The sequence below is a fragment of the Amblyraja radiata genome, chromosome 19 (assembly GCF_010909765.2).
Source record: "Amblyraja radiata isolate CabotCenter1 chromosome 19, sAmbRad1.1.pri, whole genome shotgun sequence".
In the NCBI taxonomy this organism is placed as follows: domain Eukaryota; kingdom Metazoa; phylum Chordata; class Chondrichthyes; order Rajiformes; family Rajidae; genus Amblyraja; species Amblyraja radiata.
In genome coordinates this window covers 31,304,185-31,448,363 of record NC_045974.1, presented here as the reverse complement: position 1 = coordinate 31,448,363, position 144,179 = coordinate 31,304,185, and the positions used below count along the sequence as shown (strand labels likewise).

Here is a 144,179-nt window from a genome sequence, read left to right as displayed (position 1 = left end):
ACTGGATGGTGGAGGTTTCAGAAAGACTATTTTTTGGTGTGTGGACTGTCAATGTTTAAATGAGACAGGAATATGGATTTGAAGTCAAGATCAGATCAACCCAACGTTTATATTATGGCAGGGAAATCCTGCGGAGCTAGTTGGTCTGTGCTTGCTTCTAATCCTGATGTATAACTTCCACTGCAGTTTAGGGTTTGGAATGATTGTATTGTGGCAATTAAAGTCCTGTTGTCACTTTGAACATACATCTGGAGTCTGGGACTCTAAAGAGACCCTTCACATACAACTGAGATAGACAAGACCCTGGTGTTGGCCTTAAAAGATACTCACCATTTAGCAGGCCCACAGATGGACCTGTTATGGCAGGGTGACTGGAGAGGGCTGATAGAATGACATATTCTCCATTCTTTTAATGTTCATCTAATCTGAAAGAGACTAGAGAAGCAGGTATTTATTTATTGCATTCTGGGCATCAGAGCAAGGCACTCATTTATTATATATCCCTAATGCCCCATGAGAACATGGCAGTGAGCCACCACTTTGCCAACTTGTGGTCCTGCTATCTCATGCCACTTGGTCAAATGCTGCCTTGAAGTTAAGAGTAGTCACCCTCACCCCAGTTCTAGAAATTAAGCAGTTTGGTCCAAAGTTACGATGAGGTGGGCAGCAACATTATCCTAGTGTATACTGAACATCCGTGAGCAGATTATTGATGAGTAAGTTCAGCATGATGGTACTTGATGACACATTCTATGTGTTTGCCAATGGCAGAGCATTGCCTGGGACGTATTGAGCCAGTCCAACTTGAAAGCAAATCACCGCATGGTATGCTTATCATTACTTCATTGTTTTGTACATAGTGTTCCAACTTGTCTAAGGAGAATATAGCATTATTCTGGCTTTTGCATTAAATTAAGTTGTTAAATGGACACCTTTACTTCCATCTATGCGTTCTTGTGTATTTTCCTAGAGGATGCAGTCTTTATTCATTTGAATGATGTGTTATTTTAAAGGCATCATTAATTCACCTTCTTCTAAAACAAAGATGTCACAATGTGTTTCCTTCAAAGATTAATTTGCCCCAAGAGTAAATGAAACCTTCACTGCCCACTTGGCCCTTGAAGTGCAACTATTAAATGATTGATTTTTGGAAACCAACAAAGGTGGCTACATTTCTTGTTCTCGGTAAATTGCTTGGAGTTTCGGACTTCCAATCAATTATACTCCCACAGATCAACTCTCAAAGCTATCGATTCTCACATTTCTCCAAAAACAATTACTCTAATCAGGATAAAGATTTTTCTTCTAAAGTTTTACCTTTGCACATAGTTGAATAAGCGATGATCTAAGTGAGGTCTTTAAATTGGTTAAATGGAATAAGGTAAATAGTGAAAACAGAACTGGTAGTGGATGGTGGAGTTGTAATATTGGGAACAAATCTGTTTTTAAGAGTTATCGTTGCTTGCCCCATGGGACCCTGAAAGTGCTCATTCTAGATGCACTTGTCCAATATTCATAATAGAATCATAGAACAGTATAGCACAGGCACATCAGCCTACAATGTCCGTGGCAAACATGATGCCAAGTTAAGTTAATCTCCTCCATTGCCACGTGATCCATATTCCTCCAATCCATGCATATCCATGTGCCTATCTAAAAGCCTCTTAAATGCTACTATCATATCTACCTCCAGCACCACCCCTGGCAGCACGTTCCAGGCACCCACCACTCATTACATTAATAAAATTACCCCGCACATCTCCTTTACATTTTTCCCCTCTCGTCCTAAAGCTGTGCCCTCTAATCCTTGACATTTACACCTTGGGAAAACAAACCTTCTGACTGATACCCTATCTATTCCTCTCATAAGTTTTATATATTTCTATCAGGTCTCCCCTGAGCCATTGACATTCCAGCGAAATGCTTCCACCTCCGACATTCCAAAGGTCCATCCTTGAAACTTATCCACTGTCACTGCATCATTCATTTTGTTTTGTTTCATTCATTGTCACATGTACCGAGGTACAGTGAAAAGCTTTTGTTGCATGCTAACTAGTCAGCAGAAAGACAGGGCATGATTACAATCAGTATACAGATATATGGTAAAGTGAATAATGTTTAGTGCAAGATAAAGTCCAGTAAAGTCCGATTAAAGATAGTCCGAGGGTCTCCAATGAGCTATTGTAGATAGTAGTTCAGGACTACTCTCTAGTTGTTGGTAGGATGGTTCAGTTGCCTGATAACAGCTGGGAAGGAACATATTCTTATTTTTATTATAGTGTGAAGAATTAGTGAGCTCACTGCAGCCTTAACTTTGTTGAAGTAACATGGCACTTATCTGCTTTCAATTTTGTCCTCACAGAAATGGACTCTGGTGCCTTGTTTGCCTTTCCTTTGTGTGTCTTATTAACCTGCATTATTATCTATAGTGAATTTATGTCTCAATGCTGCCAATGTTTCTGAAGCAGGAATCAGAATTTATATAATTATCAATTGTTAATTATGAAAATGTGTTGATACTTCAAGAATCTTTCTTTAAAAAGTTGTGTGTCTGCATCTGGAGTATTGTGTCCAATTCCAGGCTCCTGGAAGGGTATGAAGGCTTTTGAAGGGGTGCAGCTGAGATTTACTACATTTATTTCAGGGTAAGGAACTTTAGCAATGTGTACAGAAGATAGGGCGACCAACGTGGAAGTGTTGGACCGGTCTGGCTTCACAAGCATAGAAGCAATGATCATAAAAGCCATGTGATCTGGATGGATGAATCCCACACTCCTTGTGAACCTTTGTATGGAGTTCTGTCACAGGGAAAAAAGGAACCCAGGGAAACGCCCAAAGAAACGGTTCAAAGACTGTATCAAAGGCTCCAGCATGCAGGCCTAGCCCCAAAAGAAGCCCCTGGAAATCCGTGCCAGTGACAGGACTGGCTGGCGTACAACCACTAGGAGGGCGGTCAGCAGCTTCGAAGATAATCGCCGAAGCTGACTCGTTAGTGTCAGAGACAGGAGAAAGGCTGCACCTCTAAATCCCCCCCATAGCGGCCTTCATGTTTCCCCACTCCCCCCGCATGTGTGGCTCGCGCATCGGACTCCTGATCCACCCTCGATCCCACAAGACTTGAGGCTACACAACCATGCTATCATCGTCCACCACCACAGAAGACACTTGACCTGAAACATTCACCTTTTCTCTCTCCCCATGGATGCTGTTTGTCCTGCTGAGCACATCCAGCATTTTCCATTTTGTTTATCAGAGGGGATCCGATAACATAACTGGTGGTTTGTTTCTGCACAGCAGAATCCTACGAATAAATGCATAGTCAGTTCCAAACAGATAAAGGAGCCATACTTTAGCATTTGATCAACATAAAGCAGATAATACAAGCAGAAAAATACAGGTTCTGAAATTCTGAAGTAAAGAACAAAATCACTGCAAATACTTGGGAGGCCAGTCTGTGTAGACAAATAATCAGGAAAAAAAATGTTAATTTATTCCATTGCTCTTTATGAGACCTTGCTGTGTGGAAATTAGTATGTACATTTATCTCATTACAACAGTCATAAGGTCATAAGGAATAGGTGTAGAATTAGGCCATTCAGCCCATCAAGTCTACTCCGCCTTTCAATCATGGCTGATCTATCTCTCCTTCCTAACCCCATTCTCCTGCCTTCTCCACATAACCTCTGACACCTGTATTAATCAAAAATCTATCTATGTCTGCCTTAAAAAATATCCACTGACTTGGCCTCTACAGCCTTATGTGGCAAAGAATTCCACAGATTCACCACTTTCAGACTAAATAAATTTCTCCTCATCTCCTTCCTAAAAGAACATCCTTTAATTCTGAGGCTATGACTTCGAGTCATAGCCTCTCCCACTAGTGGAAACATCCTCCCCACAACCACTTTCTCCAGGTTTTTCACCATCCTGTATGATTCAATGAGATCCCCCCTCATTCTTCTAAACTCCAGCGAGTACAGGCCCAGTGCCGACAAACACTCATCATAGGTTAACCTACTAATTCCTGGGATCATTCTTGTAAACCTCCTCTGGACCCTCTTCAGTGACCATACTTTTACATTATTTCACTGACTGTAAAGAACGGGACAGTTGCCATGGTTGCAGGTTGTGGTGTTGGTGTAGGCGGCCGCTGGAGGCCCTACAACAGCCAGGTGAGTGAGTGTGTAATCTGTGGCAGCTACACAGAGAGGTAGTGGAAGGAGCTGATGGCATCGTACTGGGGCTAACCCATATCTCACCAGGTTACCGGGCCTTAAAGAGAGAATACAAGAGTGGCACGGTGGCGCCGCAGTAGAGTTGCTGCCTTGCAGCACCAGAGACCCAGGTTCCATCCTGACTATGGGTGCTGTCTGTCCAGAGTTTGTATAGTCTCCCTGAAACTGCTTGGTTTTCCCCGGATGCTCCGGTTTCCCCACAAAGAGTTTGCAGGTTAATTTGACCGGTAAAAATTGAAAATTGTCCCTAGTATGTAGGGTAGTGCTAGTGTATGGGAATCACTGGTTGGCACAGACTCGGTGAGCCAAAGGGCCTGTTTCCATGCTGTATCTCAAAACTAAACTAAAGTAAACTAAAGAGATTGCACATTTCCTTTGGCCAAGATTAGACTTTTCAAAGATTTGTAAGTTGCAAGATGGCGGCAGAACATGGCAACTCTCTACATGCTGTTCCAGAACAGGATCTATTATACTAATGTATAGTGTGATTTGACTGGATAGCATGCAGATCTCCCTCTCCCGCTCAGTCTGAAGAAGGGTCTCTACCCGAAACGCCACCCGTTCCTTCTAACCACTCACTGAGTTACTCCAGCATTTTGTGTTAAACCTTTCTATGTATATCTGTACACATGACAACAATAAACTAAACCAAACTAATCAGTTAGAGTATTTCAAAGCCAAGGAATAAATAAGTTACTTTTTCTTCCACATCCAGCATAAGTAAAACCAATTTTTCTTTCCCAGTGGCTGGAAGAAGATGCATATTTTTACATAGTGGGCATTTGGGAAAAACAGGTGATTGAAGAACTTAAATTCCAAAAACTTAAACCCAAATTAAATGTTTCTAAATTGTAGATATGTTTTTTATATATATATCTTTTAACTATAGTTGAAACGTAAATACTTTTTGAACCAAGAAAAAAAATGTTTAATTTGAATTTCATGGGTAATTATAATTTTGGTTGCAATTAAAGAATTAGTAATGCTCTAAAATGTTATTTTCTTTACAGATTTGAAGAAGCCATAAGAAGAAATACATGAAAATCCTGCTTAAATTTTCTTTAAGCATTGCACTCAGATTATGTCAATCCATAACAGATTTGAACTGATTTCAATATCCATCTACGTTCTCCATGTGAGGATTAACTGAATGGCCTTTGGGTTTTAGAGCTCAGAAAAACTGGTACAAATGGCAGAACATATCAACTTTGCATAACAGATAAATTGCACACAATATATTCCAGAACAAATGTTGCTCTCCAGAAATATTTTTAAATGAGAAACTTACAAATCAATCTGAGAGTTATTTTGAGAACAAGCATCTGCACTACTGCTGCAATTAAAGCAAAACAATGTGTTTTCTCTTTATGCTTGTAGATGTTTGAAGCTTTTTGAAGTTCTTTGCTCCACAGTGTGAGGCAGTGTTAACAGAAATGAATTCCAAATGGCTGACAAGCTAGGTCAAAATACGACAATGTGTAAGAAGGAACTGCAGTTGCTGGTTTAAACCAAAGATAAACACAAAAATCTGGAGTAACAGGCAGTATCTCTGGAGAGAAGGAATGGGTGATGTTTCGGTCAAGACCATTCTTCAGACGTCAATTCTTTATCTTCATAAAGTCTACATTCTGAATTCTCTTAAAGAATTTATACTCATAGTCATAGAGTAATACAGCGTGGAAACAGGCCATTTGGCACAATTTGCCCACACCGACCAACATGCCCCATCTACACTAGTCCTACTGCCTACATTTGGCCCATATCCCTTAAACCTATCTTAACCATGTACCTGTCTAAATGCTGCTTAAACCTGCCTCAACCTGCCTGGCAGCTCATTCAATACTCATCACCCTTTGTGTAAAAAGGTTACCACTCCGGTTCCTATTAAATCTTTCCCCCCTCACCTTAAACCTATGTCTTCTGGTTCTCAATTCCCCTACTCCAGGCAAAAGATTCTGTGTGTTTACCCGGTCTACTAAGTAATAAAAAGTACAAACGTCAGCTATGATTTTCATATCTTCAATCGTAGCAATTTAGCTTTGTAGCCTTAAAGATGCATAGATCTACAATCGCTACAGAATAATAGAATTGTCTTCATATAAAGCAGCATAAGCAGAGTGTTAGAAAGTCTAATATTCAGCACAATGTACCTAAACACCAAAAATAGATATGCAACCAAAAAAATCAATAGCTGAAAACAATGGTGTATTTTTGATACAGTCATCGGGGAGTGAACATTACTGGCCAAGCCAACATTTACTGTCAAACCTAACCCAGTTAAACATGGGAGATTTCCTTCCCAGAAGCCTATTAGCAACTCAGCTGGATTTGTGCAACTTTCAGTCCCATGGATGCTGTCACTGATGTTAACATCATTTTTATTTAATTACTTCAATTCAAACTCTCGTCTCCAGATCAAGGCTACGGAATTCAGGCTGCTAGGCCAGCAGCTTAATCGTTAAACTATTTTACCCATAAAAAGTGCTATGATAAAGTTAGACTTAGTCCTCTTTGCACAGAGTACTTTCATCGACTGAGGAAGATGGACACACAGTCAGAATTCAAAGGTACACAAAATTGCCGGAGAAACTCAGCGGGTGCAGCAGCATCCATGGAGCGAAGGAAATAGGCGAATGGTATGGTCTTCAAAAACAGGAGCAGATAAGTACCAAGGTGAAGGCCTATTTTAACAAAGAGGTTCATCCACACCTATGCCAGTGAAGCAACTACTAGAATATGCACTGATATCCCAATTCCTTATAGTTCAAGTCTCAATTTCCTTGTGTGGTGGAAGCTCTGTATACAAGCTTTGTTATCAACTCTGATGGCGTAATCCCATTAGACAGAGATGCTCGACGCTAAACCCCAGCACTCACAATAACGGTATCTCCCCAAATGATGACCCCACTTTGACGTGATCTTCCTGTTGAGGAGTGACATTTTAAGAGCTCCCACTGTCAATGAACAGAACAGCACAGGAATGGCCCCATCAGCCCACAACGTTTGTTCCGAACATGATGCCTAACTGAGCTGACCTCATCTGCCTGATCCATATCCCTGAGTTACTCCAGCACTTTGTGTCTTTTTATAAGCCAGCATCTGCAGTTCATCATGTCTACCTCTATGCTATTTGATCCTGTCTGTCCATTTGACCAAGATCTAGGGCCAGACATCATCTGTTCATTTACCTCAGTCTACAGTTGTCATCTGCTTCAGCCTGAATGCAGAAAGCAAGGTGCGGAGTTCAAAGCAGTTTTTGAGAAATGCTTTTCTTTCTGCAGTCTGTAATACATCGACCAAGAGCGAAAATATAAAAAACAGTAAACAGGATGGAACCAAGTTCAAGTTAAAGTAAGTGACTGTTGTGCCAAGAAAGGAAGAATAAGTCATTAAAAGAGGATTTTGGTTTACAATTGCTGCCTTGTGAAAGCAGATTTAGTGTTCCTGGCTTGTGTGAAAGAAGCCTGCAGTAGGTCTGCATGTGCTTGAAGTAAGAAATGAATGGTGTCACAATGTGCTCTTGTCTAGTGGAGATGGGGGAAAGGCTCGGGGAACTGGGAGAGGGGAAAGGAGCATGTCAGGCTGTGATGGAAAAATGCTGAGCTGTTTTCAGCCTTGCTGCTCGCTCAGGTCGCTGGCCCTTCACCTACAAGGTCTTGATCCTGGAGATAATGTTCCTGAAACATAGAAACATAGAAAATAGGTGCAGGAGTAGGACATTTGGCCCTTCGAGCCAGCACCGCTGACCATCCAAAATCAGTACCCCGTTCCTGCTCTCTCCCCATATCCCTTGATTCCATTAGCCCGAAGAGCTTTATCTAACTCTCACTTGAAAACATCCAGTAAATTGGCCTCCATTGCCTTCTGTGGCAAAGAATTCCACAGATTCACAACTCTCTGGGCAAAAAAAAAATCCTCATCTCTAAATGGCCTACCCCTTATTCTTAAACTGTGAGCCCTGGTTCTAGACTTCCCCAACTGTTTTGGAAGCAGGACATCTCTCCCTGCTGCGTCTAATGTACGTTGCTATTAGGGAGCATTTTTCCCTCACATGAGAGAATATGTTCCTCAGACTCTCATCTCTCGCATTACACCAGGAGCAGAATTTGGGCATTCAGTCCATCGAGTCTATTCAGCCATTCAATCATGGTTGATCGATGTTCCCCATTCACCTCTCAATTCATGTCATAGGATCCATTGTAGGAATAATTTACATGTGAGGTTAACTTCTTTGTTCGTAATACCTAGTCAGACAAGGAGAGCAGTCAAGGAAGAGACTGTTCTTCAGACTGAAAGCATGCAGTATTTTTATATAATTTTTGATAACATAAATGTAAGATCAGTCATGTACATTTTGTTTACAGGGTCAGCTATTGTGATCCAGTATTCTGTAATTTTCCCCTCAAAAGCAAGATATGCAGGTGTTCAAGTTGTTGACTTTGTGGGACACTGAAACCAGGCATGTTTAGCCGAGAGCAGAAGGGCAACTTCACTGGAGTAAAGTTTGATTCCCACAGAATGAAGTGCTGCCCATGTTTAAGGCAACATGGATGAACACCTCAGTTCTTTCCCCAATTACCACACCATCTTAAGACTGGAATCAGAAATAAAATGCCACCGCTTCTCCCTTCCTTGCATGCTGAAACAATTGTATCTGAAACAATTCTGCCTGAAATTGTGCAATTAATAACATGCATTAAAACTTGCATTCACCCCTTCAAAAATAAACCCTGCAAGTGAGTGACCTCCCCTTTCCAGGTGCAAATCACATGCAAATGTTGCCCCGGGTGTCATTAGCAATTGGGCTTCACGCTGACTGCACCAGGTAGGTTCAACAATTGCCAACATTTTCTTCTACTCCTGATTAAAAAGCTCCTGCAGAAACAGGTCTGTATTTCTGCTTCGCGGGCAGAAAAAACAATCAGAAACCCAACTGGAGTTTTCAATTCCCTGAATCCTTCAATGGGTATATCTTAACATATCCACTGAGAGAAAGCAATACCTTCCTGTGATCCTGTCTGGTTTATATAAAAGGCTGTAACATTATATTTAACTAATTAAGCTAGAAGCTATTTTTCAAAAAAAAAGTTTAAAAATCAATGTCTTGTCATAAGGCTTAAATGTTTAAAATTTAAGCAGCTTTAGGCAAAGTGTAGAGTTGAATAATAGTATTTTGTGTATGATATATATTATAAAAAATGGTTTTCATGTACAAATAATACACCAAATGCCTGAGGAAAACAATAAAATGAATTCCATTTTATATTTTCCATTAATAAAGGCTATTTCATTTCAGACATTATTAAATGAAGGGACCTTGACCACAAAAACAAAATTATTTTTTTGCCCTGTTTCAATGTTTGGACATTTCATTCAATATTTGCTCTCAGCAGTTCATCTAAAATTAGGTCCCAAGTAAATCAGACAAGCATATCCTGCATGCATACAGTACATCTGCAGAAATCATTAAATCATCCTGACATCTATATAAGCCTGCCAGAGTCAAATTATATTTAGTATTCTGTTCAAGCTGGTTCAAGCAAGAAACATGAGACAATTATTTGTATATGCAAAAATGAGGAAATAAAAACATGTTATGAAGATTTTTAATTTAATTTTTTTCTAGAGATTTTTCTGAAAAAAATGGAGAAGTCATGGCAGTGGTCAGGAGTGACATTACGAATGGTTTGTCTAGTGAGGCTATATGGGTGGAGCTAAGGAACAAGAAAGGGATGATGGGGGTGTACTACATGCCCCCAAATAGTCCATGGGAATTAGAAGAGTAAATGTGCCAGGAGATTGCAAGCTTCCTCTGTTAGCTCGTTCATCAATTCTCCTCACGTTTTTATACACATTTACACGATCATCCCTCAGCTTCCTGCACTCCAAGGAACAGAGTCCTAGCCTGCTCAATCTATCCCTGTAGCTTAGGCCCTCGAGTCCTGGCAACATTCTCATAATTCTTGTCTGCACTCATCCCAGCTTAATGGCATCTTTCCTATAGCAGGGTGACAAAACTGAACTCACTACTCCAAGTACAGACTGACCGAGGTCTTATATAACTGTAACATAACGTTGCAATTCTGTATTCAATTCCCTGACTGATCAAGACAGGCACGCCCAAAGCCTCCTTCATCACCCTACCTACCTACCTGTAATGTCACTTTCAGGGAACTATGTAGCTGTACTCCTTGATCTGCTGCTCTACAACACTCCCACCCCAAGGCCCTGCTATTCACCGTGAAGTCCTGCCCTGGTTTGACGTTCCAAAACACAACACCTCACATTTATCTGATTTAAACACCATTAGCAATTCCTCAGCCCTTATGCCAAGATGATCAAGTCTCCACTGTAATAGCTGATAGCCATCTTCAGTTTCTTCACAGTATATGATACCACCTATTTTGAGGTCATCTGTAAACTTACTCATCATGCATTGTACATGCTCACCTAAATCATTGATACAGATGAGCCCAGAGTCAATGGGCCCAGAATCACTAGTCACTGGCCTTCAGTCCAAAAGAGAGACTGGCTTAATGTTTCAGATCAAGAAATCTTAGACCCGAAATAATAATTTTGATTCTTTATTAACAGATGCTGCCTGGCCCACTAAATGCTTCCAGCAGTTTCTCTTATTATTATTGACTACAAATAGCTTCAATACTCAAACACATGCTATCTTCGGAATTGATAAAGTGACATGATGTATTCAAGAGAGAGTTAGATATAACTCTTAGGGCTAATGGAATCAAGGGATATGGGGAGAAAGCAGAAACGGGATACTGATTTTAGATGATCAGCCATGATCATATTGAATGGCGGTGCTGGCTCAAAGGGTCGAATGGCCTACTCCCGCACCTATTTTCTGTGTCTATGTCTATGTCTATGACCTGCTATTTCAATAGGGACGTCTGGATTGAATTTCTAAATAACACTATCTTATCAAATGAGAGTAGGGTAATCAATTAAACAACTGAAATAATTAGATACAAACTACAGCTTGCAGTGTTTATTTTAAATTTTCTAAAGCTTTTCCATTTTGCTCATCTCAAGATTTTGACCGAGCCATTCTACTTTTCTGTTTACATGTCTAATAGTATTAGACATAAAATCACTCAACATTTACAAGTCTAAAGAGCAAACACAGCCATCTGTTTTATGGGCAGAATAAGCTGCAGGTGTCTGTTTTTAACCATAAATCTGGTCTCTAGTTCTTAATTCCTCTACCCTTCTCTGTCCATTCACTCATTCTATTCTCCTCATGATTTAATACACTGTAAAATAGTAAGATTAAACGAGAACTTACCAGTTTGAAGTTTGATCGTTATTTTATGAGGAGTAACGTTGAGGGATTACGTGAAGAACCCCGCCAGGACGCATGCGTGTCATTCTTCAAAGCAGCGGTGTGAAATCACAGATAACTGTAATGACTAAACATAGTAAGATTAGAGAAGAGATACCAGTTGAGTATATGATCAAGGGTGGGAGCGGAGGGCACGTATTCCCTCAACGTTACTCCTCATAAAATAACGATCAAACTTCAAACTGGTAAGTTCTCGTTTAATCTTACTATTTTACTTCGGAGTCACGTGAGTGACTACGTGAAGATTTTAAAGCTCTGTGATTTCATGCCGTGGAAAACGAGTCCATGCATCACATCTGCCTTGATTATGGGGAGAATAGTGTTAACATCATTAGACATCAATACGATATTGAAAACAACGATAAATTTATTAACACCAAATCATAGCCCCTATTTGTGGGGTAAAATCATATTACAGAACTTAAAATTGTTTCTGCAAATGTTCCAGGTTCAATGACTGGTTTATTATAAAATCGTTGGAAAGTTCTCTCCGTTGACCATCCTGCTGTCTTGAGGATTTGGTCCATTGGAACATCCAACTTCATAGCTGCCGATGTAGCTGCAGCCCTGGTGGAGTGAGATTTAAAAATGTTAGTGTCTACTCCAGCCTTTATTAGGACCTGTCTTAGCCATCTCGAGATGGTCTGGACTGTCACTTTTTTGTGTGGCTGTTTGTAGCTGATTAAAAGTGCCATTTCTTTGCCTCTGATGATCTTTGTATACTCCATATATAATAGTAAGTGAGTTACAATACAGAGACGATCATCTGTCGGGTAGGCCCTGAATTCTATTTTTAGCCCTGCTGACCCCTGTCTGTTCTGCCTGACTAATTCATAGATGTGAAAAGTCAAATTCCCATATGAAATAGTCATGTTGTCCAGCCTTAGTTTCTGTAGCGACTGGACCCTTTGTGCCGTGACCAAGGCCATCAGCATGACTGTTTTCATTGTCAGTTTCTGTAGGGACAGAGCTGTAGGTGGAGACCAGTTTCTTAACATGGTCAGTACAATGCTCACATCCCATATTTCGGTGTACCTGGTTCTTGGGGGATTAGCATTAAAAATGCCCCTCATGAGTTTGGTTACCAGGGGGTGTGTCCCAACAGAATGCCGCTCTGTTCCTTGCCACAGGTATGTTGACAGAGCACTTCTGGCGCAGTTGATGGCACTATAACTGAGCCCCTCATCGTAATGGAGGCTTGCCAGGAATTCCAGAACAGACGGGATGTTGATTGATCTGTGGATGAGATTATTGTTGTGACAGTACTTTTCCCATTTCTTGATGTACACCAAGTACTGTTTTTTGGTGGACTGTCTGTGGGCCGCTGAACTAATATCCACTGTTCGGTCCGTCAGTCCCAGGTGTAGTAGAGGTGCTTTCAAACTCTACAAATTAATAGGTTTGTATAATTATGACATGGGTGACTTTCCCTTGTTATGGGATGAACCAGTAAATTAGGTCTATGATGGATGGTGATGCGTGGTTCTAATACCATGTCGAGTATCACCGGGACCCATGGTTGAGTAGGCCAATCGGGTACTATCAAAATACCAGACGCAGAGTCTTGCTGTATTTTCCTTAATACCCGACTGATGAGGCAGAAAGGAGGGAATGCATAAATAAACAATTTCCCCCAATGCAGCGAAAATGCATCTGTTGCCGCTGCCCCAGGGTCTGGTTCCCATGAAAAATAATTTGATAACTGGTGATTGAGCCTGGATGCGAAAAGATCGATATCTGGTGTTCCATACCATGCTGTAATTTCAGCAAATACATTTTTATCCAACATCCATTCAGTGTTTTCATTGAATTTGCGTGACCTGGTGTCTGCCACTAAATTTAGTTTACCTGGTAAGTAGGTAGCTGATATCCAAATATCTCTCTGGATACACCATTGCCAAATTGTGTTGGCCAGATTGTCACATGATGTCTATTTGTTTCCACCCATATGGTTGATATATGCTACCATGGTAGTGTTGTCAATTTGTAGTCTAACATGCTGGTGATATAACCCAGAACAATATGACTTAAGGCCATGGAATGCACTTAACATCTCCAGGTAGTTTATGCCCAGTGTTTGTAATAATGATGCCTCCTGTGCATTCCATCTCCCTACACAGCTGGAGATGGAATTGGTAGCACCCCAACCAAGTGCACTGGCATCAGTTTGTAGTACCATAGATGGGTTGCTGATAATGATTGGATTGGAACAATGCCTAATGTTATGTTCCCACCATTTTAGTTCCATTATGGCTTCTGTTGGTAGCTTCATTGGTCTGTCAAAATGACCACCATTAATTTTGAGTGCTCTTATTTTCGCTCTCTGTAAATTTCGATAATGTAAAGGTCCGAATTGTGTGGCTGGAAACGCAGCCACTATCTTCCCAATTATTCTTGCTACCAGTCAGATGGATGGTTTAGTGATGTCAATGATTTTGCTGCAAGCCTCTATTAAGGCTGTAACCTTTTCTATCGGCAAAGTCACTGACATGTGAACTGAGTTAATGGTGAACCCCAGATAATCCATTTTGGTTGAAGGCATTAATTTAGACTTAACTTGATGGATGATAAACCCCAGTTTTTCAAATAATTGTTTTGTGGCTGTTACCGCTTGTTTAGCCAATTCCAAAGTTTTGCCCACAATAAGTATGTCATCTAGATATGCCATTACCATGTGTTTTTGTTTCCGCAGAAACGCTAGGGCTGGTTTCAAAATTTCTGTGAACAGCCTGGGGGCTGATGTTAGGCCATTAGGGAGTGCCCTGTATTGCCAATACTGACCCATCCAGTTGAATTTTAAATAACATCTGTGGTCACCTCTTATGGGTACTGTATAGTAAGCATCTTTTAAATCGATGCTTGCCATGTAGTAACCTTTGGAAATTAATTGCTTAGCAGTAACAAAGGTTTCCATCTTGAAATGAATATATTGTACGAAAGTATTCAAAGTAGTCAAATCGATGATGATGCGGCAACCACCATCTTTCTTGTTTTTGATAAAGATGTTGGACACGAATTCCTGTGATTCGTGTTGGGTTTTCTCAATTACTCCTTTTTTATAAAGCCGCTGTAGTTCAGCATGTGCTTTTGATTTTTCTATGCCTGTAAGCACGAATATTCGGTTCGGTACATGCTGAACTGGAGGGTTATGTTTTTGTATAAATTCTATGGTATAACCCAGGATACTGCTTAAAATATAAGTGTCGGTAGTTAACTTATTCCATGCATCCAGATAGTATCGTAATCTCCCACCAACCTCCATGCTCCCTTCAATTCGTAAGGAACCAGGCCTGCCTACCTCCATGGTTACCAGTGGTAGGTTTGTTACCTTTTCGGCATCCTCCGTGGACGTTGAGGCGTCGGTGTCTGGGTCTGTAGTTGGGTTGATGTTCAGGGTTTGTGCATTTTCCAGGAAGGCCGGTCTGGGCCATGGCCTAAAAAAGACCGATGTTGGGTGTTCCTGGCCTTTGCGCTTTCTCCAGTTTGTCTTGGCCGACTGGTGGGTGCGTAGGTGTGCTGTTTCTGGCCGAAGTAGTTTTTGGACGCTGCTTTTATGAGCCCCAGGGTTTTAGCCTCTTCGTCAAGTTCTTTGACCTGTTTGGATAAGTCCCCTCCAAATAGTAGTATTGGTGGTTTGGAGGTTCCAGGTTTGCAGAGGCCTGCAAATTTGGGGTCTAAAGCCGGTTAGATAGCACTCTTCCTAATACTGTTTAACTCGTATTGGGAGTTGCAAAATAAAGCCAGTGCATCTTGGTGATCTTGGGTCATGTCTTGTTCGTTCAATGTGCGAGCGAAAGCCGTAATTCCTGCTGTTAGGACTTTCAGAACTTTTTGTATTTTCAAGTCCCTGGCTCTGATCGATGCCCCGACATGTTTCCAGATGCACTGGTTGACACTGGGAACATTTCGTGATTTGCAGTTCCCTGGTGGTAAGTGTCTTGCTGTGGTGTCCAATAATGCCTGTCCCTGTAGCTGGTTGAATGACATGTAGTCAATACTTGCCGCTATTTTGGGCTCCAGGTTTTGGCCAGTTTGGTCGGGTTGAATAAACTGGGACACCATATCCAACGGGTTTTCTTTCACGCCATGCACACTAGGGGTATGTTCTGCACACCCCTCTTCAGGGTCAGACCAGAATTGACCCCCCGTACTCCCCTCTGATGACGGAGAAACACTGTGCAGCCCCACAAGAGGTACTGCTGTAGGACTTACTAGCTGCCCACTGTGGCTAGTCTCCATCTCCCGGAACCTGCCACTTTGGAGTATTTCCTCCAACAGCCGCTCCAACTGGCTCTTATGCTCTCGGGCACAGGCCACTCGCGGCTGCTCCTGATCCCCCAGCCGCTCCAACTGGCTCTTATGCTCACGGGCACTGGCCGCTCGCGGCTGCTCCTGTTCCCCCAGCCGCTCCAACCGGCCCCAATGCTCACGGGCACTGGCCGTTCGCGGCTGTTCAAAGTCGGACTCATTGGAATCAACGACTCTGTCTGTTTTTTGCTTCGCTTTACCGCCCGACCGTGGTGTAGATTTGGCCGGTGCGGGAGCGAAGTCGGGTACAGCTGTTCCCATTACGGGAGATTGGCGTGCCGTCGGCTGCTGCTGCTGGCTGCCCGCAACTCCGCGGTTCTCCCCCGCCAGCTTTTTCGCAGCCTTCTTTCTCGTGGATCTGTCCATGCCTCCACCTGTAAAGTAAGTGGGAAGAACGCAGAGTCTCCTTACCTGCTGTTCCCGGCTTTTAATTTCTGCCGCTAAGGGGAACGTCGTTACCCCTGCTGTGACTCGTTGCAATGCGTGTAGCGATATGACACGCATGCTTCCTGGCGGGGTTCTTCACGTAGTCACTCACGTGACTCCGAAGTAAAATCATACTTCAGCCTCCTGCATTCCAAGGAATAAAGTCCCAGCCAGCCTAATCTCTCCCTGTAGCCCAGGCCCTCGAATCCAGGCAACATCCTCGTAAATCTTCTCTACACCTTTCCAGCTTAGTAGCATCTTTGCTTTAACAGGCTGACCAAAACTGGAGCAGCTTATCCAATGTCTTCTACAATTGTAACATAACATCCCAAATTCTGCACTCAATTCCCTAACGGATGAAGGCCAGCAAGCCAAAAGTCTTCTTCACCACCCTATTTATCTGCAATGCCATTTTCAGGTAACGCTCTGCTCATACTCCTAGATCCCACTGTTCTACCACATTTCCCAGGGCCCTGCTATTCCCTGTGAAGTCCTGCCCTGGTTTGACTTCACAAAATGTAACACCTCACACTTAACTGAATTAAACACCATTAGCCATTCCTTGGTCCAACTGATCAAGTACACACTGTAAGAGTTGATAGCCATCTTCACAGCCTAAGATACCACCTATCTTCGGGGCATCCGTAAATTTTCTAGCTTTATACATTCTCGTCTAAATCGTTGATATAGCCAAATAAACAGTGATAAGCCCACCACAGTTACTTGAAGCACACCACTCTTTATAGGCCTTCAGTTCAAAGAGAGACAGCATCAATATCTCAGATCAATGACCATTTGTGACAAAGCACCTGAGATCGGAAAGAATAACTCTTTCTCATTTCACAGATGCTATCTGACCTGCTAAGTGGTTCCAGCAACTTCTGGTGTTATTACTGATGACAACTAGTTTTAATACTCAAAAACAATCAATCTAGGAATTGATAAAAATGAAGTGTTATAACAGAAGTCTAATCAACCAAATAGCTGAAATAATTAAAAATTACTACTTGCAGAGCTTTATTATACATTTTCTAATGCTTTTGTAATTTGCATCGCTCAAGATTTGATCTATTCATTCACCTTTCTGATTACATGTATAATAACATTTGTCAGACAACATGACATATAGTAAAATCTCTCAACATTTACAAGTCCAAAGAGTAAACACTTTCTGTCTTATGGATATCAGAAGCTGCAGATATCTGTTCCTTCGCATAAACCTCAGATTATTATGGTCTCACTTGGCTTTGATAATAATATCCTATTTAAAAAGTGCAAGTTGTTAATGCACGTAGGTTCCTTCTGAATACACTGTCAGACTGTGTGTCCAGTTTATTTGTTACTCAAAGGAATAGACGGTGCAGTGTATAAATATCTGAGCCAGAAGCTCATTCACACAGTTAATACCTACACAGAGAGAGTGCACAAATAAATAGATTGCAACATTTTATTTTCCGCACCAGTAGCTTACTACACAATGGTATAAACATTAACTTTTCCAATTTCAGATAACTCACATCTCTAATGTTCACCTCTCAAACACAATCACCTATCCACTTATTTTACTTCTCCCTTTGTTCACCACTCCCATGTCCGCTTCCCCATTAGGTTCCATCTACATATCATCCTCTCCCAATATCTTGATGAGGCTGCACGTGCAGTTTTGGTCACGTTGATGTAGGGAAGATGCCATTAAGCTGAGAAGATTTACGAGGATTTTGCCAGGACTTGAGGGATTACGTTACCAGGAGAGGTTGTGCAGGTTGGAATGTTATCCCTTTGACTGCAGAAGACTGAGGCTAACCTTATGGAGATCATGAGAGGCATAGAGAGGATGAATGCACAGGGTCTACCAGAGGATGCGGTTGCGGCAGGTACCATAACAACATTTTAAATTCATTTGGGCAGGTACATAGCTGGGAAAGATTTAATGGGATATGGGTCAAATGCAGGCAAAATGGACTGCCTTGGAAGGTTGGCATGGACGATAGTAAGATTAAATGAGAACTTACCAGTTTGAAGTTTGATCTTGATTTTATGAGGAGTTACGATGAGCGATTACGTGAAGAAGGGCCGTCCGTCTGCGTGCGCGTCAATCTTCAAAGCAGCGGTGTTAAATCACAGATAAAAAGAAGACCTGAAAATAGTAAGATTGTGAAGAAACTAGAACTTCCAGATGACCTTTATAGTATGAGGGTGGGAGCGGTGGGCACGTAATCGCTCATCGTAACTCCTCATAAAATCAAGATCAAACTTCAAACTGGTAAGTTCTCGTTTAATCTTACTATTTTACTTCAGAGTCACGTGAGTGACTACGTGAAGATTTCAAAGCTCTGTGATTTTACGCCGGTTACGAATCCAGGCGTCACACACTGAATGGATTGACCATGGATGAGTGTAATCATTAAAGCATTCAGACATTACGTAGTTAAGTAAAGACACTGATGCTTTATGCGAAAGAAAAAGTTTTAAAAAAATAGTTACCCCTCCCAAGCTTGGGGGGAAACTAGGGAACAGAACTTAAAATGGTACGTGCAAAAACCCCCGGTCCGGTTATGGGTTTGTTATAAAACCGGTGGACCGTTCGTTCATTCGTCCATCCTGCAGCCGTTAGGATGTCGTCAAGGGGCACGTCCATAGCTCTTGCTGCCGACATAGATGCAGCCCTGGTGGAGTGAGATTTAACGATATGAATGTTCACTCCTGCTACCGCCATTACCTCCTTTGACCATCTGGAGATGGTTTGAGTTGACACCTTCTGATGTGGTTTTTTATGGCTGATGAGGACCGATTGTTCTGAGCCTCTGAGGTTCTCCGCGAACTCTCAGATAGTGGTGTTAGTATGTTACCACACACACAACCGTTGGTCCTCTGGATATGCCAAGAACTGGATCTTCATCCCTGGCATTCCTGGCCTGCTCTGTTTTATCAGGTTCCTGATTACGAATGTTATGTTGTTCATATTGGTGGTCATGTAGTCCAATCGTAGCTTTTGCAGTGTCTGGACTCTTTGTGCTGTTAGTAGTGCCATCAGCATACCACCTTCAGGGTTAGTTTTTTATAATAATGAGGCCATAGGCGGTCCCCACTGTCGAAGTAGGGTTAGTACCACGCTCACATCCCATGTGTCCGTGTACCTTGGCCTTGGAGGTATTAAATTGTAAATTTGCTTCATAGATTTTGTTGTAAAGGGGTGCGTTCCTATCGACCCGTGCCCTGCTTCCAGCATCAGATAGGAGGAGAGTGCGCCTCTGGCACTATTGATTGCACTATAACTTTGTTTATAGTTATTGTACAGAGTTGATAGGAACTCCAAGACATCCGTTATCCGAACTGTGTTGTATTTGTTCGGACTGTCCTATGCCTTGAAATGGCCTCCTCAGAATCTGCAGACCAACAAGTTAATACGTTCATGTAGTGGATGATTACTCCCTGTAACTGGGTTCACTAGGAGGTCCCTGCTCTTGGGTACAGCCATAACTGGCTGGACTATAATTCCCAAAATTTTTAGGGACCAGGCTAGAGTAGGCCAATCTGGCACTACCAATATTAGGTATGTTGCAAAACGTACCTGAAGCGTCGCTGAAAATCTGTCCCAGCCCGTGTGCGCGATTATGGCGCCGTTTAGAGGGGGGCGGGTTTAAAACGCGATTTTCCCTAGGCTGTTCAAATCGAGGTTTTTCAGCCTAGTTAATTATTAACGAAAAATCGCTGGAAGATTCCGTCGCTTGAGCTATTATTAGTTTTAAGGGCTTTATTTACTTGTTATAGTAGGTTAAAAATTAACCTCTAAACCCGCGACCGCCGACAACGGGCCGGATCTCATACAGGGGAAAACGGAAGGTAGGCTGTTTATTTTTACGTTAAAAAGGGCTTCTTAAGATCCCTTTATACAAAGTTTAATGTTGCGAGAAGTTAATTTGGGGCCCATTATATCCCGCAGTATTTTTCTGGGCATTTGGGGGCACAAATCTACCGCAATGTGAACGTTCTAAACCAGCGCGTTCACAGGAACCCACTCGAAAGCTGATTTAAATGCCATTAATTTACGGCAATTGAACACTAAATTCCTTCCATTTGGCCTATAAATTAATGTAAATGAGATTTAAAAATCATGTTTTATTGTGAATTATTTGTGAATATTATTTGGACACAGGCTATTTAAAAATGTTAATTATTTATTAAGAAATGGATAGATGTTTAGATCTAGTAATTGAAGTTTGGAATTAGCTACAATTGGGTAACTAACTAATTATATGCTTTAATTTCAGGTCATCCAAGTAAGATTATTTGTTTCAGAATGCTTAAATCTATGATAACTGAAAATTTCATTCAGCTCTTAATTTTTAAGAAAGTTATGGGCTTTTGACTGTCCACGATCACAGCTTTTTTGTTATGTCCATAGAAAATCAATAGGGAACAAGATGCTAATTTCCGAGTATGAAAATGGCCATAACTTTTTAAATACTTGAGATATGAAAGTGAATTAGGTGTCAAATTAAACTTCTTTTTATGCTTTATTTGATGGGATAAATTGCAGACTTGATTTTTAAAATCTCAAAATTTTGTAACATTGCTACCAATATGCCTGTGGCTTAGTCTTGCTTGATTTTGGTCAAGCATCGGTTTGTGAGACAAATTGGCGGAAAGCATACATAAACATACCTCCCAATTGAGGGACAAAGCATCCACTGCCTTTGCTCCTGGATCCAGCTCGCAGGACGCATATCTAGGTAACTGATGGTTTAGTCTAGATGCAAACAGATCAATATCTGGTATGCCAAATCGTGTAGTCATTTCAGTAAATACTGCCCGATTCAACATCCATTCTGTGTTATCATTGAACATTCGTGATCTAGCATCTGTCACCGTGTTATATCTACCTGGTAGATAGACCGCCGTAACCCAAATATCCCTCTCGATACACCAGTGCCAAATGAGGTTTGACAATCTGTCGCAAGATACAGATTTTACACCACCCTTGTGATTGATATATGCCACCGCTGTGGTGTTATCAATCTGAATTTGAACAAGCACAGGTTGCATGTTGCTACAGAAAACCTTGAGCCCATATTGTGCCCCCAACAATTCTAGGTAATTGATTCCAAATTGATACCGAATAGTATGCATCTTTGAGGTGGTTGCATGCCATGTGACCATTTTTGGAAACTGAGTTGCTGTTCCAATATTGTCCATTTTGAAATGTTTATATTGCACATATGTTTTTTGAGTTCCGTAAGATCCAAATGATGTAGACCCTCCATCTTTTCTCTCTTTTGAGAAATATATTGGATATAAATTGGTGAGGTTCTGTATGTGACTTCTCAATTACATTTTTGTCAGATAAAGTTCCAATTTCCTCCTGTATATCCATAGTTTCTTGTTGAGAGAACACCTATGTGCGAAATTTTGTGGGTGGTGATGAATTCAAAATAAACTCAATTTTGAACCCTTCTATACTGTGCAGTACAAACGGATCCGTTGTGACCCAACACCATTCTTTCAAAATATATTTTAACCTTCTTCCCACCAGTATGTGAGGCTTGTCTGGGGTGTTCCCTAAGGAACTGGTTTGACTTCCCTCTGGCGTTACTGGCGGTATGGCGCTGGTATTCGTTCGTGAGGTTTTGGAGGTTGAACTGGTGGTTGTTCTCTCCTCATCCTCGCTGTGGGCCGGCTGGGCCCTGCCCCTAAAAAGATCTTGACTCCGGTGAGGGTCTTCCTCCAATTCGCCGAGAGCTGTAAGGATGCATCCTTGGCGATGAACCCTTTTGGGTAACCTGACCTCTGGTTATTAGGTAGATCGTTCTTGCCTCGTCGTCCAGATCCCGTACCTGTCTCGGCAGATCTTCCCCGAACAGTTTGCGGGCTGGACATTGCTGGCTTTACACAGGACAGCGAACTTCAAGTTAATCGATGGTTTGATTGCATTCTTCCGAATACAATTTCTCTCAAAGTGGGCATAACACAATAGTGCCATTGTGTCCTGTTCTCTGTCAGTGAGGAGTCCATCTTACACTTCTCCTGCAAATGATGTGATTCCAGACCCCAGTAGGTTTAATACCTTCTGGAATTTTACTTCTTTCTTTCGGATGATAGGTCCAATCTGTCCCCAGATGACATAGTTCACTGCTTGGACCTTCAGGGAGGCACAGTAGCTGGTGGGGGGTACCTGTTCATGGTTCCTTCCATGGCCAGGTTTTAAAGTTGATGGGATGCTAGGTAATTGATATTATTAGCTAGATCTTCATCCAGGGAAGCACCCAGTGGTGTTGTGATAGCAAACCTGGATGATTGCAGAGGTACTTCTTCTGCTTGTCCCTGGGAAGTCCCCCCCCCCCCCCCCCCCCGCCCCCCCCCCCCCCCACCCCTGTGCTTTTGTACTCTGATTCAGAGTGGTTTCTTCCATATGTACTTCCCCTCCAATGGGGAAGACATTGGGCTGCCCCATGTGTGAGGCTCCTGGTACGGTCTGCTGTGGAGACCCGTGCTGATACTGCTCCCTCCTTCGGAGCAGATCATTGTGGAACAACTTCTCCATAAGTTGCTCCATGTGGGAGAGTCGTCCTCGGACGCTCTCCGTTGAGGGAGGGTATCCCTTTTCCCCGGACTCATCCGTCAACGGGTCTGTCAGACTTGCGGGTGGTTTTACGTCCCGCCGGGACCACCACGGAGCTCCCCTCCTGCACCAAGTCTGCTGCTGCCGGTTCTGCTGCCGGTGGTAATGTGGGGGACAAGACTGTCGCCCGCTACTGGGAATGCTGCGGTCTTTGGCAGCCGACTTCCCCGCGGACCGTCTCCTCGACATCTGGGCTCTGACATTACAAACAGCTTCAAGCCCGAAAAGAACGCAGGTAAGTAATTCAACTTTCCTTACCTGCCGCTTGTTTTTAGAAAATCCCGACGGCTGGGAGGACTCAGTGCCTCTGCCAGTCCGTCGTGCGCATTGCATTCAGACGTAATGACGCGCACGCAGACGGACGGCCCTTCTTCACGTAGTCACTCACATGACTCCGAAGTAAAATTGACCCAAGAGCCTGATTCCACGCCGTCTGTCTCTCTGGTTGATTGGTTCTATCACCTTCCAGGCTCTGGTCACCCACCCCCTCCTCCCATACCTGGCTCCCACCACCCATCCTCCCCTCCCCACCTCATACCAGCCTCCATCCCACCACACCGCCCCTTCCACTGCTCTATGCTTCCTATATCTATATTCTATATTTCCTCCTCTATCAGTCCAGATGCAGGGTCTCAATGCAAAATTTGAACTTACACTTTTTGCCGTCATGGATGCTACTTGACCTGCTGAGTTGCTCCAGCATGCTGATTTTTTCTTTCCAGACTCCCACATCTGTAATCGCTTATGTCGTCAAGAGACAGTTAACATCAGATTAGGTTTTCTTGCCTGTGTATTACATTGCTAATGTTATACATGAAATGAAATAAGTTCATAAGTTATAGGAGCAGAATTAGGCCATTTCGCCCATCAAGTCTACTTTGTCATTCGATCATGGCTGATCTATCTTTCCCTCTCAACCCCATTCTCCTGCCTTCTCCCCATAACCCTTGACACACATACTAATCAAGAATCTGTCAATCTTCACCTTAGAAATATCCATTGACGGCCTCCACAGTCGTCTGTGGCAAAGAATTCCACAGATTCATCACCCACTGACTAAAGAAATTCCTCCTCATGTGTCTAAAGGTACGTCCTTTTATTCTGATGCTATGGTCTCTAGTCCTAGACACTCCCACTGGTGGAAACATCCTCTCCACATTCACTCCATCCAGGCCTTTCACTATTCGGTAAGTTTCAATGAGGTGTCCCCTCATCCTTCTAAACTCCAATGAGTGCATGCCCAGTGCCACCAAACACTCATTATATGTTAACCCAATCATTCCTGGGATTATTCTCGTAATGTTGTACAATCTGACTGAGACGATGTGCTCCTCTTGATCTATTCATTCATAATTACCAAAAGGACATTGACTACCTTCATTTTCCACTCCTTTCTCACAGTCTAAACTAATAACTACCCCGGCCACTGAACTTGCAGTTCTCCACCCACTAAGAACCAACTCTGGCACCATTTTCAGCAGGAACAGATTTTCTCTTTGATAAACACCACATAAACTCACCAGAAGGCACTGAAATAAGCAATTGAATTAAGCTTTGAATAATGTTAAATTGTGACCCACTGGCCTGCTTGTAAAAGCAATGGCACTGGTGCAGCTTGTAAAGTCACTACCTCATAACACCAGTGATCTGAGTCCAATCCTGACCTCAGGCGCTATCAGTGTGAAGATTGCTTATCCTCCCTGCAGACCAATGCATTCTTACAGGTGCACGAGTTGTCCTCCACCCCCACCCCCCCCCCCCCCAGGGGAAAGGGAATCAAGATTATAGATTGTGATATAGAGAGATATAGAACAAATGAATGAAAGATTTGCAAAAAGCAACAATGATTAAGGAAAGGTGGAGCCCACAATGGTCCATTGTTGGCTGTGGGTAAAGTGATAACAAGTTATACAGACAGTGAAATGAGTAGGATGACTAGGGTGGGGGAGGGATGGAGAGAGAGGAGATGCAAGGGTTACTTGAAGTTAAAGAAAACAGAATTCATACCATTGGGTTGTCAGCTGCCCAAGCAAAATATGAGATGCTGTTGAAATGTCTGCTGTAAATAACCCCAGTGTATAGGTGAAGGGTAGAGTCAGGGGGAGTTGGTGACAATATGGAGAGAATTAAGTAGAATTTTTCAGCCTAAAATATCAAATAAATGTAATCCAATGTAGACAACAGATAATTTGATTCACTTAATGTTTTGTTCCTTGGTTTATGAAACTTTTAATTTGCACTGTGAATGCCCACGTGCAGTTTAATAGTAGGAAAGCCAAGAAGTAATAATTATCTTGTATTTTTATAATGATAACATTGCTGTTTTTTCATTTCAAAGGTGATTATATGATTTATTTTGATATGCTTCAAGGAAATCAAGCTGAGATTTCAAAAACATTGCTGAACTGGAATAAAAGATTAAAACGGATTAATTATCCAAATTGTGGGCAAATTATTCATTCTTGATGAGAAGGCTTATTCTAACATTTTTATATTTACTAGCAACATGCTTCTTAAAGCCAAACCCATCACAGCAACATTTCTTAAATATCACATTTAATGAGAGAATTTGCTAAAAGAAATTAAAACATATTTAAGTCCTCGTCTCATTCCCTATTATCAGCATCCCCCATTGCCAGCCTGATAAATTAAGTAAATATCATCTTGTAGTCTACAAACCAATGGCATGATTATTGAATTCTCCAATTTCTAATAACCCGCTACCCCTCTGCCCCATTCTTTCTCCTTCTGGTCTACCAACATCAGGGTGGCACATTAGCGATAGAGTTGCTGCCTCACAGCGCCAGAGACAACGGGTGCTGTCTGTGTGGAGTTTGCACGTTCGTCCTGTAACCGCGCTAGTTTCCTCCTGGTGCTTCGGTTTCCTCCCACATTCTGAAGATATGCAGGTTGGTTAATTGGCTCCTGTAAATTGTGCCTCGGTGGGCCAAAAGGCCTGTTACCACGCTGTATCTCTAAACTAGACTAAACTAAATCCTCTCTCACACCCACTTCCTTCCAAACACCACCCGCCACCAGCCCCAATCACACCATTTCTTAACCCTCCTCCACCTACCCAATCTTCCCACACCTACATTCTCGTATCATCTGGTCCCCTGTCCTCTTCCCATTACTGTTCCTATCTGCCCACCATCCCTTCATTATTTGGCTGCACTCTTTCTTTCTTAACTGATTCCATATCTGCCCCCCCGTTGTTATCTCCATTTATCACCCATTCTCTATCAAAATCTCCACCCTTCTCTCCCCCACCTCACTCCATCTTCCAATCAACACGCTCACCTGGATCCACCCATTGCTTACCCATTCTTGCCCAACCTCTCTCCCACACCTCTTTATACTGGCTATCCCACCTTCAGTCCAGCCAACATGTCTTGACTGTCCATTCCCCTCCACAGATACTGCCTGACCCATCAAGTTCCTCCAGCAGTTTATGTTTGGCTGAAATATCTCTCTTTGGCAAGACTCGCCCTACAACCAGTACATTTGAATGTACTGTGTCAACAATTCATAATTAATTTAATTCTGATTATTACTTCAAAAGAGATGGTTACCAAATTGGAATTAAAATGTGATAGATTATTCAGCAGGCAAGATTGGCACTGAAAGAGATTGAAGTCATTATAGATTGCACAACATATGCAATAGCCTCAATAGATCAGTGATGTTATAATATTTGGGATAGATAATCTAAAATCTGTAAGTTGGTATAAAGCGGAAACTACATTGGTTATCCATAAACCATTTAGTCATTTTAATTTAAGATACCCAAATATATAAGATAGAGCAAAGTGCCCAAAACTATACATATTGCCCGAACTGTAGTCTAACTATTGTTTTTCAGATTGTTTCTCTGAAGAAGGGTCTCGACCTGAAACGTCACCCATTCTTTCTATCCGGAGATGCTGCCTGACCCGCTGATAAATCCAGCATTTTGTGTCTATCTTCAGTTTAAGCCAGCATCTGCGGTTCCTTCCTACACGCTAACTATTGTTTTGTTTGTGTTCTTGTACTTGATGTTCCTTCTTGTGTAGGAACAAGTACATCAGTTTTCATGGTGTTATCTGAAAACGCATGCAGAGAATTTTATTGTTGAAACACAACGCCTCTCTTCCCATCCTGAGAATTTTGCGTCTTTGAATGTACATGTCCTTTTCAAATGAATGAAATCCTATTTTCAAGATGCTTATTCATTCATTAAAAGTAAGCAAGTTAACACCTCTGTTAAAATAGTGAAGATATCATGGTGCATTTACTTGAAGCCTTATTCCCAACTATAATGACACACATGGTGCCTACTTACTGTTAGACAATCTTCCATCATAACCCACTGTAATAAGTAAAACAAGAATAAAATGATGTACAGATATAAGAAATATGTAGCAATGTTACAAAATGTTGAGATTTTAAAAATCAAGTTTGCAATTTGTCCCATCAGATAAAGCATAAAAATAAGTTTAATTTGACACTTAATTCACTTTCATATCTTCAGTATTAAAAAAGTTATGGCCATTTTCATACTCTGAAATTAGCATCTTGTACTTGATGTTCCTTCTTGTGTAGGAACAATGTAGAGAATTCCAGAGTATAAAGTCTTGCCAGATAACGATGTAGCCAGCAAGAATGGAGCAGTTAAACTGAATCAGTGTTTTAATGATTGCAGTGAGCAATGACATGAACTTTACTGACAGTCAAATTGGTGCCCTGCACTTAGAAGATTATGTTTAATTTACTAAAGATTGCTTTTCCATTGACTTAACTCAAAAGCTGTGATCAAGGACAGTCAAAAGCCCATAACTTTCTTAAAAATTAAGAGAACTGAATGAATTTTTCAGTTATTATAGATTGAAGCATTCTGAAACAAATATGAAACAATCTTGTTCAAAAGGGAACTGCAGATGCTGGAATATCGAAGGTACACAAAATTACTGGGGAAACTCAGCGGGTGCAGCAGCATCTATGGAGCGAAGGAGGGTTTCGGCCCGAAACGTCGCCTATTTCCTTCGCTCCATAGATGCTGCTGCACCCGCTGAGTTTCTCCAGCAATTTTGTGTACCTATGAAACAATCTTACTTGGATGACCTGAAATTAAAGCATATAATTAGTTAGTTACCCAATTGTAGCTAATTACAAAATCCAATTACTAGATCTAAACATCTATCCATTTCTTAAGAAAAGGTTAACATTTTTAAATAGCCTAAGTGTTCAAATAATATTCACACAATAATTCACAATATAACATGATTTTTAAATCTCATTGTCATTAAATTATAGGCCAAATGGAAGGAATTTAATGTCTAATTCCGGTAAATTAATGGCCATTTAAATCATCTTGCGAGTGGGTTTTTGTGGAACGCACTGGTGTGGAACGTTGCATTTGCGGTGAATTTAAACCTCATATCGGCAGGAAAAATACTGTTGGTTCGTATGTTTACATAATGACATTTTCGCAACATGAAATTTTGATTAAAGACATCCTTAGAAGCAAGTTTATATATAAAATAGATGGCTTTCCTTTACCTGTCCCGTACATGAAATCCATCCCCTTTGTCGGCGTTGACGGCTTTAGAAGATTATGTTTAATTTACTCCTGTTAGTAAAATATCCAGTGCAGTTTAAAAGAAACTTAATAAAACAGCAGTCAAAGCGATTATTCTTTAGCAGCTAAACAGCCTGACAGACATCGATTTGAATGCCCTGGAGAAACAAAGCATTTTAAACCGCCCCCCCCTCAAAGGCGCCAAAGTCGGGCACACGGGCAGCGACAGATCTGCAGTGCCGCTGAAGGTAAGTTTTGTAACATACCTAAAATATGTGTTCTCAGAAAAATCCTTCTAGTTTGGAAATAGTGATCCATAATATTTGTACAAATTATTACAATATATCTCCTCACATTTTTCTCTAGATAACTCTTGCTCTAATTAATATACTGTTGGTCAAGAGTTAAGAGTGTTTTATTATCATGTCACAGACAGAACAATGCAATACTTACTTGTAGCAGCACAACAGAATATGTACACAACAGCATAGTGTAGGTTACCTACAATGAGTTCATGCTTCTTCCTTTAAGTTGGGTATTAATATATGCCTTGAGAGAGGAAAGAGTACAGAGTCAGAATGGTTTTGAAAGAAAATTCCAGAGTGTAAAGTCTTGCCAGATAACGATGTAGCCAGCAAGAATGGAGCAGTTAAACTGAATCAGTGTTTTAATGATTGCAGTGAGCAATGACATGAACTTTACTGACAGTCAAATTGGTGCCCTGCACTGCGTTCCATGAGAGGAGGCCATGAAGGAATTTGGAAAGAGATCGTTTTTTAAAAACAAGGTTCCACTTAAATCAATATTGGATTTGATCAGCAAGGAGATGTATGATACGTTATCTATACTTAGTGCACATTAGGACGGCCAGTAAAGGTAACAAACAACAGGAGAGAGACACCAACCAGCAGTGCATTGGGATATTCAAGAAACAATGAACAAGCACAGAAATCACATCCGTTAAAGAAGACTGAATCACTCTGAATTTCCAAAGTGATGTGAATTTATTCAGAAATTATCATTATTCTTTATCACTCCAGATAAAATGAATTTTCATATGATTGTTAAAAATAAAGCAGGGGTAGGCCAGTCAATAAGATCCATCTCAGCATCACATTCTGCACTCCTCCCATGCCCTTCGATTCCCTTAATGCCTGAACATCAACCAATTTCCACCTTGAATAGAGTTAGTAACTGAGTCTCTGCAACCTCTTGGGTAGAAAATTCCAAAGATTCATCACCTTGTCAATGTAGAAATGTCTCCTCATCTCAACCATAAATGGTCAACCCCGTCTTTTGAGATGGAGACTTTTGGTTCTAGAAACTCTAGCCATGGACATCATACCGACATCAACCCTGCCAAGCCTAAAGAGAACTTTCAATGTTTTAATGAGATAACCATTCTTCACTTTAAACTCAAGGAAGCATCATGTAGTCTTGATCTGACCTCATAGGAGGTTTCTCCCCTTAACAGGAATCAGCTTAGATAGCTTAGTTTAGTTTTAGTTTAGTTTAGTTTAGTTTAGTTTAGAGAAAAAAGTGTGGCAACGGGCCCTTTGGCCCACTGAGTCCACGCCGATCAATGATCACCCATACAGTGGTTCTATCCTACACACTAGGGACAATTTACAGAATCCAATTAACCTACAAATCTGTACACCTTTGGAATGTGGTTGGTAACCGGAGCACCCGGAGAAAACCCACGGGGAGAGCGTACAAACTCCATACAAACAGCACCCGTAGTCAGGGTCGAACCTGGATCTCTGGTGCTGTAAAGCAGTAACTCTACTGCTGCATCACTGTGCCACCACAGTGCGGTGAACTTTCATTTCTCTCCCATACCAGGATTCAGTCTGGCAAACTTTCATCGTATATCCTTCATTAGAAACGGAGAACGGTCTCACCGGGGCAGATATAATTCCAGCACCACATCATCATTCTTATTCTCAAATCTTTCTGCAGTAAAGGGCAACATTTATCTGCCTAATTGCCTGTTGTAACTCGATGACAGTGATTTATGTTCAAGTCTACCCAGGTCCCTCTAAACAGCGATGCTGTTCAATCTCAAAAAATGTTCTCCGTTCTTTTACTGCCAAAATGGAGTATTGATGTGGAAGAATTTGAAGTCATCCATCTGCCATGTCATCTGCCATGTCCTTGCCCATTCAATTAGTCTGAGAGTATGTCTGAAACTTCTCCTCATTCTCCACAGAAAGCACAGCTTCCACCCAGTAGCATCACCAGCTTGGATATATTACAAATGGTCCACACATCAAAATGATTGATATAGAAACTGAACAAGCGGGGCAAGAGTGCCTATACCTGTGGCACTTTGCAAGATGCAACCTCCTAATTCAAAAATAACTATCTCTTTATACAGTCAATTAACAAATCCTCGTGCCAGAGTATAATGTACAAACACAATTTTATTTAATTACTTCACGTGTGGGACATTATCAAAAGCTTTTTGAAAGTCCGAGTACGCCATGTCAAATGGGCAGCACAATAGCTCAGCGGTAGATTTTCTGCCTTAGAGACCCTGGTTCGATCCTGACTATGGGTGCTGTCTGTACGGAGTTTGCATGTTCTCCCTGTGACCATGTGGGTTTTCTCCGGGTCTTCTGGTTTCCTCCCACACTCCAAAGGCGTGTGGGTTTGTAGGTTAATTGACTTCTGTAAATTGCCTCTGCTCTGTCGGATAGAACTAGTGTACAGGTGATGACTGGTTGGCGCAGACTCGGTGGGCTGAGGGGCTTGTTTCCATATTGTACCCCTAAACTAAACTAAACTAAAATGTTTTACATGGAATAACTATGAAATACATGGACCTATGGTTTTCGAGGGGAGAAAAGACTACAGATGCTGGAATCTGGAGCATAAAATATAGTACTGGACGATTTCAGTGGGTCAAGCAGCATCCGAGGCAAAAGAATAGGCAACATTTTGGGCCAAATTGCTGCAACAGGACACTGAATTCTTTCATCTGTTTATTTTCTGCTCCATTTTTGTTTTGATTCCATATAAATTTTCAACTCCATAACACAATTGAGAAAAAAATGTTATTCGATAAAATAGCTCGGCCCTTATATTTTTAAAGTTATGTTTCTGCTGTTTGGTTACTGATTTTCACTTGATTAGAACACAGAAGTACCAGTTGTCACAAACCATCAGCTCAAACCACAGCTTGTCTCCATCACACCCCAGCAAACTAACAGTGCTGGGAAGTGGCATCTGATTGATCTTGACAGATATCTTTCCCGCATCCAATCAAACTGATGATGATCCCAGTGGTAAAATTAGACCCTTCTTACTAAATACCATCAATTTGGCATCTGCTAAAATGTTGTTTGCTTAAAATAGTCGACGACTACGCACAGCCTGTCTCCTTCAAATTCCTCAGGGATTTCCCCAGTTTCTACCAATCGGTAAAAACAGATTTTTTTTGATGATCTTCCACCAACCTTGAGTCAATTCCTAAGTTAGGTATCCCTCTTGCCTTAGGTGCTAACCCCCAAAACTCTTAAATCTGTCTCTAAAGATAGACACAAAATGGAGTAACTCAACGGGTCAGGCAGCATCTCTGGAGAAAAGGAAGAGATGATGTTTCAGACACTTCTTCAGGCTGGTCTCAGGTCTGAAGAAGGGTCTTGACCCAAAATGTCACCTATTCCTTTTCTCCAGAGATGCTGCCTGACCTGCTGAGTTACTCCAGCATTTTGTGTCTATCTTCAGTGTAATCCAGGTGAAATCTCAGGAGGAAGGTTAGTTGTACGATCTGCCTAGGCTTTTGTATCAGTTCTGGCATGGGACTAATGAATAATGGGTCATTGTCATTAAACTTTAACGGGTACAGAGGAGATTTACAAGGACAGGTCTTTATTCCCTGGAGTGGAAGATTTTGAGGAGGTGAGGGATTGAGACCTTATAGCAGCTTGTAAAATCATGAGGATCATTGATAAGGTGAATAACTACACTCTTTTATCTAGTGCAAGGGAGTCTAAACTAAAGGGCATAAGTTTAAGGGGAAAGGAGAAAGATTTAAAAGGGACCCGAGGGGGAACTCTTTCCACACAAGATGTGGTGTATAAAAGAAATGAGCTGAATAGAGGAAGTGGTAGAGGCAGATTACAACATTCATACAATAATTAAGACAATGAACACATGGACTGCTATATGGAATGGGAAGGTTTGGAGGGACATTGACAAGGGACTGGCATGTGGAATGATGCAAATTGGTCGGCATGGGCAACTTGGACCAAAGTCCAGCACACGGGTCTCTTTGCGGCTTCAGGGTGAGTTTCAGCAGTGACAGAGAGCAGGTTAGTATGGATAATCTATAAATATTCATTACCTGGAGACTGTCATTGTATCACTCACCATTAGTTATAAGAAAAACCTGAAGCACAAGTTCTTGGCTCTTGGTTTCCTGGTCCTTCAAAATATTCCAAATGGAATTTAAACTGGAGGTGGAGTTACTTGTCATTTCCTTACCTTCAGTCCCTTCAGTTCACTTGATCACAGCTCAATCTGTTTCTTAGGATTTCTGCAATAACTATGGGCATGTAGCTATGACCAATGATTTTCCAACCAAGGTCAACAAAATCTTTATAGGCTTATTCAGAAACAATTGAAGATCTCATGTGATCAGCTCTCTCATGGCCAGGTGTCATGTGGTCAGATCACCTACCACAGACAATAGAACATAGAACATTACAGTCTGAAGAAGGGTCTCAACCCAAAACGTCACCCATTCCTTCTCTCCAGAGATGCTGCCTGTCCCGCTGAGTTACTCCAGTTTTTTGTGTCTATCTTCTGGAACATTACAGCTTAGGAACAGGCCATTCGGTCCACTATGCCTGTGCTAATCATGATACCAAGTTAAACTAATCTTATGTGCCTACACATGATCCCTATCCCTCCATTCACTGCCTATCTGAGACCCAATGGTTTCTTATTTCATTTGATTTTTTTTTCTGTTGAATTGTTTCTTTTTTTTCTTCTATTTTACGTTCCTGTGCAAACCGATTGCAATTCGTCTGCTTTGCCAGGACACTGGTTAAAAATATAAAACAAAATCTGTCTCTGCAAATTTGTTCCAGCATGAAACAGATGGAGTTCACTAATTGAATTGTACCATCTCAGATGGTGTGCCAGAATGTTCTGTTCTATTTGGAACTATCCCAATGGTATTAAGCGGACTCTGCATAGCAACTAATTGTGTGGATGCAAAGTTGCAGCTTTGCTATGAAAAATAAAGCCACATTCTACCACAAACCTGTATGTCACGTTTCAATTATGGATTTGTATCTTGCGATGTGATTCTTTATTTCTGGGTAATTGGATTTGATTTCTGCCCAGATACGAAAGGCTTTTGTGCTTGTTGGCTATCAGGAAACCCAATAAGTTTGATTCTGTCTCAATATTATTTCCTACTTGGTCCACAGCACAGAATTACCACTAATCCTATCCTGATAGGCATTCTCAGTCAAAGATGGCATCAGCAAATGGAAAACACTACACCAGGGTGGGAGGGTTAGTCATCTTGTGATTGTATTCGGGTCTGGCATTGGACATAGTGAGGCATAATGGGCCTTATCTCCACCATTCACTGACATACCTGCAATTTCATCAATATCGGTGTTAAATAGTTACCGCTGCTGCCACTACATGCTTACAAACAGGAATACTACATTATTTATATTATATCAATTACATTTTTGCACATATTTTACACTCAGGGATTCAAATGATTAAGCCCAAGGCAATTGCCCTTTTGTGTGCTCTAAGAGAATACAATCAGACTGACAAAGGCATGAAGATTCTGCTTTTCAGTACTCTGTTAGGCTGTATTTATTGTGAAGGGTTTATCTCTTCGTAAATACAGTGAGCAAAATAGTATGTTGTAAGTCACTAAATTGGAAATGTTTCTAAAACTATGTTTGGCTATTGCACTTGCAATACTTGCTGCAACAAACTGCGTTCAATAGCTGCAACATTTTGAATAGCAAGCCTCTCTTTATTAAAAAAAAAAACCTTTTCGACTTTTAGGTTTTAGAGATACAGCGTGGAAACAGGCCCTTTGGCCCATCGAGTCCGCACTGACCAGCGATCACCCCGTACACTAACATTACACTACATACTACACGCTAGGGACAACTTACAATTTTTACAGAAGCCAATTAACCTATCAACCTGTACATCTTTGGAGTGCAGGAGAAAACTGGAACACCCGGAGTAAGCCCACGTGGTCACAGGGTGAACGTACAAACTCTGTACAGACAGCACCCACAGTTAGGATTGAACCTGGGTATCTGGCACAGTAAAGCAGTAACTCTACCGCTGCGCCAATGTGCCACCCTTTTGTATTCCTTTTTGTTCTGCAATATATGGAAGAAGTAAATGTATAATAGCACAACAAGAACTGTGTGATTTAAAACAAACTGTTCATGGACAATTCATTTGACTGAAATCTGATAGTCACATTCATCTATCAAAGTGCAATTAGATTTACCTTAATTAACGAAACCACATCACGTTCCTTGGGCTGTCGTTAATGTAGGGTATCGTGTATATATATGTGCATTTACAAACTCTCCAGGCCTGTCATATAAAAAAGAGGATGTGCTAGTTGAAACCTGTCCTGATCAAATTCCCTGATATCTGTTCCCATAGGTGGTACCTTCCCAAAGGTTCCCTCTCATTAGGAGCAAGGACTGAAATTGCCACCATGACAATAGAAGAAATTTTGTTTTCAATTGTTCGGCAAAAAAGATCTTTTATATTCTAACCACACACCGGCGGCATATTGGTGCAGCGGTAGAGTTGCTGCCTTGCAGCACTTGCAGTGCCAGAGACCCGGTTTCAATCCCAACTATGGGTGCTGTCTGTACGGAGTTTGTACATTCTCCCCATGACTGCGTGGGTTTTCTCCGAGATCGGTTTCCTCCCACAGTCCAAAGACATATAGGTTTGAAGGTTAATTGGCTTGGCATAAGTGTAAATTGTCCTTAGTGTGTGTAGGATAGTGTTAATGTGCGGGGATTGCTGGTCGGTGCGGACTCGGTGGGCCGAAGGCCCTGATTCCGCACTGTATCTCTAAACTAAACTAAACTAAAAAGATGTCAGGCACAGTCTGAAGAAGGGTCTTGACCCAAAACGTCACCCATTACTTCGCTCCAGAAATGCTGCCTGTCCCGCTGAGTTACTCCAGCTTTTTGTGTCTATCTACTGTGTAGACAATACAAGCCCACATCAGGTGTCTTCAGCATTATGGTTTACATTCATAATCCAATCATGATAACTTGTTAGAAATAACATTTTCAAACAGTCCACCAATGCAACAAATTTGTTTAAATCCTTTGTTTAAGAAGGAACAGCAGATGCTGGAAAATCGAAGGTAGACAAAAGTGCTGGAGAAACTCAGTGGGTGCAACACCATCTATGGAGCGAAGGAAATAGGCAACGTTTCGGACCGAAACATTTCTTCAGACTCCTTGGCTGAAGAAGGGTTTCAGTCTGAAGAAGGGTTTCGGCCCGAAACGTTGCCTATTTACTTCGCTCCATAGATGCTGCTGCACCCGTTGAGTTTCTCCAGCACTTTTGTCTACCTTGTTTAAATCCTTAGTTTGAGTTTGAGTCAGAAGTTTGTGGATTCAAGAACGACTCCAGCACAACAATCTGGATTGACATTTCCATCGTTCTTCTGAGAGAGTGCTGCACTATCAGAGGGCCGTCTTTCAAATGAATCGTTAAATAGAGGGCCCAGATATGCTGAAGGGTGGACACAACTGGTGTTATTTTGCAAAAAGCAAGAAAGGGAGCTATTGCCAACGTCCTGGACAATGTTTACCCCCCTCATTGTGAGTATAACAGATAATTTCTGCTGAAATAATGTTCTATCTCTGACTCTTCCTCTCTTTCTTTTAGACCAGGCTCATCCATGAATGATATACTTCGTACATTACAACAGTGAGTTCACTACAAAACTCCTACAATGGATGTAAATGCTTTGACCATTCTGAGGTTATGGCACTGATATATTTCATTTTATTACGATGTGAACAGAAGTAATTCAGTCCATGGCGTCTATGTTTGGTCTCAGAGGAGCCCCATCAATCCCATTCTCCCGTTTATTCTTGACGTTCTTCCCATCAGCTTCAACCTGATTCACCTACTGCTGATTCACCTACACTAAGAGCAAGTTATAGCAACCAGTTAACAATCAACTAGCACGTCGTTGGGATTGAGGAGGAAACCAAAGCATTTAGGGAAAGCCACATGATCACAGGGAGAATTTACAAAGTCCACACGGGCAGCACCAGCGATCAGGATTGAAAGTAGCTCATAGCGACTGTGATGCATCTGCTCTACCTGCTGCACGCTGTCACACTGTATTTGCACCACGAGTGGGTATCTTTTTGATAAGAAAAGTAATCAGAAGATTTGCATAACTAAATTACGGAGATGTTTCGGAACAAAATAAATTTGCATCTTGCTTGCAGTTAATGGATTTTCCAATAGAAATAAACACAACAAAAAAAGGCAGCCAAGGAGAATGGAATAAATTGGGAGCTTGACTTCAGGAAAATTTACAAGCTTAATATTAATACAGCTGTCAAATAAATTCCTGCCTCTACCTTGAATATATAGTCAAGCATTTTAGGGTCTAGCAAAAGTAGCAAGCATTTGGTCTAAAGGAAAACTTAAAACGTCAGATATCATTCACACTTTAAGCCAGTTCTAATTTTAAATATTTTGCATGAGCCGAATATTTTAAAAATAACAACCAAAGTAAGTTAATTCAATAATATTTATCATAATGAAAAGCATATTGCAAGCATAGAAAGAGTCATTTTATTCTGTCTTCTCTGATATTTTAACCAAAATTATTAAAAACTGCAATTGCTGCAGCTTACTTGAAAGCATCCCTTGAGAAGGTAATGGTGAACTGCTTCCTTGAACTGAAGCAATGCTTTTGGCTTTCGAACCCAGATGTTAGAATGGGGGCTGAATTAAATAAGAGATGGTGACCCAATTATCCCTCTTCCCTTTAGTTTAGCTTCATTTAACAGCTCAGTGTATCTCAGTTTCAGCTTCCCCTGAATCCCAATATCATACTGAGTAATCCCATAGGAACTGCATACGCCTTCTTGGGAATTCATATTTGTGAGAAGGTAAGTCAATTAAACTGAATATTATTGCACATATTTCCTCATCTTAAACAAAAGGATGCAAATTGCTGGAGTAACTCAGCAGGTCAGGCAGTATCTGGAGGACATGGATAGGTGACGTTTCAGGTCGAGACCCTTCTTCAGATAGGAAGTCTCACAGAACTCAAGTTGGAAAGAGGAGGAGAACTTCTTCAAAGTAGGCATACCTTGAGGAAACTTCGCAGTGGAGCAGTCGAAATGTAGAAACAAAGAACTGCAGGTGTGCTGGTTAATATGCAAAAGGACACAACATGCTGGAGTAACTCAGCAGGTCAGGCAGCATCTCTGCAGAAGTCTGAAGAAGGGTCTCGACCTGAAATGTCACCTATTCAAGTTCTCCAGAGATGCTGCCTAACTTGCTGAGTTACTCCAGCACTTTGTGTCCTTTTGTGTATCAATCAGCATCTGCAGTTCATTGTTTTTTTCCTCATCTTAACTTGATGTAGTGACAGACACATAGGTGGTGGCCCGTCGATAACAGGTCACCGTAAATTTGCAATGAGGTCAAGTGGTCAAATCTGTCGTGACCCGCTGCCCTTGTCAAACTGTAGATCGGTTTGTCTCAGTGGTAACTGATTCCAAGCTAAAATCCACCTTTTTGATGTAAGCTTCCATGAACTACTTTATGAAACTTTGGTGAATAATAAACTAAAATCCTTCTCTTAAGAATTCACCCTGGTTCAGTAGTATTAAACACCGCATATAACAATGGTTGCACATTGGGCTCTGTCTGCAAAATTTGTTGTGAATTGTAGTAACAAGTTACAATGTAATGCTGTTACTTATCACATAATTACCACTACTGACTGAGAATGAATTTCTGGTTGCTGCAAGTGTTCCCGTAACAACTTATTTCCATTGTAAGCTGTCATGTAGACATTTATAATGGATACCAACTGCAAATCCCTCCGATAGTAATGTTTTCAAAATCCTGGGCCTTCTTCTCCTTCACTGTTCAAAAAGTTATGAATTTGTCACAACAGTTCATAAGTTGTAGGAGCAAGATTCAAGATTCAAGAAGTTTATTGCCATGTCAACAAGTTGATAGGAATGTGTCTTGGTTCGCTCTCAGACAGATACAATACAGTACAATACAACCACCACATACACCACGATAAATAATACAGACAATACCGTACGAAGGACAATATATACAGGAAGGACAGTACCCAGCAGCTTCATGTTAAGCGTAAGTGCAAGTGCAAAAGAAAGTGCAAAGTGATTAGTGCAAATTCAAATATCTGATGGCTTGGAGGTAGGTGCTGTCTCTGAAGCGAGATGTTTTACTTTTAATGCTTCTATATCTCCTTCCTGATGGGAGGAGATTAAAGAGGTAATGTGCCGGGTGAAAGTGGTCTGCTATGATTTTTTTGGCCTTTCTGGTGAGTCTTGTTGCGTAAAGTGATGTCACTGAGGGAAGTCTGCTGCAACCGATGATCTTAGAAGCTCGGCGCACTATTCTCTCCAGCCGAATCTTATCCTGCGAGGTTGTGTGACCATACCAGACAAGCATGGAGAATGTGAGTATGCTTTCTATGGTAGACCTATAGAAGTGGGTCATGGCTGGTCGACTGACCCTGAATTTTTTGAGCTGCCGCAGGAAGTAGAGTCGCTGGTGGCACTTACTGATTATGAGACTGGTGTTGAGCTCCCATGATAGGGATTGATGTATGGTGGTCCCAAGGAACTTAAAGGAGGTGACCCTCTCAACCACCTCTCCATTGATGAAGAGAGGGAGGAGAGGGGTGGCCTTCTTTCTGAAATCAACAACCAGCTCCTTAGTTTTTGAGATGTTAAGTATGAGGTTGTTGTTCTCACACCACCTTACTAGCTCCTCTACTTCACTACGGTAAACGGTTTCGATGTTATTGGTAATAAGACCTGCCACAGATGTGTCATCTGCAAACTTAAATAACAAGACAGAGTCAGAGTGTGAACAGCAAAAATGTGTGTATACAGAGTACAGAAGAGGTGATAAAACGAAACCCTGGGGGGCGCCGATGTTCAGGAACCTAGCCAGTGAGACATGGTTACCAATTTTTACCACCTGTTTTCTGTCACATAGAAAGCTATAGATCCATTTACATAGAGATGAGCAGAATTAGGCCATTCGGCCCATCAAGTCTACTCTGCCATTCAATCATGGCTGATCTATCTTTCCCTCTCAATCCCATCTCCTGCCTTCTCCGCATAACCCCTGACACGCATATTAATCAAGAAAATATAAATCTCACCTTAAAAATATCAATTGACGGCCTCCACAGTCTTCTGTGGCAATGAATTCCACAGATTCACCACCCTCTAAACCACTAAAGAAATTCCTCCTCATCTCCTTTCTAATGGTGTGTCCTTTTATTCTGAGGCCATTGGCTCTGGTCCTGGACTCTTCCACTAGTGGAAACATCCTCTCCATATCCACTCTATCCAGGCCTTTCACTATTCGGTAAGTTTCAATGAGGTCCCCCCCCTCGTCCTTCTAAACTAAACAGAGCGGTGACAATATGAATGAGCCCATTCCATCGCTGTGAAAAGCCAATGCATGTTGTCCCACTCCTTCGCTCGATCCTCTCAGCCCTACAACTTTTCTTCTTAAATCCTGTCCAGTTTCCTATTGAAATCGGATTGAATCAGCTTCCTCTCTGCTTTCAGGCTGTGAATTCTACATTGTCGCTACTCAATAGGTAAAAAGGATTTTCCATACGTCCTAAGAGAGACACAAAATGCTGGAGTAAGTCAGCGGCACAGGCAGCATCTCTTCAGGTCGGAAGAAGGGTTTCGACCCGAAACGTTACATATTCCTTCTCTCCAGAGATGCTGCCTGCCCCGCTGAGTTAGTCCAGCATTTTGTGTTTATCTTTGGTGTAAACCAGCATCTGCAGTTCCTTCCTTCACATTTCCATAGGTCCTCCTTGATTGTGTTGCAAACTTCCGTACATCTGCTTCCTCTCATTCTCAAACATATCAACTAAGGAAGTCTTATTCACTGTCGAAAATTGAGAAATTCCAAAGAATCAGCCCGCTTTACTTTCCAAGCTTTATTCTACTGCAACAAACTTGTTTCATGTCATTCAAGTCATTTCTAGATAGGACAATATATTAAAATAAAGCTCAGTGCGTGACACACAAATGAAGGCCAATTCAACCCTGGCGTGACTGTCAGCCTTTAACCTTCTTTCAAACGATGGCATATTTTCTCTCAGTTCCATCCACCCCCTTCGTCCAAACCCCAAGTTACACTGAGTAACTCTCCCACTCACAAACAATTATACAGTATGTACTTGTTTCAAGTAGCACAGATCTGCTGCCTCACAGCTCCAGGTTTTTGGGGAATATGGGCCAAACACAGGCAGGAGGGACTAGTGTAGATGGTGCATGTTGGTCGGCATGGGCAAGTTGTGCTGAAGGGCCTGTTTCCATGCTCCATGACTCTATGTGTGAGAAAGAACTGCAGATGCTGGATAAAATCGAAGGTAGACACAAAATGCTGGAGTAACTCAGCGGGTGTGGCAGCATCTATGGAGAGAAGGAATGGGTGACGTTTCGGGTGAGGAAGGGTGTCACCCATTCCTCTCTATAGGTGCTGCCTCGCCCGCTGAGTTACTCCAGCATTTTGTGTCTACCTTCTATAACTGCCGAACGGCAGAAGAGTTTTGTGAAGAAAGCTGCTCAAGTTAACTTTAGTCTGAGGTTCATGGTATCTAATTTGCAGAAATACTGAACAGGGTCGAACAGCATCTATGGAGTGAGAAACGGACAAGGAATTTTAATTTCGTTTCTTTATCTACAAATATTAGGCATTTTCAGCATTTTATTTACATTTTCCAGTATCTGCGCTTCTTTGAATTACAATAGTTAATTTATTTATTGTGTACATCAGTAAATCAAACACAGAAAAAGATTGTTCAGTATAGTGAAAAATTGAAATATATTACTTCGGCTCAAGAAAGAGTTACTTTAAGCAAAGAAGCAAACTAAACTGACATGACTCCCACTCCATGCTAAATCATCAGGTGTTTAATTATTTTATCTTCTCACATTCAAATCAGCGAATAGAGCTGGAATAATGTCAATAGCTATAAATAAAATGCAGCTTATTTTCTCCAGCTCCCCGCTGCCAGAAGACACATCTAATTAAACAATATTGCTTTGCTGCTAAGTATGCTAGCTAATTCAGTCAAAGTGTTTTACTGGTCCAATATTTATTCAGTGTGCTTCATACACCTTTGTGGTCCTAACCTCAACTGTTAAGGATATAAGTTGGTCTGTCTCTTCTATAGGTCTAGAGTCAGCATTAAATAGATAATTAAAAGTCTTGGTTCTTGGTTTCTTGATCCTCCAAAATATTCCAAATGGAATTTAAACTGGAGTCCCACAGCTGCTGAGGCTACGTTGAATAATCTTAAACCTTTATCCTCATCCTGATCTAAGTCCTGGTGCATCCACTCCGGCAGTGCAGAGCATCTGGCCATTTTCTTCACCAGCAACGGTGGGGAGAGAGAGACCTGGCATGTTACCTGTTCCAGCTGCAACAGGTAACGTGCAGAAGTGGGCAACTTTATGGTTGTAGTGAGTGGATGGGATGCAAGCAGAAGCTTCCACGTGGGGCATCCCGGGCAATGCTGATGACAGAAACTGTACCACAGTGACTGACTGAAGTAGCCAATTCTGCAACCACCGACCGTCAACCGTCACTGACTGACCGGAAAGACGTGATATAGAAGGTGGCCGGACACGAGGAAGAAGAAGTGAGTGGATAAGGTAACACAGTGGGTTCGTTCGTAGACTGATGGCCAGAGATTTGGGCCATTGATCATAAGGAATAGGAGTAGAATTAAGCCACTCGGCCCATCAAGTGTACTCCGCTATTCAATCATGGCTGATCTACCTCTCCTTCCTAACCCCATTCGCCTGCCTTCTCCCCATAATCTCTGACACCTGTACTAATCAAGAATCTATCTATCTCTGCCTTAAAAATATCCACTGACGGCCTCCACAGCCTTCAGTGGCAAAGTATTCCACAGGTTCACCACCCTCTGACTAAATACATTTCTCCTCATCTCCTTCCTAAAAGAGCGTCCTTTAATTCTGAGACTATGACCTCTTGTCCTAGACTCTCCCACTAGTGGAAACATCCTCTCCACATCCATGCTATCCAAGCCTTTCACTAATCTGTATGTTTCAATGAGGTCCCCCCTCATTCTTCTAAACTCCAGCGAGCACAGGCTCACTGCTGACAATGATCGAGAAACCAAAACTCAAATCCCAGGATGGCATCGAGAGAATTTAAATTAAATAAGCTTTAAGAACAATATGCTCATTGGGAAGCATGAAAGTATTGGAATTGTTATAGAAATCCACTTGCTTTATCAGGAAAGTAAATCCTCCAAAATTTACCTGGCCTGGCCTAGAGTTTGTGACTCCATACCCAACCAATATGGTTGCCTCTGACTAAACAAGGCCAATTCATAATGGACAACTATAGCATTGCCAGAAACATCCACACCCGGAGACCGAATATGTAGTAAAATACTTTTAAGAGAACTCTTAGCTTCTTGAGTGAAGTTGGTTGCCTAAATATCAATATAATCAATTCAATGATAAACACATGCACAGGACCTAGGAATAGATATAAGGAATTGCAGGTGCTGGTTTACAAAAAAAGACACAAAGTGCTGGAGAAACTCAACGGGTCAGGCAGCATTCCTGGAGAGCATGGATCAGCGACATTTCAGGTTAGGATCCTTCTTCAGACTGTTTGAGGAGGGGGAAAAGCTGCAGAGAGGAGAGGCAGGACAAAGCCTGGCAGATAATAGGTTGATACAGGTGAGGGGGTATTTGATAGTCAGATGGTGGACAAAGGCCAGAAATTACAAGACAGAAGGAATGAGACAACAGGATTGAAGAGTTGCAAACTGTGAAGCTAGAGGAAGGAATGTCGGTGGAAGTTGGAGGACCTGAGTGAGCCGACCCTGCAAATACATGTGTTAGCAATGCTTACATTTCACAGCCATCGTTTGGGATTAACTGATTTCAACCAGGGTGCAACCTGCTACAAATAGAGTCAGGGAGGTGACCCAGGGTTGTGATGTTCTCCCTTCATTGATGTTTACTGATATTTCATTCCAGATCGCCAGCATCTTTAGGTCTTTGCTTCCTTCTTGTCCCTTGCCACCATCACATAGAAACATAGAAATTAGGTGCAGGAGTAGGCCATTCGGCCCTTCGAGCCTGCACCGCCATTCAATATGATCATGGCTGATCATCCAACTCAGTATCCCGTACCTGCCTTCTCTCCATACCCTCTGATCCCTTTAGCCACAAGGGCCACATCTAACTCCCTCTTAAATATAGCCAATGAACTGGCCTCGACTACCCTCTGTGGCAGGGAGTTCCAGAGATTCACCACTCTCTGTGTGAAAAAAGTTCTTCTCATCTCGGTTTTAAAGGATTTCCCCCTTAAGCTGTGACCCCTTGTCCTGGACTTCCCCAACATCGGGAGCAATCTTCCTGCATCTAGCCTGTCCAACCCCTTAAGAATTTTGTAAGTTTCTATAAGATCCCCTCTCAATCTCCTAAATTCTAGAGAGTATAAACCAAGTCTATCCAGTCTTTCTTCATAAGACAGTCCTGACATCCCAGGAATCAGTCTGGTGAACCTTCTCTGCACTCCCTCTATGGCAATAATGTCCTTCACATAATCACATAATTGTAGCGGACAGTTTGTAACTCTACACAAGGACAAGAGCATAACTAAGCTGGGTTAGAATTTGCTCTGCAATATCCCACACGGGTAATTATGAACTTGGAGATATTCTTAAGTTAGTCATGTACTACAAGGAAAACTAAAACATCACATTGAATTGTGGTTTAAAAAGATTGAGACAGCAATGAAAGGTAGGTTACTGTACAAAATTTTATTACAGATAAAAGTCCATAGTTTTCTGTTTAAAATACATATACTATAGGTTTTCATTTAGAAAATCCTAAATATTAATAATGTGAAATTAGCTAAATTAAAGTTTTATTTTTAATTTTGCCTGTATTCAGTAAAATGCTTCTCAAATTCTACCACAGTTTAAAAACTGTGTGTGACTCGACTTCCAATTATAAGGTGTTAAGTATTTCTATAGGGTGCATTAATTGATCACGTCATCAAGTTTCCCAAATGCCAATTGTCTTTAAAAGTAATTGTGCTTTAAAATATTTGCATAATGTCACTGTTTCAGTACAAGAACATTGCAAGAACACAAAATGGAAAATGTTGAAACTTAGCATGCTGAATACAGAGGGAATAAAACAACCATGCACGCATTACAGCTCCATTCATACTGTAGCTTTCTCAACTAACCGATAATAACATGCACTAACCGTAAAAACATTCTCTGTCCCATGAAGCTGTGACTAATTTTTAATGCAGCCTTGCTTAATCTTCTCTCACCGTAAGGAAAGTTCTAATCCGCAGATAAAATTAATCAGTGGAAAATCTGTAACAGTCTTCCCTCCCCCAACCCCTCCCCATCCCCCCCCCCCCCCCCCCCCCCCCCCCTCCCACCTTTCTCACAAAAGTCGAAGAATTTTAGATAGTACAAATGCATCAAAGTACTTCATGCTATAAATATTTAGACGTGTTACAAATTAGCTGTTCAGCGAGTTCCTGAGCCACTGGAACAGCTCATCTTCTAACTGGTCATGCCATCGAACATTTGTGTCCACTATTTCAATGGCTTGTGTGAAGGAGGCATCTTCCCCCTTTCTGAGGTTCTTTACGAAGCTCTTCAGCTGCAAATTGGGAAGCAAGTTAATTGGAATCGGAAAAACCTTGCCCAGCTTGACACACTACAAACCTGTCCTCTCTTTTACAGGCTATACACCCGATATAGTAAAGTATGGACATTCTGAAGTTTAATTCCATACACATGAGAAGCAAAGTTTGTTGTACAGACAGTACAGTACAGAACAAATATTGACTTTCATGTCTTTCAACATATCAGATAAACAAGACCCTGTCAATCTATCTTTCATTTTGTTTTTATCATATGGAGTGTTTGCATATCTTTGCATATCTTTCATACATTTGTTCAATATCTATCAATATAGTTTGAACTATACCCAGCTGTAATATGATGCTATATAAAATATTCAGGTGTGGAATGGGGTGTGTTGAGCACCGGGCAAGTTGGTGGGAGTAACAAACTGATACCCGATGCTTGTGCCAGGAATCTCAAGGTGGGTTCAGGTGACATTTGAATGTAGTGGTAATCTGTGGGCATGTGCTTGTTGGTTATGGACTTAGCCACCTTGATTCAGGTCAGGATGGGACAACCATTCTCCTGGAGGGTGGAATATATTCCAACGATAGAGTACTGTATTTCTTGTAGAACCAAGAGGAGCACAAAATATATTTCCCAGGAACAGTTATTTTCTATTGACTGGTGAAAGGAGAGTGGTTAAAAAGGTGTGTTGGAAGGAACTGCAGATGCTGGTTTAAACCGAAGATAGACTGGCAGTCCGCCTGAGATGGTACAGTTCACTTAGTGAACTCCATCTGTTTCATGTTGGAACAAGCTTGCAGAGACAGATTTTGTTTTATATTTTTAACCAGTGTCTTGGCAAAATGGAAGAATTGAAATCAGTTTGCTCAGGAACGTAAAATGGAAGAAAACAGAGACAATTCAATAGAAAAAAAATCAATTGTAATAAGAAACCATTGGGTCTTAGATAGGCAGTGAATGGAGGGATAGGGATCATGTGCAGGCATATAAGATTAGTTTAACTTGGTATCTTGATTGGCACAGACATTGTGGGCTTGTTCCTGAGCTGTAATGTTCTAGAGGATAGACACAAAAAAATGGAATAACTCAGCGGGACAGGCAGCATCTCTGGACAAAGGTAGTAGGTGATGTTTCGGGTCGAGACCCTTCTTCAGACTGAAAGTCAGGCGAAAGGGAAACAAAAGATATAGATGGTGATGTAGAGGGATATTTAAAGATATTCAAAAAAAGTTACAATGATAAAGGTCATTGTTAAGTGTTTGCTGGGTGAGAACAAGTACATACAATGAGACTCAACAAGACGACTCTGAAACTGGTACATCTTGGGTGGGGGAGAGATGGAGAGAGAGGGAATGCAGAGGATACTTGAAGTTAGAGAAATCAATATTTATTAAACAGGTCACCACCTGACCATCATCCCGACGAGACGGCTGTAAATCAGGCTGTCCGTAGCGGCGACTACGGAGGGTTCATGGCCCCAACCACGGGTGAACAAGGAGGAGGCCTTACTGAACTTTGTGCCTTCCACCACAGTGAAAAATGCTGTGGTGGATGTTTGTGCTAAATTTTATTGTGTATTGTGTGTTCTTTTTTAATTGTACCGCTGCTGGCAAATTCATTTCACTGCACCTTCGGGTGTATGTGACAAATAAAATTGACTTTGAAATTTTACAAGCTATAAGTGGGTTTATTGGTGACTTCCTGCTTTTGATAGTAGAAATGGATGCAGTCAAACCCCCGAATACAGAGGCATTGGGGTGAACGTACTCCAGGAGGAACCATGGCAATGACCTGGTAGTGGAGAGAAGATAGTGGAGGGTCTGAGCAACAGGTTAATGGAAATGGGCAGAAGCGAATAGGGAAGGTGCTTCCCTTGCTCAACTAAGGATCCCCCAGTGAGTGCTTTACTTCATTTAAAAATTCTAATATTACCATAGTGGACCAAAAAACATTCTTCCATCTATATCATACCCCAATTCCAGCTCCCATTACTACTCCACTTCCCTTGCTTGAGATTTACCTTGAGACCATTCCCAAAGACACCAGCATCTTGATCTCTCACTGAGTTACATCAATATTTATTTTCATAATGTAAAGAATGATATACATTCTTTAAATGGGCCAAAATGAATTTGAACCTCACATTCTTAGTTCAGAGATATCTCCTCCAGAATTTTTTGTTGCATTAGTTACCCTAAGATGCTCAGCATGCACTTAATTTATTATCAATAATAGCGGGGGGGGGGGGGGGGGGGGGGGGGGGGGATATGAACTGATATGACTTAACCTGGTAAAAATGTAATAAACAATGTGCCTGGAGATTAATTCTAAGATGGTAGAACCAGATGTGCTACATAATGGTGCTACAATTGTATGCTGCTTCCAGCCAAGTTGAAGGAGCAGAGTTTGATCTTGTGTACAAAATAATGAGAAGAATAGATCGGGCAGTTGCACAGAACCCCTGGCCCAGAATAGGGGAATCGAGAACCAGAGGACATAGAATAAGGTGAACGGGAAAGGATTTAATAGGAATCTTAGCTGCTGGAGGAGGTGGTTGAGGTACTATTGCAACATTTAAGAAACATTTAAACGGGTACATGGATAGGACTGGTTTGGAAGGATATGGGTCAAACGCAGGCAGGTGAGACGTGTAAATGGGATATGTTGATACGTGTAGGCAAATTGGGCCGAATGGCCTGTTTACACACTGTATGACTATGACTATGAGTAGATCATACAGCTGCAATTATGTGGCACTGTTTGCATTCTCCACTGGGAATCAGGTTTTCTCACTAGTATCAGCTTAAAGCGTATATAAAAGGGAAATCATAATGTGCGCTTAAAACATTTACCTCATTAAATTCAACTTCTGTACTCAGAAACTCTGTCACACCTTTGATGAGCCTGGAGATAATAAACAAAGCTTCTCCAAACCTGTGAAAATTATAAAATGTAATGCATAACATATTTTGTGTCTAATCCATGCATTTTAATGTGGACCACATTTTAAAAAGAAAATAATTTTATTTTATGCTAATGAATGATTCCATTGAATAGTTCAAAATTGTTTACCTTGAATTAAATGTGGCCCATTTTTCCTGGAAGAATTTCCAGGCCAAATCTCGACCATTTGGATACTTAGCCACGTGAATTATAACATCTATGACATTCTGATCAGGTACCAATTGGGAACTTAGTGATAAGTTAAGAAGCCTTCAAGATAAAATATATATATATATTAGTCCACTAAATAATATCATTTGCAAACTAAATAATGGACTTTACACTGATGCACTTTAATAGCTAATTAACCTGCTCAACAAAAGTGGGTTTTTGCTGCACGCCAGGGACTCCAGTAGGATCTTCCTCTCCAGAACAACAGTTGAGGATTGGTATTTGCTCCATATGAATTCCCACACATTGTCATCCATGAGTGAAATCCCAGTGCAGTAAACAATGTCTCTAACATTTGGTGGTATTCTGAAACATATCAATGTACAGTGTTAGTATGCAATGCATCACATCCAAAGTGTTCCTGGCATTAAGATCTAGTCCATTAATAATCCAAACCTGATTTTAGAACTGGGTTAAAAACTGCGGTCGGTAATCCCTTTTATCTGTGACTATAATTTGGTCGGTGCTTGATAGAGACAGCATTATGCACAGGCAGAGTGTAAGTAGCTGTGTAACTCTTCTGTCAATTACATTATTGACCACACTGCCATAAGTGACTGAGATTAACTTGATCAATATAATTTGGTTGCAATTATCCTCCACTCAATGCACTTTTTTGTTGAGAGAGTTCCCTGCTTTTATTGGGATAAAATGGCGTCACTTTTTAATAAATTCTGTTTACCGAGTAGCCTGATTTTGCTGTTATTGATGATTTGCTAAGTGCAGATAGATATATTCCCTACTTTGCCCCCAACTCTTGGTATTGCCATTTAATTTTCAAAGATTTTGAGATGAGGATGATTGATGAGGTAGGCCAGTGGATGTTGTATGCATGGACTTTCAACAAGGTCTCTCATGGTAGACTGATCCAGAAGGTCAAATCACATGGGATGCATGGTGAATTGGTAAATTGGATACAAATTGCTTAGCTCTAGAAGCTAGAGTATAAAGGTAGAGCGTGTGTTATGCTGACTAGTGGTGTCTGACCAGCTGTGAGACCTATGTTGCTTGTGATATATATGAATATTTTGGATGAAAATGTAGGTGGGTAGCTAAGCGAGTTTTGTAGATGGCACAAAAATTAATGAAGCAATGGGTATTCAGAAAAATTGTCAAATAATATAGCTGTATATAGATCAGATGGAAATACGGGTGGAGAAATGACAGGTGGAGTTTAGTCAAGGTGTTGCGCTTTGGCAGGTCAAAGAGGAACAATTACAGTCAATGACATTGACATACATAAGAATCTTGGAGTGTAAGTCAATAGTTCACTGAAAGTGACAGCACAAGTAGATAGGGTGATAAAGAAGGCATATGGCACATTTGTCTTCATCACTGGGCTTTAAGTATAAGAGACAGGAAGTCATGTTGCATCTTTATAAAACTTTGTTTCGGCTAGGTTTGGAGTATTGTGTCCAGTACTGCTCGCTGCTTTGCACGAAAGGTGTGGAAGCAGCAGAGGCTGCAGAAGAGGTACAACGGGATGTTTCCTGGATTAGAGAGTATTAACTATAAGGAAAGGTTGGATACATTTGGCTTGTTTTCTCTGTAGCTTCAGAGGCTTAGGGACAACTATACAAAAGTATACAAAATTGTGAGAGTTCAAGTGTTCAAGTTCAAGTGATCAAGTGTTCAAGTGAGTTTATTGTCATGTGTCCCTGATAGGACAATGAAATTCTTGCTTGGCATGGATAATGTCGAGACACGAGCCTTTTTCGTTGGATGGAAATGTTAAATATTAGAGGGCACAGCTTTAATGTGAGAGTGGGTAAATTTAAAGAATATTTCCAAGGAAGGTTTTTTTTTGCACATAGGTCGCTGCCTAGAATGCACACTGAGGGGAGGTGGTAGAAGCAGATATGATAGCAACATTCAAGAGGCATACAGGCAGGTATGAAGAATATGCAGGGAGCTGAGGGGTAAAGATCATGTGCGGGCCGATGGGATTTGTTTGATTTGGAATCATAAGGTCATAAGTTATAGGAGTAGAATTAAGCCATTCGGCCCATCAGGTCTACTCCGCCATTCATTCATGGCTGATCTATCTCTCCCTCCTAACCCCATTCTCCTGCCTTCTCCCCATAACCCTTGACACCCAAACTAATCAAATTGTCGATCAATTTGACAACTGAATTTGACAACAATTTGACAATTTGACAATTCAACAACTCTGCATCATTGTCGACAAAGACATCATGCTTAGAAGGGCCTGACCCTGTGAAGAACTGTTCTATGTTCTCTATTCAATGCAGTACATTAAATGTGTGCCAATAAATGAATTGTAAAAATATGACAGCCAAACCATGCACAGCAAACTCCCACACACATCAGTGCTAAATAATCTGTGCTTAGCAATGGTGATGAGATATGTATCAGCCAAAGATAGACACAAAATGCTAGAGTATTCAACAGCGGGACAGGCAGCATCTCTGGATAAAAGGAATGGGTGACGTTTCGGGTCGAGACCCTTCTTCAGACTGAACCAAAATGCCTTCACTTCTCTTCTGTGTGGTCACTCATGTCCACCTGATGCAGGCCAGTAAACTTGGTTTAGCATCTTACTGAAAAAGTACTATTGTCAGCATAACCCTCTGTCAGTAGTACAATCACCACAGATATTTGTACTCGAGTCCCTAGAGTGGGCCCTGAACTTGAGGTATATAGCATGTATCATGATAGCAAATGAGCCACTAGTTACAGAGGTAAACAATTACAAGTACAATGATAAACTGCTTTCTGGGTGCTTGATTTAAAAAAAAATCTATTTCTATTTTAAACAACGCCAAGTTCCACCTGAAAACATCCTACCGCACCATTATATCTGAATGCTTTTATGTGTCCAAATCTGTTGGGGAGAATAGAGACTTACTGAGAAATAAATAGCTCCCAAAAGAAACAGATTTCAACATAACTAACATAAATTCAACTGAAAAAAAAAGGCATGAACAGCTAGTACATTTTACAGTGCAGCTCTTTCAGATTTAACAGGTCAGTGAATGACAAAGTTGATTTCTAAATATGCAACAGAGTTATATTATTGCCCATCCACTGTGTCAGTAGAGAAACTTCCACCTGAATAGAAGTAGAGGAGCACAGGGCTCACATGGTCATTTCTTTCAGTGGTGGTAACTTTGCCTGCAGTGTTCATCTGAATTTCTAATTATCACGGCTAGAAAGCAAATCTCGCTCGTGGTGCATTATGTTATTCATGTACACCATAACAGAGAAGGTTGCTGTACTGGTGTTAAATCATTTTTGGAAATACTTCTCTGTGCAAAAAAAGGAGTCTTCGTCAAAAATGTCAGCACTGTTGACACAGTGTGCAGGGAGTTTGTACAGTATTCATCAATTCATCAAGAAAATCCCCTCCCTTCACACTGCACACCATATTTAACAAATTGATCATTGCTAGGAAAAAATATTTGCAACGAATGTTAATGCTTTTGTAAATTGTACTAACCTAATACTGTATTTATTAATTTACTCCGCATGGCAATCATATCTTTAATAGTAACACAACTTTTGCAGTGGTTCAATTAATTTTACCAAATGCATTTTTCTATTTGGAGACACAAGGAACTGCAGTTGCTGGAATCTTGAGCAAAACACAAAGTGCTGGAGGAACTCCAGGGATCATGCATTCCAGGTGGGAATGGATAGGCAATGTGTTGGGTTGGGATAAAAAAGTGTTGGAGTAACTCAGCGGGTCAGGCAGCTTCACTGGAGAATATGAATAGACAGCATTTCAGGTTGAGGCCCTTCATCAGACCAATTGTAGAAGGGGGGGAAGAAAGCTGGATGAGTAGTGGGAATGGAACAAACTGAGAGGTTCAATCAGTCTGAAGAAGGGGCCCGACCCCAAATGTCACCTATCCATGTTCTCCAGAGATGCTGCCTGACCCGATGAGTTACTCCAGCACTTTGTATGTTTTGTAAACCAGCATCTGCATTTCCTTGTATCTATATTTCGGGTCGGGACCTGACCTGAGTGGTGAGGGAGGGACAAGCTGATGGGTACATTCAGTCTGAAGACCTGAAACATCACCTGTCCATTCCCTCCACAGAAGCTGCCTGACCCGCTCAGTTACTCCAGCACTTTGCAATTTTCTATTTTATTTGTTCATCAGACTCTACCTACTAAAAATGCAGGCTTTGAAGCTGATGTGCAATGCTATTTGCACACTTTTGAACTATTTGAGTAACTATTTGTCAGGTGTGAGTTTTAAATGGAGTGAGCAGTGCATGATCAACATTTACCAAGCTTTCAACGTTGAATATTTTCTTCCCTTGTGGCATTTTTAGTTAACGATCAGATCAAGGCACCAAGTTTGGTCTGGTACAGTTGACATCTTTCAACATTAAACACAGAGTTTGTGACGAAGAAATATGTTTATTCCCCCATCCATCAGATACTGCATTTTGATATAATTACTTCTCAATAACATTACGTACATTAGATAACAAACACACATTAGAAGCAAAGACTGTCACATACAGAGTGCACTAAAAGAACAACTCATCTCTGCCTGCATAACAGCAGGGGAATTAAAAAAGTAAAATACTGGCCCTTGGTGCACAATAAGATGCCGTACTAAACATGGGCAGTAAGCAATTCAACAGAGCTTGAAAAGATGCATTCAAGCAAAGCTGCACGGGGGCAATGCTAATTTATGCAAGGGACCCTGAAAGTAAAATGTAATTGTTCACAAGATTTAAAAATCAGGACACGTACTGTAAATACAATGACACCACTGGATGCACGGATACTCAGATACTGCTAATTTTTTTATTTTATTTTTTATTTATTTATTTATTCCGAACAAGTAAAGACATTAAAGACATTAATAGTAACAAAATCGAAATTATCAAACAATTGGACATTACAATCAATATTTACAAAGCAATGAAAAGAACAAAAGCAAAGTTCCAATGTGTCTGTACAAGCTCGAAAAGGAGTGAGAAGAAGAATAACTTATTAAATCTCACCCCTCACAATCTAATCCCACTGAAGAGGTGGTATAGGGAATCAGGTATGTTGTGGATCAGTGGAGTTGGGGGAGGGTGGTAGATAGAAAATCAAAGAGGGGGCGGAGAGCTCTGACCCTGGCGACATCAGGTCAGAACCATTGTAGTTGAGAGAATCAAAGGTCAGGAATGGAGGTTGTGTTGAATATACTTGTCCAGGGAAGGTTGTTGGAAGGGCAGTGGTGTCATCCATAAGGGAGAATGGGTGATAAAGCGGAGCTAGATGGCGGTTTGTTAAACCAACCATCAGGGCCATGTTAATCACTATGAATACAACTATACTGCTGGCTGATTGATCTTTAGACTCCAGTGCAGCAGATTCCATTAATGTCTACTTCAATGTGAATGCCATTCACCAACCTCAAGTGAACACAAGAATCTTTTCATGTGGCATGAAGAAGGCATGCTTGCATGTCATTCATAGTCACTGTGTTTTCTCGGTAGTTTCCAAGCATATATCATCATATACGTGGATAGCATGCACACCAAAGACAGTTACAAAGTGCATGAGTAACTCAGCGGGTTAGGCAGCAACTCTGGAGAAAAGGAATAGGTGACATTTCAGATCGAGACCCTTCTTCAGACCAAAATGTCTCGACCCAAAATGTCACCTATTCAGATTCAGATTCAGATTCAGAAAACTTTATTGTCTGTCGTAACAGAAAATCTTCTTTGACGTGGCTCAACATACAACCAGGACAATGTACTGATAAGCAGTCATACAACACATATTTCTGCGAGCACACACAGTGTGTATAGATCTTAAAAGCAAGTATAAAGATTAGAAACTGTAAAAATAGACAAGATAAAAGTTGTGGATACGTGTAAAGTGACAGTACGTCAGGGTTAATTTGTCCCTTGTTCATTTTTTATTTAAGCTGTTTATGGCAATGGGTATGAATGAGTTTTTGTGGATGTTTTTCTTGGATAGGGGGACTTTATATCGGCGGCCTGATGGCAGAAGTTGGAAGGACTTGTGCAGGGGGTGGGTGGGATCCTGTGTAATGAGGTTGGCTTTCCTTTTAACTGCCTGGGTGTGGAGTACTGATAATTGATTTTGAGTTTTGCCAGTTATTTTACTTGCTTGATTGATGATCCGGGAAAGCTTTGATTTGTCTTTGACAGAGGTGAGGGTGAACCAGGATGTGATGTTAAAGGTGAGTACAGATTCTATAAATGATTTATAGACAGCTGTTAAAATGTCCTGTCTGACATCAAAGCTCCTGAGTTTCCTCAGCATGAACAGGCGTTGCTGTGCCTTCTTGTACACAGAGTCTGTGTGCTGGGAGAAGGACAGGCGGGTGTCAATCTCTGTGCCCAGGTATCTAAAGGCCTCTACCTGCTCAACATTCCTTTTCTCCAGAGCTGCTGCCTGACCCATTGAGTAACTCCAGATTTTTGTGTCTGTCTTCGGTATCAACCAGCATCTGCAGTTCCTCCCTACACAATAGCGTGCACACCCTTGGACTTTAGATAACATTCACAGATGTAGCATTCTTCAATTGCATGTTAGAATGTTTAGCCCAGGAGGTTATTTTTCTGATTAAACCTACAAGAGAACATCTGTTGCTTGACATTCACAGAGCCATCACTTATAGTTTCCAGACATAACATATAGGACTCCTGAGGAGTGGAAATCCTTCCTGCACAATTCTAATCTTATCTTTGAAACATATATACCTGTTTTGACCAGTTTCCATCCATTTTGAAAGAAGTAGTGTCGCCTTGTTATGACAGTGAACAATTCCAAATTTACAAGACAAGAGAAGAACTTTTCGACGCAGTTCCCTGTTTGAAAAGAAAACAGTGAGTGAAAATGATTTCTATCCGTTGCAAAGTACTGATTATTTGAAAGGTGATGCCTAATGACACCTGAACCTCACGTTACAAACTGATCTTGAAGTTTCATATATGGGAGATGGCAACTTCTGCTGAAAACCACATTCAAACAATGTTATTATTGCAAGTGCTGGCTGTCAGCACCTTAGCAAATCAGTAGGATGCTTAAAACTATATGAATGTATCATCCATCTTATTTACTCCCTTTCCCAAAGTTGCACACTGATGCAGAAAGGCATATTTCCCCATAATGAATTGCTTTGTATTACACATTCAAGATGTGCAAAAGCAAAACCTAACGCCACTTCTGCAGAATTGTTATTCCCCTACAGTGCGGAAGATGTTGCAAGTTAATAATGTAAGCAGTCCTCGGGTTTAATTCAATCAGGTAGCACATAAAGACTCCCAAATCTTTAGTGGTGGAAATTTGCCTTTGGTTAACACTCTAAATCAGCGTTTGGATATCAACTACTCTTTGCACAGTACATGTAGGGCTGCATGGAGGCGCAGCGGTATAGAGTCGCTGTCTTAGAAAGCCAGGGACCCGGGTTGACACTGACTACGGGTGCTGTCTGTATGGAGTTTTGTACATTCTCCCTGTAACCTGCGTGAGTTTTCTCCGGGATCTCCGGTTTCCTTCCACACTCCAAAGACGTACTGTGCTGTTACTCACCCATGTTCTATGTTCTGTGATCACCAACAAACATACAACACATCAAATATAAATCATGTAATTTAACTCCACTTGTCAAACTCAACCACTAATAATCCAAAGTCCTCAGATATTGAACAATGATGATTCAACGGTGACCCTGATAAATAATTTGCCATCAACAGCACTGAAGAATGATTGACTGCTGTATCAGTATTGAATTGGCACAAAAGCTCACATCCATTGCAAAAATATTAAAAAGCTAGGGCTAGAAACTCATCATCTGTTAAATATATTAATTGGTGAAGTTTTCAGGAGAGATTTAGCTCTTAGGATTAAAGGAATCAAGGCCTATGGGGAAAAAGCCGTAACGGGGTACTGATTTTAGATGATCAGCCATGATCATATTGAATGGCAGTGCTGGCTCAAAGGGCCGAATGGACTACTCCAGTACCTATTTTTCTATGTTTCTATACAAAATGTGGTGACATAAGCAACTTGATCTCCAGTTCAGAAATTCAATGGAATGCTACTCGTTTGTACAACAGAGGATGAATTTGTACCCATGAATCTATTTATAAACATTTTATAACATGTGACAAAGGTAAATGATTTTTAACTCAGTCTGATATGATGCTTGAACAACAGAACTGTTTGCTGCATCTTCTGGCCATCCCAGGGCGAGGTACATTGATGCAACCTGCTGCACGACATATTGCTATAAGGAGAGAAAAAGAGTTAGAAGGTGGGTAACTTTTATCAATCCTATTTCATCACATGGTGTTAGTAATGTATTAAGCTACCAATATGCTGTTCTTTCGTATTTATTTATCACATTTGTTAACTGTTATTTTCAGACTATATACAGACAAAGCTATCAATCTAGAATTCAATGGTGGCGCAGCGGTAGAGCTGCTGCCTTACAGCGCCAGAAACCCAGGTTCGATCCTGACTACGGGTGCTGTCTGCATGGAGTTTGTGACTGCATGGGTTTTCCCCGGGTGCTCTGGTTTCCTTCCACATTCCAAAAATGTCCAGGTTTGTAGGCTAATTGGCTTTGGTAAAAATTGCAAAATGTCCCTAGTGTGTAGGATAGTGTTAGTGAACGGGATAATTGCTGGTCGGCGCGGACTCGGTGGGCCTAACAGCAGATAGAGATACAGGCCGTGCTGTAACTCTAAAGTCTCTAAAGTCTAAAGGGTGCAATTGGAAACTTTTCATAGTAGAACTACCTGCTCAAATCTCATTTCCCCCCAACGTCTGACCTTTACTTAAGTACTTAAGATTCTCTAATTATATCATGATAAATAGCTTTAATTGCCAACTGTGGTTATGTTTTCCATATCTCAATAAAACCCTGATAAAAATTGTCATATGTATGGTTTCAAGTTAATTTTCATCAGTTGTGCAGTTCATTGTACAGTCCAAATTGTAATCAGCAGATGCCACTTTGTAGCTTCATATTTTAGTACATGTGCTAACGAGACTGTGAGAGGTAAAATTTCATCCCTGATCACTAAGGAAATGCTAGAAGACTGCTGGTCTATAGAACTGATGTGCTACAATGCTGAGAACTATAATCTTCACACTGTATCTTCCCCTTTGCTCTATCTATTGTACTTGAGTTTGACTTAAATGCATTTGATGCATAATACATCTAATCTGTTTGTGTCGCATGCAAAAAGCTTTTCACTCTACCTCGGTACTTGTGACATAACAAACCTAAACTTAAACCCCAGTGGCACAGCGGTTGAGCTGCTGCTTTACAGCATCAGAGACCCGGGTTCGATCCTGACTAAGGGTACTGTCCGTATGGAGTTTGTAGGTTCTCCCTGTGCATAGTTTTTCTCCGGGATCTCCGGTTTCCTCTCACACTCCAAAGATATACAAGTTTGTAGACTAATTGGCTTGGTAAAATTGCAAATTGTCCCTAGTGTGTGTAGAATAGTGTAAGTGTGCTGGGATCGCTGGTCGGTGCAGACTCGGTGGGCCGTAGGGCCTGTTCCACACTGTATCTCTAAAGGGCCTGTCCCACTTGGCGATTTAGCCGGCATCATATCAGTGTTGCCAAAAGATTTCGAACATTCCAAAATCCAGCGACGACAAAAAAGTGGTTGCGTGACTTGAAAAAATACCGCGCGTCACACGTCACCATGCCGTGTCACCGTCGCGTCATACGTCATCACGCCACATATTTTTTGGTGACATGATACGTGAGTCAATGATGCCGGCAGTCGAAGAAAAAATCGCCAAGTGGGACAGGCCCTTAAGCTAAACTTAACAAACTGACTGATCTGATCCCCCTGACTTCAATGGAATCAATTGTCAGCAGGGAGTCAAATGAAGAGCTTTTATTCCAGCACTAGTGACCCACGACATTATTACCAACTACATTGTGATTGTTTTCAATCTTAATGAATCTTAAAATTTAAACACTTACTTTAAAAATGTTGTACTCCTTGTTCCGGTCCACCAGCCTATCCAGATAAAGCAGCACGTTACTTGCAGCGTGCCAAGGAAGAAACTCCTTCTCCTTGTGAAGGTACTTTATAATCTCCAGAGGAATGCTCTGTGGTAAATAGCCAGCTCTAAGGCAAAGAAGGAAGGAAAACTGAACATAATTATGCATGCACTAACAAAATCTAGTTGTGTCAAATAACTTTTTTAAACTGTTCTAATGCAGGAAAGGTATGGAAACATCAGTGTAAAAACATGATTGCAGTTTGAAATGGAGCCCAACAAACCCAATGTTATCACATACTATCTGTTTTTCTGTCCGATACTGATATGAAGAATTTTTTGAGCCAAGGCCAGTCATGATCTGAAACTCGCTGCAGACAGAATCAATTATTGAAAATCATTGTTGCGGGTGGTCACGGTGGTGCAGCGGTAGAGTTGCTGCCTTACAGCGAATGCAGCGCCGGAGACGCGGGTTCGATCCCGACTACGGGTGCTGTCTGTACGGAGCTTGTACATTCTCCCCGTGACCTGCGTGGGTTTTCTCTGAGATCTTCGGTCTCCTCCCACACTCCAAAGACGTACAGGTTTGTAGGTTAATTGGCTTGGTAAATATAAAAATTTGCCCTAGTAGGTGTAGGATAGTGTTAATGTGCGGGGATCGCTGGTCGTCGCAGGCCCGGTGGGCCGAAGGGCATGTTTCCGTGCTGTATCTCCAAACTAAAAAGAGTGGGTGAATGGGACTGACAAGATTAATCTACTAAAAGCTAGCAAAGAGTTGATGGGCTGAATGGTCCCCTCCCATGGTATAATATTGCAATTTTTTGACTATCTTTATGGCCTGAACAATGTGCATCAATGATTAGAAGGCTGAGAGGAAATGATAGCAATGAGTTTCTCAACTAAATACCTGCAGGGAAAAGTTTATTAAGAGCATTATTTCCCACCTGAATCCATTTTCAAAGACTTGAAAGAGACGGTTTGGAAACATGCCCAAAACAGCCAAGAGGGTCTTTAAATATGCATTGGGGGAACCTAGGGTCTTGGCTGCAGTTAGCTTATCGAACCAACAGAGCATGCAAACTATGCCCAATGCTTCATGCTTTGAAAGGCCCAATTGTTAAAGTTCTGAAAGCGGGTGGAGACGATGCCACCAAATTACCGAATCACAGAGCATGGAAACAGGCCCTTCAGCCCACATGTCCATGCCAACCACAAAACCACCATCTACACTAATCCATTTGTCCTCACACATCTCTGTGAACTCCCCTTCTCATGCACACTTGATTCGTTAATCATCCTCGCCCTCCCCACCATTGAAAGCATCATTATGAGCTGTTGCCTCAAGAAGGCAGCATCTACCATCAAGGATCTCCATCTTCCAAGCCATGCCTCCTCTCACTGCTGCCATCGGGCAAGAGATACAGAACCCTGAAGTCTCATGCCGCCAGGATCAGGAGCAGCTGCTTTCCCCACAACCATCAGTTTCTTAAACTGACCTGTACAGCCCTAATCCAACCCCAGAAATTGAATACTATGGATCTCGCATGGACTTGCTTTCTAATTATGTTTTACACTAAAGTCTTGAAGGATTTATGTGTAATATATGTAAAAATTGTTGTCTGATTCTCTATGATTGTGATGCTTCAGCAAGCAAGATTTTCATTGTACCTAAACCTTACTGTACTTATGCATATGGCAATTAATACAATTTGACTTAGAATCATAGTCATAGTGCTCGGAAAGAGACCCTTTAACCCACCATGTCCAAGTTGGCCGACTGGGCTAGTCCTATTTGTCTGCGTTTAGCCCATAATCTATAAACCGTTCCTATCCAACACTTGACAGTACATTATTTCTCCAAATAAAACCCAAATAAACAATAATTTTCCACAGGCACTGCCTCCCATCAATAGCTTATTATTTTAAAATATCCATTTATTGGGGACAGTATTTTCACTGGTTATAATATTAAAAGCACCCTGAAGCCTACTAGTATTTCTGCACCATGCTCTGGGTGGTGTTTGGGGTGGGAGATTGCAACCTTCACGTGGTCCGTCCTGTTTCGACAAATGCAATCAACCCAGCGTGCACAATCAAATAAGGTCAAATAGAACAAGTTGTCCGACAACTTTAGGCTGTGCACGCCACATGCAAGAAGAAGAAGGTGGGGTTTGCTTCTTGTTGGAATCATATGGTGTGAGAGGTAGTTTCTGATGTACCTCTGATGGCATGAGATCAAGTGCAGATTATGCGATAAGTCACAGACAGGAAGCTCATCCTTCCTCCTCCATCATATATGATTTGGGCCATGGTACATTTCAAAGGTCTGTATTTGCTCAAAACTCTACTAATACAGTCAAGACTAGGTTCATTTATGCATGTGTAAGGGCAAAAAAAGATAATCCACTTTATTCTTAATTCTCCATTTTACCTGGCCATTGAGAATAATATCTTCCAATGGTCAGGAGCAGAAACTCCAATTGTTGGTGCATTTTCCCCACCGACAATACACTCTCCGTCAATATGTCTTGACTTAGACCCTGTCACACTATGAGCCCAGCTGGAGTACTGACTCTGGATACAGGCATGTAGTTCCTATCCAACACTCGGGCACAATCTTGAAACAGCCCTCAGTGCCAACAGTGCACTCATTTGGAAATGGATACTACACGACAAAATGCAATATAGCATTTCCTCTCCACTGTTAGGCAACATCCAGGCAGAGACTAATGATCCGTCTTCAATATCGACTGTGTCTCTTGCCCACATTGGTGCTACAGTGGCTCAGCTGGTAAATCTGCTGCCTCAGAGCTCCAAAAACCTGAGGGCAATGTTCATCTCTGATGCTATCTGTGCGGAGATGGAAGTTTACCATGTGACTGCATGGGTTTCCTCTGAGTGCTCCATTTCCTTCCCATATTCTAAAGGTGTGCATATTAGTAGGTATTTTGGTAAATCACTGGATACTATAAATTATCTGTAGTATGCATGAATGATAAAATACAGTGGGAATTGATGGGAATGTTAAAGGATAAATTAGGAGGAATGAAATGCTCTGTGAGTCTACATACTGTAAACTCAATGGGCTTAAATGGCCACCTTGTATATCACAAAGGAATAAATATTCAACATTTTTTCTTTCTATTTCAGATTTCTAACATCCGCATTATTTTGCCTCGGAATCCTTCCTGAATATCTTTTCCCAGAATTCATCTACTACAAGTCCTTCAGAAAATATGTGTACGAAGGATCTGCAGACCCTGGTTTACACTGAAGATCGACACAAAATGCTGGAGTAACTCAGCGGGTCAGGCAGCATCTCTGGAGAAAAAGAATACGGTCTTGACCCGAAACACACCTATTGCTTTTGTCGATGGAGATGCTGCCTGACCAGCTGAGTTACTCCAGCATTTTATGTCTTCCCTCATTAAATAGACTACTTTTTCATCTAATGATGCTCACTGTCCAACACCTGGAGCCAAATATTTCATTAAATATAGCAATTGGCATTCAAAAATATGTGAATCAATTCTGTTTTAGATTGGCCATAAGCAAGCCTTGTGGGCAGTCACAAGTCATTCCTAAGCACAACTTGATATGGTTCTAATTGAGGCATAAGATCCAATGTAAGCACACAGCTCTCATTGACAGCCAGGGTCCCAACAGACTAAGTAACTACAGGCGTCATCCTGAAGGCACCTTTAGCTGGAAGCTCACATGCACTGAAGACAAAGGAAACTGACAACAGTCTCTGTCAAAGTGACTGAATCCTCTCTCTGGGGATGTTCACCGAAGATGCTACTCACTAAGTCTATCGCTGACAGTATTCACTATCCATCCAACAATCTGAGATTAAATCCTGTAGGTGAAGGCAAGTAGTGACATGCAAAATAAATAAAGAATGGCTGACAATCAAAACTGTCTTACTGGCCAAATCTGTAAAAGTTTTATGAATAAACAGTGAAGAGTTCCTAAAATTAGGCAGAGGGATACTAACCCAGGGATGCTCAACATGATCCATTGAAGTTGGACCGAGCCACATCCACCTGAAGCAGCACAGCAGAACATTCTTTACTAACAACTCATCCACCAAGATCACAAAGCATAATTTCAGAAATAAAAAGTGATTTGAGATAAATACACAAAACACAATCGTTAAACAGATAGCACCCTTCTGATTCATAACTACATGTTAACAGTACTCCTGTGGCTAATACTGATCCGTGATAACATAACTTATTAGTAGTTTAATATATAGAACTTTATTCAATTTTGGATGTGACCTGCCCATTGAAATATATTAAGATACCTAGATTTAGTTACCAAAAATCATACAATTAACATTGCAAGTTAAACCTTAAGTACTGAGTATGGAAAAAGAACAGCAAATCTACAACATAATAAAAGGTGGCATAACGACCCCTGGCAGAAGAGCCACATGTACATCCTACTCCAGTCACCAAATTCAGCACCACTTATATACGGGTAGCTGAAATGCAGACATGCCCATATGTGGCAATACCAAGGATGAATTTCAGCCCAAGCAATCAACTCTCGACCAAATACATTTGAGTAACAAACCTGGGGCTGACGTGGCACTTTGGCCCACAATGGCTGTGCTGAGCATGATGCCAATCTCAAAGATACAGAAAAAGCTGGTGTAACTCAGCGGGGCAGGCAGCATCTCTGTAGAGAAGGAATGGGTGACATTTTGGGTCGAGACCCTTCTTCAGACTGGTTAGGTAAAAGGGAAAAGAGAGATATGGATGATGCAACATCACCCGGCGAGAACGGCCTGGAACATCGGGCCTCCGTAGAGGCAACTGTGGAGGCCTCAATAGGCCCGACTATGGGTGAACTGGGGTTGGGGACTGGACTTTGTGCCTTCCCTCATGGTGGGAACCATTGTGGGGGGATGTTCTTTATGTTTAAAACTCTTATTAATGTTATGTCTGTATTCCTTCTTTATGTGCTGCAAAATCGCAAGAAGCATTTCACTTCACTACACCTAGGTGTATGTGAATGTGACCAATAAAATACCTTTGATACTTTGATGTAGAGAGATAAAGAACAATGAATGAAAGATATGCAAAAACGTAACAATAATATAGGAAACAGGCCATTGTTAGCTGTTTGTTAGATGGTGTGATTTGGGTGGGGGAGGGAAAGAGAGAGGTAATGCTGGGGTTACTTGAAGTTATCAAAATCAATATTCATACCACTGGACTGTAAGCTGCCCAAGCAAAATATGAGATGCTGTTCCTATAATTTGCGTTTAGCCTCACCCCGACAATGGAGGAGACCTAGGACAGAAAGCTCTGTGTAGGAATGAGAACAAGAATTAAAGTGTCCAGCAACCGGGAGATCAGGTAGGTCCAGGCAGATTGAGCGAAGGTATTCAGCGAAACGATCGCCCAGTCTACGTTTGGTCTTGCTGATGTATAAGAATTCACATCTTGAACAATGGATACAGTAGATGAGGTTGGAGGAGGTGCAAGAGAACCTCTGCCTAACCTGAAAGGGCTGTCGGGGTCCCTGGACAGAGTCGAGGGAGGAGGGATAGGGACAGGTGTTGCATCTTCTGCTGTTGCAGGGGAAGGTACCTGGGGAGTGGGTGGTTTGGGCGGGAATGGATGAGTTAACCAGGGAGTTGCGGAGGGAACAGTCTCTGCAGAAGGCAGAAAGGGGTGGAGATGGGAAGATGTGACCAGTGTTGGAATCCCATTGGAAATGGCAAACATTCATTTCAGAGGATTATGTGTTGTATGCGACAGCTGATGGAGTGAAAGGTAAGGACTAGGAGGACTGTCTCTGTTGCGACTAGGGGAAGGGGGAGCAAGGGGCGGAGCTGCGGGGTACCGAGGAGACACAAGTGAAGGCCTCATCTATAATGGGAGAGGGGAACCCCCGTTCCCTAAAGCAGATCTCGGATGTCCTGGTATGAAGTACCTCATCTTGGGCACAGAAGGAATAGGGAGTAGAGGATAGTCTTTGCAGGAAGCATGGTAGGAAGAAGTGTAGTCGAGATAGTTGTGGGAGTCAGTGGGTTTGTAATAGAATTCAGTCGATATCGAATAGAGTAAACTAATCTCATCTGCCTGCACATGATCCATAACGTCCATCCCTGCATATGCATTTGCTTTTCCATTCTGCTTAGAACAGTACAGCAGAGGAACATTATGGGTCATGCAACATATAAACAGGGCTTTCAGCCCAGTGAGTCCTCAGCCAACGTGCAAGCATCCATTTACGCTAAACCCATTTTATTCTCCCCACATTCCCCTCAACTCTCTACAGATACTAACACTCAACTACGCACATAGAACAATTTCCAAGATGTTCAATTAACCTACCAACGCACGTGTTTTTGAGATGTGGGAAGAAACAAAAATACTGGAGGAAACCCGTGCAGTCACAGAGACAACATGCAAACTCCATATAGACAGCAGCGGAGGGTGGAATCGAACCTAGATCGCTGGAACCATAAGATAGCAGCTTTGCCAGCTGTGCCACCGTGATGTCCTGAGCATGGAGCAAAGGTGCCTGTCATTTTAAGTGACCTTCAGCATTTAAGTGACCTTCAGCATTTAACACACAGACAGTATATGAAGAGTGTACATAATCTTTAACAAAGGCCTATTATTCAACTTTTAATCCTTTCAATCACAATCCTGGTAGCTAGAGTTCTAAAGTTCATATACATCAGTGCAGGAAATAACTGTAGATGTTGGTTTAAACAGAAGATAGACACAAAATGCTGGAATAACTCAGCAGGACAGGCAGCATCTCTGGAGAGAAGGAATGGGTGAAGTGACGATTCGAGTCTGAACAAGGGTCTTGACCCAAAACGTCAACCCATTCCTTCTCTTCAGAGATGCTGCCTGCCCCACTGAGTTATATACATCAGTGCAATTATCATTGGTAGGCTGTTGACCCGCCACCATTATCAGACTCAAATCTTACTTTGTGCAGTGTAGCTTTTGATGGCACACAAAGTTTTATTGAACTGCTGACTTTACCTGAAACACCAAACATACCTGGCCAGGTTGAAAGCATCATCGATCAGTCCTGCTCGGTTCCCAACTGAAATCACCTTTCAACCAGAAAAGGAAATGATTCAGCATCTTAGAATACAACGGATCTTTGTGTTTATAGTTGGTACGACCAACATCAGAGTAGACATCGCTTACCTCAGGTTTGGTCATCAGCTGCTCAATCAACAACCGCCAGTTCTTCAAATCATAGTTAACCCTAAAGTAGCCCGTCTGATTAAGGTTTCCTAAGAACCAAATATTTTCATCCAACATACCGATTTGATGATTCTCTGTAAAATAGAAAGGAAACTAAAGGATTCTTCATTCATTAGGATATCTTCTATTTGATATGAAAGATTTCATAGGAATCTGAGGGCCAAGTTTTTCACACAGAGGGTGGTGCATATATAGAATGAACAAAAGAGATCAAACTTTGCCAATGTTACATTTGTATTAAATCACTTAGAACTTTCAATTTCACAAAACCTGACATGGTTGAAGAAAAATAGTAGAGATTTCATGTAATTATTGTGCATTGATCTTCAAAGTGGAAGACACTAGCCAATAATAATAGTCAAGCAAGTGGCGATAAAGAGAGAATCTCTATTGCCATAGAAACAATACTGGGCAAATTACTGGGAGTAAATGCCAAGAAGTCCCCGTGACCTACAGGTGTCAGGGGTTATGGGGAGAAAACAGGAGAATGGGGTTCGGAGGGAGAGATAGATCAGCCATGATTGATAGGTGGAGTAGATGATGGGCTGAATGGCCTAATTCTACTCCAATTCCTTATGACCTGATGGCCTGTGCTCTCGTAGAAAGTAGCTGCTGAGATAATTGCTGCTTTAGTTGTCATCTATAAAACACAATCTCTGCATTCTGGAGAGAGGGGCCAGTTCTCCATAATTCTACAAGTAGGAAATCCCAAATCTAATGACACCATTCAAGAATTGAGAGACGCAGAGAGCAGGATAATATGGGCTACTTAATTTAACATCAGTCATTGGTAAAATGCTGAAATCCATTATTGAGGAGGTAAAAGCAGGAAATCGTAAAACAAGTAATCGTGTAAAACAGAGTCACCATGAACCGAGAAACAGGATGAATAAAGGGAAAATAGTCAATGTAGATAATTCTGAGGAACACAGACGGAGTGGAACTTGTTTCCCCAAACGAGGGTATCAAAAGCAGTAAACAATCTGCTGGAGGAATTCAGTGGGTCGAGCAGCATCTGTGGGGGGTAGGAACTGTCGACACTTCGGGTTGAACCCTGGGTCAGAGGGTATATAGACCACAGGCCATAGTTTCAGAATAAGAGGCCGCCCATTTAAGATGCAGATGAGAATGAATCTCTCCTCTCAGGGGGTTGCGACTCTCTGATATTGTGGCGGTCCCTGGTGGTTAGCCACACGTGGTGCGAACCCTCGGCTCTAGGGGTTGGGTCACGTGACTTGGTTTGGCGGTTGGCACGGGTCACGGGGCTTCCCTGGGGATATATATATGGTCGGGAATGCCTGTGCTCCTCTTTGTGGTTTTGGGAGCTGTATAATGCGTTACGATTAAAGAATTATTTGCTTGACACTCGTGTCCCACTTCAATATTCTCTATTCTGGAAAACTATGGAGGCACAGTTATTGAATATATTCAAGGCAGAGATTGACTGACATTTGAGATACAAGGGAGTCAAACAGTATGGGGTGAGTGGGGAGAATAGTATTGATGGCCCCAGAGTGGATCAGCTGTGATTTTAGTGCATGGCGATGCAAGCTCAAGGGGCCTATTTCTGTTTCTCTTCCTTGTGTTCTTATAGGATAAAGAACTACAGGCACCCTGCATTTTACGCATGTTTGATTTATGCGTCTTTGAAACAAAGCAATTGTTCAATTAATAAAAGAGCCTGATTTACACGCTCGTATTTTTGGAATAACACACTCAAATTTACACCTGACCGCATAGTCACGTAATTGAAGCATTTTTCAATTTACGCGCTACTTTTCCACCACGTAACCCTGGCATAAAATGCAAGCTGCCGGTGTAACAAAATCTATACCAAAGGAATTATGTGTTAGTACATCCTTACTGCAAAAACATTCCCTATGACGTGTTTCCAAAATGTGAGCCAAAACTTAATGCAATATATTGACAAATTGCAACAATACCTGTTTTATTGTTAATCCATATCATAGTCTCTGTGGAGATATGGCTCAAGTTTCCTACAGCGACAGTTAGAGGAATTTTCCACAAATAGCTAAAAAATAAGACACAAATGCCAAGTTATTGAGAAATACACAATTGATAGCTTCTCTCAGCGATGTGAAGAGTCATTCTACGGTTTGCACGGTGCCATAACTGGCAATAATTCCTACTTCAATTTATGTTAAATAAATGTGGAGTGTGAAACAAGCAGTGCGAGGCTTTCTACTATCCAGCCAATAAATTGCGTTGGATGTGATCACACCTTTTAAATCTGTTTGAGCATCATCTGTGTACCCACAGCCAACTGAAAGTACTGAAACCCACGTGAAAATTCCGATGTATTCAAAATTCAGGTGGCCTCTTCTTTGGCGAATTCATATTAATTATTATTAGTGTCTTTATATTATGTTCCAATCTCCAAAGAAAGCTGTGTAGGAGAGAACTGCAGATGCTGGTTTATATCGAAGATAGACACAAAATGCTGGAGTAACTCAGCGGGACAGGCAGCATCTCTGGAGAGAAGGAATGGGTGACATTTCGGGTCGAGACCCTTCTTCAGCTTGTGTTTGCTGAAGATCAAAATACTATTCCAAATAATAAAATGCCTTAAATTTCCAATCAAATTTCCAATTCCATCACAACACAAGTAATTTATAATCCTGGAGAAACTCAGCGGGTGAGGCAGCATCTATGGAGCGAAGGAGATAGGCAAAGTTTCAGGCCGAAACCCTTCTTCTGTCTGAAGAAGGGTTTCGGCCCGAAACATTGCCTATTTTCTTCGCTCCATAGATGTTGCCTCACCCACTGAGTTTCTCCAGCATTTTTGTCTACCTTCGATTTTCCAGCATCTGCAGTTCCTTCTTAAACATAAATAATTTATAATCCTGTTGTCAACCATATGCTGTGGTAAAACACAATTACTGAAAATGCAATATCAGTTCGTAAATGCAATATGAGCCCTGGCTGATGATAATAGTCTGCTGAAATGAGCTATTTAATTCTATTCAAACATCGACACGTTCAAACCAAATGAATATTTTTTTGCCATGACTTCTTTTATCACAGGATCAGATTTTGTTTACGTTTTGGTAAAAATAAAACAGAGTTCAGCGGAACGTCATCCCTGGTGACTAACGTGCTATGTAGTGGTAGCAGCACATTGCTGGCCTTGGTCCTCAATAAATAATGTAGCTGAACTTCAGAAATGTCTGCTGCTATTAAATATGTTGCCACTCTGACTGGAGATGAATTTATAGAAAGCTCAATCTCCAACCAGGTAGAATATCTAATATCCAAACAATAATAAAAGTCAGTGACTGAATTGACAAATAATAATTTGTGTAAAATGCAGCATCTGCATAATAGGCACATTATCTCATCTCTGAATAAAAAATGCACTCTATAAAAGCTGCACCAGCTTTTACTTCATATGTTCTGTTTACTTTCCAATATACTGCACACTCAAAATAAAGCAAATGTTATTTATTACCTGCTATTTGATGAATTTGTTGATTTTCTATTGTGGTCATAGAGGAAGTGTTCTTGCGTGATGGTTAAAATATCAACATTCTTCTCATTTCTAACAATGGTGACCACGGGATAACCCATCTGTAATGTCCAACAGTCCATGACTTCTTTAATATTTATGTTTTTCCCAATTTTCTGCAGTGTCTGTGTAAAGGCAAAAGAATGAGAATGAGAAGTATCACTGATATCTTCAGCCAGAGAGAGTGCAAAGAAATAGGGTCGGGGGGGGGGGGGGGGGTGGTACAATTTGTATTTTTCTTCAGATTTCAGCACCTGCAGCCTCTTGTGTATCCACTGTAATTTGGTTTGCAATTTCACTAAACCTTTCACCATGCTACAATAAACTATCTCTCAAAGTTAAGGGCCCGTCCCACTTCGCAATTTTTTTCGGCGACTGCCGGCATCATTGACTGACGTATCAGGTCACCGAAAAATACGCGGCGTGATGTGGCATGATGACGTATGATGCGGCGGTGACACGGCGTGATGAAGTGTGACGCGGCGTGGTGACGTATGATGCGGCGGTGACACGGCGTGATGAAGTGTGACGCGGCGTGGTGATGTATGACGCGGCGGTGACACGGCGTGATGAAGTGTGACGCGGCGTGGTGACGTATGACGCACGGTGTTTTTTCAAGTGTCGCAACATTTTTTTTGTCGCCGCTGGAATTTGAAATATTCAAAATCGTTTGGCGACACTGATATGACGCTGGCAAAATTGCCAAGTGGGACAGGTCCTTCACGGATCAAGTGTATCCCTGGAGGAGGAGTTTCGGCAACGAAGCAGCAAAGTAAAAAAAGGAAATCAGAAGGGCAAAAGAAGCCAGGAGATAGCTCTAGCGGAGAGCATGAAGGGCAATCCCAAGAGATTTTATATACATAAGGGGGAAAAGGGTAACTAGAGAGAGAGAGAGTGGGGTCCCTCAGGAATTAACGCGGTTAACTCTGTTTGAAGCCACAGGAGCTGGGCAAGGCCCTCAACGAGTATTTCACGTCAGAATTTTCACAGGAGAAAGACAGGAGGACAGAGGAACTTGGGGCAGTCAATTGAAGTGTCTTGTCAGTGTTACAGTCAAAGAGATGCTAAAAGTACTATCATGTATGAAGGCAGACAAACCTCCAGGGTCTGATCAGATATATATTATTATTATTATATATATAATATATTATATAATGTATTATTATATATATTATATTATATTATATATATTATTATATATTATTATAATTAATATTATATATTATATATATATATATATATATTATATTATATTATATTATATAATTATTATATATATTATATATTATATATTATATATATTATATATTATTATTATTATTATATATATAGTTGTGGGAAACTAGAGAAGAAATTGCGGGAGCCCTGGTTGAAATTTACGAGTTGTCTTTAAATACAGGAGAGGTGCCGGAAGACTTTCCAATTTACTGCAGTTCTGCAGGGAAAATACTGGAAGCTGTAGGCCGGTGGCCTTAACATCTGTAGTTGGAAAGTTACTAGAGAGCATTCTGAGGGATAGGATATACAGTCATTTAGATGGACAAGGACTGATTAGGGATGGTCAGCATGGGATTGTATGCGAGAGGTCATGTCTCACAAATCTGATTGAGTTTTTTGAAGGCGTGACCAAAAAGGTTGATGAGGGCAGAGCTGTAGATGTTGTTTATATGGACATCAGCAAAGCATTCAACAAGTTCCGCATGGTAGGCTGCTCTGGAAGGTTAGATCACATATGATACAATGAGAGATAGAAAATTGGCTTCATGGAAGGAAGCAGAGGGTAATGGTAGAAGGTTGCTTCTTGGACTGGAGGCCTGTGACTAGTGGTGTGCCTCAGGGTTCAGTGCTGGGCCCATTACTGTTTGTCATCTATATCAATGATTTGGATGGGAACATACACAGCAAGATTAGCAAGCTTGCAGATTATACAAAAGTGGGTGGTTTTGCAGATAGTGAAGATGGAAAATTGCAGTAGGATCTTGATCAATTGGCCAGGTGGGTTAGGAATGCTTGATGGAATTTAATACAGAGAAATGAGAGGTGTTGCATTTAGGGAAGTCTTACAATAGCAGGACCTACACAGTGAATAGTAGACCTCTGGGGAGTGTTGTAGAGCAGAGGGATCTAGGATTGCAGGTGCATAGTTCCTTGAAGATGAAGTCGCAGGTGGATAGGATGGTCAAAAAGGTATTTGGCACATTGGCCTTCATCAGTCAGAGTGTTAAGTATAGAAGTTGGGAGGTCATGTTGTAGTTGTATAAGACATTGGTGAGGTTGCATTTAGAGTATTGTATTCAGTTCTGGGCACTATGTTATAGGAAAGATGTTGTCAAGCTGGAAAGGGTACGGAGAAGATTTACAAGGATGTTGCCAAGGCTAGAGGGTCTGAGCTATAGGGCGAGGTTGAGTAGGCTAGGACTCTATTCCTTGGAGCGCAGAAGGATGAGGGGTGATCTTATTGAGGTGTATAAAATCATGAGAGGAATAGATCGAGTAGATGCACAGTCGCTTGTCCAGAGTAGGTGAATCAAGGACCAGAGGGTATAGGTTTAAGGTGAAGGGAAAAAGATTTAATAGGAATCTGAGGGGTAACTTTTTCATCCACACAGGGTGGTGGATGTATGGAACAAGCTGCCAGAGGTGGTAGTTGAGGTAGGGAGTATCCCAATATTTAAGAAACAGTTAGACGGGTACATGGATAAAACAGATTTGGAGGGATATGGACCAAACGTGGGCAGGTGGGACTAGTAGTGTAGCTGGGACATGTTGGCTGGTGTGGGCAAGTTGAGCTGAAGGGCTTGTTTCCATAATGTATCACTCTTTATTACTGAATTCTATTCAAGCAGTAACTTTAAGTTTTTGGTAAGGAATTGTGACTGGATTGTACTTTAGGACATTACATTGGATTTCACCCATATGAATGACATAAATAAAATTCATATGTTACCAACTGGCCTTTGGATAGGAATGGAGGAAATGGAGGGATATGGATTATGCGCCTGTAGATAAGAGATGATCTTGGCATCATGTTGTGTAAGGACATTGTGGGCCCTGTTGATTAGTACAGGTTATAGGGAGAAGGCAGTTGTAGGGGTTATATGGAGAAGGCAGGAGATTTGGTGTTAGGAGGGAGAGACAGATCAGCCATGATTGAATGGCTGGGCCAAATGGCCGCATTCTGCTCCTATCATTTATGACCTGTTCTTGTGCTGTACTGCTCTATGTTCTACTGCTCTATGTTCTAACCTATGCTGTTCCTAAGATTGTGCTGATTCTTGCAAAAATACATGTCAATAAAACATTATGCATATACTTATACACAGTATATTATGTCACCCACGTTCAGCTCAAAGTTAAACTGTGGTGCAGCTGGTAGAGCTGCTGCCTCACTGCGCCAGAGACCTGACTTCAGGTGCTATCTGTAGGGAGTTTGCACATTCGGGTGCTCCGGTTTCCTCCCACGTCCTAAAAACGTGCGGGTTCGTAGGTTAGTTGGCCTCTGTAAATTGCCCATATTATGTATCGAGTGGATACAAAAGTAGGATAATGTAGAACGAGTGTGAATTAGTGATGGATGGCTTGCTTGGACTCAGTGGGCTGAAGGGCCTGTTTCCATACTAGAACTTTCAATCAATCAGTTCAAACATGCTACTCTCCCATTAGATGCCATGACTTTATGACTGAACTGTGCCACATTTGAAATCAGATGCCACAAATCCAAGATATCCCTCATCATAAACCCTATCACCCACAAAGAAAATTAGCTTTGGGCGGCACAGCAGTAGAGTTGCTGCCTTACAGTGCCTGCAGCGTCGGAGACCCGGATTCGATCCCGACTACGGGTGCTGTCTGTACGGAGTTAGTACGTTCTCCCCATGACCGCGTGCATTTTCTCCAAGATCTACGGTTTCCTCCCATGCTCCAAAGACGTACAGCTTTGGAAGTTAAATGGCTTGGTAAATGTAAAAATTGTCCCTAGTGTGTGTAGGATAGTGTTAATATGCGGGAGTCGCTGGTCGGCGCAGACCCGGTGGACCGAAGGGCCTGTTTCCGCACTGTATCTCTAATACTAAGCTAAAACTATCTTAAATAAATAAAAACTCAAGCTGTACATATAATGGAGAATGGCAACCTCTACAGGCAATAATAAGGTTAATTAAGAAGCTGTTGATAAAAACACTTCAGCTCTTTGATTTATTCCATGGCAGCAAGTGTTTGTCAGCCATGGGTAAAGCACACAGAAGCTTTAAGTGATTCACATTGTTCCCATGTTAACGTAAGCAGCATGATTTAGCCTCTGAAAATTTCCACATAACATTGGCATAGTAACAATTCAGCTCAGATTATTCACACAAAACATAATATTTGTTTTGGAAATAGTTACCTCTCTTAGTTTGTTCCATAGGTCATTCCTCCCTGCATTGCCGTACATGTGAGCTGTCAAAAAAGCCTAGATTGGTAACAAAAAAACACAAATTGAGAAAGCGTGACCAAGAACTATACAAATAATTCACTCCATCAAAATATAACTCGCATAAGCACCAGACAACTAGTGTTTTATTTTTCAAGGCCATAAGTCAAATTCCTTAACTCAGTTAATAATATTTCTTGTCACTGATATACCATCATTTTTTTCCCGCACAATCTTACACAGTTACAACAATAGTTATCCATGTTGTCCTAAAACAAATATTAACAGTCAGTCAAGCCCTGATGTACTTGCAATCTGACAATTGTAAGGCTCTTGAGTCTTCATGGTTAATTAACTGACAATTTCAAGAAACAAAAGTACTGTCAAGAGAAAACATGAACATAGCTTGTATTATTGATTTAGTTGATCACACACAATTCAGTTGATGCTATGAAGATAGACACAAAATGCTGGAGTCACTCAGCCGGTTAGGCAGCATCGCTGGAGAAAAGAGACGCTACTAACTTGATGCTATTTCTTACCATATCCATGATGGTCACCAGGACCAAGGAAGAGCAGTTAACTGAGCAGTGAGCAAATTTCAATTTTAACGATAATCATGTGGGCTTGGCGACTATGATTTTACTTCGGAGTCACGTGAGTGATTCCGTGAAGAACCCGCTCAGCACGCATGCGCAGCTGAACTGGTGAGACTAATTACAAAGGGTATCATGGGAAAACCTGAACCCTTGCAATTCGTATCAAATATATTCACTAAACCCAAAAAAGATGGTGGATGTCGCATCATCATTGACTTAACTTCACTAAATATGTTTGTTAAGTACATACATTTCAAAATGGAACCAGTTGTTACTGCCAAACAACTAAAATCAAAGGATAGTTCATGGCAAGCATTCATCTTAAAGATGTTTACTATTTAGTATCATTCACAAGGATCATCGCAGATACCTGAAATTTACCTGGATGGGGCAGCTATAACAGTTTAAAGCGTTGCCCAATGGGTTCACATCAGCCCAAGATTTTCACCAAGACACTAAAACCAGCTCTGACAATATTCAGAAGACAAAAACATATTGTCATGGCATATCTTGATGATATCTTAAATGGTAGGCAAGACCATGGAATTGACTATGTTAGCTGTATCAGCTACCAAACAGTTATTCGAAATCCTGGGATTGTCTTACATCCAGATAAATCTAAGTTGAAGCCATCCACTATCATGGACTACTTGGGCTTTACAATTAATTCAGTCTACGTGACTGTAACATTGCCAAGAGAACGTTTGGCATAGTTTCAGCCTATTATCATCACTAACCCTACGTCAGTTATCCAAACAGATGCCAGTGCTCAAGGCTGGGGAGCAACTAACTCTATATCCAGCACAAGTAGTAGATGGACTAACCCAGAGTCATCGTTACCACTTACACTGGGCATTAATTATCTAGAGATGTTGGGTGACTTTTATGGTTTAAAAGCATATGCATAAATATGCATCACTTGCATGTACGGTTACAAATAGATAATACTACGGTGGTGGCCTACATTAACCATATGGGCGGCATAAAATCGGTATCATGCGACAAGTTGGTCAACACAATTTGGCAATGGTGTGTCCAAAGACATATTTGGCTATCAGCAACTTACCTGCCAGGTAAGCTAAATACAGTGGCAGACACCAGGTCACGTAAATTTAATGACAACATCGAATGGATGTTAAAACCCAAAAAAAATTTTTCGCAAAAGTTATCAAGCAATATGGCACGCCAGATATCGATTTATTTGCATCAAGGCTAAATCACCAGATACCTATGTATGTCGCTTGGGAACCAGACCCTGAGGCAGCAGCGGTAGATGCGTTCGCGCTGGATTGGGGAAATTCCTCTTCTATGCATTTCCTCCCTTCTGCCTCATCAGTCGGGGACTAGCACAATACAAATGGACTCTGCTTCATGTATTTTGATAGTACCCGACTGGCCTACACAGCCATGGTTCCCAATACTCCATGACATGGTTGTTGAAGCTCCGATGGTATTCCCCAGTGACCCAGAGTTATTAACACCCAGTGTCGGGCGCAAGCCACCCGTGCCATGAAAAAATCAAACTCCTGGGTTGCAGATTCTGCACAAACCACTTCTGGGACTGGGATTATCATAACAAACCGTCGACACCATGTCAGCATCCCTCCGAACATCCACTAAAAAACAGCACTTGTCCAGCATCAAAAAATGGGAGAAGTACTGCTTGGATACAGGGACCACCTACTCAACCGCTACAGTTACCAACGTACTGGAATTCCTGGCGAACCTTCACCACGATGAAGGACTCAGCTACAGAGCCATCAACACAGCTAGAAGTGCCCTGCCTGTCTGTTTAAAACCAGCTCTAGGACAACAGGCCATGGGGTCGCAACCGCTGGTGGTCAAACTAATGAAGGGTATTTACAACTCTAACCCCTAGACCAAGGTACACCCATACATGGGATGTCAGTGTGGTCCTGACATACCTCAGGGGATGGCCACCAGCCAGATCCCTCAACCTGGAACAATCTATGCTCAAAAACACTCATGTTGATGGCACTTGTATCTGAACAGAGGGTCCAGTCACTACACCTATTGCGACTGGACAGCATGCTCACAGCTCCAAACCAGATATCTGTCGTTATCCAGAGACTGATCAAACAGAGCAGACCAGGAACACCTAATCCAGTCGTGGAATTCCGGGCTTACCCGCCAGAACCACGGTTATGTGCCATGACCCACCTACTATCCTACATAAACACAACCAAAATATTCGAGGGAGATGAAAAGCCTTGTGGGTCAGTCATAAAAAACCTTATGGTCGGGTGACGAGCCAAACCATTGCGAGATGGCTCAAGCAGGTGCTAAAAACTGCTGGGATAAACACTAACATGTACAAATTTCATTCCACCAAGGCAGCATCCACGTCGACGGCTAAAAGAATGGACGTGCCTATAGACCACATCCTGGCTACAGCAGGATGGTGGGGGGAAAGACCGTTCAGAAATTCTATAATAAGCCGTTGGCAAAACCTGTTTTATTTGCAGAAAAGATTTTACAGACTGCAAATATTTAATTTAAGCCCAGGGGAGCAATTTAATTTCTTTATTGTTAATGTTAAAAAATACCATTGTGTTTTTCTACAAACAGATTCATTGGTTGATTACGATAACACACTTCCTCCCTCAAGGACTTCGGCAGTGCGTGAAATAATACCTGTTACACGGTTTGAAATCACAGAGCTTTGAAGTCTTCACGGAATCACTCACATGACTCCGAAGTAAAATAGTAAGATTAAACGAGAACTTACCAGTTTGAAGTTTGATCTGTATTTTATGAGGAGTTATGATGAGGGATTACGTGCCCTCCGCTCCCACCCTCAATAATATGGGTCAAACTGATAAACTGATGTCTCCTTGTCTTTACTATGTTTACTTCAATAACTGTGTCTATCTGTGATTCCACACCGCTGCTTTGAAGTATGCCGCGCATGCGTGCTGAGCGGGTTCTTCACGTAATCCCTCATCGTAACTCCTCATAAAATACAGATCAAACGTCAAACTGGTAAATTCTCGTTTAATCTTACTATTAATTCACAGTCATGGATTTTAGATTGAAATCAACTGCAAAGTTATTCTGTTCAATTTTGGAATCTTTTATGTGAACTCCATTGGATAATTATGCCCTCTGTATGGACCATAACATCACAGGTCTGCTTCATCTAAAATGTTTCCTAGTTTATCCCCTATCTAGGAACTGTACCTGCCAAAGATTTTGTAGCCTAGATCTATTTTTTGTGGTTAATAACCTGTTTTCGTTTTTTATGTTGGCCTCAATACTTCCTTCTAAATTGTCCCTCAAATACACAAATCCAACAAGTTTCAGCCTACATATTTTAGTGTAATAATGTGTTGTAGGAAGATGTGAAGTTCCAACTGTCAAATTAAGTAGTCAACCACAGCAAACTACATATACATATATTATATATATATATATATAATCTATCTGTGTTGTGTGTGTATATATATATATATATATATATATACTAGACTAAGTGGGACCCATTGGGTCCCAGCATCATTTTTTAAACACTAATAACTCTTTTATTTTTCATTGATAGGAAAAATCCTCTTGTCCGGCGCAGCAGAGGGGGATTCTGAGTAAGATGGTCAAAATTTACAGCCGTAAGTGGCAGCGTTTTTTCTAAAATCAATAAACAGAACAACAGGAAGTGGTCAAGATCAGACTTTTAGTAATATAGATGTATATATATTGAAGATAGACACAAAATGCTGGAGTAACTCAGCGGGGACAGGCAGCATCTCTGGAGAGAAGGAATGGGTGACGTTTCGGGTCAAAACATCACCCGTTCCTTCTCTCCAGAAATGCTGCCTGTCCCACTGAGTTACTCCAGCATTTCAAGTCTATCTTTGGTTTAAACCAGCATCTGCAGTTCCTTCCTATATAAATATATACATATATATAGGTACAATATGTGTGCATGTACGTATATATATATATATATATATAAAAATAGGCAGAACAATTTCAGGACACAGATTTACATTCCTAGGTGACTCAGTTGCGTGGAAATTCCTGTTTGTCTTGAACACAAGAGGAAACTGTTCAGTGAATGCCCAAGATGTAACAACGCATTGTCACAATTCCTTAATATTAGTTGACGCTCATTTCTATGTATACAATGCATTCATTAATACATTTTAATTAGAGACTTAGTTCTTCTAGGAGTATTGGACTTGTGCATGTTGTGTTAAAAACATTTGAAAACAATCCCTGTGGAGCTAAGAGGAAAAACAAATTGCTCTCTCTTATGATTATTACATTGCAGGTGAAAGTAAATGTAGTTCTACAGATGAATACACATTGGGGGAGACAGTAACAATTCACCATTTCTATTTAACATGAATTAAATGGAATAACATTAAACATAAAGCATTACCGGCAACATTAAATCACAATTGTAAAGTAATTTATTGATACCAACTATCTATAGAAGACTTATGTACTCAAAGTAATGATCTTGGCGCACAGTACAAATGGGATTAGCCTACTAAATTGATATGGGTAAGAAAAAATGTTTCTATGCACAATCTGTGATACTTGATCTAACCTGAGTACCTTACGGACGCCACACTTAATAAAGGGCCCAAGATTAACTAATATAAGGCACTGACAACAAACCATTTTCCATCTTGTTGATTATTACCATTTAAATCAATGGGCAATTTGATTAAAGGCAAGGCAAGGCAAGGCAACTTTATTTATATAGCACATTTCATACACGAGGCAGACTCAAAGTGCTTCACATAAAAACATGTCATACAATAAATGAAATAATAAAATGAAATAAAATAGAAGAACTAAAAGAAAAGAAAAGCAAAATTTAAAATGCATTATAAAATGTGCAAAAGTTAAAAGTGCAATGTAGTTAAGATTTAGCTGAAAGCTAAAGTAAACATAAAAGTTTTCAGTCTTGTTTTAAAAGTGGTCAAAGTTGAGGCAAGTCTTAAATCTTCAGGAAGTTTATTCCAGCTATTTGTTGCATAGTAACTAAATCCTGCTTTCCCATGTTTTGTATTTACTCTGGGAATCACTAGCAGATTGGTTTCAGAAGATCTTAGCGGTCTAGAAGGCTTATATAGTGGAAGCATGTCAGTGATATACTTTGGCCCTAAACCATGTAGTGATTTATAGGTGAGCAGCAGGATTTTAAAATCAATTCTCTGACATACAGGGAGCCAATGTAAGGATTTAAGAATTGGTGTAATATGCTCAAATTTTTTGGTCTTTGTTAGAACTCTAGCAACAGCGTTCTGAACAAGCTGTAGCTGCCTGACAGTTTTTTTGGAAGACCTGCAAGGAGACCGTTACAATAATCTAGCCTACTATTAATAAAGGCATGTACAAGTTTTTCTAAGTCTTGAGCTGACATGAGTCCTCTTAATCTTGCTATATTTTTGAGGTGATAGTAGGCCGATTTTGTTACTGATTTGATGTGACTGTCGAAATTTAAATCTGAATCCATAATGACCCCAAGATTTCTGGCTTTGTTTGAAGTTTTCAGGGACAGAGAGTGAAGGTGTTGGGTTACTTTAAGCCTTTCTTTTTTAGCACCAAAAACAATTATCTCCGTTTTGTCCTTATTTAGTTGGAGAAAATTTTGGCACATCCAGTCTTTGACTTGCTCAATGCACTGGCACATTAAACCAAAATAAAGGACAAAAATTACCATATGGGCTGTGGATAGGGAGAAACAGAGGAGGGAAAAAAAAGAAAGATAATTTCAATGTTCCAATATCTTTTGGGATAGACTTTCAGCACAAAACAATTTATATTCCTTCCTCCCTTCCATCCTCCACATCAGCAACAAACAATAATACCAAAGCCAAAGAACTCCTTTCTGAAGCACAATTTTTCAAATTTTCAATTATCCTGATGTCTTCTGAAGAAACAGTTTTGCTAAAGAATTTACTACGAAAGGCTTAATCCAATCTCATCATATTGGAATGGGCTCAAACTAAACTGTGGGTTCTGACATGCATTCCTAGGTGGGTTCAATAAATATACTTCAAAAAACAAACTACATCATCAATAAAATGTGTGACCATGTATGAACTGTCAATGCCAAAGAAATTATCCAGAGATCAAGTATGTGAAACCATGCTTATATATTCCAAATGTGATGGGTTGATAATCCAGGTATTTCTTGAAGGTTGAGTTTATTCCAAGTTTACACATCAAGTCATAGTCATAAAGTCGTGCAGCAGCTCACCATGTCCATGCTGGCCTTTTTGCCCATCAGCAATAATTACATTTGCCTGCAATCAGACTGCATCCTTGCCCTGTCTATTTAAGTGTCTGGCCAAATGCCTCTCAAACAAAGTAATTCTAAGTGATATTAAATAAAATGTAAATCCATCTTCCAGCTGCTCTACAAACTCACTGTTCCGAGAGCCAAATTGGATAGATGTTCAATACTGCAATGCAGCAAGCTCTCTAAAGGACTGGAGAATTGCCAGCAACAATGGCTGTGAAAATCCTTCGCATCCACTGGCAGGACCTGCAAACCAATGTTAGCATCCTCTCCCTGGCCAACACTGAACGTCTAACTCAGCTCACCAGGCTCCAGTTGGCAGATCCTGTCGTTCACACAGCCAGCATCAGACTCCAAAAACAGTCATTCTGTTCCTTGGGTTGTGTAAACACTTTAAGGAAGTTCCCAAGCCTTCTCGAAAAAATATAACATTCTCACTGACTTGAGGAATTCCTAGGCTGTGACTGCAGAAGACGGTCAAGGGTATTTGGGGCGGCACAGTGACGCAGAGGTAGAGTTCCTGCCTTACAGCGCCAGAGACCATGGTTCGATCCTGACTACAGTCCTGTCTGTAGGCAGTTTGTACGTTCTCCCCGTGACTGCGTGGGTTTTTTCCGGGTGCCCCAGTTTCCTCCCACATTTGAAACACATGCAGGTTTGTAAGTTAATTGGCTTCTGTAAGTTATCCCAAATATGTATAGAACTAGTGTAGGGGTGATTGTTGGTCGGTGTGGACTCAGTGGGTGAAGAGCCTATTTCCACACTGTATATCTAAACTAATCTAAACTTAAACATAGGATGATTGGTGAGAATGGCAGCGAGAATGGTGGGTAATCATCGGGAGGAACTGGTCAATGGACAATTGACAATAGATGCAGTAGTAGGCCATTCGGCCCTTTGAGGCAGCACCGCCATTCAAATTATCATGGCTGATCATCCACAATCAGTACCCCGTTCCCGCCTTCTCGCTATATCCCCTGACACCGCTATCTTAAAGAGCTCTATCTAACTCTCTCTTAAAAGCATCCAGAGAATTGGCCTCCACTGCCTTCTGAGGCAGAGAATTCCACAGATTCACAACCCACTGTGTGAAAAGGTTTTTCCTCATCTCCGTTCTAAATGGTTTACCCCTTATTCTTAAACTATAGCCTTTGGTTCTGAACTCCCCCCACATCGGGAACATGTTTCCTGCCTCTAGCGTGTCCAAACCCTTAATAATCTTATATGTTTCAATAAGATATCCTCTCATCCTTCTAAATTCCAGAGTATACAAGCCCAGCCGCTCCATTCTATCAACATATGACAGTCCCGCCATCCCGGGAATTAACCTCGTGAAGGTCGAAGGCATGCACGCTCCCAAGTTATTCATCCACCCACTCCATCAAGCTCCTGTTACAGAGCTTGCTGGTCCCACATTACGCCATCAAACCTCAGAGCTCAGAGAACTGGAGCTATAGGGCTGCCAAAGAAGATAGGGAGTTTGAAGACGATTAGAAATGACAGCTCTGCCAGATCTTTGAAGCATTTTGGATTATGTCAACATATCTTGTGATCAAACCCAAATTTATTTTCTTCCATCAGTCAAAATACTAATCGGCTTCACAGTGTTATCAAACCATCATAACCCCTGATCCATATCTAGTAAATTGTTGTTACTGCTAATAATTTTTGCAGTTTAGGTAGCATATTCCCACTCCAAACACAACCAAGAGTTGAGCAAATATGTCCAACTGTTAGGCTTGATCTGTGTACACTCCCTGACACTCGAAGACATATTGTGGGTTCAATAAGCTTTCGCCCAGCTCTCCCTAATGAATAAAGGTTCACTCACAGTGGCTGCAGAGAGCTGCATTGTAACAATTGCAACTAAAATCACCCACTCATTTCTGCATTATTAAGATCCCATAAGAAATGTCCCAAAGGTTAAAAGTCTAAGAGTACAAAGCTGGAATATTTTCGTAGGATAGGAGAAACTGAACAAAAATGTCCATAGCAAGAATACAAATTATATCACATTATATTAGATTCTGCCACACACCCGGAATTGCATGTCAGCTGAAGTTTAAAAATGGTTATCAATCAACTTCACTCATGTGTTTTAATGGAACACACTGTCGTACCTGTTAGTAATTGTATCTTTTGTCAGGATTTGCCTTCTAATACTAAAAGCATATTGGACCGAATGATGTGCAACAGACCTCAATAATGCTAATTTCATGTTTCATGAGAGAATATATGTTCTCTGAAATCCAAATCCTTAGAAATTACAAAAATTATGTTTATACTCAACAAATGTTGTATTATGCTTTGCTGTAACGCTGGAAAAATGTAGCAAAACCATCATAAAAATGTGAGCGAAATGTTCATATTTAGCACTGTACGAGTTTATTCATAATTCTCACCCACCTGTAGTCCTTTTTGAAATACATTCTGCCCCATAAAATTAGCCACCATTCGAATCAATGCAGCCCCCTAGGAATTAAATCAAAGAATTTTTATGAACATCTTGTCAATTATATTTTACACACCTGTGTTCATTCGATAGAAAATAATTGTTGGCCACATGCAATTTGAGAGTTTTCATTTGCTTCAGATTTGCATTCATTCTTGGACCTCATACTGAGGTTGTTCAATGGCTTCTGAGGATTCTGGGCTAAGTGTTGGCCACCATGGTTACCAGAGGCAGTGGACCGGAAAATCACTAACATTGTCCTTTTCTTAAAGCATGATTTAAATGCAAACCAAATAACTACAGAGCAGTCTCAATGACGGGCAAACTGTAAGAAATCCTTTCTAATTTCTAATACTAATTTCTAATACTAATAGGAATGTTTCTGTGCATGCCCTGATGCTGGACTTCAATTTCCACTCCTGTAGTTAGTGCTGGTATGTGGCGATTTCCTTGCTGATGATCAAGGTATGGTACAAATGCAATGTTCTGCTTCTGAAGACCCATAGCTCTAAAGATCCTTTGCCCACTAGTGTGGGCTGTGCTCCTGCTTGCTTTGTTGTATCTATGCTTCATCTTGATTTATGATCCTCAAGGATTAGTTCAGCCTCACTACCACGTTCACCAACTGGGAATGTGTAGATACCGAGAAAAAATGCAGAGAAACGCTCACTTCTACAGGTGCAAAGCAGGGAGCATATTGACTGGTTGCATCATGGCCTGGTTCAGCTATGATACATTATGATCAGATCACATCTTACTACTCCAAATCCCAGATAGTCTTGGTCCACTCTACACAGTCCTTCTTCACAGAATAAATCGATCAAGTGAATTGAACATTTTCTCCAAGCCAAGTATATCATCCCTCCAAAAAAGAGACCAGACAAACACCAAGAAGACCTGAATGGTTCTAACTAGACATCTAAACATTTGTACTTCATCACACCCCACCACCTTGCAATAAAAGAGAACATTCTATTTGCTTTCTAATCCGGTGACAAATTTCTGTTTCTGATACAATTCAGTTTTGCTCCCATTTCTGAATATATTTTCTCAAGTCTGCTTCCTGCACATTGCCACCACATTGGTCTTCTGGAGAGATTTAGGAAGCAGCATTATTGTGAGGATGTATCTAACCATCTTGAGAAGACCACTTCAGCCCAACATGAGGTCAATCCCTGGTTTCATTAAAATTGCTTCAATATACTTTTCGCCTCAAATAGCCACAGCACCTTCTTGTATGCAATCCAGTCAAAGACCCTGTCAATGTCCGTTGCTTGAAGGACTTCCTGGGATATCGGGTGCGAGCTGGCCAGACCATCAAGAACCATCACTTCATGAAGGTTGTCGGTCAAAAAACGCTGTTTCTCCTGAAAAACACACACAGATTTGGCATAAACTCTCTCCAGTTATACAGTCAATCATTCAGGCCTTATTGGCACTTAAAACTAAATTCCTTGTTAAAAACTTTAATGCAGCTGAAATAAAAACAGCAGGGTTTAAAATGCTGATGGAAAAGGTCATCTTGGAATCACCAGTACATAAATATGTTCAGCAAAAACAGATTGTTGTGGGAACTCGGAGGGGTCAGGCAGTATCTGTGCAGAGAAATAGACAGACAATGTTTTGGCTCAGTAAAGGTATTCAGACTGGAGCATCTGCAGTCTCTTGTTTCTATGTTAAATTATTAATTTGATGTCAAATTTGTTAATGCGATCTATATGATAATCTGATTTCTGATTGCTTAAGATACAAAGAGCAAATTTTTGTAAGTGTTTTAGTGAACAGAAATACATATTTAACCCCAAATTATATTACAGAGATGTTAACAGAAGGTGTATGAATTTATTTCAAATATGCTGTAAGCTTCAACAAGCCAGAGACGTATCGCTACTGGCTAAACCTCCGATTCAAAGGAAAGGTACATTAAGCAGCTTTCCTAATGGACAAGTGGAATGCACTACTGATGATACAACTGGGAATTTAAAGATCTGGCAGAAATTTTAAACATTTCCATATCAAGTATGGAACATTAAAGAATAACACAGCTATAAACAAAATAGCATTTAACTGCAAATTAAAATTATCAGTCTCATAATGACTAATCCTGATATTTGCTTTAGGAATCAAAAACTTTAACACATAAAAAAATTATATAACATTACATAACAAACACATGTAACAATATTTGAGGTGTTTTTCCCAACAAAATTCGCAGATGATGATGTCATTAGTTATGGTATAATAGATACCAGTTATTAGGAGCACTCTTGATTATAACTTGAAATATTGTTATAAAGGAAATGTCTTTGATTATGACAGAAATGACACTGTTAATGAACCATAGATGGTCCACAAGTAACAGGGAGGTTCTACTGCAGTTGTACGGGGTCTTGGTGAGACCACACCTGGAGTATTGTGTACAGTTTTGGTCTCCTAATCGGAGGAAATACATTCTTGCCATAGAGGGAGTACAGAGAATGTTCACCAGACTGATTTCTGGGATGTCAGGACTTTCATATGAAGAAAGACTGGATAGACTCGTCTTGTACTCGCTAGAATTTAGAAGATTGAGGGGGGATCTTATAGAAACTCACAAAATTCTTAAGGGGTTGGACAGGCTAGATGCAGGAAGATTGTTCCCGATGTTGGGGAAGTCCAGAACAAGGGGTCACAGTTGAAGGATAAGGAGGAAATCTTTTAGGACCGAGATGAGAAAAACATTTTTCACACAGAGAGTGGTGAATCTCTGGACTTCATTGGCTATATTTAAGAGGGAATTAGATCTGGCCCTTGTGGCTAAGGGGATCAGGGGGTATGGAGAGAAGGCAGGTACAGGATACTGAGTTGGATGATCAGCCATGATCATATTGAATGGCGGTACAGGCTCGAAGGGTCGAATGGCCTACTCCTGCACCTATTTTCTATGTTTCTATGTTTCTAACAGGCACCACAAACTTACCATGTTAAATTCTGGGTGAAGGTAATCCGTACCAATATATTCAAAATAGTGAGCAAATCCCTCCTTCAGCCATACATCTTCCCACCAAATGGGAGTCACGAGGTCGCCAAACCACTAAGAATAACCACAAGTCAGTTAGACACAAAGGCAAAGCAATGAAAATGGTCAAAAGCTGTGTTTTCACACATGTTTACCACATGATAACGTATTTATTTATTCCCGCTGCTTCTTGTACCTGATGGCAGATTTCATGTATGACAACCATGGTGACATCCAGAAAATGGGAAATGGATGAGACTTCTGTGTCCAGCAAAATCCTTTCTTCTACAAACACGCTCAATCCCCAGTTCTCCATAGCAGCATAGGGGAACTTGGGCACTGCCAGCAGATCTGCAACAATGACAAAATAACAAAGGAACATACAAATTAGGAGCAGAAGTAAATTTATCGATCCTTAAAGATCCTGAATTGCCTAAATTAAAACCTTGGTTGATCTGGGTGCAATCTCAAATCTGCATTCCCACCCACCACTAATAATGTGGTGGCACAGTTGCGCAGGGGGCCACACGGTGGCCCAGCGGTAGAGTTGCTGCCTTACAGCACCAGAGACCCAGGTTCGATCCTGACTACAGCTGCTGTCTGGACGTCGTTTATACGTTCTCCCCGTGACCACGTTGATTTTCCTCTGAATCCTCCGTTTTCCTCCCACTCCAAAGACATACAGGTTAATAAGTTAATTGGCTTTGGTAAAAATTGTAAATTGTTCCAAGAGTGTAGGATAGTGCTAGTGTACAGGGGTGATCACAGGTGAGTTCTTGTTTCCACACTGAATCTCTAAAGTCGAATGTCTAAACCTTTCATCCAATTGCTTCTCAGGAATCCCTCTACCTGTGTCTTATAAACAATTAAGATTCCGTTTCCACTGCCATTTAAGAAAGAGAGTTCCAAAGATTTGTGACCCTCTGAAAAAAAGTCTTATCTATCATACATGAGTGACCCCCTATTTTTAATCATCAACTCCTGATACTTGATCCACATCTTTTCCACCTTGTCAAAATTCTTCAGGGTCTTATATGTTTTAAACACGTCCCCTCCGTTGTATCTAAATTCCAGAATTCCAGCGACAACAATCTCTGTCAAACGATCCCAATTTGTTTTCTGCCAATGAACCAATCTTTCATGGTGAGAGAGGTAAAGTTAAAAAGGAGGTGTGTGTGGCAAGTTATTTTACACAGAGAGTTGTGGATGTTTGGAACATGATGGTGGTGGAGGCACATGCAATTGTACCATTTAAGATGCTTTTGGATAGGCAATTGGATATGTACGGAATGTAAGGATATGGATCACATGCAGGCAGAGTAGATTAATTCAACTTGATATTGTGTTCAGCAGGGACATTGTGGGCCATGGGGCCTGTATTTATGCTGCACTGTTCTATGTTTTATGTTCAATTTGCGATCTCTCTTCAATCCCATGGGCTTTTACCATTTCGACTAGTCTACCATGTGGAATCTTATCAAGACCCATGCTGAAAACCACATCTGCTGCAAAATCCATGTTGCCCTCAATCACTATCTTTACATCTCCTCAGAAATTGCAATTAAGTTACTCAGATACAAAAATAAACAGAAAGTGCTGGAGTAACTCAGTGTGTCAGGCAGCATCTCTGGAAGACATGGATAGTTGGCCTTCCAGCTTGAGACCGTTCTTCAGACAGAAACTTCCCTTAACAAATGCATGCTGACACATTCTAAATGAAGGTTTACATTATAGCAACAATTTACTCGGAGCTAAACTAACTGCCTCAAAATTACTCCGTTTATCACTAGCTTCCTTTATTTAACATTGATACATTAGCAATCCTCCAATTCCGTAATTCAGTAATATCTGGGGAGGAACGAAAATGTACGGTGATTGCTTCTGTAATTTCCTTCCTTGCTTCCTGTAGAAGCTTTAGATATATTCAATCAGTGCTTGGCAAGAATGCTAAACCTTGCATTTCATTCCCCCCCCCCCCCCCCCATCCAATACCTTTCACCCTTTTACAGCCATAAAGAAAACAATAAAGAAAGAAAGCTGTAAAACTATAAAGAAATAAATATTCAGGGCACCACGGAGGCGCAGCGGTAGAGTTGCTGCCTTACAGCGCCAGAGACTAGTGTTCGACCCAGACTACGGGTGCTGTCTGTATGGAGTTTGTACGTTTTCCCCATGACCTGGGTGGGTTTTCTCTGGGTGCTCTGGTTTCCCCCCACACTCCAAAGATGTACAGGTTTGTAGGTTAATTGACTTGGTATAATTGTAATTGTCCCATGTGTGTGTAGGACAGCGTTAATGTGCAGGGATCTCTGGTCGGCACGGACTCGATGGGCCAAATGGCCTATTTCCATGCTGTATTGCTAAACTAAAAACTAAACTTAGACCCCCCCCCCCCCTCCCCTCCTTTGTGAAGAGACCACAAGGTAGTCATCAGGACCTTATCCATATCTTCCACCTCTGCACCCCTTCTTGCTTCCGAATTATTCCTGCCCTTTTCTTGGTTATCACTTGATCTTTGTCAAATTATAAAACATCTTTGGATTTTATTTTTATTTTACTCTCTAAGACTTGTTCATGCCTTCCCTTTGCTTTTCATCTTACCCCTGGAACTTCTGTATATTTCTGGCTCTTACAATGAAAGCATTTTACTAGGCGATTCACAAACAGTATTAGGGGACTGGGTGGGAAGAAACTGCAGATGCTGGTTTACACCGAAGATAGATACAACATGCTGGACTACCTCAACGAGTCAGGCAGCATCTCTGGAGAAAAGGAATATTAGGGGATTCTTCTGCTCTGATTTCCAAGGCCTTATTCTGCCCCTCAGGAGGTTGATAGGATGGGGTGCAATGCATGTTGTATTGACCAACTCAGGCCAACTGGAGTATTGTGTTCAGTTTTGGTCGCTCGGCCATAGGAGAGATTTAATCAAGCTAATTAATAGTGCGGAAAAGGTTTACAAGGATATTGCCAGGACACGAGGGCTTGAGTAAGCTAGGACTTTATTCCTTGGAGAGCAGGAGGCTGAGGGGTGATCTTTTAGAGGTGTATATGATCATGAGGGGATTAGATAGTGTGAATGCACAATGTATTTCATCCAGAGTAAGGGAATCAAGAACCAGAGGACATGGGTTTAATGTGGGAAGGGAAATAGGGACCTGAGCGGCACTTTTTTCACACAGGGTAAAGGGAACAAGCTACCAGAGGAGGTAGTTGAAGCAGGTACTATAACACCATTTAAAAGATATTTGAACAGGTACATGGATTGGAAAGGTTTCGAGGGCAGGCAGGTAAGACTAGCATAGATAGGGTATCTTAGTCGGCACGGGCAGGTTGGGCCAAAGGGCCTGTTTCCTTGCTGTATGACTCTATGACTCTAAGTGCAGAGTGAGGTTCAGGAAAAACACTTCCTCACAGAAAAAAAATATCAAAACTAGGACTGGGCTCTTGCTTATGGCTGGGGAAACTATCAAAACACTGGACATTTAAGAAACAGATAATATGATGGTAAAGGAAGGACACATCTTGGGTTTCTAAACGAGGAGGATTTTCATGAACGAGGCAGGTTTCATTGTCTGTACGCAACTTTGTGCTCCGGTACCTTTTCCCTTTCGTGCTACACAGCACCATCTGTTCCATCTACGCAGCAGCACGAGCGAGGTAAAAAAACTAAGGTTTCAATGAATTGTGAGAATAAATGAGAACAAAGGTAAGAATAACATCACACATCTGCCATTCCACCTCGAAGCAAGTTTTGATCATGTATAATGCTTAAACATCTTCTAGCATCCTTGTGCACAAACGTTTAGTGATAGCAAGGGCTTCCAGGACTGCAAACGTTTCAATAAACATATTTTATATCACCAAAGTGCCCAGGAAAGATATTGCAGATACACAAAAATGCTGGAGAAACTCAGCGGGTGCAGCAGCATCTATGGAGCGAAGGAAATAGGCAACGTTTTGGCCCGTTCCATAGATTTCCTTCGCTCCATAGATGCTGCTGCACCCGCTGAGTTTCTCCAGCATTTTTGTGTACCTTCGATTTTCCAGCATCTGCAGTTCCTTCTTAAACAAGATATTGCAGATATTTGAAAGCAGCAAATGAACATGCTGTATTCTGTGCATTATGAGAAAGTGCTATTGTGATATGAGAATGTGAAAATGATATCTCAACTCATTATTATAACATGTTCATGGGTATTAAACCTTATACATTATAAATCTCACAGCCATATACTCTTCTAAATTCATTAGCAAGGAATAATGTGGATACAAGCACTGCCTATGTTTTTAAATACAAAATGAGGGATTTTAAACCCATCTGTTGCGTGGGCTCCTAGAAGCACTTTGTTTCAGTAAGTGATCTATTTGCTGAAGTGGAGGATAGTTAAATTGCTAATCCTCCCACACTCTCCAAAATGATCTTGTATGCCTCAGTGTAGATGTCAAAGATATATTTAAAAATACAATTCAGTTTGGATGCAGCACATTAATATCTCACCAAATAATGCAAGAGGAGTATTTGTAAAGAGAAGCTTTACCTCAGTTGCAGAACAACGAAAATTGCAATTTCTCACAAACTACAAAAGGGATGTCCGATTTGCGCACTTTGTACAAAACATTTTAAAATATTAAACATTACCAAGTCAAAATAAAAAATAATTTGCCTATTTCACCCTATAGTGGGTGTTAAGGAATAGTTAAAACACAGAAATAAAATGGAGCCATTTCACCCTCAAGCTTTTCCCCCCATTCTATTAGATCTTTACTCCATTTCCATCAACTTTCCTTGATTCCTTTATTATTAATATCTTGCCTGATAATTATAACAGTCTCAGTTTTCCTTTGGAAAGAGAGACCACAGAATCACATAATGACCCACTCAGAAATGTAACCAACAAGGTATTGAGAAGAGTTGTGGGCAGGATTTTTTAATCCTATTTTCATTCCAGTACTAAAGATAATGTTCTCCATTGTCAACGTGTGAGGAGTGATCTGGGATAGGCCTTCGCATTGTTTCCCCTCCAGTGGAAGCTAGGAGAAGCAACGTCAGTAATCTGCATTTTGTGGAAAGCCACAGTTTGTGGCAATGAAGGGAATGGATTTTGAGAGTGGTGAAATGGGTGCCCACCAAGCAGGCTGCTTTGTCCTGAAAGCTGTCAAGCTTTGAGTGTAGGAGCCACTATCATTCAGACCAGTTGAGAGAATTCCATCTGATTCGGTGCCTCAAGAATGGTGAAAACGGTTTAGAAAGTCAGAAGATGTGTCAGTCGATGCAAGGCCTCTGATCTTCTTGTAGTCACAGTATTTATCTGAAGGTGCAGTTGGATTTCTGGTCAATAATAACCCATATGATGTTGATGATTGGGAGACTAGACATGGTGATACCATGGACTATTACGGGGAGGTGGTTAGACCTTCTTGTTTGAGTTAGTCATTGGTGGTACTTATGTGGTGAGAATGTTACTTACTAATTATCAGCCCATGCCTGCAAGTTGTCTGCATCGTGCTGCATGCAGGTTTAGAATTCTGCAACTGCCGATGAGTTGCAGCTAGAATTGAACACCGTGCTGCAACATCATCCGCAAACAAGACCATCTCTGGCATTATGATGGAAAGTAAATCACTGATGAAGCAGCTGGTCTTGGTTGAGCCCTGGAGGCTGTCATGGTAAACTGCTGCAGTGAAGTCCTGGCAATGAGATGGTTGACTTGCAACAGTTACGTCCACTTTTCTTTGTGTGAAGTACGACCCTGACCATGGGAGGGTTTTCCCCTCGAGCCCATTGAGTTCAGGTTTTCAAGGGCTTCTTGATGTCACACTCAGTCAAATGCTTCCTTGCTGTCTCTCTCAGCTCACTTCTGAAATTCAGTTATTTTGTTCACATTTGGAACAAGCTGTAATAAGGTCTGGAGATAAGTGGCCCTGGTAAAAGCAAATTGTACATCAATAAGCAAGTTATTAAGAAAAGTGAGACATAGAAAAGGATGTGTTGCTGATAAGGAAGAGTGCTCGAGCAGTAATTAGCAGAACTGAATTTGACCCGGTTCTTCTGAATAGAACACACTTGGACCATTTTCCATTTTGCCAGTCAATTACTGGTGTTATAAGTGTACTAGGGCAAGAGGCGTCGTTAACTCTAGAACATAAGTTTTCAATATTGCCGCAGATGTTGTCTGGTATCCTTTACTTTATTCAATGTGCTTGGGCATTTCTTGATACCACATGGAGTGAATCAATTTGGTTGAAGACAGGCTTTAGTGATGATGGGATGTCAGAAGGAAGTGGAAGCTTTAACCTTGTCATTAGCTCTCAAGTCAAGTCAAGGTTGAGTTTATGGTCTGATGTACAAGTACAGTGAGGTACAAGTGGAATTAAATATCTTGCCTGCAACTACACCACTGGCACGTAGACTCACAACACATCAAAACACAAATTATGTATAAATTAAATATTAATTCTATAGGGCAGTGCAAAGATGAAAAAAGAACAGGAAATGAGTGTAAAACATAATTAGAAAACAACTTCAAGGTAGTGCAAGAGGTGGTCCATAGTTTTCTACTGCCAAGGTAGGATTAGGGTTGTGCAGATTGGTTGCAGAACCTGATGGTTGCAGGAAAGCAGCTGTTCGCAAGCCTGGTGGTGGGTGTCTTCAGGCTTCTGTACCTCCTGCCCGATGATAGCAGTGAGAGGTGGTCATGGCCTGGATGGTGGAGATCCTTAATGGATGCTGCCTTCTTGAGGCCTTGCCTTAGGTAGATGCTCTCAATGGTGCAGAGGGCTGTGCCTGTGAAGGCCTGGGCTGAGTCCACCACTTTCTGAAGCCTCTTGCGTTCCTATGTGTTGGAATTGCTGCACCGGGCCATGATGCAACCAGTCAGGATACTTTGTACAGTGCATCTGCACACGTTTGTTAGAATATTTGATTACATACGTTGGACTCACCTATGCTACGGACAGGGCAGCTCGGATAATAAATGGGCAGCTCGGCTCAGATCTGTTGATCGGGGGAATTGCTCAGTTCTCTTTATCGTAAGTTGTTTTTGTTGCTTAACGCACATGCAGATGAACTATGTCAGTGTATCAGTTTTAGCTAAACCTGCCGATGCTCCTAGCATGTCTGTGTTCATTCCTGACTAAACCAGGACTAATCCTCTGGCGTGGTTGTAGAGTTAGGGATGAGGTCTGATGTTACAGACCGTGGTACATTACTGCTACTGTTGATGATCCACATCACCTCACAGATGCACAATTTTGGGTTTCCAGGTTTATTTTGAATCCGGAGCAAAAAAGCAACCTGTCTGAGAAACCCCGTGTCTCAACCTGAATGGTCAACCACCCCTTTACCTCCACAGATGCTGCTTGACCAACCGAGTTTAGTCTTAGTCTAGTTTTAGAGATACAGAGAGGAACAGGCCCTATGGCCGACTGAGTCCGCGACGACCAACAACCACCCATTCACACTAGAGATAATTTTATGGAAGCCAATTAACCTACAAACCCGCACGTCTTAAGAATGTGGGAGGAAACTGGAGTAACCGGAGGAAATCCACATTGTCACAGGGAAAACGTACAAACCCCATCCAGACAGCACCTGTAGTCATGATCGAACTGGGGTCTCTGGCACTGTAAGGCTGCGACTCTACCGCTGCACCACTGTGCCACACTTATTCTTCCAGCAATTTGTTTTTTTGGGCTCGATTCCACCAACTGCAGTCTCATGTGTCTTTGTTCTAAATCTACCTCATTCAGCCCAATGGTAATACTGCAACAGCAATTAGATGCTGGTTTATTATCGTCACAAAAGAACGATATCCACGGTGTGCGGACATGAATTTGTTTGTGATTTTGATCTCGGCCGGCGGTGCTTTGGGTGGTCAATCCATGGTGCTGCGAGTGAACCTTTAATAAACAGGTGGCTAAGTATAGATGGATCAATGAATGAGGCGGTGGTTGCCATGTCAACCAGAAAATAAACTGGAAAGGTCATTAGATACCAGTAACATGGTAAAGTCTGCAACTGCAATGTGATTAAGTGTTAATGCTTGCTCCGCTAATCCTGGACATGGAACTGTCAGTGAAGCAAGAGGCCTGAAGCTCTAATGTGCAAACATTCAAGCACAACAGCTACTTGCTCCTTGTTTGGAACAGAATACTGCCCCATCTATGCTCTCATTATATTTGCTACTTCCTGAAGATTGATTTTGTTCTATCCAAGTAGCACACTATTTCGCTTCACAATATCAAGAATTCAGTCATTGTTGGGTTAATGGATCTTTTAACTTAGCTGGTGGTGTTCCACTGCAAAGCACCAGATTCAAAATCTGCTCCTTTCAATAGTGTGCAACATATGTTTCAATAGTACAATGCCTTTGTAAGGTCTGTGTATCAATAGTCATACAGCTGTAATAGATTTTGCATTGTGTATACTTAATATTAGAGCTTCCATCCACAAATGCTGCATAGCAGTTTGTTCAAAATGTGTTCCTGATATCTTTACTAATCCATTGCCAATAGCAATCAATGCATCATAATTGCATATCCATTCATGAGGCCAGATGTGTTATTGTGCACAGGCACATACTTCTTGCATTTGGGTCTGAAGATGGGTTCAAACCCAAAACGTCATCCTTTTTCTCCAGAGATGCTGCCTGACCCAGCACTTTGCACCTCCAGCATTTTGTGTCTATCTTTGGTATAAACCAGCATCTGCAGTTCCTTTCTGAACTTCTTGCATTTCTGTTTGAATCAGTGTCGAAAACTCTGCATCCATTGCATCATTAATGACTTCACAGACATGTTGACACTTTAAAATATGAACAATCAGCAGCTCAGAAGCGGTTTCAATCAAGTTGAAGAGAGGAACGATCACAATATTTCCTACCGCAGGAGGGAGCCCATTGTCATAAGGTCATAAGTGACAGGAGCAGAATTTGACCATTTGGCCCATCTCGTCTGCTCCGCCATTTAATCATGGATGATCTATCTCTCCCTCCTCACCCCATTCTCCTGCTTTCTCCGCATAACCCCTGACCCCTGTGCCTGCCATCTGATTAGTCCCAAGTGCCTTCCTTTCTTCCCAAGGCCCAGGGGATTGTTTGATACTTCCAGATCCAGTTCTCTTCGAAAAGTTCAGGCAGCCATCTAGAACAACGTTCTTTTATCCTAACCCCTCTAACCAGGTGAAACTACATTGCTCAAGTCACCATACACTTAAAAAAGATAAAATTATTTTCAGTAACAGCAACAACAAACTAGATTTAAATAGCACCATTTGTATAACTCCTTAAATGCCATCAAACACGCCCATGAGAAGTTACAAAGCAAAATTCAACCTTGAGCCACGTTAGCCAATACAATACAGAGAACCAAAGACTTGGACAATGAGGTACTTTCCAAGCAAAATCTCAACGGAGGAGTGGGGTGAAGGGATCAATGGATAGATATCTAGAACTTCAGATCTCAGCAGCTGAAAGTGTGGCTACCATGTGAATAGGAACCAAAATCAGTCATGATGGAACCAGAATTGGACAAATAGTCTTAGCATGTGAGCCACAGACAGAGTGCGGCCAGCATATTCAACCATCAGGGCAGGGCATTGAGCTTCCAAGTTTTGTGCTTGACAGCCAAGCATTCCTTTTATAACAGAGGTTGACAGCAATAATCAGCACCTACACAGGAATCACCAATGTCAAAGATAATGTACACTTCCCCCAGCCAGAAAGTCAACCGGGATCTTACGTCCCGCGCCTTCAAGATTGGCTGTGGGAGACATCCCAGGGGCACATGGGTTGCTGGGCAAGAAGAGGAAAGTCGGTACGTTGAACGATCCAAGGACTCACCTGGATAGGGCACCGATCCATAAGACCAAGCGCAAACATTGGAAATGGCGCCAGATCTGATGACTTGAAAAATAATGTCACTGTGTTTTGCACATGTAAGCATAAAGGACTATTGATTGAACAAGCCAATCTACCTCCACCAATTAACTCAGTATAGAAAAACAATTAAACCTGGTGTCTGGTTATCAACCCTCCATACTACAGTTTACTACATTCCCCTTCAAAACCAACACTACAGTTATAATTTTCAGATATTCCATCTTCTCCCTTACCGCTTCCCTCTAGTAAGATTCCCACTTCATAAGTTCATAAATTCTAGGAGCAGGATTAGGCCATTCGGCCCATCAAGTCTACTCTACCATTCAATCGTGGCTGATCTATCTTTCCCTCACAATCCCATTCTTCTGCCTTCTACCCATAAACCCAGACACCCGTACTAATCAAGAATCTGTCAATCTCCGCCTTAAAAATATCCATTGACGGCTTCCACAACCATCTGGGGCAATGAATTCCACAGATTCACCACCATCTGACTAAAGAAATTCCTCCTCATCTCCTTTCTAAAGGTATGTCCTGTTATTCTGAGGCTATTGCCTCTGGTACTAGACTCTCCCACTAGTGGAAACATCCTCTCCACATTCACTCTATCCAGGCTTTTCACTATTTGGTAAGTATAGTGAATGCTGTGGTTCACTTGATGCTTTTAAGCACAAAATAAATTAAAATCACAGTTATGAATATCATGTTTCTCACAGACGAACCAGTTGTTTCTCACTTTGATACAAAATGTCAAACTTCTGGACCCCTGTAATCAATGCTAACAGGATGGTATTAAATGTGCAATCTACAGTTGGATAAAAGAGATTCTAGTGATAACACTGACGCTTCAAAGCCTGACCTTTGCTTGTCCTTGTATTGATGTTTATTAAATGAGATTCTATTCTTATTTTACACTGATAGGGCACATCAAAACCAATTTCATCACTTAATTAGAGCATTGCAAACCTTCCAGTTCCAAAGAGGCCTGATTCAATTACTGCAAATGCTGTTCATTAGTAATAGGCTGACTTCAGTCTCTAATCCTTCATGTGTGAATTTTGACAAACAAATTAAAACTGTATATTTAATATTATTCAGATCAAAAGCAACATGGACCATAGAAAAAAATATCCATAGAAGTCATTTAAGAAGGAACTGCAGATGCTGGAAAATCGAAGGTACACAAAAATGCTGGAGAAACTCAGCGGGTGCAGCAGCATCTATGGAGCGAAGGAAATATGCAACGTGTCCCAAAATGTTGCATATTTCCTTCGCTCCATAGATGCTGCTGCACCCGCTGAGTTTCTCCAGCATTTTTGTGTACCATCCATAGAAGTAAACTGTCTTTCCATAAGATCCCTATGGTTTCCATAAGATGCTAATCGTTTCAAATACCCCAATAGCTCATGCAGTTACTTGCAGCCTGTTTCATTTTGGTGCCAACCATTTAAGTGACGATTTGTGCTGGCAACACTTCACAAATATTTCCCCTGCCCATTTTTTCTCCCCCCAAAAAAATTCTGAAATGTTGCCAGCGCAAATCGTAATTTGTATGTTTGGCACCAAAATTCAGCATGAAACCTTCTCACTTGATCAGGGTACGGATAATATCCTCTCACATATCAACAGTGGCAGTGTTATTTATTTATTAGTACCCTTTCTAAATCATTATGTATATTGTGCATAGTAAATGTATATACTGCTCAACATTCTGAAGAATGATGGCTGGGTGTTAAATGAAGCATAACATTAAGTGCAATGGTAAATACTTCAGATTATATGAATTATTCCTGAATACAATCACATCTTGTTTTTTCTGATTGTCAGTTGCTATCTGATAAGTAGGTTTGAACCACCAAACCTGTGACACATGTGCTCACCAACATAGTAGTTTAGTTATGTCCTTTTATTCTGAGGCTATGGCCTCTGGTGCTAGACTCTCCCACTAGCGGAAACTAGTGTAGTATCATGCGTTTAAGCAGCAAATGTGACTGAGGCTAATCACCCTGGCTACTCCAGCAGCACCTTCGAAACCCACTGGGCTCTAGCCGCACGTGGGACAGAAGTAGAAGGTGTATGGGAGCGCCACCACCTGTAGCTTCCCCCCCCAAGCCAAACACCATCCTCATCTGGAAGTACACTGCCAGCCATTCATCATCGCTGGGTCACACTTCTACAGATGTGCTGTAGAAAGCATTTTGTCGGGATGCATCACGGCATGGTTTGGGAACGGCTCCGTCCCAGACCGCAAGAAATTGCCAAGAATCGTGGATGGTCGCAGCCCAGACCATCACACAAACTGACCTCCATTCCAATGACTCCATCTACAATTCACCTTGCCTCGGCAAGACCAGCAGCATAATCAAAGTCCAGTCTCACCCTGGTCACTCTCTCTTTTCCTGTCAGGCAACACATACAGAAGTTTCAAAGTGCACATCTCCAGATTCGGGGACAGTTTCTTCCCAGCTGTATTCGGACAACTGAACGGTCCTTTCATCAGCTAGAGTGCGGTCCTGATCTCCCATCTACCTCATTTAAGACAATTCAACTATCTTTAATTTTGAACCAATGTTGTACCTTTTATCATTATCATAATAATATGCATAATCATACTTTATTAGCTAAGTATGTTTTGCAACATACGAGGAATTTGATTTGCCATACAGTCATACCAATAAAAAGCAACAAGACACACAAAATACATTTTAACATAAACATCCACCACAGTGACTCCTCCACATTCCTCACTGTGATGGAAGGTGAAAAAATGTTAAATCTCTTCCCTTCTTTGTCCTCCTGCAGTCGGGGGCCTCCAGCCTTCCGTTGACGGGACGATCTTGGCTCCCGTAGCCGGCGGTCGGGCCCTCCTCGTCGGGCCGATCAAGCTCCCGCATGGGGGGGGATATCAGCTCCCCCGTACCTGGTGATCAGACCCCGGGTCGGGGCTAGTCAAATCTCCTGGGACTTTGGAGCTTCCTGACATCGGTCTCTACCCGAGACTGCGAGTTACTCGATGTTGAAATCCGCAGACTGCGGTTGGTGCGTCAATCCCAGGCAAGGGATCACACGCTCCGATGGTAAATCCACGGCGGGGCTCAAAGTCAGTCTCGAGCAAGGCCGCCAGCTCCATGATGTTAGGCCACAGAGCGACCACAGATACGATCCGGAAAACAATCGTATTTCCGGCAAGGTAAGAGATTGAAGAAAAGTTTTACCCACACCCCCCTCCCCCACATAAAACAAACCAGAGAACAAACTTTTAAAAACACACTAAAAATAATAAAAAAGACGAGAAGATAGAGAGACCGTTGGCGAGGCTGCCATCGCTGACGGCCCCACTCGGTCGGTGTACTCTGTGAACAGCTTGATTGTAATCATGTATAATCTTTTCTTTGACTGGACAGCATGCAAGAAAACACTTTTCACTGTACTTAGTACACATGACAATAATAAACTAAACGAAATCTCTCCCCATTAGCACTATGGGAGCACCTCCACCAGAGGAACAATTCAACAAGATAACTCACCACTAACCTCTAAAGGGCAATGAGCAACAGACAATAAATGTCAGTTTTGTGCCTGCACCCACATGTCAGAAAGTGAATAAATAAAAAGAAAACATAGAATGGTCCCAAAACACTAACCAGATGAAGATGAGCTGATTGAGATGAATATTGTCCAATGCAGCAAGGATAGAAACTCATACATTATTTGCTGCATTAAACAGGGTTTGTGTGTCAGACTCTTCACATGAAATACAGTTACTCTGATTTCATTGAAGCCAAATTCCAGAGATGGAGTTCAACAAACATTTAATCCTGAATTATGGGAATAATAACTTTAATAACTTTATTTATAAAGCACTTTAAACAACCGCAGTTGCCACAAGGTGCTGTACATGAGAACTCATGGACAAAAAGTTATTACAAACCATTAAAAACCGTAAAACGAAGGACTAAAAAACAGTAAAAATTAAAAGACATTAAAAGCACTAAGAACAGGAGCAATGTCTCAGCCAGTGTCGAAAGCCAGAGAATAAAAATGAGTTTTTAGGGAGGATTTGAAGATGGACAGTGAGGGGGCCTGTCTGATGTGCAACGGCAAGGTGTTCCAGTGCCGGAGCAGCAACAGAAAAGGCTCTATCCCCTCTGAGCTTCTGCTTAGACCTTGGTACCTCAAGGAGCAGCTGATCAGCTGACCTGAGGCACCGGGCAGGAGTATATAGGTGGAGCAGCTCAGAGAGGTAAGGCGGGACGAGCCCATTCAACGATTTGAAAACAAATAAAATAATTTTAAAATGAACTCGAAAGTGCACTGGGAGCCAGTGAAGGGAGGCCAAAATTGGCGTAATGTGCTCCCTCTTTCGAGTTCCGGTTAAAAGGCGAGCGGCAGCATTTTGAACCAGCTGGAGACGAGCCAATGAAGCTCGTGCGACTCCAGAGTAGTGCTTAGAAGATAGTGAACCTGGTTCCCAGAATTCCTTACTTCTATGAACCTGACGGCAAAGATCCTATAACGAGCAAGATAGATCACTCGACGAAAAAGACGTAGTACGGTCATGGGCAGATTCATGGGTAATTTTTGGCCCCATTTCCGTAACCGGCTTCCGTCTCCGCACCAAAGATCCCATAAGATACCAGTGCGGAGATGGAAGCCGGTTACGGAAACATCCTCGTAAAAATAAAAGTTATTTGGGAACAATCTTCTCCTCATTTTCAGAATTATAATTTATTAACACAAACTGTTCCCCCACAAAGTTGATTACATTGCGAGTCGGGTCGGGTCGGGTTACGGAAATGGTTGAAAAAAAGGCCCACGTTCCGCGTCATTGCGTACTACACGTCAGCCCATTGCATTTAGCAGGAGTGATCTATCTTGCTTGCTATAGGATCTTTGTCTGACGGTACAGAACATAAGAATTAAAAGCAAGAACAGTCTATTTGGCTTCTCATGCCTGCTTGGCCATTCAATAATATGAGTTTGAGTTTAGTTTATTATCCAGTTACTCCAATACTTTATGTTTCACTCAAGACTCCAGCATCGGCAGTTGCTTGTGTCTATGGTGGGAATATTGTTTTGGACAACTGTGCTGGTTTGAGGAAAAAGACAATATCCCTCATGACTTCATTAAGATGGTGGACAGGTCTATATTCAATTAACTCTGTGTTCAACCTAAATGAGAACGCCACTGCTGTCACATAAGTGTGAGAGGTCTCCATACCAAAGAGGACAGTCCAAGTGTTCCACAACTGGAAACCATGGATGATCTATGAGAGAGGGGGAGCAGTGTAAAAAAAAATACAGAGGAGACCCGTGTGAGGGCCTCATCTATGATGGAAGAGGAGAACCTCCGTTCCATAAAGAAAGAGGACATCTCGGATGTCCTGGTATGGAACATATAAAGAAATGCATGGGAGACCCGTGTGAGGGCCTCATCTATGATGATGAAATGAAATACAGAGGAGACAGTGGTCTGAAGAAGGATCTCGATCCGAAAAACATCACCCATTCCTTCTCTCCAGAGATACCGCCAATCTCGCTGAGTTACTCCAGCATTTTGTGCCTATCTTCAATGATCCATGAGATCCAATCTTGAGTGATATCCAATGACAGAGCAATGGTGGGATGAAGAAAGATTATTTTAGTGCAGTTTGGCAAATCTGGAGATGGAATGTTGCTCAGTTGGCAGCAGCTGATATATTTTAATGAATGCTACTCAGCCAGTTCAGCAGGAACATGTCCTTCCCTTCACAAGGCTTTCAAGATGCCACATATCAGGCCCTTAACCACCTGTTCCACCAATTACCTCCATCAGCCTGAAGTCCCAAACCGAAACATCAGCCGTCCATTTACCCACACAGATGCTGGCTAATCCATTGAGTTCCTCTAGCAATTAGGGTTTTTTTCTTGCTCAATCTTCCAGCATCTATCTGCAGTCTCTTGCATCTCCATTAAGTGATTGTAGAATTGGGCCATTCGGCCCATTAAGTTTACTCCGGCATTCAATCAAGGCTGATCTATCTCTCCCTCCTAACCCCATTCTCCTGCCTGTCACATGTACCGATCAAAATTATTTCTATCTGTCTATCTATCTATCTATCTATCTATCTATCTATCTATCTATCTATCTATCTATCTATCTATCTATCTGTCTATCTGTCTGTCTGTCTGTCTGTCTGTCTGTCTGTCTGTCTGTCTGTCTGTCTGTCTGTCTATCTATCTATCTATCTATCTATCTATCTATCTATCTATCTGTCTATCTGTCTGTCTGTCTGTCTGTCTGTCTGTCTGTCTATCTATCTATCTATCTATCTGTCTATCTATCCCATCCATGAAGCAGGTCAGGAGTTGGTTTTTCACACTGGTAATGTTAATAAGGCCACCACCAAATGGTTGTGTAGCAGAGCACAAAATAAAATAAACAGCTGGAAAAACTCAACGGCTCAAGAAACAATGGTGGAGGTAAAGAGAGAGTCTTTGTTTCAGGTCAAGACCCTGTGTCAGGACTGACTGGTGAAAAGCAGAACAACATTTGAAACAACAGAGGGAGAACAGTGAAAGAGGGATACAAAGAAGGCCCATTGAAGAGAGGAGTTGAGCTTCTTCCAGGCGGGCGAATCTTGAAGAGAGCTCACAGCAGAGTGGTAAATGGAGGCACAAGAGACTGCAGATGGTCTGTAGAGGCAATGTGTTCAGGCCCCAAAGCAAGTCCAACACAACATAAAACATAGAGCAGTACAGCACAGGAACAGGCCCTTCGGCTCACCATGTCTGTGTCGAATATGAAGCCAAATTAAACAGATCTCCTCTACCTGCACATAATCCATATATCCCCACGCCCTGCATATCAATGCGCCTATCTAATAGCCTCAAATGCCATAGAAATATATAACACTGTGAGAGACATAGATATGGTCTGCTTCCGCCACCATCCTAATTGAATCCTTGTGTCTGAAGAAGGGTCTCGACACAAAACGTCATCCATCCAGTCTGAAGATGGGTCTCGACCCGAAACGTCACCCATTCCTTCTCACGATAGAGATGCTGCCTGTCCCACTGAGTTACTCCAGCATTTTGTGTCTACCATCCTAACTATGCCACTTAAAATTGTATATATTTCTGTCTGGTTTTCCCTCAACCTCCAGAGTTCCAGAGAAAACAATTCAGTTTGTCCATCTTCAGATTCAGATTCAGATTCAACTTTAATTGTCATTGTCCATGTACAGTACAGAGACAACGAAATGCATTTAGCATCTCCCTGGAATCTTAATACCCTCAATCGAAGTTTGTATAGCGAATTCTCTCTAATCCAGGAAGCATTCTGCTAAATCTCTTCTGCACTCACTCCAAAGCCTCCACATCCTCCCTGTATTGAAGCAACCAGAACTGCCCAACTGCAGTGGGAAGAGTGAAAATAAATGGGAACCATCATCACAAGAAGTAACTCTTGTGTAATGCTAATTGACACGTTTTGGGAAACAGTCAAATTAGAAACAGTTAAATTAACCAAATTTAAACAAAGAGACACAGGATGCTGTTGGGTTTGCTCAGTGGGTCAGGCAACATCTCAGGAGAACATGGTTGTGCTATGTTTCAGTTCTTCAGACTCTGTTTCAATTAAACTCCCTATCTGGATATTTTGGAAGACGAAAGAAGGTGCGGTACATTGGTGTTTGAGCAACACTTCAGTGTTAAACTTTCAGGGACAAAATATAAAGTACCGGAGGACCAGAGGACTTCGGTTTAAGGTATGGGGGGGGGGGGACATGTTGGGACATGTTGGTCGTCAAGGGCAAGTTGGGCCAAAGGGCCTGTTACCGCGCTGCATGACTCTATGACCCAAACTGGGCATTCTGCAATCCAGTTTTAGTTGGACTCTCTCCGATCCAGGTCATTAAAGTTATCTAACTAATAAGACAATTAAGAGACCATTCACACTATGCTGTGCAGTTACAATAAACCTGAGCAACTCAGTTCCCCTACTTTCCCTTGTGGGAGAAACAGGGAAAAGCAGCATTATTGAAACTCAGCACCAGATCTATCAAAAACAGCGAATGCTACTGGCAAAAGGACAAGAAGCACATAAAGAATGGTGGAACTATGTGGGAATAGAAGTCTTGCTTTACAGATGAGAAAGTGCCCAGCCTTGGAGCAAACATTGCAGAGGTCAGTGGAAAGTTTCAGTCAATAGATTGGAATATTGCCCCAAGTGTTCTGATAATGTAAATGCTCTTTACCATTTTAAATTAGGTCATTTGCTCCCAGCTTAATGAAAAACAGTATCTGGTACATTTGTCTGAAACAGCAAAGTAGAGATCTTGTAGTCACAAGGAACAACATTGGTTTACAATGTAACTCAACGTGTGAGACATCGACTCTGGAGGATATCGATAGGTGATGTTTCAAGGCAGGGAGCCTTTTTCAGACTGATGTTGAAGTGAAGGTGCCTCTTCTCTCCATATCCCACAGCATTTAATCTTATTTTCATCTCTAGCCATTGTCCACCCATCTGCTAATGAAACTCCCCTCACCGGTATCTACCTATTATGTGTCTCATTTTGTCATTCCCCCCCCCCCCCCCCCCCCCCATGTCCCCTCCAACGTTCTCTCCCCTACTGCAAACAATTTGAAGAACATTCTCGACCAGAAACGTCACCTATCCACGTCCTGCAGAGATGCTGCCTGACCCAGAGATGCTCCAGCACTTTGTACCTTTTAAAATAAAGATCTTTCTATCCAGCTTTGTCATCAATTGAGCTTAAACCAACAGCACAAGCACCCAGATGTAAAAATAGGGGTTTTCCTTGTTATTCTGTTCAGAAGCTGTATCAGATTTCATAAGGTCAATCTGCGCTCCTAATGGGCTATGGGAAGATGCAGCAGTGTGACATTTTACAACCAGCGATCAGTAAAATTACCTCCCGTGAGATTCGTACTCTGACTCTGGTGAGCTTTTGTATAAAAGAATTTAACTGAGCCGCTCTGCTAATTGACTGCTTAACCGGCATCATTCACATTTGCACAGCCTCCTTGAGTTGGATTGCTTCCACTAATGTTCAAATGTTAATTAAATCCATGACCTTAAAATAAAAGTGGCCTCTGGATACCTTTCTGAAAGAAATTACTTTTTTGCTGAATGTTTCCGAGAATGACTTGTTCAAGGAACACAATTAATCATTGGCAGTCATCCCCAAACCCTCCTTAAAGGAACCAATGTGTCAAGCTCAGCACGTGAGAATGGTTTTAGCAGCTGGCTGGGCAGTCAGTCACATCTAAAAAACACTACAAATTTGAAAACAAAAAATCTTAAATGCCTTTAGAAGCATTAGCCATTTGTGAATGTTGAATTGCTGCTGGATAAAATGCAAATGTCACAAACAAACCTTTGTTTTAAAATGCATCATTTTTACAAATATTTTGCCATGGGAATTACAATTCACATGTACAAAAATGTGTCTTTTTGGGGGTCAAATAGCAGCAATTCTGAAGGTGCACCATTTATACCATTATTTGGACAATAAAATATAAGAGCATAATAAATAAATAGTTTAAGATCATGCCAATTCAAGTGATTTGCCTCACATGCAATTGTGAAGGGTACAAACAGACTGCAGAGTTGAACCTCTTGGATTTCCAGCATAAAACTATTCATGTACAGAAATCCCCAAAGAGACATCAGTTGCAGAGAGTATTGATGCTGATATGCAAACAAGATCCACCACAATAACAGGCATCAGAGTGGCAGAGTAAGTGGAGCTGTATTCTCATAACCCAGATTTAAACCTGAACTCGGATGTTGTCTGTGTGGAGTTCGACTGTATCTGCATGGGTTTCCCCCAATCGATGAGGGATAGGATAGGGTTAGAAGGATATGGCCAAATGCAGGCAGGTGGGGCTACTGTTGATAGGGAAGAATACTTGTTTCCACACCATATGACTATGACTCGAACCAGTGTTATTTTGCACACAAAAGGTGCCAGTACATACCGTATTTCCCGGCAATGAAGACGCACCTGCGTCGAAGACGCACCCCCATTTTGAGTTGCTAAATTTTGAAAAAAAGGCTGGCGGGACAGGATCAAGGGTTTGGTTTAGTCCAGGGGTCGGCAACCTTTTTTGCATAGGGGCCAGGACCCAAGTTTGTGAGCGGATGGCGGGCCACATCTATCGCCATAGTTAATAAATGGGGGTAATAATACATACTAACTAAATTAGTGATTAATAATAATACATACTAATAATACATAAATTAGTAATAATACATTCTAATAATACATATTTTCACGTGTTTTTCAATTAGTTTTCTGCAGTTTCCAGATCGCCTGCGTGCCCCGGGTCTGGCTGCAGTTCCCAGATTCCTCTCGTCCCCGGGACTGACTGTATCGCCCAGATCGGCTGCGAGCCCTGGGTCTAGCTGCAGTTCCGCTGTCCAGTCCCGGAGGCTGCTCGCAGCCACCCGAGCTACTGAGTGAGTTGCTGGCATGATCCCCGACCCCCTCCTTCTCAACGCTCCTGCCCTCCCCGCATCTTTACCCCTGGCGGCCCAGCCGTGCTGACCCGGGCCAGACTCTCCACATACTGTGGAAGGAACTCTCCCCCCCCCCTCAGCGGTGCTGTGCTTTTACAGCCGCTGTACTGAGGGATAGCCAAGTATATCTTTCTTGGCTAACAATCTAACCTTCGGCCTCCAAGACGCAGGTACATTTTCGGTCCTTATTTTAGGGTTAAAAATAGCGTCTTCATTGTCGGGAAAAACGGTATACTTCACTCCTTGCTGTTGGTAGCTATGAGGAATCGCAATCCTATAAACTATTTAAGCCATTAATGGACCTGGCCATCTAAGTTGTATACGGTTTGTTTTTGAACCAATGATCAATTATAATATCAAAAATTCTAATATTTGAAAGTCTAGTTTTTAGAGGTGACAGTTATCCTTATCGTCACATGAAAAACACTCATCACAATGCTGAAGTTACCTCTGACAAACTAGCATGTATGGGCTTGTGGACTAAATGACTACAGTAAATTGCCCCACTGTGTAGGTGTATCTGCGGTGAACATCAGTATGTTGAGACTAAATAGAACTAATGTAGGTTTAGTGCAAATGGATGTTTGGTGATCAGTCTGGATTGTTTCCATGCTGTAACTCGAATACAACTGGAGATACGTGTATTAAAAATACTCCAATAACTCGCCATCTTTATATAAGTACTCAATTAATTAGCTTACTTACAGACAGATACAGCTTTCTCCCGTCATTACTGCGTGCAGAAATATTTGCATGGATTTAAAACATGAATGGTTTAATCTACACCTTAATATAGTTAATAATGAACCTTTTTTCCAAATCTGTATGATGGTTTTAAATATTAAATCATTAAAAGAAACGATACAACACAAACACCATAATATTGCGTCTTGCTCTTGCTTATTGATTTAATTTGAAAGTACATTTTACCTTAGATGGTAATTACACCCACAACTAGATTGCTATTAAAAATGTAAACATGCCAGCATCAAATAGCCCATGAAGCATACAGTGTACTGAGGTTGGAACAAGTCTGCATCTTACAAGTGCCTTCAGGCATGCGAGGGTCCCATTAATCTACATTATTAGGATCATAATCAAAGTTGCTTCGCTATGGGATACCCAAATCATGATGCCGGAATAAAATAAACATAGCTAACGAACGGTAAATCCTTCTCATTACCAAGGCAATGCAGATTAACGATCAAAGCTTTGTTAGTGTTAAATGAGACATTAGAAATAAACAAAAGCATGTCGTGCTGCCATTAGAGGCAAAACTAGTATTTCTAATCAGGGTTTGCCTTATTTGCAGCCCTACCCGTCTCCCCCTTCACCCCCTCCCCGCTCTCCTCCTCTCCCCCATCCTCATCCCCCTCTCTCTCCCTTACCCTTCCCTCCCCTCTCCTCCCCTCTCCACTTTCTCCCCATCTCCCCCTCACCACTCTCTCCCCAATCTACCCCCTCTTCCCCCCCATCTCTCCGCTCTCCCCTCCCCCTCCCCCCGTCTCCCCCCTTCTCACCCCCCCCCCCTCCTCACCCCTCTCTCCTCACACCTCTCTCCTCATCCCTCTCTCCTCACTCCTCTATAATGATGTTTTTCACAGCACATTATCATTTAACTGGTGACTTCCTGTGATGATACACAATAGAAAAAATAGAATTTAAAAAATAGAAAAAGCAACAATAGATTCGTACTAAATGGAGAATTGGGATTCAGGAGGTTGAGATATTGCTATATTGCTAAAGATAACTAATATTTATTCACTAAGGTAATTTTTGTTTAATATTTTCAACCATTAACCAATAGTTCTGTTGCAAAGAATATTTGGTCATTGGAATCATGTTGGCAATAGTAACAAAGAAAGGTGGGCACGGTGGCGCAGCAGTGGAGTTGATGCTTACAGCGCCAGAGACCTGGGTTCCATCCTGACTACAGGAGCTGTCTGTACGGAGATTGTATGTTCTCCCTGTGACCTGCGTGAGTTTTCTCCAAGATCTTTGGTTTCCTCCCACACTCCAAAAACGTACAGGCTTGTGCGTTAACATTAAAAATGTAAATATTCCCTAGTGTGTGTAGGATAGTGTTAATGTGTGGGGATCGCTGGTCGGCAAGGACTTGTTAGGGCAAAGGGCCTGTTTCTGCACTATATCTCTAAACTAAACTAAAGAAAAATATATCAGTGATCTTTCCAAAAAGAACTACATTCCATGGCTTATTGTCGCTATCTGTTCTGACACGTTTTCTCTTCCCTTGCACGTCTCCATTGTTATGTTAATCTCCCATCTGCTATTTATTTTCTTAAGGAGCTCAATGGCCTAATAGGCACACATAATCATCAATACAACATTAAGAGTGGGTGTATAAGCATGTGTCAGCTCCATTCTCAGATCTTTCCTCCTCACTACTGCAAGTATGAATTTGAACAAGGGTCTCGACCCGAAACATCACCTATTCCTTTTCTCCAGAGATGCTGTCTGTCCCGCTGACTTATGGGGTTGGCCCACTGTATGAGCTAATTCAAGAGTTTTCCCGAGTTTCCCCTGATTCGAACTCGGAGAATTACGGTAATAGCCACTCGTAGGTATTCGGGGCTCTCGTGGACATTTTTCAACATGTTGAAAAACCTTCACAAGTTTTCCCGAGCTTACCGCGTTTCCCGAGTACCTGCCGTTAGCGTTACGAGCCGCTAAGAGACGTCCCGAGCTCCGATGTACCCGCTATGTACATTCTACGTGCTTACCACGAGTTTGATTTTTTTTTTAACTTGTGAGACCTCTTGAATTACCTCGTACAGTGGGACAGGCCCTTTACCCCAGCATTGTGTGTCTATCTACAAATTTCATTGTTCCGTTTCAGGACATATAACAATAAAATACTCTTGACTCTCTTGACACTAACCTGCGCTAATCCATACAATCGTTCAACCGTTGAACCATTAATCCCTTCAATCTATCCTGTACACTAGGGACAATTTTACATTTTTACCAAAGCCAATTAACCGACAAACCTGTACGTCAAGAAGTATTAACACCGTGCTTTCAGTACCTGGAGACCTGGAAACAAAATCTTTTCACTGTACCTCGGCACGTGTGATAATAAACTAAACTAAACTAAACTCAGGGTAATAATCCAGAGACGTGTTGAAAACCCACTATGACAGGTGTGGAACTCAAATTTGGTCAATTGAATAAGTAAATCTGTAATGAAAGCTGGGCTGGAAAACCATGAAATGACTGGATTGTCAGAACACCCCATCATTCACTAATGCTTTTTAAGAAAGTAAATCTGCCACATGTATCTACGACAATGTCCAGCCTAAACCCTGAATAAAGTGGCTAACTCTTAACTGTTCCTCAGATTTTTTATCCTGATTCATCCTGTGAATAAATAATAATGCCTCTTCAAAAAAACTATACACCTACTGCAAGCCATGGATCGTTCCTGCCAAATTTAAAACGTTTCTTGCCATTTGAAGAAACTGGCATTTTTGTCATGAAGTATGCAATGTATTTTTAAAATGGGGTCAAGGAAAGAGCGTTCATGTCTCAGCCCTGTTTAAACCAATCTTTCCACCACTACGCACAAGAAGCACACGAAGCACAAGACTCCATTGTATGCAAATGCCAAGAACTGTATTCAGCTTTGGCTGAACAATTTCTAATCTTGTGATGTGGACTCGATAAGAAGATTTATTAAATGTCATGATGTACACAATGCGAGTAATTAATCAAAAGCATTTTTTTTAAATATCGAATATCCATATAAAAGCTTCATATTATCTGCAGCTGGACAACGCAGTTCATTATTTGGAAAGCTATCAAGATCTAGCTTTACACTGTCAGAATAATATAGGTTTAAACAGCAGGAAAAGGAAACAAATGTCATCTGTGCAGAAAAAGTGATTTACCAAGAAAAGTGATGGTTCCAAATATGAACCACAAGCATCCAGAGCTCCAAAAAAGCCAATAGTAATATTCACTCTGTTCAGTATACTGCTATTGCCATATATATTGAGCATCTCCAAGGGTGGCATGGATGCACAACGGTAGAGTTTCTAGAGAGACCTAGAATTGATCTTGACTACGGGCGCTATCTGTACGGAGTTAGTACGTTCTCCCCATGACCTGGGAGCTCCAGTTTCCTCCCACACTCCAAAGGCGTACACATTTGTTGGCTAATTGGCTTGGTAAGATCGTAAATTGTCCCTAGTGCGAGTAGGATAGTGTTAGTGTGTGGGGATCATTGGTCGGCACGGAATCAGTGGACAGAAGAGCCTGTTTCCACATTGATCTCTAAACTAAACTAAGATTGATTGATTGAAAGATAGAACATGGAAACAAACCCTCTGGCCACCCCATCCACGCTGGCTGTTGATCGCCCATTCACACTAGTTCTCCGTTATCCCACCGTTGCATCCACTCCCTACGCACCTAGAAACATTTATTAGAGGCCAAATAACTATTTGTTAATGTTTGCTGTTAATGGTAGTATTACAAACACATATATGATCTGAAGCTTGAACACCTACCCTCCATATTTCTTTCCCACCATATTCTGTGTTCAAAGGGGCACTTAATTATTGGGGGAAAAGACTCCAAATGCTGGAGTAACTTTGCAGGTCAAGCAGCATTTCAGGAGAACATGGATAGGTGACATCTTAGGTCGGGACCTTTTCTCCAGTGTGAAGAGCCCCAACTAGAATCGTCACCTATTCACTTCCTTCAGAGATGCGGCCTGGCCTGCTGAGTTACTCCAGCACTTTGTGTCTTTTTTTGCAAACAAGCATTTGCAGTTCCTTGTATCCACATTTAATTATTGGACTCTTTTTCCAGAGAACACTATTTTATTACAGATTAATTTTGATGCACCACCTGTTGATAGCATGATTTCATTTTCTACCACATTTTTAGCTGATTGAGCTAAAGAGCAAAATGTTGTTAGACGTTTCCCAAATACATTTACATGACAAAGGTTCAAGATTTGCAGACAATATGATGGCCATCCGCAAAACAGATTGTTCCTATCAGATCCACAGGCAGTGGGTGCAAAAAAAGGCACTTTATGAACGGGTATGAAGGGTTTATAGGGACAAGGCTGGAGAATGGGGTTCAGAGGGGAAGATAGATCATCCATGATTAAATTGCAGAGTAAACTTGATGGGCCGAATGGCCAAATTCTGCTCTTATCACCTATGAACTTATGAAAAATGTTCTGACAATAGTTCGATGGCCTACATGTTAGATTTATTCCGTTCTGTGAATCTTTCCCAATCTGTTCATCAAGCTGAACAATTGAAATAGCTACCAACTATACAAGTGATATCCTGGCAATGACTGGGTTAACATACAACGAGCATTTGATGGCACTGGGCCTGTACTCACTGGAGTTTTTTAAAAGGATGAGGGGGTACCCCATTGAAACTTACCGAACAGTGAAAGACTTGGATACAGTAGATGTGGAAGGATGTTTCCACCAGTGGGAGTCTAGAACTAGAGGACATAACCTCAAAATAAAAGGACACACCTTTAAAAAGGAGATGAGGAGGAATTTATTTATTTCGAATCTGTGGAATACATTGCCACAGATGGCTGTGAAGGACAAGTCATTGGGTATTTTTAAGATGTAGATTGACCGATACTTGATTGATGGGGGTCAAGGGTTATGGGGAGAAGACAGGAGAATGAGGTTGAGAGGGAAAGATCGATCAGCCATGATTGAATAATGGAGTAGACTTGATGGGCCAAATAGCAGACATGAACTAATGAACTTAAAACAGTAAATAAAGAGTTGATATGTATGTAACTCATAGCCATAGACTCAAAGGCTCGAATTTACACCTAAATATCATCATCTGAACACTGCTACTCACTCTTGTTATGTAAATCAGGTTTCAAATTAACTCCTCCATTTGGCCTCTTAAACTCATGTTTTTAGAGTTTAATCCCAGCAAGTATGAGGTGTTGCACTTTGGGAGGTCAAATGTAAGGTAAAATATACAATTAATGGCCCGATCCTTAACAGCATTGATGTACGAGCGGATCTTAGGGTAAAAGTCCATTGTTGTCTGAAAATGGCAACACAAATAGATCGAGTGGTAAAGAATGCATATGGTATGCCTGCCTTCATTGGTAGAGGCATCAAGGATAAGAGTCAGGAAGTCATGCTGCAGCTTTATAAGACTTTAGTTAGGCCACATTGAAGTATTGCTTCCAGTTCTGGTCACCCCTGTACAAGAACGATGTGGAGGCTTTGGAAAGGGCACAGAGGAGATTTACCAGAATTATGCCTAGATTAGATGTATTAAGGGCCTGTCCCACTTAGGCAATTTTTTCGGTGACAGCCGCAGACTTACACAGTCATAACAAGTCGCCGACAATGTCGACGACAAGCTGCAACAACCTACCACCTAGTAGACGTCAAGCTACGGCACGCTACTGACAACCGGCGACCCATTAGGACATCCACCTATGACCACATCTACGACAACACCTACGACAACCTACGACCACACAGGCGACAACCTACAACAACCATAGTCAACCTACGTCCATCCGCGACAAGCTACGACAAGCAACGACCCTGTCGGCGACAACTGAAGACAATTCAGTCGCCGGTACCTGTCGCCGGTTGACGTAGGTTGATGTAGGTAGTCACCAATGGAATTCACCGAAGTCAGCATTCGGCGACAACCAACGTCACCTGGCAACAACCTGCACATCCTGGCGACAACCTACAACAGCACCTACGGCAGGAGAAGACATGCTACGTCAAGCCCACAGTCGCCGAAATGTTTTGAGCATTACAAAATCCAGCAGTGATCAACAAAACGTTACGATTCTTTAGGCGACTTGAGGAGACTACTCACGACCATACAGGCATCACCTCGCAACCATGTGGCGACAGCATAGTCGCCTGTACTCGCCAAAAAAATAAGTGGGACATGGGCTTTAGCTACAAGATGTTGGATTATTTCTCTGGATGATTGGAGGTTGAGGGGAGACCTGATAGAAGTTTAGAACATTATGAGAGGCATGGATAGGGCAAACAGACAGAAATTCCAGGGTGGAAATATCAAATAGTAGAAGACATAGCTTTAAGGAGAGAGGGGGGGGAAGATTAAAAGGAGGTGTGTGGGACTATTTTATTTTACACAGAGGGTGGTGCATGCCTGGCACACGCTGCCAGGGGTGGCGGTGGAGACAGATAAAATAGTAGCATTTAAGAGACTTCTGGCTAGGCATATGGATACGCAGAGAATGGAGGGATATGGTTTATGTGCAGGCAGATAAGAGTCAGTTGATATCATATTCGCACAGACTTTGTGGGCTGAAGGGCTTGTTCCTGTGCTGTACTGTTCTATGCTGTGTGTTCCATCTGAAGAATGTTCTGTTGAAGCATACTTCATTCTGCGTTTTGCTTTTCACTTCTTGTACACTCACCACTTCTAAATTCTTGATTAGTACAGGTGTTAGAGGTTATGGGGGTGAGGCAGAAGACTGGGGTTAGGAGGGAGAAATAGATCAGCCCTGATTGAATGGCGGAGTAGACTTGATGGGCCGAAAGGCCTAATTCTACTCCTATTCCTCAAGACATACTGCCTTTACCATTTATTTTCCATCAATTAAGTTCTTTCACTTCTTTAATATATATCTGACTTCTTCCTCTTGCACCTCCTTCCCTTCCCCATCACTCTCTCTCACTCTCTCAAAAACTAATAAACAACATTAGGAATTAGTTGAACAACATTCGAGGAGGAGGAGCCATCTTGGTGAACGGCTGCTAGCCAGCAGCCGTCCGTTTTAAATCCGTTTTTTTAATAGTTTTTAGTGAGTCCTGTTTTTTGTTTGTAGGGGATATGGTCTTTTTAATGTGGGGGGTAGGTGTAAACTTTATTTCTAGGTCCCTACCTGGTCGGTGTGGCAGCCTTTTCTCCGGGCTGCCCGTCGACCCGTCCTCGTGGCCTACCTGCGGGCTTGGAGCGCCGTTTCCTGGCGGGGACCGCCCAGCACCTCGGCCTCGGCGGCGGCAGAGCATTGGAGCGCTGGAGCGGAGCGGAGTGGAGCGGGCGACGCCTTGCCTGGGTCGCCACGCTGGAGCGACGCGCTGGAGCTCTGGCGAGCTGGACCGCCGACAGCAACATCTCCGGGCTGCGGGTCTGCGGAGCGGAGAGGCGGCAGTGCGGAGAGGCGGCAGTGCGGAGAGGCGGCGCCGACTTTTTAATCGGGTGCCTGGGAGCTCCAAACCGGCGCAGCCTTGTCGGCTTCGGCAGCCGCGGGCTCCAACCAGGAAGCGGTCGTTCCAGGTGGCCCAGCCGCCGAAAGGACTCTCCCGACGCCGGGGCAAGACCACCCGGTGAGAACGGCCAGGGACATCGGGCCTCCGTAGAGGCAATTGCGGTGGCCTCAATAGGCCTGACTTTGGGGTGAACATGGGGTGGGGACTGGACATTGTGCCTTCCTCCACAGTGCTATCCACTGTGGGGGGATGATTTTTTTTGTCTAATTGTAGTCCTGTAGGTCTGTGTCCAAGATGGCTGCTGTGAAGAGAGAGTGAACGCTGGCGCGCTTTGGCTGCCGCTGCTCTCTTTTCACACTGTGTTTTTGATTTTCTGTTTTTGGATTGAATTCTGTTTTTAATTTGTGTCTCTGTGATGTCTTTATTACTTGTTATATTCCGATTGTATGTTATTCCGATTACTATGTAAGGTGTCCTTGAGATGTCTGAAAGGCGCCCATTAAATAAAATTTATTATTATTATTATTATTAACATAACATCCAAGGATTAATGAATAATTCTGTATGACACAGTCTTACATTTTTCCCTAACTTCTGAGAGACCAAAATTGGTTAAAAAGATTTCATACCTCATACAAGATAACATTATTAGTGAGTTTGAACAAATAAATAAATGAATTTCCCAAGACAATTAATTTTATGCAATGATGCCAGCATCTGTGGATTCTTTAAATCACTCACTGACTGAATTATTGTAGCTTTTCCATCCTGTCAAAGAGAAACCATCATGGGCACTTGGGAAGATACAAGTTGTTGCAGTATTTGTGTTGTGAAATTAATATTTCAGTCAGATACATCACTCGAGTTGAAAAATATTTGTTTTTCCTTTTTCCTGGGAATTTTTAAATATATATTTCACTCATTCTAGCAACGTAAATAAGAAACCTTTAATAGTGCAACTTACCTAATTTCGGCAATGAATAGCTGATATTAAAGTAATCTTCATAAAATTCCAGCAGCCTCTTTGTAATATTTAAAGCGTAATCACCAGATCCTTGTTGAATGGCATCTGGCCTGGCGTAGAGTCCCACCTGAACAACAGAATATCCATCAGTAAAGTTGCTCAGAACAATCGTACACCAGAAGTATTTGAAACCGCTGAATGTAAATCACCATTTAACTATGATCTACCTTCCTAAGCATACAGCGTAAAACAGACTTATCAGGATAAAAGTGAATACCAGAGAGAACAGGGGGAGGATGTTGTACTTGTTTAGTTTAGTTTAGTTTATTGTCACGTGTACAATAAACTAAACAAGGACAATATCCATACCTGTTCTCTCGCATATTGGTGTACTCTGTCTAAATCTATTATCATCTAGGCACCAACTCCATTCCTCTATCTACTAACCATACAAAAATGTATCAATTGTTGCTCACAATGAAGAAACAAGGAAATGCAGATGCTGGTTTATACAAACGGACAAAAAGTGCTGGAGTAACTCAGCGGGTCACGCAGCATCTCTGGAGAACATGGATTGGTGACGTTTTGGGTTGGGATACATGATTAGACTGAGGAAGGGTCACAACCTGAAATGTCATCTACCCATGTTCTCCAGAGATGCTACTTGACCCGCTGAGTTACTCCAGCACTTTGTGCCCAATTGTTGGTTTTATCGTTGGTTTTATGATGGATATCTGACCACATATTTGCAGCATTATTGAGAAAATGTTGTGGTATCACCCAACTCTAATCCTACCGCAGTTCATCCATCTATACCTTTAATCATTCCAAGCTTGACTAGTCCGACACAATCCTGACCACCACTCGCACCATTTTGCTCTCTACAAAATTGATGTTATTCGTTCCTCTTAAACCCATCACCCCTGAGTTTGTTGATCTACAATATAGCTCAATTGAAATTTGCATCCTTCCATGATTTCTGCTCCTGCCTATAAATTCCTCAGTTCCCAGTTAGTTCCTCAAACTCTTATCTCTTAATCACCCATGTGCTTCATTGATCCACCTTCAAAGCCATTCTGCCATTGCCAACTACCAATGCCCAAGTTGTGGAATATCTTCCCTACATTTCATCACATTACCAACTTCCTCTCCCCTAAAACAATTCTTGAACCTAGTTCTTTGACCAAGGCTTTAGTCATCTGCCCTAATACCAGCTTAAGTGATGGTGGTCTCATTTACTTACTCATTATATCTTCCCTTACAACAAAGGAAGTGGTTTGTTACTGCACTTCATTTTGTCCTGTAAACTGTTCTTCCCACATTATCGTGAATTTGCACGATATCCCTCTCTCCCATTCACCCGGTTCCACCACTCATTAACGCACTGGAGTTAATTTACAATGGCCAATTAACAGTAACAAGTGAGTCACAGGGAGAACATCAAGACAAGAGAGTCAAACGTCAAGTCAAGAGTAAAGAGTGTTTAATTAGCATTTATACCACCAACGGAGCAATTACATTCTTACATGCATCAGCGTAACACGGCTTTAAACACAATATTCAGAGGTAACAATTTTATTTAAAATCAATAAATTAATAACCCCAAATTAATAACATGCAAACGCCACAGGGTCAGCACAAAATGTCAGCATCAAACCTGAGCCATGGGACAGTAGCTCTACCAGCCATGCCATGGTGCCACCCGTACGAAACAGAAGGAGGCCATTCTACCCCTTAGACCCATGCAATGACCCAGCAAAGCAACCCCATCAATCCCATTCCTCCCCTTCATATTTCATTAAAGCTCTGCATCATAAGCCAAAATAAAAGGACTAAAGAAAATCCTGTCAATGTGTTCATAATACAAATAGCGATTGCTTTTCCAAAATAGTCTGTTAATTAGTTAAGAGTAGTAAAGTTATCTGAAAGGCAGTTACAAGTAGATCTGTGTCTTGCATTGACCAGCAGCAATAAATATGTTCATGGTTACAACACAATAATATGAACATTGAATTGTCCAATTTTAGTTAACTAACCAACAAACTCCCCACTCCCCCCCTTTCTTCCCTATACCCTAGCAGGATTTGCAAATGTTCCTCCCACTATTCCACCCCATACACCTTTTCTCCAGATTCACATTTACCATCTTTTTTCTCCTGATCTCACAGACTTTTATCTTCTCGGAATCTCTGGCCTTTGTTCAACCATGTGCCAATCATACCCCCCTCATCTGTATCCACCTATCGCTCGCCTTACTTTGTCCCGCATCCTCACCTATCTTCCTGCTTCACCCCACTCCCCTAAAACAAACACTGAAGAAGGATCCCGACTCAAAGTGTCACCTATCCATGTCCTTCAGAGATGCTGCCTGATCTGCTGAGTTACTCCAGCACTTTGTACTTTTTTTTGGTAAACCAACATCTGCAGTTCCTTGTGCCAAAATTTGTCGACTGAACTCTTTGAAAGAAGATATCCTGAAATAAAAACATTCCTTTTCTCCATTGCAGTCAGAAATTCTGAATATTTTTTATCATTTCATATTTTCAGCACTTATCATCTGTTCTTAACGATTCCAAGCACCATCCTATATTGTGACATTGATACCAATTCGATTTCTGTATTGCTGTTAACATTGAAGCACAAACTTACAGTGATGCCACTGTCAGTAACTGTCTCCTTATAGGTGAAGTTGCAGATTGCCCAGGCCAGGTAGTATGTTGACATTCGGGGCGTTTGTACAAATCGATCAGTGACCCACCCCCCTTCCTCGTGAGTGGTGACATCAACTGGCATGTTGGACAGTGCCAGGTAAGTGTCTTGGTACTTGATGCCAATTCTAAATGTTGCTTTGTAGACCGGCTCATCAAAGCATGGAAAGGTCTTACGGGCATGTGTGGGAGAAAACTGCGTCACTGCAAGATACCTGGAAGAAAATGGACAAAGGTTAACTAGGCATTTTCCATGGGGATTTAAAAACATTGGAAAAAGTAGTTAAGGCAAGATTCAGCCTGAAGAAGGGTCCCGACCCGAAGCGTCACCCATTGCTGCACTCCAGAGATGCTGCCTGTCCCGCTGAGTTACTCCAGCATTTTGTGTCTATCTTTAGTTTAAACCAGTATCTGCAGTTCTTTCCTACACATGTAGATGAAGCAATTGTTTAAGATACAGAGAAAAGGAGTAGAAACAAAACTGGTAGATTACAGCTGAAATGTCACCAACTCATGCTGCCTTCTCTCCAGAGATGCTACCTTTCCTCTGAGTTACTCCAGCATTTTGTGTCTCTCTGAGGTTTATGACTGGCTCCACAGGGACTCAGTTAGTAGAGGTCCTGTCAGAGGCCCAGGTTTGATCGTGACTTTGGGTGTTATCTGTGTATGGTCTTTACACCTTCTCCCTGTGGCCACGTGTGACAATAGACAATAGACAATAGGTGCAGGAGTAGGCCATTCGGCCCTTCGAGCCAGCACCGCCATTCAATGTGATCATGGCTGATCATCACCAATCAGTACCTCTTTCCTGCCTTCTCCCCATATCCCCTGACTCCGCAATCTTTAAGAGCCCTATCTAGCTCTCTCTTGAAAGTATCCAGAGAACCAGCCCCCACAGAGCAGAGAATTCCACAGACGAATTCCTCTGGGTGCACTGGTTTCCTCCCACATCCCAAAGACGTGCAGATTTGTAGGTTAATCGTTCCCTGTTAAATTGCCCTTAATATATAGGGTCTGGATGAGCACACAGAGCTAGAGTGAATGGGTGATAGATGGTCGGTGTGGACTCGGTGGGCTGATGGTGCTGTTTCCATACTGTTTCCATACAGTATGGAAGTCTAGTCTAAACTAAAGGCTAGACTTTAGTTTAGTCTCTAAGCTAAACTAGACTGCAGAAATCATCAAAGGGCTCTGATTCTAAGCAGAGGTCATGTTGACATGCGTCATAAAACAAGAGGCGCACTCGAATACTTTATGCATAACTTTGAAGATAAGTTTGAAGTTTGAAGAGAAGAGGTTTGAAAATACTGATTTCACACCAAAAGCTCCAAGTTTTTATTAAGTAAATAATGAATAATGGGTAACTTCCTAAAGCTGAACATTTCAATGATATTTGAACATCAGAATCTTAAACGTTCTTCAGTTGAAGGAAATCAGCTGTTTTTTCCAACAATATCTATTTTAACTGCAGTTCCATGTACATGAAATCCAGTTATGACTAGGTTTCTCATCATATCATTGAAAGTACCAGCAACATTCCACAATTCCCTGTAACCTCCTAACAGCCTTGAAAATGAACGTGGCTACTGTACTCTCAGAATTCTTCACATTATCTACTAACACACAGTTACATTTTTCTTTACATATTTTATTCACCAGGACAGAGGAAAAGATCGGGTAAATGCAGTTACATTTTTCTTTACATATTTTATTCACCAGGACAGAGGAAAAGATCGGGTAAATGCATAGAGTGTCTTGCCAAGAGTAGGTGAATCGAGGACATAGGTGAAGGGGAAAAGGTTTAATAGGAATCTGAAAGGTAACGTTTTCACACAAAGGGTGGTGGGTCAAGCTGCCAGAGGAAGTAGCTGAGGCAGGGACTATCCAAACATTTAAGAAGCAGTTATTAGACAGGTACATGGATAGGACAGGTTTGGAGGGATGTGGGCCAAATGTGGCCAGGTGGGACTTGTGTAACTGGGGCATGTTGTCCGTCCGGTGTGGGCAAGTTAGGCTGAAATGCCTGTTTCCACAATGTATCGCTCTATGACTCTCTCTCTATAACTATAAAGTTCAAAATAATTGTTCATGAGTACAAGCATTGATTCACTGTCTTTCAGTGTGTCGAGCAAATTATTCTAGATCAATCTAGGACTTGTACACGTTCTTCTGTCAGCGATTGTCCACTTACGTTACATTCTAACCTCCGCTTAGGTCAAATACACGGTATTTTAGAGATCACAATTGCTTCTGCACAAGAAACACCTTGGATACCCCGACGTGTTCCTTCTACAACGCTTCCCCTGTTAATCATGTTAATAGGTTCAACATGATAGTCGTTACTCAAAGAAATGTCACTGCCTTCTCCTGTTCGTTTTTAAAATAAATAGCAAGTAATTGTAGGCAAAATCTACTTTGGTTTATTCACACATTAAATTACATGTGAAAGCAAAAGAGAAACTAAAGACTGGGCGTACTTCGGCTTGCACAAGATGTAAAATTATTCTAATTTAAATTAAATGTCTGAGATTTATGTGATTTTATTTTGATAACTTTTGACTAAGAGGTGATGCTAGTAATTTGGGGGGGGGGGGCAATATCGACGAGAATTCCTTTTCTATAACCTTGTAACCCAACTACTAGATTCTACACAAAGACTAAGAAGTATTTCTGTAAAGCTGCTGTTGAATAATATTTGGTTGTGTTTCAAGAACTGGATCAAAATCCTCGCTTCCTCATGGGAGTTAATTGGATTTCATTCACCAGAAGGACCACGATTGTTCAAGATAGAGACACGAGAGACTGCAGATGTTGGAAAATGGAGCACAAAATAAACTGCTGAAGGAACTCAGTGGATTTAGTTTAGTTTAGAGATACAGCATGGAAACAGGCCCTTCGGCCCACCGAGTCCACACTGACCAGCGATCCCTGCACAATAACACTATCCTACACACACTAGGGACAATTGACGCATATACGCAAGCCAATTAACCTACAACCTGTACGTCTTTGGAGTGTGGAAGGAAACCGGAAATCTCGGAAAAAACCCACACGGTCATGGGGAGAACGAACAAACTCTGTGCAGACAGCGCCTGTAATCAGGATCGAACCCGCATCTCTGGCACTGCAAGCGCTGTAAGGCAGCAACTCTACTGCTCCGCCACCGTGCCACCCCAAGTGGGATCAAGCAACATATGTGGTGACAAATGGATGGTCAAATCAAGTTGAATCAAGCTTGTTGTCATATGCACGTACAGTGAGATACAGGTACAATGGAAATCTTGCTCGCATCAGCATCACAGCACAAAGACTCTGACAACAGAAAAACTCCATAAATTATGCATAACCTACACATCATTCTACAAGACAGTGAAAAGAAAAGACTGTGTGAAAAACAAGATGTTAATACAAAACACATTTAGAAAACACATCCCTAGTCGTGTTCATCGTATTCATTTGCTGAGCATAAGCATTGATTCACTCTCTTTCAGTGTGTAGAGCAAACCACAGTGTATATTATCTATGTCCCTCATAATTTCACATATCTCAGTCATGTCCCCTCTCAAACTCATCTGCTCCAGGAAAGCAGGCCCAGCCTCACCAGTCGCTCCTCGTAACTAAAACACTCAAATCAAGTTCCTGGTGAATCTGCTCTGCACCCTCACCGGCACAACACCGGAGATGATATTGCTGCCATCAAGCCAAGCCTGAGATCAATGGACATCAGGAAATATGTACAAACTGCAAATTAATCAAAATCTCTCAGTAAAAAATTGCTCTTGAACTGCTAAGTACCAGCTCTTCTTAATTAGACCTTCAAAAGTTGAAATTCCTAATTTATAGAGTCATGGAGTCATAGAGTGTGGAAACAGACCCTTCGGCCCAACGTCCCCACACCGGTCAACATGTCCCATCTACACTAGTCCCACCTGCCCGTGTTTGGTCCATATCCCTTCAAACCTGCCCTATCCATGTTAATTTTAGTTTAGGTTAGAGATACAGCATGGAAACAGGCTCTTCGGCCCACCGACTCCAGCGATCCCGGCACATTAACACTACCCGACACACTAGGGACAATTTAATGTTTATACCAAGCCAATTAACCTACAAACCTGTACATCTTTGGAGTGTGGGAGAAAAACAAAGATCTTGGAGTAGGTCGTGGGGAGAACATACAATTCCGTACAGACAGCACCCGTAGTCAGGATTGAACTCGGGTCTCTGGCGCTGTAAGGCAATAGCTCTACTGCTATGCCACCGTGCCGCCTTAGCCCTGAATTTCTCCCTAGCAAATTTCCTTCCCAATTATTATTACCACTGGTGAATAGAAGGACATGGCACTGTGGTGATGAATTCTTTGGCATCCAGAATTGTGAGTCTGAATGCCACCATGGCAGCTGGAGACTTTAAATTCGAGTACAGCAATAAATTTGAAATTAAATGTCACCATCAGTTGCCGTGATCCTGAAACCACCAGATTGCAGATAAAAGCCAATCTGGTTCACTGAAAAAAAACCTGATTACCGTACTCGCTCAAGGCCATATGCAACTCCAAACCCATCGATATGGTCGACTTTTAAATGCTCTCTCAATAACCTTGCAAGCTACTCGGTTCACAAGCAACTATGGGTAGTCATGTTAAGCTTATTCCAAATAAATAAAGGGAAAAAATGACATAATCAACCACATTCATTGCATTGAGATGAATAAGAAGTCTGATTTAACTTTAACAATTCCTCTTGTGAAATAATACATCCCAGTTTACCAACAGTGAGTCAGGACTGGTTTAGTTTAGTTTAGTTTAATTTAGAGATAAAGTGCGTAAACAGGCCCTTCGGCCCACCAATTCCGCACCGACCAGAGATCACCCTGTACACTAACACTATCCTACACAAATACTATCCTACACACTAGGGATAATTTACAATTTTACCAAGCCAATTAGCCTACAAACCTGTGCGTCTTTGGAGTGTGGGAGGAAACCTGAGCACCCAGAGAAAACCCATGCAGGTCACCGGGAGAACGTACAGACACCATACAGACAGCACCGATAGTCAGGATCGACCCCAGGTCTCTGGCGTGGCAAGGCATCAACTCTACCACTGCGCCGCCCAATGTTCTCATTTGAACTGGCACCGAATGAGATGCAAAGAACAGAAAGGCAAATAAGTAAAGGAATATTGACTGGAATATGAGGAGGACATGTTTCCTTTCTAAGGACAGAGAGCATTTTAGAAAGGGGAGGAATTTCTTCAGTCAGAGGGTGGTGAATCTGTGAAATTAATTTCCTCCGATGTCTGTGGAGACAAGACATTGGGTATTTTTAAAGCAGAGATTGACAGGTTCTTGATTAGTAAAGGTGCCAAACATTACAGGGTGAAGGCAGGAGAATGGGGTTGAAAGGGGAAGATAGATCAGCCATGATTGAATGACAAAGTAGGCTCAATGGACTGAATGGCCTATGACTTATGAACCGATGAACGTACTGTGGGAAGGAACTGCAGATGCTGGTTTACACTAAAGATAGACACAAAATGGACCAGAAATGCTTCCTGACCCATTCAGTTACTCCAACATTTAGTATCTATCTTCCATGAACATGGGTGTCAGGCCTGCAGGACCTGGCGTGGGAACACCTGCAAAAGCTGTCAATGACAGAAGTGTCTAAAACTAGAAGGAAGTCTAAAAAATAAAAGACAGTGTTAAATATCCTCCTATAGCACAATTGGCCCAAAGATCTTCACAGCATCTGACAATGTAACATTCCAGTAGTAGAAAATAATAAAGATTGCAATGTAACCAATGGGATATGGCCAGGGTGGCAGGTATCCTTGACAAAACTCCATCCTTCCTCATGGAATGCACTGTGAAGATCAACTGAAGATTGGGGTGGCACAGTGGCCCAGCAGTAGAGTTGCTGCCTTACAGCGCCAGAGACCCAGGTTCCATCCTGACCACTGGTGCTGTCTGTACAGAGTTTATACAGTCTCCCTGTGACCATGTGCGTTTTTAGTTTTTAGTTTTTAATGGGCCTGTCCCACTTAGGCGATTTTTTAGGCGACTATATCAATGGAATTCACCAAAGTCAGCACCGGCGACAACCTACGTCATCCTGGCGACAACCTATGCCATCTTGGTGACAACCTACAACAACACCTATGTCAGGAGACGACAAACTACCACAAGCCCACGGTCGCCGAAAAGTTTTGAACATTTCAAACTCCAGCGATGACCAGAAAACACGCTACGATTTTGAGCGACTGAGGAGACTACTCACGACCACACAGGCGACCGTGTGGCGATAGCCTAGTCATTGGCAGTCGCCTAAAAAAATCACCTAAGTGGGACAGACCCTTTAAGCTTAGAGATACAGCATGGAGACAGACTCTTCGGCCCACCGAGCCTGCACCGACCAGCAATCCCACACGCAAACACTATCCTACACACACTAGGGACAACTTTTTACATTTATACTAAGCCAACTAACCTACAAACCTGTACATCTTTGGAGTATGGGAGAAAACCAAAGATCTCTGAAAAAGCCCACGCGGTCATGGGGAGAACGCACAATCTATGTATAGACAGCACCCGTAGCTGGGATCGAACCAAGGTCTCTGGCACTGCAAGCGCTGTAAGGCAGCAACTCTATTGCTGCAAATGACTAAAAGGCTGTACAGACAGATCTAAGGTAGACAAAACTGCTGGAGACCCTTCTGGTCTCGACACAAAACGTCACCTATTTTTCACTCCATGGATGCTGCCTCACCCGCTGAGTTTCTCCAGCATTTTTGTCTACCTTTGATTTTTCCAGCATCTGCAGTTCTTTCATATTCAGAGATATTGAGATGTTTTTATGCATGATTCATTCATTGTTAGCAGGGAGGTGACTCAGACTCAGACTTATTGTCATTTACACCTGGATGCAATGAACATCTTACAGTTTGCATGAAACTATAAGCTATACATACAGTAATGATAAATACAACAATAGATGCAATGAAGAGTGCAAAACATCAGAATGGCGCAAGATTGGAGTGCAATGTGAAGTAATGCAAAAACAAATACTGAATATCGGAATGAGGTAGAATTAAGAGTAAGAGTACATGCCACACCTCTGTGATGGGAGTGTGAAAGAGGTGATTGATTCTGGGGTTAGTTTATCAGTGGGGAAGAAACTATTCTTAAGTCTGGGCATCTGGGTGTCTGGGCTTTCAAGCTCTGCGATCTTCTCCCAGGGGGTAGAAGAGAGCAAAATGAATGGCCAGAGTGGCAGTGTGGCCATCCTTGGAGATAGTTCCAGCCTTTCTGCTGCATACACAGCAAACATGGACTGGATGGATGGAAGGAAGTGATGAGCTTGTGATGGACTGGGCTGTGTTCACCACACTACACAGGTGTCAAGAGCAGAGCAGTTACCATTGTAGGCAGACAAAAATGCTGGAAAAACTCAGCGGGTGAGGCAGCATCTATGGAGCGAAGGAATAGGCGACGTGTCGGGAAGAGTCTCAAGATTCTCCAGCATTTTTGACTACCTTCGATTTTTTCCAGCATCTGCAGTTCTTTCTTAAACAATTACCATTGTAAGATCAGCTGCATGCCGTCAGAATACTTTCTACGGGCCATCTCTAAAAGTCGAGAGAATCCCCATGGACATGCCAAATCTTCACAGACTCCTAAGTATGCCAATACATTGATGCACATTCTTGATCACCGCATCAGTGTGAAGGAACCGGGTTGGCCTGCTGGTTATATGGATGCCAAGAACCTTGAAGCTATTGACCATCTCTACAGCAGCTCTACTGATGAGGACAGATTATGTTCACCCTCCCCCAAACCCCACTTCCTTCGGTCAACAACCAAATCTTTTGTCTTGCTTATGTTCAGAGCTAGGTTATTATTCGCACATGAAGTTAAGAACTCACATGGCATATTGTCCTTTACTGCAAAGGGATTACAGTTTACAAATGGAGTAATTTTGTACATGATATACCAGATGTGGGTGAGGCCACAGCTGGAGTATAGCACATAGATTTGGTACCATTGCATTAAAAAAGGATGTAGTAACACTGGAGGCCGTCAAAAGGCGAAGCACTTGGAGAATAAGGTTCCAACTAAACTGAATCTTCAAGTAACCCTTGCATCCCTTTTCACCCCATCCCTCCCCCACCCTAGTCATCGTACTAGTTTCACTGACGTACTGGTGAGTTTCACTGTCTGTATAACTCGTTACCACCTCCCCCAGAGCCAACAATGGACCATTGTGGGCTCCACCTTTCCTTGATCATTGTTGCTTTTTGCATATCTTTCATTCATTTGTTCTGTATCTCTCTATATCACAATCTATATATCTTGTTTCCCTTTCCACTGGCTCAGTCTGAAGAAGGGTCTCGACCCAAAACATCACCTATTCCTTTTCTCCAGAGATGCTGCCTGGCCCACTGAGTTACTCCAGCTTGTGTCTCTCTTGGGTTTAAAGCAGCATCTTCCAACACATTGAATCAATTAAAACTACAGCTTTCAAGCTGGGAGAATACATCTGTAGATCGATGTTGGAACCACACATCCAACCACAATGTACATTCCATCTGCCTGGTTTCTGCAATACAACAGTGCTTTGAACACAATCCACACGGTGCTAGGAGACCAATTACATATGTTTTTAACAGTAAATTCTAGTAATACTGACAGGCTCTTATTGTAACTGTTCATGTTAAAATTAAATGTTATAATAATTCACATAATTAACTACTCTGTGACATTATTTAAATGTACTCTTCGTCATCTGTCACTTAATTCGCAACGCATGGAACAACTATATTTTTGCAGGGGGGGGGGGGATTTCCCCAATTATCAAATTTAGAAATGTTAGTTTAGTTTAGATACAGCATGGAAACAGGCTCTTTGGCCCACCGTGTCTGAACCGACCAGCAATCTCTGTACATTTACACTATGCTACACACACTAGAGACAATTTACATTTATACTAAGCCAATTAACCTACAAACCTTACCCGAGGGGCAACTGAAGATCTCGGAGAAAACCCACACAGGTCACGGGGAGAACGTACAAACTCCGTACAGACAGCACCCGTAGTCAGGATCGAACCCGGGTCTCTAGCGCTGTAAGGCAGTAGCTCCACTGCTATGCCACCATGCAATTTTCTTGGTATCCATTCTCAATAATGTTTATATTGCACTTATATAGTATTCATTCATAATATTCACTATATACTGTAGTATTCAATTCTTACATGTCTCATTACAATTTGAGTTTATTTTTCATTTTATCTCAAAACTAATAGGACTGTCCCAAATTTGTAATAATCCTATTTAACATAGATTGTATTACAAAATATAGCAGTATCAAATTCTTGCAGTATTTGTTGCTCAGTGCAAGGGTCCATTTTCAAGCCAAGAAAAAAGCATCTCATCCATAATTCTTTTAACAGATGCACAACTAACGTCCAATTGCCAATCTTGGTCATCTGTCATCTAACAGCTACCATAAATTACATTAGCAGGGGATTCACGAGATCGAACTAATCCGGCAGATTTCAAAACCTGCAACAATGTTTTGCCTCTATCAAGTAGAAACATGAGTAGAATTATCTTGTACATTTACCAAATAACATTATTTTATATTTATTTTCTTCAATAGGATTTTAGACTGCATTAGATTTTTGAGGCAAATCCCTTCAACATGCCACTGAAGTACAGTCCCTTCATTGTACTCCAATAACATGTTAGCCACTTAGATTGATTGAAAGAAAAACACAGTGTGGAAACAGGCCCTTCGGTCCACCAAGGCCATGCTGACCATTGATTCTCCTACCGGTTAATCTATTGTTTGTTTAATGTCACCTGTACTGAGTAACAGTGAAAAGCTTTTGTTGTGTGCTATAGTTCTATATTACCCACTTTTGCATCCATACTCACTGAGGGAAATTTACAGAGGTTGATAAAACCTATGAACTGGCATGTCTTTGTGATGGAGGGGGAAACCGGAGCAGTCACAGGAAACGCAGGTGATCACAAGCAGAAGGTACACATTCCACACAGACAACACTTGAGGCCAGGATCAAACCCAAGCCTCTGGCACTGTAAGGCAGCAGCTCTACCTGGCTACATTTACTATTCACCACCAGCATTTTGGTTGCCTATGTAAAAACGGCACAATGAATAGGGAATCCATATTATTAATTGATTTAACTTGGCCAGTTCTATGCTCCAGCTATGAGTTGAAAATTACCTCCCTTGAGCATTGTCTGATAACAGTCATAATACTGTAAGATGAAGGAGAAGGAAAACACTTTGAAAATTAAGCTGGGCAATTATAATTGCTGGGAAATTAATTGTGTTTCAATTTCAATGCCAAACCTTCAACAGAAGTTCAATCGGAACGGTATTAACATGCATAAACAAGGCAATAAGGTTGTGCCAAGACACTCAAGGAGTAAAGGGTCATGCCATGAGATCCAAGGCTCATGCCAAGAGATCCAAGGGTCCTAGGGTTATGCCAAAGGATCCAAGGGTCCAAGAGATATACCTAGAGATCCCAGCAAAATGCGGCCACTACTTCACACCACTGTACTGACTCTATGAACACATTGTTGGAACATGTGTACCCACTCCATTGAACCACAAGCACATGGTTCAATTACACCATCTGTAATGATCACCAGTAATGATGGAAATCAGCAAGGGTGGAAATCAAAATCTATGTCCACACAATCAGTACTAAAACTTAATAAGTGGACACCTTAATTCATTTTTATTCTATTTGTTAAACTAATCTAACGGAAATCAGAGAGTTGATTAGAAAAATCTTTTAAAAAGTAGGCTTAGAGATAATAATGTATATTCAGTTTTCTCAAATTGGGAATCCAGTTTGGGAAATCTAGGATGTGTCTCACGTTCCTTTATTTTTGCTTTACTCTCAATGACACCAAATAATTAATTTACTTCCTATTTTTATACATTTATACTTGTACTGCCCCATGAACATATTAATGGAACCCCGTACCAATTCCTTTGTACCATAAATTTCAAGTAGTTTTGACACATAGATCTAGTAAAAAAAATTGTGAATAATTTACAGACATAATCTTTAGGTGACCAGTGGAATCCATCACTCCCATACTATGGTGCTATTACAGACAACTTCATTAATAGTCCAGTTCAATCATGTAACACAAGGTCTTTTGGATACATGGAAATTCATGCCTTTTTTAATGCGTTTCCTTTAACCTTTTGTGATGACAACACAAGAATCCCAGCGAGCCGCGTGGGGTGGAAGTTCCCGGTGAGTCGCTGCTATACCCAGACAGCAGGCCCGGCTTGCCCGCCACGGATCTGGGAAGCCACCGAGCCCGGCCCCTGCTCGCCCTGAAGACTAGGAAGCAGAGGCGAGGTGGGGGGGAGTGGTGGGGACTTGTCTGGGCTTAAACAATAATAAAAAGGAATAGATAGAGTGGATGTGTAAGAAGGAACTGCAGATGCTGGTTTAAACCAAAGAGAAACAAAAAAAAACTGGAATAAAGGCAGCATCTCTGGAGAGAAGGAATGGGAGACCCTTCTTCAGACTAGTCAGGGGAAAGGGAAATGAGAGATATAGACTGTGATGTGGAGAGATAAAGAACAAATGAATGAAAGTATGCAAGATATTAACTTGTTCTGCGGTCGAGGAAGAAACGGAGGGCTTTAAGGCCTTCCTGGTGGAGGATGGAGATGCAGACTGATTGAATGTCCGTAGTAAAGATGAGGGAGTGGGGGCTCGGAGAGCTGAAGTCATTAAAGAGATGAAGGGCATGTGAGGTATTTCGGACATAGGTTAGGAGAGATTAGACCAGGGGGATAAGATGGAGTTGAGATACCTGGAAACCATTTCCGTGGGACAGGAGCAGGCTGAAACAATGGGTCTTCCAGGGCAGTTGTGTTTGTGGATTTTGGGGAGAAGGTAAAAACGGTCTGTGAAACGATAAGGTTGGAGGCTGTGGAAGGCAGAGCGCTGGAAGTGATGACATCAGTAACGGGGTTTGAGATTAAGGCCTGGTGCTCATCTGTGGGATCATGGCCCAAGGATAAGGTGTCTGAGAGTTGTCGCCTGGCCTCAGCCCAGTAGAGGTCAGCGCGCTAGACTATCACGGCACCTCCCTTGTCGGTGGGTTTGATTATAATGTCAGGGTTGCTGCAGAGTGAGCGGAGGGCAGTACGATCAGAGCGGGGTCACATTGGAGTAGATGAGGGGAGTGGAGAAGTTAAGATGGTTGATGTCACGCCGGCAATTAGAAATAAAGAGGTCTAAAGAGGGTAGAAGGCCGTTCTGGGGAGTCCAAGAGGAGGGGGTCCGGTGGAGACGGGAGAAGGGGCATCACTGGGTGATGAGGACATTCCCATAGAAAAAGGCACGGAGGTGGTGGAAGAAAAGCTCTACGTCATGGTGGACCCAGAACTCGTTGAGGTGGGGGCGGAGAGGAACGAAGGTGAGGCCTCTGCTGAGGACAGACCGTTCCGTATCAGAAAGGAAGAGGTCAAGGGGGATGGTGAAAACATGACAAGGGTGGGAGTCAGAATGGGGCCAGGGAGTGGACAAAGGTCTGGTGGGGGGTGTGGAGAGAATATTTCCACTGGTGGGAGAGTCTAGGACCAGAGGTCACAGCCTCAAAATTAAATGGCGCTCTTTTAGTCAGGGTAGTTAATCTATGGAACTCACTTGTCACCGAGGGCTGTAGAGGCCAAGTAGGTGGATATTTTTAAGACAGAGATAGATAGTTTCTTGATTAGAACGGGTGTCAAGGGTTATGGGGAGAAGGCAGGAAAATAGAATTAGGAGGTAGAGATCAGCCATGATTGAATGGCCGAGTGGACTCGATGGGCCGAATGGCCTAATTCTATTCCTATAAATTGTGAACTTGTGAATAAGGGACAGGAAGAAGAACTGGGAGGGTCTTAGCTTCTGCGCCCTCATGGTCAGTTGCAGGAGGCACCCCCAGGACATGAAGGTTGGAGATGGCTGGGCAAGGAGGACGACAGCTCGTCCAGGATGGAGCTGACGGATGCAACGGGCCTTTATGTCCAGCTGCATCTGGGACTGTAAAATGGCACCGAAACTAGGCGACTACTGCATATAGACTCAGTGTGCAGGAAGGAACTGCAGACGCTGGTTTAAACTGAAGATAGACACAAAATGCTGGAGTAACTCAGTGGGACAGGCAGCATCTCTGGAGAGAAGGAATGAGTGATGTTTCGGGTCAAGACCCTTCTTCACTGACTCAGACTCAGTGGACTGTTTCTAGGCATCATCTACTCAACTGGGGTTTGTACTTATCTGCAGCAATAACATTACAGATCTGTACGTAAAAAGAATCTCACTGACCTTGGTACTCGTGATAATAACGGAACCTCTGAACCGTTGAATCAGACTTATTTCATATCCAATTCATATTCAGATATAGTCATACTGTGACCAGTACAACTACTCATTCATAATAATGCGATAATACAAAACAATGCAGATATCAGTAGTTGCCTATTTGCAGTTGGTAATCATGACCGACTAAAATAAAATAGGTTCTAAATGTTTTTTCCTCCTGGGTTTGATTGCCAATAGGTTTCACAATGCTCTTGATGATATTAAATCAACTACAGTAGCACTAAGTTCCTGGGGGTGCAGATCACGAACAGTCTGACCTGGTCACAAAACATCGCATCACTAGTTAAGAGAGCGCAGCAGCGTTTGCACTTTCTGCGCCGGATGAGAAGAGCTCACCTTCCCCATCCCGTCCTCACCACTTTCTACAGGGGCACCATAGAGAGCATTTTGACCAGCTGCATCTCTGTCTGGTTTGGGGACTGCAAAGCCTCCGACTGGAAGTCCGTGCAGAGAGTGGTGAGGATGGCTGAAAAAAAAGTCATCGGGACTTCTCTTCCTTCAATCCGGGACATTGCGAGCAAACGTTGCTTGTCCAAGGCCAACAGCATTATATAAGACCCCACACATCTCCATCACGGACTATTCACTCTGCTGCCCTCGGGCAAAAGGTATCGCAGTATAAGGAGCAGAAAGGCCAGGTTTTGTAACAGCTTCTTCCCCCGAGCCATCAGACTTGAATTCCATATAGTGTGCCGCCACTATTATTATATATTTTATCTTTTTATTTATTTTATCTTTTTAACTATTTTGATTTAAATCTTTTTATTTGAATTTCACAGCAATTTGCATACATACAATGATAACAGACAGTGACAGTCAAGGCATAATTGTGCAACAGTATGTAAGCGACCCTCAAAGCCCTTACCCTTACCCATCTTCAACCCACCCGAATCAGGTCGGAACCAAACGGGGACAAACAACACTCACATACATACACATCCACACAAATATGGTAAGATAAACAAAACAAAAAGTACTAAAAAAAAAAAGGGGTCACTAATAACAGTAAATAAGTAAGTAATTAAATAAATAAGTGTGGGGAGATTTTATATCTATTTTATCCTTTTGTTATTTTATGTTGCACGGTGAGCCAGATGCAACAAAATTTCATTCAGATTTGCATTTGTTGGTGTATTTTTGAATGACAATAAAGTCTTTGATTGATTGATTGATTGATTGATTGATTGATTGATTGATTGATTGATTGATTGATTTATTTGGGCAGCACAGTGGTGGAGTTGCTGCCTTACAGAGACAGAAACCCAGAAAACAGGTAGTACAGGAGTGCTGGGAGAGAGGGCTGGCTCAGTCTGGAAGCTTCGGCTGGGTTGGAGGAGTTGTGGCAAGGGACATGGGAGTAGAGGACAAAGAGTTCTGCCCTGCAGTATTGTGGCCATCTGTGCCAATATGGTTACTGAACATCCCAAAAGTTGATCTGGAGATATGGGAGGCAAAAAGGAGGAACAAAAATTCAGGCCTAAAGACAGAATATCATAGCCATATAGATACAGGGAACACCTCTTAATTTTCACAGATGGATCAAAGGATCCAGTAGCTGAGACAACAGGGGCGGCTGTGGTAGTCCAGGCGATGAATGTTGAGCTTTACAAAAGAACAAACAACTATTTGACAGTATATACAGTGGAACTGTACGCTATTTTTATGGCAGTTCGGTGGATGGAACAGGTGCAACCATGCAAAGTATTAATATGTAGCGACTCATTATCTGCAATCCAGAGTATTGGGTCTGGTGCATCCCATAGGCGGCCTGACTTAGTTTATGAAATCCTGCTACTATTAAGCCAAATGACAAGGAGGGGCAGTGACGTGACTTTGTTGTGGGTCCCAGCACACATTGGTGTTCTAGGGAATGAAAAGGTGGATAAATTAGCAAAGGAGGCTGTAAAAAAAAGAAACATAGAGGTAAACTTACAACTATCCAAATCTGAAGGAAAACACATTGTGTGGAAGAAAATAAATCAGGAATGGCAACAATACTGTGAACAGGAGACAAAGGGGAGACACCTCTATTCGCTACAAAACAGAGTGGGTATTACAGCAAGAAGAGGGGGGAACAGGTAGTATTAACAAGATTGAGGATAGGACACACTCACCTGAACAGCACATTAAAAATATTGGGAAAACACCCTACTGGGCTGTGTGAGGAATGCCATCAACCAGAAACAGTTCAGCATGCCCTAGTTGCATGTAGGAGATATGAGACAGAAAGAGGATTTATGATCATTGAAATGAGGAAAATTGGATTGACAGAAATATCAGTAAAGAACATTCTAGAGTGTGGAGGAAAAGGAATAAAGTTGTTGTTTGATTTCTTGAGGGCCTCTGGGCTTATAAAAAGGATTTAATATAAAGACATGAGTACTGTGGAATGAAGCCAGAAGGTGGCAGCAATGCAACATTGCGGATGCCGGCTGCCGTAAAACTCCAAAGAAGAAGAAGAAGAAGACAGAAACCCAGGTTCGATCCTGATGGTAGGTGCTGTCTGTAGAGTTTGTACGTTCCCCCTGTGACAAATGTGGATTTTCTCCGGGTGCTCTGGTTTTCCTCCCACACTCCAAAGATGTACAGGTTTACAGTTAGTTTAGTTTATTGTCACGTATCACAGTAAAAGCTTGGAGGTTTTCTCTCACGCAATTGGCTTTGGTAAAAGAAAAATGTAAGTTGTCCCTAGTGTGTAAGATCAAGTTAGTGTAGGGGATGATCGCTGGTCAAGGTGGACTCGGTGGGCCTAAGGGCCTGTTTCTGCACTGTGTCTCTAAAGCCTAAAGTCTACTTTATTTTCAATACATAACTTGGGGGATTTAGTTTTCAGCTCTGTATCTAAGAGTGAATAATAAAGTATTTGACCTTTTAGTGATGTCTAACATAGGTAGATATGAAACATAATGTTCAGCTGTTGTGTCTGGGTCTGTGTTCCAACTGTGGTAATCTCACAGGAATTGAAAATATTCCTCTTCGCTCTCCAAAGAGCAAAGAAACAATTTGGCCCAATACTTATCCCTCAATCAGCACCACTAAACACATTATCTGGTCATTATCACATTGCTGTTTGTGAGAGCTAGCAGTGTGCAAAACTGGCTGCCACTTCACCTGCATTACAGTGATTACGCTATAAAAAAAGCACTTGGCAGACTAGTCACAAAGTGCCAGAGTAATTCAGCAGTTCCAGAAGCATCTCTGGAGAACATGGATAGGCGACATTTTAGGTCAGGATCCTTCTTCAGACTGATTGCAGAAGGGGGGTGAAACACAAGCATCTCATCTAACCTAAGATAGACACAAAAAGCTGTATGAAGAAGGGTCTCGACCTGAAACGTCACCCATTCCTTCTCTCCAGTGATGTTGCCTGTCCCGCTGAGTGACTCCACTTTTTGTGACTCCTCCTCCCTCCCGCCCTGATAGCTGCCGCTGCTTGCAAACTCGCTAACGGCGCTTTCAATACAAAAGGGAGGGAGGGGGAGGCCTCGGCGTGCGGCAAGCAGCTGCCCTTATCAGGGCGGGGTGCGGGAGGAGGAGGTGATGGAGCCGCTGTCGCGGCCGCTGCTGCCGCTGTTCGGGGCCCGTCATTCGCTCCGACCCTTCTGAAGCAGCTGCACCAAAGATACTATAGCTATAGGATCTTTGAGCTGCACCGCTCGATCCCCCATCCATCCTGTACTAATCCACGCATTCATCCTGTACTGACCCACCCTCCATTTACCCTGCACCTTCCCCTCATTCATCCTGTAGTGATCCCCCATTCATCCTGCACAAACCCTCCGATCCACACTGTACTGAGCCCCCCCCCCCCCCCCCATTCATCCTGCGCTGACCTCCCCCCCCCCATCCATCCTGTACTGATCCTCCCATTCAAGAACGGGGGGAACAGTCTGAAGAAGGGTCTCGACCCGAAACATTGCCTATTTCCTTTTCTCCATAGATGCTGCCTCACCCGCTGAGTTTCTCCAGCACTTTTGTCTACCCCCATCCATCCCGTACTGACCCCCCCCCCTATTCAACACCACTGACATCCACGTGCTCTCCCCTCACATTTTTACCTACTCCAACCAACACGTACTAATTCACCTGCCTCAATCCATCCATTCTGCACCGACTGCCTTCTAACCTCCCTCCCCCCCGCCATCTATCCACCCAGCACTGATTCATGCACACCCCCCTCCCTGACCCTATTGTCTTGGAAATGTCTTCAGAGCGAACATTGACTATGTTTGATAACGGAATGCAATCAAATGTGTTTTAATTCCCATTATTTGTTTTAATCCATAAAGATGGATTAATTAAATTGTGAACACGTGAAACATTAAAACCGCAGTGTTCGATTGTCACTGCTGCCATTAACACGTTATTACAGAATTCATTTTAACGGCAAATCAACACTCTTAATATGGAGTATCAGTACTGTATTTATTTAATGAGCAACATTCGCAACTATACCTATGCATATATGTTACCATAGTCCAGGATTTATTGACACAGGTTGATCATACGTTGAATAATCCAACCACATTTTTGTTTGGAAGTGTAAAGGACTAATAGAAATTGCATTAATTGCAATGAGTAAAAAGAGTTGAGATACTGTCTTATAATTTTGCTGCATGTCATTGTGGGATATATCATGTCTTGATTGGTGAATATATTTAGTTTGTGACTTTATTTGAAGCAGAAATAATATGTGAATGCTTCATTGAGTATAATTCCGACTGGTAACTACGCGCTTCGTCCGAGCACATTATCGCACATGACATGCAAGCCATCTTAAATGACCACCTAAACTGTCATTTGGCAACCTAAAAAGCTGCCAAGGTTGCCCGGCTGGCAACGGGGGGAAAAAGTTAAGCGAGAGCCCTGAATTCATGCCTCCCCTCTCCTTATCTCACCACCTTTTTGCTTTTTCAGTTATGGCCTTCATCCAACCATCTGCAAATCAGAGCCCTCCCTCTCACCTGTAACCACCTATCACTTGTCTGGCTTTATCCCACCCTCACCTCTCTTCCCGCTATCTTCCATACTTCCTTCTTCCATCTACCATATCTGAAGAAAGGTCCCGGCCCGAAACTTCACCTATCCATGTCCTCCAAAGATGCTGTCTGACACGCTGAGTTACTTCAGCACTCTGTGTCTTTTTTTTGTAAACCAGCATCTGCAGTTTCCTGTGTCTAATTGATAGACTATGAAGCTCTTTCATGGCACCCTCAAATGTATAATAGGCATTTTAATTTAAAAATACCTTTATAACATAATCTTTCTCATATAGGTATCCAAACTCAATTTTGCAATCAACACATTGTCCAGTGAGATTTTATGCATGTCAGAAATCCACAGAAACTACCAAACTATCTAATTAACATGTTATTAATGAGCATGAGTATCAGAGTATGCAGAAGAATATTCATTGCTCATTTCATTTACTTCTCTTAACACAAATTTGGAAATATGCCACAAATCCAAGGTGTTTTGTCTTCACTAAACCAGCACATTTCTAAGTTGTTAACTAAAACTGTTAACTAAAACTAAAAATGAATAAAAGACCGTGGATAGGTGACATTTCAAGTTGGAATCCGTCTTGAGTCTGAAGAATCGTCCCGACCCAAATGCACCTTTAGTTTAGAGATACAGTGCGGAAACAAGCCCTTCGGCCCACCGAGTCTGCACCGACCAGCGATCCCCGAACATGAACGCTATCCTACACACTGGGGATAATTTTTACTAAGCCATTTCTGAATCCTCTCCCAATTTTAAAAGTGTGCTATGCTTTTATCCCTTCTATCAGAGTGCCTGACCATACACTTTGCTACGCTGTATTCATTTACCACTTCTCTGCACACTCTCCCAACCTGTCCGAGTCCCTCTGAAGATTCTCTGCATCATCAACGCTACCTGCCCTCCGTAACATCCACAAACCTGGCCACAAAATCATCAATTCCATCATCCAGATCATTAACATATAACGTGAAAAGTAGCGGACCCAACACCGACCCTTGCTATCACTAGACACCGGCAACAGACCAGAAAAGACCCCTTTATTCATTCTCTTTCTCTTCTGCCAGTCAGCCAATCTTCTATCCATGCTGCAGATAGACACAAAGTGCAGGAGTAACTCAGAAGGCCAGGCATCATCTCTGGAGAAGAAGAGGATGGGTGACATTTTGGGTCGAGACCCTTCTTCAGCTAGTACCTTGCCTCTAATACCATGGGCTCCCACCTCATTTAGCAGCCTTACGTGCGACATCTTATCAAAAGCTTTCTGAAAGCCCAAGATATTGCACGAGAGACAAATTTTGGCACAAACACAGAGGAATTTTTAAACATTTTTTCAAAAGAAATGGGACTTCTTTGGATAAATTATGGGTTTCCAGATTGAAACTTGGAATTTGATGAATGGAGAATAGAATCTTTTCATATTCAATTATACCACATCTACCCCGATTAAATGGATAATTATTAGCTGTTACAGTGCCCTCCATAATGTTTGGGACAAAGTCCATCATTTATTTATTTGGCTCTGTACTCCACAATTTGAGATTTGTAATAGAAAAAAAATCACATGTGGTTAAAGTGCACATTGTCAGATTTTAATAAAGGCCATTTTTATACATTTTGGTTTCACGATGTAGAAATTACAGCAGTGTTTGTACATAGCTCCCCCATTTCAGGGCACCATAATGTTTGGGACACAGCATGTGTCATGTAAATGAAAGTAGTCATGTTTAGTATTTTGTTGCATATCCTTTGCATGCAATGACTGCTTGAAGTCTACAATTCATGGGCATCACCAGTTGCTGGGTGTCTTCTCTGGTGATGCTCTGCCAGGCCTGTATTACAGCCATCTTTAGCTTATGCATGTTTCGGGGGCTAGTCCCCTTCAATTTTCTCTTCAGCATATAAAAGGCATGCTCAATTGGGTTCAGATCAGGTGATTGACTTGGCCACTTGACCATTTGTTAGCTTTGAAAAAATCCTTTGGTGCTTTAGCAGTATGTTTGGGATCATCGTCTTGCTGTAGAATGAACCACCGGCCAATGGGTTTTGAGGTATTTGTTTGAACTTGAGCAGATAGGATGTGTCTATACACTTCAAAATTCATTATGCTACTACCATCAGCAGTTGTATCATCAATGAAGATAAGTGAGCCAGTACCTTCAGCCCAGGCCGTAAGACCCCCACCACCATGTTTCACAGATGAGGTGGTATGCTTTGGATCTTGGGCAGTTCCTTCTTTCCTCCATACTTTGCTCTTGCTATCACTCTGATATAAGTTAATCTTCATCTCATCTGTCCACAAAACCCTTTTCCAGAACTGTGGTTGCTCTTTTAAGTACAGGTACTACTTGGCAAACTGTAACCTGGCCATCCTATTTTTGTGGCTAACCAGTGGTTTGCAACTTGCAGTGTAGCCTCTGTATTTCTGTTCATGAAGTCTTCTGCGGACAGTGGTCATTGACAAATCCACACCTGACTACTGAAGAGTGTTTCTGATTTGTCGGACAGGTGTTTGGGGATTTTTCTTTATTGTAGAGAGAATTTTTCTGTCATCAGCTGTGGGGGTCTTCCTTAGCCTGCCAGTCCCTTTGCGATTAGTAAGCTCACCAGTGCTCTCTTTCTTCTTAATGATGTTCCAAACAGTTGATTTTGGTAAGCCTAAGGCTTGGCTGATGTATCTAACAATTTTATTCTTGGTTCTCAGTCATATAATAGCTTCTTTGACTTTCATTGGTCCTCATGTTGATTATCAGCAATAAACGTTTCCAAAGGTGATGGAAAGACTGAAGGAAAGACTGGGTACTGAAAGCTCTCTTATACCTGCATTAAGGAGACAATTAAACACACCTGAGCAATTACAAAGACCTGTGAAGTCATGTGTCCCAAACATTATGGTGCCCTGAAATGGAGGGGACTATGTATAAACACTGCTGTAATTTCTACATGGTGAAATCAAAATGTATAAAAATGGCCTTTATTAAAATCTGACAATGTGCACTTTAACCACATGTATTTTTTTCTATTACAAATCTCAAATTGTGGAGTACAGAGGCAAATAACTAAATGATGGGTCTTTGTCCCAAACATTATGGAGGGCACTGTAATTAAAGTTCCCTTGAGTCTATTCTCCTTCAAAAATAAAATAAACCTCTAAATCGATTCATCATGCTATAATCAGCCTGTTTAATAAGTGTGCATCTGTGCATCTTCTGTGTTTTAGCATCATTGTCAAAGCAATTTTCCACCCATTCATCACTTCTTTTTCAAACTAACTGAATGCTTTAGTATATCACAAGAGGAGTTAAAACACAAAACTTAAAAAACTTATTAGCTTTGAACTCTGGACAATGTTACTGCATGTATCCATATCTGTTAGGTTTGAGACAATCAAAGCTTATTTCGACTTAAAACCTGTCTACAAGCAGAGCAGTGAGATTCTCCGCATCAGTCTGAGCGGAAATCAAACTCAGGATAATCCTTCTGAAAGAAATTAGCACCTCCAAATATATAACTTCCATCAATTTTCTTCTTTCCCTTAAGATAAAATGGTGTTATGTGAAATTAGCTGAAACAGGTAGCTAATCATGCTGTCCAAAAATATACACCTGCAGAATAACTATTCTATATTATTCTAACCCGGACCCCTGGCACTGTGAGGCAGCAGCTTTACCTGCTGCACCACTGTGATGATCTGTGCATTTTGATTCCCTGAAATTAACATTTTTTTTCTATGCTGACCACCTCTGAAAAATTCATTCTAACTCAATATCAGCTGCTTGGACCCGGACGGTACAATGATTGTAGTTATTTTGTATCAATGCAATGCTGACAGTAAAGCAAAATGTGCAGAATAATGCAGCACTGCAGATTATTTCCAGAAATCAGAATCAGGTGGAAATGCAGCGTTCCCCTCCATCATGAGCACATGCACACATTTTAGTTTAAGAAGGAACTGCAGGTGCTGGAAAATCAAAGGTAGACAAAAATGCTGGAGAAACTCAGCGGGTGAGGCAGCATCTATGGAGCAAAGGAAATAGGCAAACCCTTCTTCAGACGAGTTTTAGTTTAGTTCAGAGATACAGCAAGGTAACAGGCCCTTCGGCCCAACGAGTCTGTGCCGACCCGCAATTCCCCGTACACTAACACTATTCTACATGCTAGAGAATCCTACACTCGAGGGACAATCTACAACTTCTTTATCAAAGCCAATTAATGAACGAACCCAGGTCTCTGGCACTGTCAGGCAGCAACTCTACTGCTGCACCACTTGTAAAACTTGTTTATGTATAAAATATATTGCGATTTATTTTCTGACGCCTGAAAGACTCAATGATCCACCTCATTAGTTTCCGTTTTCAAAGACATTGCCAGGATACTTGTCGGAGTAATGTAGCTCTGTGAAGTTTAGTTTTCCCATTATGTAAGCAACTGTGTTAGCAGCAGAAGATAGACACAAAATGCTGAAGCAACTCAGCGGGGGTCAGGCAGCATCTCTGGAGAAAAGGAATAGGTGACGTTTCGGACCAGAACCTTGCTTCAGACCTGGTTCTGTCGTAGCTAGCTAAACATCAGTGCAACCTGACCAGGCATAAAACCAACCATATAGACTTCCTTCCACTCACCTGGTAACCTTGTGGTTGCGGTGCAATGATAATGGAACTGTTAACTAACAGCAATTAATCTCCATCAATTTGTCCACATCATGACATACTTTGTTTAACACCAATGCAGCACTGATGTTGGGAGGTTTTCCGCACTGTGCCCTGATATGTTCAGGGTTGCATCTTACTATATAACATTTTCTATTGAAATTCAAAATTCAAATAACTTTTTTTTTAAATTGCAATTTAAAATGTTACTCTGTGCTATTTAGGGTGATAAATAAATCTATACGTGTACAAAGGAACTGTAGATGCTGGTTTATATTGATGTTAGCTACAAAATGCTGGAGTAACTCAAAGGGTCAGGCAGAATCTCTGGAGGAAAGGAATAGGTGGCACTTAATCAGATGGGGTCTGGTCTGTAACGTGGCCTGTTCCTTTTCTCCAGAGATGCTGCCTGACCCACTGAGTTACTCCAGCACTTTGTGTCTATCTTTGGTATAAACCAGAATCTGCAGTTCTTCGTTACTACATTTTAAGTTACACCAGCACTTTGTGCCATTTTAAGTCACGAGTCAAGAGTGTTTTATCATCATATGTCCCAAACCACATACATACATACTTCTGAAGAAGGGTCTCGACCCGAAACATCACCCATTCCTTTTCTCCAGATACTGCCTGTCCTGCTGAGTTACTCCAGCGTTTTGTGTCTATCTTACATACATACAAATATATATTGATAGATAGATAGATAGATAGATAGATAGATAGATAGATAGATAGATAGATAGATAGATAGATAGATAGATAGATATAGACATAGACAGACAGACAGACAGACGCGCGCACACACACCTACACACACACACATACAGTTAACTTTTTTTGCATTTATTATATTGTTAACAGAGTACTATGTTTACATATTCAGTGGTGGTGCTGCTGGAAGTAAGAATTTCATTGTTCTGTTTGGGACATATGACAATAAAACACTCTTACATAATAAAACATTATGGCTCTATATCTATATCTATATATACACACACAAACCAAGCCAACAATAATTGTGCAAACTATATTCTACAATCTACACCACTAAACAATGTTTCACCTGGCTTTCTGGATCACCATCATAAAAACCAGCAAGACAGGCCACAAGTTAATTGGTCTACATTTTGATCCCTATTTTCCCCAAGCTTACTGATTGCCAATAGGCCACGGTCATAGTTAACAGTTTAACTTTTAGTGACATACCTCCTCTCCCCGGCTGTTACATACGAGCTCCGGAAGAAGCCGAGCAGTTCGTCTGCAATGAGAGCGCCGTAGTTTAGTGTCACGGTATAGCGCTGGTGTGCCTTGAGGTCGTGAGTCAGAATAATCACCAACATTTGATTTTGCGGATATAAGAAATATCTTCTGAGCCCGAGAGGGGCAGATCTGTTTTCAACAGTCACCTCTACCCCTTTAATCCTCAGCTTGTCCGCATGCAGCACGATGTACCGAGTGGACTTCACGCAGTCAATCTGAATGCTGACAACTCCAGAGAAAGTAAAGTTGTCCATGAAAACAGTTATGTTCAGATCGTAATGGGAGGGTTTGACAGAGGCGGGCAATCTCAGCTGAGCCCACGGCTGCCCGGCGGTCTTGCTGCGATTGGGGTTGCTGGAGCTCTCTCTCCCGTTATACGCCGTGGTGTTCCCTACTCTGGCGCTACTTTCATTGCCACACTCCTCAAACTTGACACTCAGAAGCACCGCTATGATGGTGACAATGATCAGACCCAGGATGGAAATGGCAAACCCGAGCACAAGTCTCCTGTGCACCGTGATGTGCCGCTCGGTGGTCCGAGGTCGAACCACCACTGAATCGGCCCACTGATCCGACAACCCCCTGCCGTTCCTCATGGAGTCCTCCTCGATCACCATCTGCGTGAAAGACATGCTTTTGTCCCGCTTATCTTCCAAAACCATCAGACTCCGCCAGCGCTGCTCTTTTAAAAGGCGCAGATTGCGAGAGGAAACAAAAAAAAATGCTTTGCCCGCCAATCTAACTCAGGTGACCTGAACGGGGAAAAGAATACAACCTTCTGATGTTAAGATTGTCTTATAAGCAGTTAGCCCCAAGATCAATAACGTGAAAGATCCGAGGCTCTCGGTTCAATTGGAGTTCAATTTCACTTGTCAGTTTCCGCTACAAACTTCAGATATATTTTTGGCTCTGCGTTTTATTCTTTTACAGGGTGGGTGAAGTATCAGGGCACTGTTGCAGCAAGTCACAGCTTCTACTGCCAACTAAACAACTGGAAGCTGGGCGGGTAAGACTCCACTTTGCTCCATCTTCCCCGGACGACCCTCCAAATGCAAGTAACACCAGTCAAGGTAACACCTGTCGCATCTCTCCATCTACAACCTGTTAAAAAAAAAAACGAGATTCAATTAAGCTGAGACGTCAGGGCGAATACTGAAATAACTGTGTGGGGATCTTGTCGGCAGCAAAGATAGACACAAAATGCTGGAGTAACTCGGCGGGTCAGACAGAATCTCTGGAGAGGAGGAATGGGTGACGTTTCGGGTCGAGACCTTTCTTCAAACACGAAACGTCGCCTGTTCCTCATCTCCAGAGATGCTGTCTGACCCGCTGAGTTTTTAACTCCAGATTTTTGTGTCTATCTTCGGTTTAA

General features: G+C 41.8%; 1 protein-coding gene across 1 annotated transcript; it reads right to left on the bottom strand.

The window, feature by feature from the left end:
- Positions 1–45,271: 45,271 nt before the first annotated feature.
- Positions 45,272–143,500, bottom strand: trhde (thyrotropin releasing hormone degrading enzyme). The gene is made up of 19 exons (XM_033038184.1): positions 142,754–143,500; positions 118,408–118,681; positions 115,759–115,885; positions 86,346–86,500; positions 86,111–86,224; positions 84,381–84,518; positions 83,106–83,171; positions 73,800–73,865; positions 69,359–69,540; positions 67,833–67,921; positions 65,830–65,963; positions 65,677–65,732; positions 58,620–58,767; positions 56,800–56,897; positions 55,369–55,476; positions 48,802–48,969; positions 48,562–48,702; positions 48,342–48,423; positions 45,272–45,496 (listed from the first exon to the last, which is right to left on the bottom strand). Exons 1-19 carry the CDS (start codon positions 143,467–143,469, stop codon positions 45,353–45,355), a joined length of 3,006 nt encoding a protein of 1,001 aa, XP_032894075.1. The 5' UTR covers positions 143,470–143,500; the 3' UTR covers positions 45,272–45,352.
- Between the last annotated feature and the right edge of the window lie 679 nt (positions 143,501–144,179).

Bases quoted from the DNA above. Each gene is read 5' to 3' on its own strand.
- trhde (XM_033038184.1), bottom strand. From the start codon at position 143,469: ATGGTTTTGGAAGATAAGCGGGACAAAAGCATGTCTTTCACGCAGATG. The intron at 83,172-84,380 runs GTGCTGTGGCTA...TTTAATTCCTAG, and splicing joins ACTGGATTGCATACAAGAAG to GGGGCTGCATTGATTCGAAT. The intron at 48,703-48,801 runs GTTAATTAGCTA...TTTATCTTGAAG, and splicing joins AACCCACTTTTGTTGAGCAG to GCTTCTTAACTTATCACTAA.